Source organism: Mugil cephalus, chromosome 2 (assembly GCF_022458985.1).
Source record: "Mugil cephalus isolate CIBA_MC_2020 chromosome 2, CIBA_Mcephalus_1.1, whole genome shotgun sequence".
In the NCBI taxonomy this organism is placed as follows: Eukaryota; Metazoa; Chordata; class Actinopteri; order Mugiliformes; family Mugilidae; genus Mugil; species Mugil cephalus.
Genome location: NC_061771.1, coordinates 10,557,883 through 10,702,061, shown reverse-complemented (window position 1 = coordinate 10,702,061; position 144,179 = coordinate 10,557,883). Strand labels below are relative to the sequence as shown.

General features: G+C 41.9%; 5 protein-coding genes across 9 annotated transcripts; all 5 read left to right on the top strand.

The window, feature by feature from the left end:
• Positions 1 to 36,085: 36,085 nt before the first annotated feature.
• LOC125003672 (FERM and PDZ domain-containing protein 1) lies at positions 36,086 to 73,322 on the top strand. Of its 2 annotated transcripts, XM_047577735.1 has the most exons (17): positions 36,105 to 36,217; positions 36,297 to 36,352; positions 45,227 to 45,340; positions 52,339 to 52,461; positions 52,694 to 52,857; positions 55,838 to 55,940; positions 56,076 to 56,121; positions 57,670 to 57,774; positions 59,149 to 59,244; positions 59,812 to 59,937; positions 60,044 to 60,163; positions 60,868 to 61,004; positions 63,019 to 63,238; positions 64,244 to 64,426; positions 65,295 to 65,439; positions 65,542 to 66,741; positions 67,969 to 73,322. In XM_047577735.1, exons 4-17 carry the CDS (start codon positions 52,343 to 52,345, stop codon positions 71,391 to 71,393), a joined length of 6,189 nt encoding a protein of 2,062 aa, XP_047433691.1. In that variant the 5' UTR covers positions 36,105 to 36,217; positions 36,297 to 36,352; positions 45,227 to 45,340; positions 52,339 to 52,342; the 3' UTR covers positions 71,394 to 73,322. The 2 variants fall into 2 exon arrangements, with proteins under 2 accessions (XP_047433690.1, XP_047433691.1); XM_047577734.1 differs by having other exon boundaries at positions 36,086 to 36,352.
• A 2,040-nt stretch (positions 73,323 to 75,362) lies between these two features.
• LOC125003673 (multidrug and toxin extrusion protein 1-like) lies at positions 75,363 to 83,651 on the top strand. 2 transcript variants are annotated; one of them, XM_047577736.1, is made up of 17 exons: positions 75,363 to 75,837; positions 76,405 to 76,506; positions 76,607 to 76,675; positions 76,809 to 76,957; positions 77,112 to 77,154; positions 77,315 to 77,359; positions 77,444 to 77,541; positions 78,429 to 78,526; positions 78,670 to 78,851; positions 79,704 to 79,812; positions 79,992 to 80,067; positions 81,111 to 81,167; positions 81,288 to 81,357; positions 81,447 to 81,579; positions 81,667 to 81,761; positions 81,872 to 81,935; positions 82,025 to 83,651. In XM_047577736.1, the coding sequence occupies exons 1-17, from the start codon at positions 75,685 to 75,687 to the stop codon at positions 82,228 to 82,230; spliced, it is 1,749 nt and encodes a 582-aa protein (XP_047433692.1). In that variant the 5' UTR covers positions 75,363 to 75,684; the 3' UTR covers positions 82,231 to 83,651. The 2 variants fall into 2 exon arrangements, with proteins under 2 accessions (XP_047433692.1, XP_047433693.1); XM_047577737.1 differs by lacking the exon at positions 81,111 to 81,167 and having other exon boundaries at positions 75,364 to 75,837.
• An 885-nt stretch (positions 83,652 to 84,536) lies between these two features.
• LOC125003674 (multidrug and toxin extrusion protein 1-like) lies at positions 84,537 to 93,318 on the top strand. The gene is made up of 16 exons (XM_047577738.1): positions 84,537 to 85,319; positions 85,769 to 85,870; positions 85,969 to 86,037; positions 86,229 to 86,377; positions 87,153 to 87,195; positions 87,556 to 87,600; positions 87,708 to 87,805; positions 88,079 to 88,176; positions 88,612 to 88,793; positions 88,913 to 89,021; positions 90,048 to 90,123; positions 90,595 to 90,664; positions 90,764 to 90,896; positions 90,985 to 91,079; positions 91,160 to 91,223; positions 91,305 to 93,318. Exons 1-16 carry the CDS (start codon positions 85,152 to 85,154, stop codon positions 91,544 to 91,546), a joined length of 1,743 nt encoding a protein of 580 aa, XP_047433694.1. The 5' UTR covers positions 84,537 to 85,151; the 3' UTR covers positions 91,547 to 93,318.
• Positions 93,319 to 93,593: 275 nt separating this feature from the next.
• LOC125001229 (high-affinity choline transporter 1-like) lies at positions 93,594 to 103,402 on the top strand. Of its 2 annotated transcripts, none has more exons than XM_047577154.1 (8): positions 93,594 to 93,806; positions 95,712 to 95,825; positions 95,960 to 96,115; positions 96,209 to 96,357; positions 98,062 to 98,205; positions 98,966 to 99,119; positions 99,896 to 100,113; positions 100,285 to 103,402. In XM_047577154.1, the coding sequence occupies exons 1-8, from the start codon at positions 93,623 to 93,625 to the stop codon at positions 100,846 to 100,848; spliced, it is 1,683 nt and encodes a 560-aa protein (XP_047433110.1). In that variant the 5' UTR covers positions 93,594 to 93,622; the 3' UTR covers positions 100,849 to 103,402. The 2 variants fall into 2 exon arrangements, with proteins under 2 accessions (XP_047433110.1, XP_047433117.1); XM_047577161.1 differs by having other exon boundaries at positions 93,701 to 93,810.
• An 18,153-nt stretch (positions 103,403 to 121,555) lies between these two features.
• LOC125004123 (high affinity choline transporter 1-like) lies at positions 121,556 to 138,742 on the top strand. Of its 2 annotated transcripts, none has more exons than XM_047578510.1 (9): positions 121,556 to 121,836; positions 127,375 to 127,588; positions 127,718 to 127,831; positions 128,966 to 129,121; positions 132,492 to 132,640; positions 134,343 to 134,486; positions 134,706 to 134,859; positions 134,978 to 135,195; positions 136,104 to 138,742. In XM_047578510.1, exons 2-9 carry the CDS (start codon positions 127,405 to 127,407, stop codon positions 136,644 to 136,646), a joined length of 1,662 nt encoding a protein of 553 aa, XP_047434466.1. In that variant the 5' UTR covers positions 121,556 to 121,836; positions 127,375 to 127,404; the 3' UTR covers positions 136,647 to 138,742. The 2 variants fall into 2 exon arrangements, with proteins under 2 accessions (XP_047434466.1, XP_047434464.1); XM_047578508.1 differs by having other exon boundaries at positions 121,557 to 121,840.
• Positions 138,743 to 144,179: the final 5,437 nt, after the last annotated feature.

Genomic DNA, 144,179 nt, shown 5'->3' with positions numbered 1-144,179 from the left:
ATAAGCATTAAATTAATGTATTTTCAGTCATGATGAATTCTAACCCATAACGTTTTCCAGGCTGACACTGATGATGGATTACACATTAATCTGACCTGATATGAAGTGTGCCTGTTGTTGATTTGCCCCCCTCCAGTCCTTTTTTTTCATTGCCAAAGCCAAACCAAAGTTGTCTACAACTGGCAGTGGTTGGTATGTGATAAAACTTCAAGTTAGTGTTTTTGATTTTTTGGTTTTAGCCGTCAAAAACACAGCAAGACGACGTTTTCATGGTTGAAAGTGACAGTGTTGGCCTCTGCCTTCCCTGTGTTCTGCCTCTAGCTAACATTGTGACGCCACAGTGACGTAGGCCACGAAGGGGATCTTGTCCTAAACCTGTTGGAGATTTGAGATCTATTTTAAAATGACCTCGCACAATAATTATAGTGGTTAAAGCTTGACTCATGGTGAGGCCTGTCAGTAGCAGCAGGTATATCTCGTGTGGTGCCGTACGTAAGAGGAGCTGTTTCACAGGTAGAACAGAGTTATCGACCAGCGGATCACTCCTGTCAGTTCTGCTGGTGTTTCATGTTGCCGAAGTCAAATACGCCCTAAAGCTCTTTGTGTGGGTACTGAGGAATGTACTGTATGGATGTATGGATATGCTAGGTACACACGGTGTGAACAATGGGCGTGTGCGCACAAACACACACCAGTACACACACACATACCAGAGTATTAGGAATGTGCAGGTTTATCCACCTGACGATGAAAGACCTGTTTGATTAGGGCTTTTAAGTTCAGAGCCAAGAGTTGATCTTAATCGATAGTGGTGAGGGAAGGTGAGCGCTCCTCTCTTTAAAGTAAAAACCTTGAGGTCTTTATTGCAGCACTGGCTGCCTGTTATATTTTACACATTACTGCACACTAACTAAATAAAGAGGTAATGGACAATGACAGTGATTTTATTCTTTAAGTCTAAAATCACCGAATTCAGACTTCAAAATGATTGGAAAGATTTTAAATTTATGATGAGTTGATATAAAATGCTTGAGCCCTAATAAAAATACGAGTGTAACAGAAAGGGGAAAAGAAGAAGTAGCCCAGCCCACAAATAAAGCAGTTCACTTACGCATCTATTTGTAGCTGACAGCTGGTCAGCGGGGCCAGATAAAGCTGTTCAAAAACCTCTAAAACGCACTCAAACCTACTCCAAATATTCATTTATTATTTTGCTTATTACTACAACTACCCATATTACGTATGGTAGCGTAGCCTATGATAAAAAACATATAACTCATACAAACGACAGCAGCTAAACCCCACAACTACTGCCATCTGACTTCCATGAAGCCATCTGATGACAGCATTTCTTCTGATTTATTCTTATTTTCATTTCATGAGATGTGTTGAATTGCTTTGTTTAACTTGTGTGTAAATTATGTTCTGAATAAACTTAGAAAACAAAGGACCACTTCTCCACTTAGTGCCCTCTGGGTAATAGTTTAAATTCCATGAAGAACAGACACAAGAGGGTGCAGCTTTTTTTATGAGAGCTCCCGATAAAAAAGGAAACTCCTGAGTGCCTGCCTACATACATCATTGGCACTTAACAATAGAAATCGCCCTCTTTGTACAAACAGAGCAAATAAGGAGCAAATGCAGCAAGAAAAAAAAAGAAAAAGAAAAAAAGAAATGAGTTCAAACCAGCCCGCATTTTGTCTGCCTGCAAAATTAAAATCAAAACCACTGAACTGGACATGAAACCACCAGGATCTGGCAACACAGCGGTCAGTTGCCAGTGGACGTTCCAGGCTCTGGTTGCCAAGGTAACAATATTGAGGAATTCAGTGTTTGCGTTGTATGTCAATCAGGTTGAGATTATATCAACTTAATACCTACCGTTTCAAATTGCAGTGGTTAAATACCAATTCCTCTGAGCAAAGCGTTACAGTTAAAGTTTCCTGTGAACACGAGAAGATAGTAACTTCAAACTAATTCAGAAGAATGCATTTTATTTATTTTTTATTATTCTTTGGTTTTATACCCAAAACATTCATCTGGTCGTGGCGCCTGAGGAACACTCTGGTGTCTCTATTAAACCTCCTTGTCTTCAAGGTCTCCAGAAGCTTTCCGCAAATTTACTTTCAAGTCATCATCATCATCCACATATGACATCATCTGCACTCTTGCATACCTTTGTTGCATTTTCCTCTCCGCTTTAATTCACAGCTACAAAAGATAAGAGGAGCCCACAGCATACCAGCCGGCGTGAAGAAGAGTGCTGCAGAAAGAGCGGCGCAAAGGCAAAATAAACAGATTTCAAAGCGCTTTTATATCAAGACATCAAACGTCCTATGCGATGAAACAACATGCCGCGGCTCGCTTTAATTGACACATTGACAACCTCAGACTTATGATAAGAAGAGAGGAGTGGGGCCAAGAAGGATGGATGGAAGGGAAGGAGGGGGGGAGGGAGGAAGGGAGCGTGGCTGAGGAATGAAAGAGAGTTCAGCCTAAACTAACAACAATAATGGAATGATAGAAGGGCTTAATTTTGCCTGACAGACGGCGCTTTCATCAGATTGTGTGCCTTGAACTGCACCTTGATTAATAATTAAATAAGGCGGCCTGCTCTTCAGCTCTCATTTGATGGCCCTGCAAATGTGTTTCTGCTGACAGACGCCGCTCCACCACTGGCCCCTGTTTACACATACTGAAACAGAACAGCAGGTAAGTGTCATAAAGTGTGACGTGCCCTTTGATGGTCTTACAGCTAGAGGGACCTTATCATGATACCATTTCAACCTTACACACAGATGTTCTTCAGCGACAGCACACTCGCTAAGTTTATTTGTTAGTTTGTGACGGGCCAACGTGCAGGATTTAAGGTGGTCTATTAGCAGGGTTCAGCGTATAATCAGTTACAACGTTTAACAAGTGCAGAAGGGGACATTTGCTACATAGGAGGTAACTACTTTTCTTGTAAGCAGTTTTGGTAAAATGCAAAACTTCTCTCCTTATTTTTTGCATTTTTATGTTCACATTTTAAACATAGCTTCTTCCCCGTAGTTGTCAAGTGACAAGTACATAATAGATAAAGTGGACCTAATTTCCGTTCGGGAATGAATAAAGTAATCTATTTATCTACCTATCTTAAGGCTAAGGGATCTTTTTGTACTTTCACTACTTCGATAGCATTAAACCTCCCCAAAGCTGGATGATTTTCATTTATGTGGTATTTGTATGATCTAATATCCGGGGAAAAAAACAAGCTGAAACAAGAGCAACATCTTGAAGAAACTGAGTTTCATCCAAGTAACATCTCCAGTTCTGGACTAGACTGGTTTGGATATTTGAGTGTAGCCCTCCTGAAGCCTAGATGACAGAAGTCTGTAACAACCAGATACTGTACAACCAGATTGGAGGAAACTATTTTGATCCTGTTTTCCTTTGCCAGTGACTGGGACTCTTAAGACAGGGGTCTTCAATGTTTTTCAGGCCAAGGACCCCCAAACCGATGGAGAGATTAAATAGGGACCTCATACCTTCTATATTTGTTCTATGTTAGCTAAATGTATTTTTGACAGTGAATCACCAAGCCATCTGATGGCACAGGTGCTCCCAAATTGGCGAAATGTCTGACCCTAATGAGAAACACACAACTTATCTAACCTCTGATGAATGGATGATGATGGGAGTGAGCTGCACTGTTAGCTTCTCTTCTGCTAATTTTGCAGAGTGCGTCTGGGATTTCACCTGGGGACTGGCCAATAGCGGGAAACCTGACAGAGTCAGAGAGTAATATGCAGCCTTGTGATTGGCTCAGCAGCAATAGGGGCGGGGCTTAAACTGACAGAGTGCACTCCTGTATCACTGAATGATCCAAGTGCTGACTGAAAGATAACGTCTTCTGCCTCCATTTATGAAATATGTTGGATTCATGTTAATATGTATTCAAGGAAATTTCAATTTGTGGCCCCCCCCCCAGGTACCATAGACCTCCTAGGAGTCGTGGACCCCATATTAAAGTGTACACTGTACATCTGCAGTGTGTGTTGCATTATGGCTTCCAGTTACTCATTTACAGCCATAAACTTAACCCCGTGAATTCATACTCCTCGAGCAGAGGCTGCCGTGACTGTCACATGAATGCAGATGCTTTGAACCTTGACACTTTGATGTGAAACATTGTTGTAAAGAATGTTCTGTGCTCCGCAACAGACGTGCCGAGATGGAGCGAAAGAGCGATTTATGAAGGTCCATCAATAACATCAAACTGCCATGGATTTGACACACCAATAAGTGCTTCAAATAGACATGGGAAACAATAATCCGTCCCGTCATTCAACAAATCACAACGTCAAGATTTGTTCTTCTGAAAAGGTCACGGGCTGCTTTAAGCGCTGAAATGCGTGCCCGGGGCCTCGATCTGATGTGAGATTGGATTAGAGGAATAACAGGGGAAATCTTCCATCTACCTCTCCTTCCTTTCTCCTCATTCCTTTGATTTGGGAGCCCTCTGTGTGCGACCGGCGTCTTTTCAGCTCCTTGTGTTATGCTTGGGCATATCTGGCATAGCTGCGGTCTTGTTAATACTTCCCTCAACCCTGGAGGGAATCGCCTGCTCACCTCCTTAGCTGCATCCCCGAACCCGTGCTGTGTGCGTTACTCACTTGGAAGCTGGTATGTAACGTACATCGCACATGTACAGTGAATGCGCCATGGCTCGAAGCTTGAACCGCCTCACCGATTTCAGGTCTCTCCTGTCCATAAGCCCTCACTTCTATACTGTAGCCGTGAAGATGGAGAAATTAGCAGATATAAACAAGTCTTCCTGGGATGAGAGGTAGTAGTATTCAGCGAGGCCTTTGATCCATCCTTAACTAGAACGCTTTGACAAGACCAATTTATGGCTGCTTCTCCCCACAATAGCTCATTGTGCAGGGAGCTGGAGATGATCTAATCATCGCTGCCCTCAGAAGTCTGAGTGAGGAGATGAAGAGGAAGCACAGAAGAAACATTGTCATCCATCACTTTTGATGTGAAAACACATGATGGCATCGCCTTATCTGATTTTTCTTCCAAATTAGTAAGACCAAATGAAATGAAGCAGATCAAACAAGATGAAGGAGTCATTTAATTGCATCACACACCCACACTCCACTTCCTGCGGTAAACTGTCCCGTTCGTCTGTAGGAATGGACATTCTGATGAATACGGGGAGAACAATGGCGCCGCAGAAGACGGGTTCGCCGAATGGTTGGCGTGTGTTTTTATCTGTTCCACACACAACTACAAACAGCAACTTCGAATACATATCTCACACGCGGGCCCGCTTAAAGCGTTTCAAAAACTGATGTTTCAAACTTCAAACAAACCTGGCTACCAGAAGACAATCAATGTCCCCTTATCATCGGCGGTCCTGCGAAAGCTCCTCCTCGCTCTGGTGAAAGTTCAGATGTCAGCGACACACTCAGAGACAAAGACCTGTGCCATCTTCAATCTGTGGCACCGAAAAAAGAAAAAAAAAGAAAAAAAGGAAAAAAATTCTGAAATGCCACTTCGTGACTTTTTGGAGGAGCTAATCTATTCTATTTAATGTAGTTCAGAGAGGCCCCAGCTCCGCGCTGAAGACACAAGGCAGGATTAGTCCTCATATAGCGGTGGCAAGATGAAAGGAGATAAACCACTTAGCTCCGTTCTTGGATGACTTTATATATTTATTTCCCTCAAGTCTCTTCCCAACGTTTGAAAAGGGATTTAGCAGCGAAGACTTAAGTCTCTGGAATTTACTCTTTTTTTTTCCTCTTTCAAATAAGTTGTGGGCGTTTTCATTTTGTGCACTGTTGAGTTTTATGAACTTTCGACAGTAGTTTAGGGAGGGTTGAAAGACAGAATTCCCTCTTAACTATGGGCTTTGTTATTTTTTTTATTTAAAAAAATCGAAATCATTTCCTTAATCAAAAATATAATTCGATTCAAGCAGCTCTGACGACTGAATATATTTAAAAGGTCACTAGAGTCACACCTCTGAATAAACAGCCCTCATAATTACGATGCAGTTTTCCTGACCCCAAATTGTATTGCACAGCCTTCATGTCTGGCTGAGAGTCTGACCCGTCTGCTCTTCGGTATCTTCCCACTCCTCTATTGACTCTGCAGACCCCGCGCTCTGAGCCGGACCCGCTGAGGGGTGCCGACCCCGGGCTTTGGCCCCCGCACATCAAAGGCTCCTTATGGAGGATGTTAATATTTGCTCAGGTGCATCTCGCGAGTCTCCCTCTCTGTGCGGAGACTGCTCCGAGCTTATAAATATATCAGAGGCCAAAGGGACGTCTGGTCACGCTGTCCCCGTGTGCGTGTGAGAACAGGGGATGGGAGAAGACGACAGAGCTCGCTGTCCCGAAAACACACACACACACACACACACGCTCCTCTGCACAGGCTCCACCCCTCCGCTAGGCTTTAGCCTGCATTTGAACTCCCTCTTTCCTTTCTTCTAGTTGGCCTCTTGACCTGGGGCTGCCCTTCGGTCAGGGGGAACATGGACAGGACAGCTGGGGACAACAGGAGCCCTGTCCCAACTAAATCCCCTCCTGCCTCCTGCTTCTTCCATCCCATGACCCCCGCGTTGCCTTTGAACTTCTGCCACCCGATACCGAGGCTAGAGACCGGCCCTGAGACGCTGACTGTTTACCAAACGACGGCACAAATAAGAACACAGCGCACGAGATTAGATATAACTTTCCCCAACCTTTTCTTTACGGCACAAGATCTCCATCTCACATCTGCACCGATTCCATCTCGGTGTCACTGATTACGGTGGCTTAGAGAAAGCCTGGGCCCCATCTCCCCATGTTGCGTACACACTTCTGTTCTTTTGGAAGCCAGGTTGACTTGGCTCGCCGCGGCCGCCTTGTTTACGCTGAGCTCCGCGAATGAGGAGTAACCCTCAGCAAGCCTCCGTCGTCGGCCAACACAGATAGACAGACGTGGAATCTAGAAGCTCCAGAGTCACATCAAAGGGGCTGGAAGCCGGTCGGGTCCACATCTGTGTAACAATCTGAGTGCGAGACTGATGTGTTTCGTAACTGACTCGCTGACAATACGCAGACTGTCGAGGACCTGCAGAACTGCTGCTGCTCCTTGAACTCACGTAATCAGGCCCCAGACTCCAAACACGCAGTACATGTTTGGAGTTTAGGATCCCAGGCAACTACGGAGTGTGTGGTGCAGCATCTGCTGGGCTCAAACGCGGTGGGCCCCGTTACCATATAAGACTGAGCAGACGGAAACTTCCTCACTTTACTCAAACGAGAAACAAGTTGCGGGAGCAGATTAAGAAAGAATCGCGGCCGAGGTGAAACATATTGTGTAGTTACGTGAGTGCAAGGTTAACGCACACGGTCCCAACAGTAGAAAATTACCTTTAAGCAGTTTGTATCACAGTCATAAATTTCATTCTTTCGCCCAGTTCCTCTGGCATAAAATCCATTAATGCTGTGACTGTCGCTTCATCATTGATGTGGAAATGTTAAAAAAAAGAAAAAAAAAGTCTTTCACAATGACTTTGAGTGTCTGCCTGAGCTCGGAGTGTGGGAAGGTGAGCGGAACGAAATGTCATCCTTTGATGGCATTCTGCCGTATAGCCTGTGTATGACGATAACATTACCGAGCAAAGTCACACAGATTGTTAAATTATATAATATTGATCATGTGTCCTTATCAGTGAAGCCCAGGGTCCATCCTTCCTGCTCACATTGTCCTTCAAGCTTGTAATAATCATTACTTTTTGAATGTTGTACCACGAGGAAAGGCAACATCTGACATTGTGGAAGCTGAAGGTTTATCTTAATTGCAAAAAAAATAAATAAATTATCTCGGTATGCTGCCACAACCAAAAGAGTCAATCTGTTTTCACACTTCTGACCACAGAGTTGTATTTGTTACAATTTGACCAACTGCAGGAAAATCTCCCCTGTATGAAAAAGGCCCTGAGACAAATCATTTTACTTCAAGCCCTGCTTAAGATTTTCAGCATTTCGAACCACATTTTATGGTTTGTACGCTTGTTAGCAGATTGCATCTATGATGGAAACTCCGTCTGACATTTCTGAACTGGATAGAAATAATGTCCTCAGACACGTTGGATTCTTCAACGCATGAAATACGGACAATTTACCGAAGAGATGCATGTGGCACATGACATGCAGTCTGTGCACGTTTGTTATTAACGATGGGAAGAGCTGAACATACTTTAACTAAAGCACAAATACAACGCTGCAATAATGACACGTTTAAAAGGGTAATTCATGCTTTCTGATCATGTGTGAAAAAAGAACTTGTTGTTCGTTTTATGAGGGACTGTGCATGTGACAGGCGTGTAGACGGCGGGCTCATCTCACGTCTTCATCAACCAGATTGCACAGAGGAAAATTAAAGTTATGCTGAGAAAATGTTCCGGAGTCTGTGGCAACTCTACGCTGTTTCTCTCACACAGAAAGGCAACAAACTCTGCCTGCAGACCATTACACTGTGTTTAGCACAATATCAAGAATCGAGAATAGTCATTGTGCTGCGACTCAGTCTGTAACAAGCTGCCTCACTTCTCTGTGAGAATTCTGGAGCGAAAAAAGAACAAAGTCACAACCAGTCTTCCTAAAAACATCCAAGGGAAGCCCTGTGTTCGCTGTGAAAGTCAAATAGATGTGTCTGTGTAGCAGACCGACGCATACCCTCATTGTGGTGTGAATCGTGAACTCGCCTTAATGCGAACAAGCTGCAGAGTTTGTTTGTTTTGTTTTTTTTTCTTCCTCTGTTGTATTTCTGTTATATTGTGTATTGTATGTGTTGCCCTAACTGGCTGAAAATCACGTTTTATGCGCTCTGCATGCAAATAAACAGCAACACAATTTGGCATCGGAACATTTTAACAGTCGCTGTCTCTAATGGATCTTTAGCACTGCAGCTGAACCACGGCGCCGTTTGTTGTGTGCGCGACATGACATGAAGATCTGGGGAAAGGAGACAAATTTCGGAATCAACTGTGAAGTCTCACACACTGAAAGCTCGCACAAACGTTGCGTGATTATTTATTTATCTTCCTCCGCCCTGATGTTAGTTATTCTAGAGACCCACTCAAACCTCAAAAGCTTCCACACGCAGTGGAAGTTCACCACTCGGCTGCTCCTCCACAGGCTGCTCGCTATGTTTCAGCACAATAACCTCCATGTTCAAGCACATGCGCCGCCACAAGGACAAACTATATTTGGAAGCTCTTATTACTAATGAATACTAATGACATCACCCCCGGCTCTAAACGGGGTCTACGATGGTTAAGATGGTATTTGTGATAGATCCCTCAAGTGATCAGGTCTGAACAAGATGCCCTGTCCTGGCCCCTGTGGGGCGTTCAAATACAATTGTTTTTAGTAACACAACGGCACCTGTATTTTATTTGACCGGACTGTCACCCTCTACAGAATAAAGAAAACTTGGAAATTGGGAAAAATTGCTTTTGTTCATCAGGGTAAACTGTACATTGAATCTACGTTGCATTAGAAAATCAGTTCAGAATAAATCAGTGAGCCAGCGGAAAAGACGTCGTTGAAATAGATTCGCAGATATTACAAGTAGTAAATTATCTAAATAATAGAGCATGCATTGTGACAGGGAGAAGGTTTTATTTATTTTACTTTATGTGAATGTGTGCTGTGTACCGATTTCATATACGCTCACTTGGCAAAACATTAGGTACACTAGTGGAAACACACACCCCAGTATAAGGCCCTGCGCTAAATCCTCCTTCATCACTTTCACTTGATGTTGAATTACATCAGAAAGGTGGTAATTCATGTTTGTGGTGTTGAACTGGGTTGAATTAAACACTGACTAGAATATCAAAATAATAGCAACATGTGTCAGCATAACACAGTACAATTCAGCAGAACCACAAAATGAAAACACAGTTGAACCGAGAGCTCTCTGAGCCGTTTCACACTAATGGCGAATACCACAAACATCATGAAGATAAGATTTATCGCAGACGGGATTTGTTTTCACTAGTGAACCTAATGAACACGCAGCTGAGTCTGTGTTACTTACATGAACGTGGCGTAAGAGTGTACATGTGTTCTAATTAGTACAAAGTGGGCCCCTCAACTCCTAATAAAATATTCTCTTTCGCATACTGAATTATACAAGTGTGGGGATTTTCCATGGGATTCACACTTCCTGATATCCAGTTAACGAAGACACCACTCGAGCATCAGCAAGGGAGAATTTGTCTTTTTTCAGCACTCGTTCTCCGCCTCAGCGCACTTTCCAGCTTTCTCTCAGCTGTTGAGGTTCATCTGGAAAATCCGAAATGTAGCTTTCATCGTCTTTATATGAGGGGAAACCAACAACAACTACAGCATTAAAGTGTGTAATTCTTGGCATGTGTAGACTGACCATGTCACTGCTCCCAGACTGATGTGTGACTCTGTAGGGACAAACATGGACTGGAATTACCAAGAACTCCCAGAAGGACGTAACAAAACTAAGGGGACGGCCTGCTCTTCAGTATGGAGAAGATTAGATGCACACAAGTGAAACTGATTAACACACAGAGGCTGGATCTACATACTGACTGTGAAAGAATAAGCTTGTGTGGAAATGATTGCGTCCACATTGGTAGAGATGTGCAGATGAAAAGATTTCCTATCATTTTTGGCGCATCGCTAGCTGCTACTTTTCTCCGTGTGCCTGCGTCGGCCGCTTTGATGGAAACGTTCTCCCAAACACGTGCTTGTTTTTGATTATTTATTAGCTTTTGTAAGCGTGACAAGCTTTCATTACCCATAATGGCTTTCAGTCCCCGGTCGTATCCTTACATTCTGCTGAGTTAGTTTAGTGGAAAACACTTGGTATTGATAGTGAAGATTTGCTAATGCGATGCAACATTTTTAATATTTTAGTTTGGCGCAAATGCGTTTTTATTCCATTAGTTAGTCCAGTATTCGGTGATTTGCTTGTTTCTGGTCTGCACTGACTCCTTGAAAGGAAACATGTGAATATTTGTGGTCTCCAGCTTTTGGACCTTCAGGTTAAAATGCATATAGAAAACAAATAGCAAATACTTACTTTATCACACTGGAACATTCAAAAACTACATGCACCACAGGTAGGGGCAACATCTAATCCCACGAGTAACACACAGCTCAAAACACACTTTAACATACGGTGTAAATTAAAATAGTCTTGGTGGCTGCAGCCCCAACTCGTACCAACGTGTAATAATGACGGTCTAAGACTTGACCTACTTCCCACAGTTTTTTTTTTTTTTTTTTTGCTTTTTTGTCTGAAGAACACAAAGAAAAAATGATCACTTAATCAAAAAAATATATTTTCAGCTTCCTCATATAAACATTTTATCATAAAAGTGCTTAGAATAGTAATGTACCCTATCTGTATGTTTAGATTAGGTAGTTAGGTTCATTTAAATGTCTTTTTGTTTCTTTTTTTGCACATAAGGTTTAGTTAGTGGTTTGGGAACAAGGTAGCTGGTGTTTGTTTGTTGTTCTGGCTGCTTTGTATAACAGATTTGGATATAAATGTTGTCACCGGTTTCGTGTTGCTGAACCTGGTTCATTTTAGTTGTACTTTGTCATGGTTATAATATTAAACATGTAATTAAAGTGTTGGTTCAGCCGTGGTTAAAAGAAGCAAAAGAGAAGAATTAACACTCTGACAGTCTTCCATGTCAAAGTCCTTTGTTTGTTGCCCGTCTATCCACCCCAGGCTCCCGTCCTGGGCAGTTTGTTCACATCTGGCCAGTTTTAAGTATCTGTGGTCACACCTGGCACTGAAATGCATCTCAGCACGTGTCCCTGACCGTCACTTGAAATCCAAATAGAATCATTTCTAAACAGCTGCTTTCTCTAATGGATCTTTAATTATCTGAGAGACGCTCCTATAATTACAGACTGTGAATTCAGCCCTGTGTTGTTGAAAGCAATGACAGAAAAATCTCCAGTCATAAATGTAAATGAGGCGCCTGTTGTTATTGAGGAAATACATAACTTAGCTGCACCCAAGTCCTTATACATCATTATGGTCATGATCAGTAATTAACTACATGCCGATACATTTTTCAGTGACAGAATCTTGTTCTCATAATCAATCATTAGTTCTCATTACTGATGAACAAGTCCCGTGTTTTCATTTATAACTGACATGTATGTGTGTGTGTGTGTGTGTGTGTGTGTGTGAGTGTGTGTGTGTGTGTTTTCTGAATGAATGAGGCAAAACTCTGCTTACACAGAGCACCCTGGCTGAGTAGGTGGTCTTCTCCGTGGCTTAGGAATCATTGTGTGTTCACACTATTAAAGGAGTATGATCAGGCCACATCTAAATGTGGTCAGAGATCGGTTGTATCAAATGTGATCTCAGTGCGTCCTGGGTGTTCACACTCTTGCTTTATTCCCCAGGATGGATGGTAATGCGAGGTCTGAAGGAGGCCTTTATGGCTCAGTCATCTCTTTTTCTCCTGTCATGGTAAATGTAGCCACTAGGGGGCTTTGTCACCTGAACATAAACATATAGTAGTCTGCTGTCATATTGAGCCTGTCTCACACTACAGATTTCTCATACTAATAAAAAATATCACGTTGCATGTTGCATGTGGGAGACTGACGTGTATGAAGGACTGATATAAGGGACGAACAAGAGGAAAGAAGAACGATGGATGACGGTAATGTTATGAATTTCTGGTCATCAAAGGTTATCTATCGACTTGATGGGGCTTCTTGAGCGATCTGCCATCTAAAAGCATCAGTGCAAAACTATTTTCTGGTTCCGTTTTTGTCGACAAGGCAGAGAGGTCACAAAACATCTCCTGAAAGGACGAATGAAAGCAGCTCAGCTCAGGACAAGCCGCACGTCACGAACCCTCGTATCATTCAAAATTCATCACGTCCCGTTTCATTCCACCTTCAGCAGCAATAAATACATTAGCAGATAAAAGAAAATCAAACTGGCTCCCGGAGGAAACATGTGACACCTCCACGATCTCCATGCTGATTGCACTTGGGAAGAATCAATTAAAAATGTACAACTGCCGTAGATTTATTATTCATGTTCACATCCCTTTCCATCCAATGGACGAGCCGATACGCGTTTTTATTAGTTAAATACATCAGCAGAGGAAAGAAGAGCTGTTTTTTCACCAACAAAACACACATGTAACCCTACTCCTTACACAACGATTAGATTTGCAGCCCCGCAGAGTGTAATGAGTGTCACTTTAGTCGTCTCCTCCTTCGCTTTCTGTTGACGTCTCTTTTTGTTCTCTGTCTGTTCCTCTGTCTCAAACTCAGGGTGCTTGTTCAGGTGCTCCAGTAAAAACATGGATTATTGACCAATTTTCTGACAGATTCTTATCCGGTATTGTATCGTTTCATCCTCGCCCATGTGCCTGCCAGTCAGGTTGCTGGTGCTATAGATCCCTTATGGCTGAGCCAGAGAACCCATTGAAGCTCTGCTATGCAACCTCTCCCCCTGCGCTTTGCTTATAGGATCCACAAGCAGACCTACAAAGATGCGATTGAAGTGAAAGAGTCAAGTCAATCTGAGCTCACTCGCTGGCACATACACACACACACACACACACACGCACACACACAAACACATGTGGGTGTTTCGTCTTGTAACATCTGAGATCCTTCAAATGCGCTTTTAAAAAAAGTTTCTCGCCAACCACATCAGTGGAAATGAAACTTGCGCAAAGGGCTGCCAAGTGAGAAACAAACACACAGATTCACCTACCTCCAGGTTTCTCCTGCATGAGAAGAGTGTCCTCTCTTCTTCATCCTCCCCCTCCTCCTCCTCCTCCTCCTCCTCCTCCACTTCTTCCTGCTTATTGCATTTTTATTAAAAACATCAATCTGCGTGATGCTCGCCTGACATCTGTTCTCGGGGAAGTTGTGGAGCTCTAATAGGGGATCAATAGAGGGAGGATTGCTCATGCTCAGGTGGAGGGGTGAAGAATATAGTTTGGCAGATGTTCCGCGCGAAGATAAAGTAAGGTGTGTATGCATGCGCGCGTCGGGCATAAGCATGCGTTTGAACATGTGTGTGTTGTGCTACGTGTGAGATAACAGATATAGACGACCCCTGAGGGAAGACTCTCCTTGCGAGCTTCATCTTTCAGGCAGAAATGCTCAGGAGGAAAGATTTTCTATAGCTTTAAAATTACAAGCTTTGAAATGTGAACGACTCGCAGATAGCAACATCCAGGCTGAACTAACACCTCCGTTTAGCCAGAATGTATTGCCGTCGCGCGGCTGGATCTCCCTGTCATGTCTTTGACTAAACCTGATGCTGGAGTGTGAGCACACATTCCCGGCCCATCTGCTGCATAAATGCTCCTTTTATCTTGGAGATGTGTTGCCTCCGAGATAAGATGAGATCTGAGATGACTTTGTCCAAATCCCAAACCAAAAGCTCAAGGGTGAAAAAAAGTCTGAGATCTTGAGTGTTGTGAATGTTTTTTATTTATTTATTTATTTTTTATCCGTCCTCTGTGGCAATTGTGGTGTCATTCCACACCTCTACCTCTAGAGGGCGAATTCAGTCTGATGAAGTGTCTCAGTCTCAGGATGTACGTGTTTTACTGCTCACTGGACAGGTTAGAAAATCTGATGTTAAGAATTGCAAAAGTCATACATTTCTTTAACAGGATCTTTGACCATTGTCTCATCTACTCACATGCAAAGTGCACATATGGTTCTGGGTATTTCAGCAAAAAAATGATTGTGAGACAGACTGAAAGACAGAAAGAAGAAAGCCGGAATACAAAAACTGACCTGATAAAACGGCTTTCTGACACAACTCCTTCTGGCTCTGTGCCACAATTTCTCGCTGCTTCTCTCCACATCTGGCGGAGGAACATGAAGGGCTTTTTTGAAGGCTGGAGATACTGTAGGTTACTGGATGTTCCTCCACCTGCAGGTTGCTTCAATCACACACATGCACGCACGCACACACGTACACACAAGTACACACAAGCTTTATCTGGTATGTTAAAAGCACATCCCAGACACAGGAGGAACAGTTCAGATGTTTCCAAAGGCGCTGTTTTAGAGAGACAGCAGGAAAGGTGTGAGGAGGAAAAAATATGTGGCCTTTGACCTTAAAGGAAGTGATTTATACAGGACTATAAAGCAAGCCCCCAGGATCAGCGCTAGGCTCTGATTCTGGAGCCGTGGCCGCAGTTGAAATGGCAGACCAAGAAATACTTCCTCGTATACAAATTACATTCTATTATCTCAATTTAAGCCATTGGATCCAAGAAAATGCAAAAAGAAAAAAAAAACACAATGCGCAATGTATTAAATGTTTTATTTATGGAAAATAAAAATCTTCAGTGAATGTGACCACGAGAACATTTTATTGCAATCAAGTTTTCTTGCGTCATTTACCACGTAATAAGAAGTTAAAATGTTGCCATCGTCAAGAACGATGGGTAATTGTTTCCACCAAAATAACACCTATGTGATTATGATTAAATTATGCTGCTTATTAACATTATTAGAACTGAGCCCAAGTGGTGGGTGTCCCCCCCCCCAAAAAAATCTCACACTGTACTGAAATGAGTGGGAGAACACATGGTAAAACATTTTCTCCACATGTTTCGAGTACGTTTCAAACGGCTGTGATCATTTCTTTGACTTTCTGAAACATACAATCCAACATCCACGGTCACCTCAGGTCTCTCTTTCATTCATTATTTAACTGTCGAGACCTGGCGTTAAGCTGCCCCCTGGGTGATCCCATCACTAGTGACCTGCTTGAAAGTACAGCTGTGAACTTGCATTTGAGATCCAGTTGCTCGGACCACATTTGGAGGTGGTCTGAACCACTTGTGGCCACACTGACGGACCACCTACTACTTCTGGCATAGCCACTGCCATGAATGATTGCGGGAAAAGACATTTCACAACACCCAGCAAACATCACGGTTCTTTGGTTCTGAAACAGTGGTAGATACCAGTTCAGTGTTTTGAGGCATCAGCTGTTTGCTCAAGATTGTTACTGCACCCCAAATAATGGGAATGTGGTATTTGCATATAGAGAACGCAACTGTCTTCTGAACAGCTGTTGTTTCAAAGCAATGGATAGCTATAGCTGCCACTGTCGCTTTGCAGCCATGAACAAATTCATATAGAGTCTGGGTGCCACATGATAAAAAAATGGTAAAAATAAATAAATGAATAGACTGTTGTTTCTGTGATGTCTCTCATTCTCACAGAATATGCATATTTTAGTTATTTTAGACACAGGATTATTTATCAGACAGCTATAGCTGGACCCAACCATACACACAGTAATATCACTGGTGCACTGTTTGCACCAGCAGGAAAACGCAGGGTCTCAGGAGGTTTCATTTCTGGTAGTTGATTTCAAGTGAGAAATGCTTCAAGAAAATTCTCTGGTAACGAAGATAAATAAGGATTTCGTTACCTAATTCCACATGGCTTCACTGTATACAGCAATCACCAACCACATGCTACATACTAGTATGAATTGCTCACAACTTACCCATATTAAATCATTTTAGTTTATTTATCAGATAAATTAGAAAACAGCTACAAGAACCATGTTTAAAGGACCTCACCACTAATTAACCGTCATACTTGCAGTTATATGATCATTTGAAGTGGGACGTGAAATTGCACAGCAAAAAGAATGGCCACGTGAACGGAGCTTGAAATATTTCTCACTTGAAATCAACTACCAGAAATGAAACCTCCTGAGACCCTGCGTCCTCATATATGGCCAACATTTTTTTTTACTTACGATGACCTCATAAGTGGACGCTTGAGTCTGCCATCCAGTGGTAGCAAAGTGTTCGTACGCCAGTTGGTGTCAGAACACGATAGTGGGCTGATTCATTCTTCAGCCGATCGTGGGACAAAACGTCATCTGATTCTACGGTTGAAACTTGTTTATGCTTTTTAACTTTTCTAGGTTGATAAACTGAACAAAATCTGTAACGAGCTACAACATCAATAATTCGCAGGTACTCCTTTGAGGACATTGGAATTTCATTGTTTTCAATTCTGTCTACGGTATTCAAATTAATTAAGTTTTATGTATTGTTTCATATTCGTGACTTTTTTATAATATACAGAGAAATAGTCCCTGTGTCCACATATGAGGACATTCTTAGGTCCTACTAGTCCCAAATACATTTGAAAAATTAAAAATGCACACCGATACTAAAGCTCAGGCCTTGGGAGGTTAAAGGTGCAGTTGCCCTTCACAAATGTTTGCCTAGTTGCATTGTGATTAGGTTTGATTTACACGTGTGGACAGATGTAGGAGCACACCGCAACACGCCAAAACAGTCATTGAGGTATTTGGGAAAAACTGCCCTTCTTTAGCTTGTTTTCTTTTCACAGAGCCGACCAGAGACGGCGAAACCAAGAAAACCTGCCTTTCTCTTTCATTTTCCCGTCTCTGTCTGTCCTGCCCTTGAAAGAGAAAAGGACAGGCTCAGACAGCCTGGGAACGGCTAACTACAAGAGAATCCGAGCAGTGCTACATCAAAGGCCACCCCATTTGCACTGCAGCTTACACACACCCACACATACACAAACATCGGCTTACATATTTGGGGTTGCTTTCTCTGAAGTTCATTACGAGTGGCAGAACTATTACCCTCTCTGACAGCATTTGTGTGCGAACTACAGAGAGGAGAGTTTAGTTCATAAACAATTCAACTCAGCCAAAAAGCTGTAAAGCCTCAGAACCGTCCTTGCATTATCATTCGCTTTTCTCTTCTTTTCAGACTGGGTGAGCGAGTGGATTGCCTGCCCCTGAAAATGTTATTTATTTTTTTTATTCTCAGCTTATAAAGTGTCATTTTCCGTGACTGCTGGTTTAAGTTAGTGGAACAAAACTGCAAAAATCATAAGTAGTTGGATTAGTGGACATCTCCTCCCACATCCTCTGATCTTTTGGTGCAGCCTCATGAGAAGGAAGCCCCCATCCACAGTCATCTAGTACACTTAATCTGAAGTGGCAATATTAGAACCCTGAGCCGGTGCCAAAACAAATGCAGCGAGTGCACACAGCCGACTCCTCTCAGTGTTGGATGTGGTGTACCATGTCGGAGAGCGGAGAGGGGGAGACGTGAGCAAATGGCTGGAGGAGAGTGGAAATGAGCGAGAGAGGAACAGGCAGATTAACGTGAGAACAGTGGAGGAGTGTATCATGTGTGGGAGGGACAGATGATGGATACAAGATGTGTGAAGATCCTTATGCAGGATAAAAGAGTTCGAGGAGTCATATTGAGTTATTGGAGTGAGACTTTGAGCAATATGATAATAACAGGAGAGAGTGACAGAGCAGAGGTCACAGTGACATCATTAAAAGTGGGATTAATGTGCGGTTTCACCTTAAAAGTCGAGCTGGAAACGGACTCCACGGTCTGCCCGTGGCCCGCCGTCACTCAAGACGGCCTAGAGAGGTGTGATTTCAGGGCCACGTCTGGCCTAAACATGAAACTGGCCGAACGAGAGTTCACTCGGGGCAGAGCCGCTGCGGTCAGGTGGACAGGGAAGCGGAGCTTGTTGAAAAGTTGAGCTCGCGCTAAAGCATCCACCGACTCGTCTCACCACATGCTGGAACCATTACATGATGTCATGGTGGTACAATTTCCCACCAGCGCCTGCATGTGAGAGAGGAAGTGATGTCAGAGGCTGAGGCTGAGCCCCGCAGATGGCACTCTGATACACCGAGGAAGATATTATCTCGACCGTGTGCGAGCGGGGGACGTGGGGTTAATGAGACATGTCAACAGATGGACAGATCAGTTGTTTTTTTTTTATTCCCCCCAAAACATCCGTTTACTAAGAAAAGTTTCCATCCATCCTTTGTTCTTTAAATTGTATATCTGGGATTGACTATTGGATAGGAAGGAAGTGCTGCCTTTAAATCTGCGTCTGTGACTCATTTTAAACTGATATATTACACATTACAACGGTATGTGTATGGTGACACACATACAGAGAATCAACACTTGAACCTGCAGCTCTTAGGCTATTTCAGCTCTTTGTTTTGGCTTTTGGGGCCACAATTTGGTTCACTCTCACTGCCGTTATCGGTAACTGCATGTACAGACGCTATTGTTCTGCTAATAATCAGAATAGCTTAGTCAGAATTACAAGTGTCTCATGTAACCTCGTCAGTCTTTGATAATCTGTTCAGTAGGACCATGTAAACGCTTGATCTGATGGTTTCTCTCTGGCTGGAATGAATCCATCCTTTCCGAGCACGTTTGCTGCAAGTGGGGAAAATCAGATGATGAGTTTCCAGGAGGGACAGAAACATGGAGATAGCAAAACAACCATCTTGTTCAAACAAAAGGTGAATGAAGCCAGAGTCAATGTGAGCAGCATGGTTGAATATGTGGAGAAAAAAAAGCTTTGTATTTTGTGCACATGTCAGAAAAGTTCCGCAGTGATTGATGTTTCGGGACATGTAAAGACAAATAGTATATCTCAGATCATTTTTATTTATTTTTTCACGTAAACAGTGTAATTTCAATCTCTGATGAGAATAATTTCAATCAGATTGAAGAAATATTATCCTTGTAATTGTAACCAAGCACTGTAGTGCGTGTTGTGCACTGAAATATCCAGAAGTTAGCAATCAGTGTTAGCATGCAGCAGCTGGTGGAGACCAAAACAGAGCCAAAAGGAGGATGAATATTAAAATAACAACTGACAATGATCATAAATAAGACTCCAAATGTGCTTTGCGTTTGATGAGTGGAGGTACTGCACATTAGCCAAATATTAAATTTATAGATTGATAACATGCTATGCTGCCCCAAGTGGCCATACAGTTAGTTACAGGCTTAATACATCTATTTTTAACTCAGTTTTGGTTATGGAAATGAGATCAATTTAGATTATAACACCTTAATTCATCCCGCAGATGTAAATATCACACTATGCGAACATTTCACTCCAGCATTACACAACATTCATCCTGTTTCCATTGTAATTTATAACAAGCACTATAGAATCATTAAATTGTTGGCTGGTGCTCCTCAGCGCCTACAGCCTTTTACATTTACATACTGATGAAGCAAATAGGAACTAAATGCTGCCACAGTGACTCACAAAACAATATCCACAATCTCAAAAATCCCAGGTGCCTATTTGTTTGCATTTCAAACACATCTCTCTTGTGTGTAAACTGGTTAAGCACTTAATCACTAGTTTCAGGGGCAGGGGGCGAGAGGAAGCAGAGTGGGACGGTTAAAGTGGATTATTTTGCAAGGGGGAAAAGAATTGGGGGGTTGAAGAGGGAAAAAGGAGAGGGAGGCTGAGCAGCAATCGATGTTTTTTTTCCCCCAGAGCTCCGCAGGGATTTGCATTGAGTGATCTGAAGTGGCACCCCGCTGCGCAAACCTGAGTGCTTTGACTCCACATAAAACCATTCAATCACAGAGCACCATGTTCTACTAAAAAGCCCCTTATGAGATCATTACCAGGGATGAACAAACAGGCACTAATGAACAGAAACAGAGCACTTTCCTTGTGTGAATGATATCGAAAACGGGGGGAAGCTGGAGCTACAGTTGCAGATTCAGAAGCTTGGATTTTGTTTCATCTTTCACCAAAGATGAGTCGTAATCATGGCTTCCTGGCTTCACTGGTGTTTTTCCTCGAAGGGGCACGCCACCAATCTTTGCCATCATTTACTCATCATGAGCAATAAAGTTGTACATCATCTGTGGCTTCGGAGGAGCTTTGTCTCGTCTAAGAAAATAACCCCAGTTAGTTTTAATGCTTGGAGAACGTCTGGATGGTTTAACCAGTGCTGCACATGTTTGTATTCCAAGCTGACTTTTGCTGCTTGGATAATTGGATAATTACTGCATGGGTGATTATCTTGCAGCTGGCAACAAGTTCTTTAGCCCCAACTAATGCAATGAGTAGCTTCTGATTTCTTAAACAAGCATGTCGAATGGTACATCCAATGGTCGTGGAAAAGATGACGATCAAACAGAGAAAACATCTAAGGAGATTGAAGCAGAAACTACTAAAATTGGGTTAAAAACTGTGCAGCACATTATTAAAAAGTGGAAGGACAGTGGGGAACCATCGTCCTTGAGGAGGAAATGTGTATGTGGAAGGTTTCATGCCAAATGCAGCACCTTGATATCGTACATTAAATGGAAGGGTTGAGGCTGAGGGCTACTGGATGAAGCAACAAAGATTCAGGAGTACATCGGGAAGATGTGCCTTCTGATGACATGCTCAGTGAATACCTCAGGCAGCAGAAACCAGAGGACAAAGAGGAACATGAGCTGGAAATGTCACAAACCTCTGCACGGCATGTTCCACCGGCAGATCATAGAAGTTGCTGATGTCCAGAAATCCTACCAGTAGCTGGAAAAGTCTGGAGTAAAACCTAGCACAGAGGTGCTAATCAAGGCAACACAGGAACAAACTCTTACGTAGAAGATCAATAGAAGCTAGGATCTACCAAACCAGAGGTGAGCTTAGGTGGAGGCTGGGTGTACGATACTAAGCAAGGAATACATGAAATATTATAACAAGGTTTCTGGAATAGTGTTCAGAAAACATCTGTGTGGAGCATGGACTGAAAGTCCTACGGTCAAAATGGTAGACACCTAAAAAGGAAGTGGAGAATGACCAGGTCAAGATCCTGTGGGACTAAAGACGGACAAGCTGGCACACATGGGATTGAAATTTAGTTTCTCTCAGACTCAGGATGAAAGTCTCAACAAAGAAGATAAAAAAAAAAGTATGAGAAAGACAAAAATACCAGTAGGCATAAATAATGCACATTTAGTGTGGCCTAAGATATATGTACAAAACAGAATATATTAACACTTTAGTGCACTGCATCTGTGACACTGGGCCATGTGTATACTTAAGCATTTGAACAGAAGTGATTCATTTGCTATTATGAACCTGCCACTGTTGTCAAATTCATCACCGTTAGAGATGCAGGCAGGACCCTTCCAACATCAAACAAACCAGGGGGCCCATTACAAAGGAGCCTCAACAACTCTCGACCAAAACAAAATTCTTCTTTCTCTTTGTGGCACTTGGGATCCTGGGAAACGAAACTCGAAACGGTCATATTGACAGTTCCTCCTGTTAGCACACACAACAAAACAATGTTGGGATAATGATGCAATCCATCAAGCAAAAACGGTAACAGGGGGCAGCCCGTATGCAAAGCGATACTACTGTGCTTTTATGGCCCCCAGAAAGCACCTGCTTGTTTCCACAACACAGCGCTAGTTATTTCCATACATCTGCCCAACGGCTCTCAGCTTGGCCGTGGTCATTTCCAAGAGGAACAGAAGTTCAACATAAATCCAAACAACTGGTCAGGAGGCGTCTTAACTCAACTAAAGTTCTGAACAATTTCTGAAGTCCGGGCTTACATGAACAGTCTTCATCTTTATTTTAATAACATCAGACTTGTCCAAGAATAACCTGAGAACAGACAGGAACAAATGAATTGTTATAAGTCAGCTGCCAGTTGTTGTGGACAGGTGACAATGAATTTCTGAATGTTTGGACAGCGCTACGTGTCCAGATGACAGAAAGCGGTACATTTGTCACTGGAGGATTAAGCAGCCACGCCACACATAGAGTCCTTCAAAACCACATGAAGCAGCAGCAGAAACTATATCACAGCTCTGCCAGTAAAGAGTTCTTGGTCAATGTACAGTGTGTCCTGGTTTACAGCCACATGCACAGATTAAAAGCCTAGGAACATTAAAGGGGTTGACCACCTGTCTCTGTCCTCTCTCTCAGGCCTGAATGAGACCACAGGGAGATCCTCTTCCTCCAGCACACCACCTGCTACCACTAGTCCCCTTTAATGTTGGGCTACTCTTTAAAGATCCAACAATGGCACTTTGTGAGAGCGCCCAGCTTAACGAGGAGGCGACTTGCAAAACCGCGTCACACTGTGCTGTGACTTGCTTTAAACTACAAAGTAACTTTCTTAATTTTTATTTAATTTTATTCCCACAATGAAATGCTTTCATAGAGGACGTTTTATACTTGGTTGAAACTGCCTCTGAAAACGAGGAGAAAAATATCTGTTGCACAAGGAATAAGATAAAGCTTTTAAAGTGTTATTCATAGCACACCTTAATGCAGGATGTCAACTTTTAAAGGATTTTTCAATTTCACTTATATATTTATTACACACACACACACACACACACACACATATATATATATTGACCATATAATTAATATATTTATATATTTTTAGTAATGATGTAGCACCTACTTACACTTTCACAACAATATGAATGTGTGTGAATGTATATTTGGAGGTGAGATGTAATCAAAGTGCAATGACAGCACAACATTATGACCACTGACAAGAGATGCCATCAGAAGAAGAAGAAGAAAGAAAGAAAGAAAGAAAGAAAGAAAGAAAGAAAGAAAGAAAGAAAGAAAGAAAGATCTGACTCTCTGACTGTCTACCGCTCATTGCTCCAGGCAAACCTTCCAACCCAAACAGCAACCAGCAACCCATGACACTTACGAGTCCATTAAATGAAATGGAATAAGCTGATCTCAGTAAAAGTAAATGACATTAATGATGAACCGCGTAGGTTATATAAGATGTGTGATGGATCAGCATGTGCGCTTTGATGGTGTTCTATCAAACTGAGCAGAGGAAGAAAGAGGAGTTTTAGGCCAAGTCGCACTCAGTGTTAAATTTAATAGTACAAGTCAGAAAAGCTGGGGTGACATCAAAGGCCACTTTAAACAGTTTCTCTCCTGCCCAAATAAAAGACGAACTGTCATCATCATTAAACTTGGCCACAGATTGTTTTCCTCTGTTTTGACTAGAGACTAAAAAGGTTTACTCATCCTTCATTCCTCCCGCTGCCATCTAGGTCAGTGTCAGTGAATCAGATGTAACATACATTAATTGCAGGAAAAAAATGCAGAGCCGCAGCCAGACCCAGACTGGCCATCTGGCAGGTTTGGCACACATCTGAGGAGACGGTTCACTTTTGAGTCATTACTTACAGAAATGATTTAATGATAGATATTTGTACTTGCATGAGGATGCCAAGGCATTTCACAGTACACCTTTACATCACTTCATTGTGAAATCAAAACGCTGTGAAGAAACGGTCTTGGACCACAATTATTATGCATTTGTAAGCTTTTCTGCCAAGTGGGGTTTTGTGTAACAGCAGTGGAAATAAAAGTCTTGATGAAAGGCTGAAGTTTGATGTAAGTTTTCATTTAACGCAATGAACTTGAAAATGAAATTCAAGTACACTATTTCAAAACTTGAGCATTACTCATGACATCTGAAATAACCTGAAAGTCATTCACATATGTGACATACGAGGTTGAACTTGAACAATCTTAACTGATATTCAGCCACAAATCGCTAATCGATGGAGATCTAATGTTCACTTTAAATTTAACTCCACCAACTTCTGTTGAAATACCTGGATTTGTAGTGACTAAATGCTAAAGTACAGTGGGGATTTGCAGCTTTTCCACTTAAAAGAGGTGATTAAAACACAGTGAGAGTCAGTGGCAACACTCGGCGCAGGCAAGGACGTACGTGTGTTATCCACCCTTCTCCATACTAGCAAAATCTGTTATAGGGTATAACAGCTGATGCATTGTAAGACCGTCATAGGTTTATGTAGGTTTATGGCCACATTGAAGCTATATTTGGGCTCCTTTTCTCATTTTTGCCATGTGACCTCAAATTATCGCTTGATTCACCTGTCCTGGTGGGAGTGAACCAAAACAAATGAGCTAAAATCAAGGACCGTACGTGAAGATGGATAAACCCACAATGAAGTCGCACACAGGATTCCTCAAGAGCAGTTTTGAAGCTCAGTTTTAGGCTTTCGCTCTCCATCTAACTCCCAGATTGATCCATTGTTAATTAAACTGTTGATTCAAGCAGGTTTAAGAAACCTTTTCTTGTTCTTCTCAAAACTCAGTGTATGTCTTAAATCAGCAGGAGGTGACTCTATTCATACACACACACCTCATAGTCCTGTCTGGGCTGTATGATTTACACATTGGGATGTTTCCACTGTTGGAGGTGCACATGTGAACCAAGTACAGATCATCAAAGGAGGTGTAGTCTGTTCCCATGCTTGCTGCTTTGGTCTTGCTATTAAATATAAGAAGATCAGGTTAAGTGATCAAAGGACCTTGGTTTCTGGGGCTTAAGTGTTGCTCCATTTCATCAAAGGCCATTAGTCTTTTTAACCTCAACTACCTCAAGGTAACATAAAACTAGCAGGTAATGGAGCTTTGCCTTTCCTGTAAATACTGTACGTGCCTTTTTCAATGGGAACCAATATGAAAGGGGATATAATGACACAAGATGGCAGCTTCTTTTCTCACATTCCTCCAGCCTTCGACAACAAAGGCACCTGTCTCTTTTATCTGCAAAAAACAATACAAGCAGACTTCAAAAGCATATCCGGCTGACACTTGGTTTTTCCTTCGACCAAAGTGTTTATCAGGCAGGCACATATCAGGCCACTCTGGGGCATTGTGTTGCCAGTAACCCACTTCCTCCAGCACCCGGTTAATTGTCACGACATGTGTCCTTCCAAACCACAACTTGGGAGCTATTAGTATCAGCTTCCTGTTGATGACTAATGTATTCACATGGTGCAGTGGCACTTGTTCCAACAGAACACCAATTGTTTCATGTTACTCAGCTGGTTAATAAATCAGTTATAAATAAACAAATGAACCTTTTGGTGCAAATAATCTTATGTAACGTGATCTTGTGCACATTTTGAAGTTTTCCATGGCTATTGCCATGTCTTGCGAGGCCTCTCACGCTGCATTCGTAAAACTTTAACCTCAAAGTAGCACATATTTACCAATCACAGACTTCAAAACTATGGAGAGGCTTTAGATAACACTCGGCTAATCTGGTGCTCAGTGTACTCCAGATTTTCTATACCTCAGACTTTTTGATGGTAAAGTAACAGTGACTCTGGTATTGTGTAGGCATCTGCATGCCAGCTAGATTTGGACCAGATGGAAAGGGAAAATGAGGGGTTTTCTTTCTTTGTCTGCCTCTCCCTTCTTCTTCTGTTCTGCGAGAGGGGGAGAAAAAGGTCTAACAACGTGCATTGAAGACAGACATTCTCCCAAACATAAGGCCAGCATGTGTTGGCGCGTTGCACCTACAGACTGCTTTGTGTCCAACTCCAGCCTTGCTAGCATGCACAGCAGCCACATCATCAGTCTGGTAATGGCACTCACTTTGTCAGATTCAGGAACACAAATCTTCACTACTTGTATCCCAATAGGGGTGCGCAGACCATGCATAGTTTGTACAAGGTGTGGTGTATGTTGAAACACATTACATAGAGCATTAACTTCCAAACACAGCTACTATCAGATCTAGCTATAAAGGTATGAGACTGAAGATTCCCAGTCGTAAAATGAAGTTAAAACAAAGGCAACTGGGCTGGTTTGAGTTTTCTTTAAGATGTTTCTCCACAGTTTTATATATTGGGGAGCAGGTCAGCACCTGGTCGTTAACAGACTCTAGTCATGGGAGTTTCTGGTGGGCATCACCTACAGATGTTCCTATTAAAACCGTAACTTCCCACCAATCATTTGGAAGAAGACCCTTCATGAGAACTCAAATTCCAATCGCCTTTTATTTAAGATGTGTTTTGGAAATCCCAAAGAAGCTGGAGGCCCCACCTGGTGTTACTTTATTTCACTGTATTTCTAATTTTTAGTGTTTTCACCAGCGTGAAAGAAGAATTTGAGAGTGGTTACAGAATTCTTGGATTTCTTTCATTTTCTGTTTCTATGTTCTTTTGAGTGAAATTTACACCATTCCAATTTTGGTCTCCTGTCAGGGCTAGAAAATTTGGCAAAACAAATCCAGTCAGTGTTTACTGTTATGACTCAGTCGAAGCTCTCTTTTGTACCCTCCACTGAAAATAATGGGCTCACTCTGGGCAATGATGCACGTCTGGTAAAACAAACTGTTTGTCAGACTTGCCGTAAGACATGGTTGGATAATAGTTTGGCTCATATCTCTTATCAGGGGGTTATTTACAGTCAGACATTGGCCGTTGCTTCTGTAACTCTAGTTTTGGGCACTGTGACGCGCACCGTTGGCAGCGGTTGGTTCGGCATGCTGAATGTGCACCATAGAGGGTCGGTCAAAGACATCAGGGGTTAGGCTGATTGGCTGTTCAGCTTGAAGAACCAGACATGACACAATGAGTCAAGGTCAAGAAGGCACAGGAAGACTGCTCCTCTTGTTTTACAACTTCATCTCATCTGAACAGGCACCAGTAATGTGAGTTTCAGTTGGGCGCCAGCCAAAGAAGGTTTATGTATTAATAACCAATCTTTTTGAAATGAAGAAGCTGCTTTGATGAAACGTCTTTTGAAATCCAAGAAAAGTCACCTTTGTTTCAGCTTGTTTTTGGATATATACCGTGACCCTAATGATTGAGAACGTTCACAGACATCTCATCCAAACAATAGAACCCACAAATATTTCTGAAACAGTGTGATCATCTACAATGAATAAACTGTGAACCAACTAGGGATGGGCATAACCGGTACTTTTAAAGAACTGGTTCCAACTGGTTCAATTCATCAATATCATTAGCCTTCACGTTTATCAATTCCTCTTATCGATACTTTTCCTTCCGACTCTTCACATCCCAGTCCAGATAGTGGCGGTAATGCACCTAAAGTTGTTTGCCAACCGCCATAAAACGAAAGAAGAAGAAGAATCTTTGGAAATACGTCATTCACATCATGTGACGACAAAGAAACAGATGAAACAGTCAAACGTGCAATTTATGTAGCACCATAATTTCAAGCAATTGCAGCAACACCACCAACGTGCTGAGGTATTTGTAGATGACACACGGCAGATTGCCATGTGTTGGACGATCTCCGGTCAACGAGTGCAGCTATCAGTCTCAGCAGAGCATTGCTAGTGAGGATCCAGTGACCAATTTGCTGTTTGTTTTCTTATACAAGCTCTTATCTCTTGTTTAGAAACTGAATAAAATTGCTGTTGTTTACTCAAAACCACACCTACTTTTTCTAAAACAAAGATTCACAGTTGTAATTGATAAAGGAATCGATAAAGAACTGGATCGATAAGCAGAACAGATAATGGCACCAGTATCAATAAAATCTAATCAGTATGATCAATATGATTCAGGAGAGCCCAGCTCTGTACAATGGTTCAGAGGTAGCTCCTCCTGCATCCACTGTTGAAATGAATATAACATATATAACATAACATATGTGCTAACTGTCCAATGGTTGTAGCCTATGTGATGTGTTCAACTGCAACTTTTTGTTCCAGACACAGGAGATGTGGGGCGTTCGGCCTTCTTTGGATGTCATTTAATCTCCATCTTTGGATCAAGCAAAAAGATTTATCCATCATTTTAATTGAAACAGCCATCTGAAACAGCCATCTGAGAAAGACCAACACGCCACCTCTCTGCTCTAATGAGCACCTTATTTCCCTCTGAGCTTATATATACCTGAACCTAAAGCAGACCTCTCCCTTTCTGTGTTCTGTATCCTCGCTGCTGGACTCCTTCACACTCGCTCTGTTTGCCTCTCAGCTTTGCCAGCTGGCTGGAAACCCACGGCGTGCTCTGTGTATCAGTAAATATTCCATACAGCCTCTTGACCACACGTGTTCCTGACAGTATCTGGTGACTTCACGGCACTAATCAGATGTCTTTAGAAGCTCCACTGATCTCACTTCATAGCCGGCAACAAACAACATGCACTTTTATTACTTGCTAGACATTTCGTATTTTTTCCCCCTAATCCTTTCAAGTTTGTCCTCAGCAGCAGTGCTTGTGCTCTGATCCGTTCCTCTCTCTCCCTCCCCATCCCTCATCCCGCTCTCTTTCTATCTAATCCCAGACGAAAGGGAGTTGGACACTCATTCCAAAAGTTGGATTTGTAAATAGCTTGAACCACATCTAAGGGGGAGACAGAATTAGCAAGAAAACACCAACTCGGGGCAGAGAAAAGGAGAGAGAGGGAGAGAGAAATAACATATTGTTCAATATTCAGGCCCAGAAATCCTTTAATGCAAGTCCCATTCAAAGTGTTATGCAGGACAGAAAAGGGAGTTTTCAACAGGGGTTAGTCCAAAGTAAACCTCGGGCTGTGTGCAATTTCCACTCAACATGAAATTTAGTTTGATCTCTGTTTTTCATATCGTCAAAGGTAATTGGACGACTCTTGGTTCCACGAGGAAACTAATCATTGGCATGAACAATAAGACGTGAGGAAGCATTCTTCCTTGTGGGCCGAGCTCTGAAGTGACCCACAGAGACCATCGCAGCACACTCAGACTGCAGAACTGCCACACTGATGTGGGTGACGTGATCTGCCCGCTTCTCCGCTAGACGCCGGTGAGGCACCATGGTCCGATTAGGGAGCTGCTGGCAAACAATACCAGGGCCCAGTGCCATCTCCAGCTGCTTCCTCTCCACAAAGGCCCTCACTGAAGTGGATTGTACTTATTTATTCCTCTTTTATAAGGCGACATGAAAGACAGAGCTGTTTATATGTGTTTATTATGACTTCGGTCCACAATAGGAACCTTGAGGAAGACTCCCTCGGAGAATCACAGTGCTGCTGTGCGTTTGATGCTCATACGAGTGGTACTGAACGCTGGGATCAGCTGGTTACTGTGGGTTCATTAATCCTCCCTACATTAAGGCATGGCAACGATGTAGCGTGACCTCAGCCTCCAAACTGTAGCACCACTCCTGCTTCCTTTCTCAGCTGATTCCTCCAGCGAGTCGGCAGGCCCGGCGAGCTCCTCTCACCTGAGAGTGACGCACGTCCCCGCCGCTGTCGCACCTTCCGCGCTCACTCTGCAAACTTGGCCGTATCCCCTGCACAGCCCTGTGGGGAATGGCAAAGCCTCACGTCTGCAGACGATTAGGGAGAGAGATTAAGGCCTGCCAGGAGAAACTGAGCCATGGTGGAGGTGTGGGTACTGGGAGAGATGGAATGAATAAAAGACGAGTTCAAACCAAATCAGCCCTGCTGGGCTTATCCACCATCAACTGCAGAGAGGTTGGAGTTTCCTGATAAAGATGCAAGGAACCATGTTGAGGAGAAGACGGAGGAGGGGGGGGGGAGAAAAAAAAAAAAACATTGAGCCGTTAAGTTTACATAGGTTTCAACCCCCACCACCTACTGTCCACGGGCTTTCCTAAATCTGCCGGCCCGTTTCTTCCTTCACCTTCATCTCAGCTCTCACCTGATGTGATGGCCCCTTTGAATCGGAGTCATGCTGGTGCTCTAAGCTCTTAATCAGCCGAAGGAGATTTTTTCAGCCCTTATTGTAATTTACAGTGAGATGCTCCTTTATATTCACTCCCTGATGAGAGAGAACGGTTTTGGCCATTTTGTATGCATTACACACACCCTGACATGCCTGGTTTCAGTAATATCTTCATCCTTATTACGAAGGTTTGCTTCAAAATATATGCTGTGAAATCTAAAGGGCACTAATGCCATCTTTAACCGATGTCAGCATGTAACAGGGGGGAGAACGATAAAGATAAAGCGGCAACACATTTTTTTTTTTTTTTTTTTTTTACAACTCGATCTGATGAGCACAGTTTAAACTGTTTTAATGACTCGGGGGGAAAAATTAAACCTGACTTGATCGTTTCCCTCCATCACTAAATAGTCCATGTTATAGATACAGATAGACTGATTACGTTTGCTAACACAGAAGCGAAACCGTTTTATCTGCTACTATGTGGTTTAAAAAAATCCCCATCTCTCTAATGTGTTCCAGTAACTCTCCCCTCCTCTTCCAGTCAGCCTCATTTTGAATCAGCTCCACCATCTAGTGGTCGCATCTAAAAGCTTCCGTTGTCATGAAAACACACCCGCCCTCCCTGGCAGTGCCACGGTCTCCCGCGCAGCACATAGAGTAGTGCTCATGTCGCTTCTGTGCTAACACAAATAACTCCAAGCCAGTCATTTGAAGTTCATGCGTACTGCGCTAATGATGCTAATAAGGCTAATGACAAAGAGGATCCTCTGTTCCTCTTTTATGTCAGCCACGAAGCAAGAACAACATCTTGCTTCCTTAGGACACTATTGAATGGATTTTGGCTTCAGAGGGTATTCGCTTTGAAAATCTATTTTTTTTATTTATTTATTTTTTATATCATGATAGAGGAGGCGACTGAAGCAATTGAGAGAAAGCGGGAAAAGGATTGTTTGGAGTCAGAAACATATTTCAAAGGCTCCCCCCCCTCCACCGCAAAAAAACAGCCTCCAAAATCTGAGATGAAACCAGCTAATAAAGCGCCACACAGCAATAAATAATGCAACAAGAGGAAACAACATGAAAGATCTTTTCATCTCCTTATAGAGAGGAAAAGGGAAAGGAAGCAATGAGAGCGTGTGCATGCTCGGCTCTGTAGTCAATACAATAGTTTGTTGGACTTTCCTTTGAAACTTTGGAGCGTTCGGTCACAAGGAGGAATGTATTTCTCGGTTACAGTCTTGACAATGTGCTCAATTCAAGCTGTGGCAAACAAAAAAAAGGAAAGAAAAACATGTTTTTATTCATCATGTGTTGTAGCTTAATCTTATGGTCCTCTCCTCGTGTCTTTTATGGCCTTCACACAACTTCTCTTGTGGTTTCAGTTTGTTTTTGTTTTTTGTCTCTGTGCTTTAGGTGTTTTGTGATGTGCATAGGATATAGGAAAATGACCCTCATCATACTACTGGCTTCTGCTCGCACAACATCCTCCTGCCTTTCTGTAGCTGTAAAGTTGAACTCCAAAAACTATAAAAAAATTTTTAAAAAAAATCCCCTTGCACACACCCGAAAAAGTTCTGTCCACCAGCTGACGGCCAAGGACAGAGATCAAACCGACCACAGAGACGAGGGGAGGGGGGGCGACGCAAGAGCAACAAACGGGTTTCCTCTGCTAATCTCTTTTAAATCAGAGCAGACGTGCGTGGCAGCGTGGGCTTCCCGGAGAGGATGGAGGGGATGGAGCTGTGACTGGAAATGGACTGTGTGGTTATGATATTATTAATGAAGGCAGCATGAAGGGAGGAGACGAGAGCCAAGGCTGCACGAGAGCCCCGACTGTGTGTCTGTAGAGGACAGTGACTGAGAGGGAAGCGGCGGTGCAGTTATGCAACACTGACATCTTGTGGCGAGAGGAGCAACCTCCTCGTGGATGTGCCAGTTGATCCAGATAACATGTTCATTCATGCTTTTGCCAAGTCTGACCCTCCGAGAAGTTGTTTTTGTGTTTTATTGATGCCAGTCATTATGAAAGTGAAAGTGCTTTTGGATAATCTAGTAATGTATGCCTATAATATAACTCTGGGTAAATATGAAATTGCAAGGGATTTAAATTAAATTATTTTTTATTGCATTTATCAATCGAATTATGTGGAATATAATTTTATTTATTCATGTATTTATTGGCCTACTTTTGTTGAAGTCTGTCCTGTTGCCAAATTATAATCACCATTATTCCAAATATTAAAGTAGAAAATAACAAAATACCGAGGGAGGTGAATTTTACTCCATAGACACCTGACACGACAAATGACGGTGTGAGTGCGGTACAGTGTTTGGAGTCCATTGAATTTTCAGCTTCCTGTAAATTTAGACAACTACTCAAAACCACTGTGTGCCGTCACTCTCTCTGAGGGCCCTGCATACATCTACAGACTTCCTGTAAGAAGGGCTTCACATGTTTGTTTGTTTTTTTTTTTTTTTTTTTTTTTTTAATTGAATACAGTGATCTGCTGGGAAGCTTTTGGCATTCATGTGGATGTTAGTTATACACGTAGCACCCACCTAGACCAGACCAGACACCTCTCCAATGACACTCCTTGATGGCAGCAGACATCCCCAGCAGGAAGCAGGCTGACATAGACACACACAAAAACGATTTAGGAACAACTCAAAAAACATGAAAAACAGCAAAAGGTTTTGACCTGGCCTCACTTGATGCCAAACTGATCATGTATCTGTGGGATGATCCACAGAGGCCCATCCCCTCGATTATAGGACCCAAAGACCCCACTAACAACATTCTTTTACCAAACACCACAGGACAACCCCAGAAGACCCACGTCCAGAGAGACCTACACACTATTAGGCAGGTTATTTTAATGTTGTGGCTCATTAGTATAGTTTCAAGTGACTACATTCATGACTAGGCTAACATGTTTTTTGACCGTCAGCATTTCTGTGTTATAATGTTGTTTTATTTCAGGTCTTCAGGTGTGTTCTTAATGGACGGCTTTATCTGAACAAAAATACAAACTAAAGTAATAAAAGTGCTCAAACAAGAGGATCCCTCTCTACGAGAGACACTGGTCCAGTTAGCGGTGGATTTGTGGCGTTACTCATGTACTTTAGGTATTTACGCCACATAGTACTTCTGCTCATCTGAGTGTCAGGGGGGTCTTTACAACACGCGCATGTGACACATCCACAAACATTGGCCTTTAGCCTAATCAGCCACAGCTGAGTAGATGTGGATCTAAGGCATGACTGGAAAGGCCTAAGCAGTTCACCGCTGTGTTTACTGCAGAGTTCACCGCTTCTCATCTGCTGCCTGCTTTTTTTAATGAATAAACATTTTTTTTTCATTTTGAAACTGATGTTTAGTCTCCGACTAGACATATTTGTGACTAGACATCTGAGAGATGAAAAACAAATGTTAATTCACAGTAAATGGATTTACTTATTTATTTATTTATTTTTTACAAAAGGCCACAAATGGGCTCGGGCTTTTCCTGCCTCGCCTTGTGTGGTGTGGCTGACCAGACTGAGCTCATACACCAACCGCAGACACTTGCATTGCCATTGCAAGTCCAGTTGGGGTGCAGTGGGAAGTAACCCTACATTTATCTGACAGCTGCAGTTACCAGTTAGTTTACACCAGGAAACATATGTTGATCAGTACACCAAAACACTATCATAAGATAAGCACAAATTGGTTGACAGAAAACTAAATGCCAAGTGTTCTGATAATGAAATTATTATTTCATTCAAAATATTGGCAGAGCTATTCTGTCTACTATTCATAATCATCAGAACCATTATTTGATGAAGAGGTTATGATATTGATTTATGATCAACCAACAAAAACTGCTTGCACATGAATGCATTAACAGTATGATGTATAGCAGCGGGTCTAATGGGGTACTTTAGGATCTGCTGGAGTGAAGAGGCTAATGTTGTGCTTCATTTCAGTTGGTGGGGCTGCACCTGAGAGAGTATTTACTTCTCCTCTCTGTTACTCTCTCTTATCTACTCTGTAGTTTGAACGGGTCAAACTGTAAACTAAACTTTCTGTTTTTTTGGACTTGTTTGTGTTTAGAAATTCTCTCATGTTTCTTTTGTCCAGTTCAGTTCTGTCTCACAGCTGTGGAGCTGTTGTGTTTTTTGAGGTGTAAACGAAGGGATTCTAAACAACATCAGTTTGTTATCTTATCCTCACGAAGGTTATGGTTTTCTGGGTCAATTTCAAGTAACTGAGAGCGCTGCTGATTCAACTGTGTTTTTGTTTTGCTGTCCAGTTGAATGTGATTGTGTTGCACTGACACGTCCTATTGTTTTGTAATTTTAATCTAGGCTAAATAGAACAGAACAGAAACACTTCTGTGTTTAATTCAATCCAGTTTAACAACACCACAAAGTGTATCCACCAAAATGACCATCCAGTTGAATTACCATCATTCTGACCTTCATCTGAACATTAGAACAATCATAAACAAAATAACCAACGGCAGCCTTCCCTCCCTGGAGGACACTTATTACAGCCAGTGCAGGAGGTCATCGGGGAGCCATCGTGCATCATGGTGGCCCACGCCCACCCAGCACTTGAACTATTCACCTGCCTCTCCTTGGGAGCATGAACGACACGGCTGAAGTCCAGCGTGGTTCTGAGGAGCATGAACTCCAGGACGTTGTTTTTTTCGTTAGCAATTTGTTGTGCTGCATCTTGTTGTTTGTGTTGTGTAAGTAAGTTTGTGTTGTTGTGGAAGGTCTTCTATTCTGCACGCTGATGGACCATGATAAATCTTACCTTTCCAGGTCATGTAATCTCCAAAAACAAAAGCAGATGCTTTACCACTCGTCCAAGCATTTTCTATAAGACTGGTGGGTAGCTGGGGTTTAAATGTTAACATCTGTGGATATTGCTCATTGGCGATTCCCATGAATGTACATGCAAAAAAAATGTCAAATGTTGTTTTCTCTGTTCCGTTTTGCTTTTTTGTATTACAAGTTTGAAATAAAGCTTTCATTCATTCAATGGTGCTCTGTAATCTCCAGAAACCGTTTCAAGGTGGGAACAGAGCTCTGTAAATAAGACTATAATCTGATTATATCAGATTACATTTCATAATCAACTTTAATTATATTTAACCAAATGTAACTATATATATATATATATTCATTATATTACAATCTATTTTAACTATATATCTGATATATTGGATTATATCATGACATGGATGGCTTCCTTTATTCCTTTTGCATTCTCTGGCTGAAATGTGAATGCTGTTGCCCAAAGTGCACTTTGTCGTCGTAAGTGGACAAACATTGATCTCTTACGAGCTATATATGAGTGCAGGTGGTGGGATAGCAATAAGCTGCAGTAAATGACTGGGTTCAGCAGGGGGCGACAAAGGACAAAGGACAACGCTCGTGATTCAGTTTCTGAGGTATACGAGGCGAGGAAGCTACATAGTTCAATTTATATGACAGCACAACATTCACGTGCGCGCGCACGTACGTTCAAATTTGCACAAGGGAATGCACGTGCGCACACAGCAGCGTCTCTGTTTGTTTTCTATAGGCTTGGCCAGGGTAGGTCCCCATTAAAACTAGTTCAGAGAAAGAGGGGGAAGAGGAGGAGGGAGGGAGAGAGAGACACACACGGGGAGAGAGGGAGAGAGAGAGAGCGAGAGAGGGGAGAGGGGGGATTACCCTCGTCCCGTTTAAGCCGCGTGCGCCTGTCGTCCGCACCTCGCGCGCTCACCTGCCCTGGGACTTTGATTCGTACCGCGGACCTCGAGCCGTTCTCCTCGCCAGGTGATGGATTAACTGAAACCTCCGCTACCTCGGGAAGGTGCGGCTCCTTCTTCTCCCTCTTCTACCTTTTTCCCTTTCCTTCTTTGCGACGCTTTACGAAGTTGTTCTACATCCAGGACCGGCCCGCCCTGCGCTCAGGAGGAGATTAGAGGAGGAGAAACCCCGCCGCTCGGTAAGGACTACCCTCCACACCTCACAGCGCTAACGCCAGCTAGACGGCATAACGAACTGCCACTGGGCTCCAGAAATAGACCTGAGTCTGTAGAAAGTGCGTTTGTTTCCCTTCAGAGCGTCGCCCAGAGCTGGAAAAGAAAATGACGTCGCTTTGGCTCGAATAAGTCACAGATAAGAAAAAAAAACCGTTAACAACTTCAAGTGCTATCCCACCACATACTGTTTATAGCTCAAAGAGTAAATTAATTAAAAACAAATGACACCAAACAATCTCAACATACATCATTAAACTAATCCTTTTTCCCACTCAGGTGAAAGTTTCCACCCTGTTCACCTGTTCAGATCCTCCTCAGTCAGGTGACAGTGGGGGAGGAGGGACGGTTCCGTCTATTTTTAAGCTTATTAACAGACTGAGACTTTGGGACTGTGTGTGGAAAGGACTGGAAGGTGTGAGGGTCCTGAAGCTCCCTGTGGTTTCACCTCAGTCACACAAACAGTCGTCTTCTGTTTTCATCTAATGCTCAAAAATAGATGAACAGACTAGTACTACACAGTCTGTGTGTGTGTGTGTGTGTGTGTGTGTGTGTGTGTGTGTGTGTGTGTGTGTTTTGGGTGAGTTACTAATGCATCACTGCAACCATGAACATGCCCAACCACACACACACACACACACACATGCGAGCAGCTACATGCATTTTACAGGGAGATGTTGCTCCAGATATTTTGCTGCATCATGCTTCATCCGTCTGACACACCACTGTGTCCGCGTTATTGTCTCAACTGGAACAATCTCCCGCTGCTGCTGCTGCTGCTGCTGCTCAACTCCACCTGCGTGTTTCCTTCTCTTCCTATGAAATCAGAGGACGTGCACGTGTGTGTGCTCACGCATCCATGTTTGGTGCAGAGAAAACAAAGCGAGACCTGACGCTCACGACGGGAACAGAAGAAGAAGAAGACGAATGTGAGGACGGCCGCGTTCTGAGCGCCCTCCCAGGCTTTACTAATTTATGATGTTATTTTTAGGCTTGGCTACATTTTTGATGCTTCGTATTTGTCAAGTTTAATACTGGGGGAAAACTCGGGGTGTGTCTGTCAACGTCTTTGTACGTAACCGCGTGCAGCAAACATACGGTTCACACACACACACACACACACACACACACATTAGACTGAAGTGGTGATCTGCATGGATGCTACAAACGTCCACTGGAACATTTGAATACGAATAAAGTTTCGTTTTTTTCAAAAGCAACATTGAAAAAGGGCAGAGTCAAGCCTCAGCTTCCCTATACTGTCATCTCCCTAAACTTTCCCTTCACAGTCAGAGCTTCAACGCTTTCCATCCGGTGCTAAAATATGAGTCACATTTCGCCCCAAAACTCAATACCTCATTCCACACTGTGCTGTGGTGTTTCACACGTTAATATTGCAGTCGGTAAATCATTTTAATAAGCTCCTCAAAACCTCAGAGAATACGAAGACATCACAAAATTGGAGCCAAAAAGCGTCGGTTTAGAGAGAAAGTTATTACAGCGCGTCGCTGAATCAGAGACTTAAGAGCTGGTCTAATGAGGCCTAAAGGGTTTTAGGTCAACCTTAATCTGCTTTGCCATATAGACAGCACTTTGAGCCAGTTTGGCTTCAGTCAGAAACACCTGATTGAAATGTTTTCCAACAAGAGCAGAAATAGTTCTTTAAGCGTGTTTAATACCATCCCAGCATAGCTATTGGTTCTTATTGGACGGGATAAACTCATAGCTTATTCAGAAACTCTCTTTTAGTGTCGGAGCATTTATTCTCAAACTGAATGGTAGTCGGTGGGATCTACTAGATCATTACAATCTTCCGTTTATTACTGACCTCTCTGATTTGTCTGTCTGTACTTAGACTATAAACAGTGTAAAGAAAGACACAGAGGTAAAAAAATAAAATAAAAGGGTATTTATAATTGAAAGTTACATAATCCGTTACAGCCATCGGAGCATCTGAAGCTCATACTCAGTCAAAACTCACTGTATTTTCTAGTTTTATGCGGTTACATAACCGCTGGGAACAAATGTAGGGACAGTGGAGCGTTTCTGTAAAACATCAGCTTGAGACAGAGTGCAGGCTGTCTGAAATGTGCGTGTGCTCGATCTTGGAGGCCTACATACATACATGCACTCTTAGAAGCAGCCTTAGAAGAACATGCTTTTGTCCACTTTGTCTAGTTGTCCCTTTTTAAAAAACGCACAACACAAATGAATAAGGTTGGGCTTCGCTACAACTAACTTCCTGATTCAATTTGAATCAATTCGATTTATTTACCGATATTTCGTTTTAGTTGTGAGAGAGATTTTCATGGAACTAATGTGTAAGTGTTTATTTGTGATCCTATTTGCAGATAGGAGTGTGTGTTAGTGTGAATGGTTGTTTGCCTTTCATGTGTGTAGACTGGCAAACAGTCCCCTGTCCAGGGTGAACCCTGCCTCTCACCCACTGATCGCTGGAACAGGACTCAGCAACACGTGACCCTCTGAGGAGAATCAGTCATGAATAAGAAATACATAATAGTTATACGTGTAACTTAATAAGGAACGTTATCTAGTGTTTTTCACACTAAATGTGAAGCTGCTGCAGTAGGTAACATTTGTTCACATCAGTTTTTATTGTCCAATTTATAATTTTCATCGTTCATATGCAGATATGTGTTCGTGCAGATTAAATTAGCAGTGATATATTACATTTCTCTCTAAGAACATCACCACAGACTCCAGTTTGTAATAAAGAAAATGGCTAAACATGGCAATTCTTTCATCAGTGCATCATTGGCTCAGTCACTGTTATGTTACCTTGTTTAGAGACATAGTTAAATTCAAATATATAGTAATTTGTAAGAACATAGACTGGAAACAAATCCTGGTCGAAGAAAGTGTAGAAAGATTGATTTATTCACACTGTGAATTAACTTTTCAAGGACTAACCAAAAGAATTGTTGTTGTGTTTCTATACGTACACAACGGCATGTGTGTCTGAGGGATGTTTATATTTGGTTCACAGGGTGTACTCAACCATGGACGGTTAAGTACGGACCAGTGGGCCATTGTAAAAATACCACTCTCATTAATGGACATGGGTTACCAGACCCAGTCTAATTTCTGACATGTCAGCGGATCAATTACTGTCCAGTCAGTCGTCCATTTGTCTCTGTCTCGTTGACAAATCCTTATTATTAATGTCATCAATCAGTTCACAGGACCCTGTGTGAAATGAATGAACGGGAGCAGATACAAAATTACACCAACAAATGTGGTCTCCTTTCTTTTCTCAAGAGCTATTTTCATATTTTCCACAAGCACCCATCTACTGTATTGACAGAGTGCAGATGGAAAGTAAATGTGTTTTCTGAATCACAGCCAACGCTCCGTCCCCCAAGACTCGAGACTCATTGTGAAATGCAATGAAATATGAATCAACTAAATTAGATAATTTAAACATGCATACGCTGGTATTCTTTAAAAACCTCTCAAAACGTAGTCCTGGAGAACACGTCGCTGATAGTCCTCAACTATCATTTATTAATATCCTACTGCTGTGCTATTTAAAATGCCAGAAAAATAATGAGTAGGTCCCAACATGGAGTCGGATGCGGTGTGCCAAAATGCCAGTCCCATACCTCACGTCGTATTGCAGCCTGACGAATTCTGCAGCATGCAGGCTGGAATGACACAATCCTCTGTTGTGAGGAAAATATGTCGCATGTCTAAGACGGACGAGACAACACTTCAGTATTAATGAGAGAGGGCAGCATGAATGGCGTGCATTCAGTTTATATATTTCAGGAATGTGTCAACTGTATTATTAATTTGGCTGTAAAGACTGCAGTAGGGTCAGAGTTCAAGAAGCAAAGCTGTGAAGACACTGGTTATGATAAAATAGACGACATGTCTTGAGTCTGATTGAATTCATTCTGATGAGATTCCAGCTAAACATCAGTCTCTACAGAACTGTTTTGAAAATGTGTTTCTGCTGCTGTGAAGTGTCAAATCTGACAGAAAGATAACAGAAGTATTTTGTCCCAACTTTATTGACAAGACTAAACTAATTTAAATAGAAGAAGATGACCAAGGTGGTCCAACGTTTCCGACATCGTTGTCCACATGGGTTCCAACTGTGCTCATCATTTGAATCACTCATTTAATCAGCTGGTTGTTTTGCTGCCTCCATGTTTTTGGCCCTCTTGGAAACTTGCTGTTTACCCCACGTTACGCAAACATGCTCAGAAAGAATGAGCTTATTTCAGCCAGAGAGAAACCAGCAGGTGAAGTGTTTACACGGAGATCAGGTTTTCCCATTGTACGGATTATCAAAAGTTTACACCAGAGTCTGTTCTGGTTATTTTAGGAATACGTGGAATACATATTGGTTACTACACATGGACAGTTTTATCAGCCAACTCTTATTTGGTGGAATAGCTAATTAAATATTGTGTGTCAACATGTGTAACTTGCATGTTGGTGGCTGCCTGTTACAAGGGTCTGTCACACGGATTCGTGTGTGCATGTGTGTGACGCCTGCCATTTGTTTTGTGTCACGTCTGCTGCCCTTTGAAGAATGGACGTATAATTCTTTTGTGTCGCGATGATGGAAGACAAAAAATTGCAAATAAAACATTAGCTTAGTGCACAAACACCCAACAAATGCATGCAGTGAAAAGGAGGCTTGAATAATTTATCCACAGCTGTTTTTACAGAGTGAATTCTGGTTTGTTTTAGAACAATATGCAGTGACAGATTAAACATTTGGTGTTACAAGTAAATACTTTAAAGGTCTTTCTCAGGAACAAGAACTGTGCGCAACATTTGAGGGAAGTTAAGAAAAGCAAGTTAATTAATAATAATAAAAAAAAGAGAAATAAAATGGATGAATTAGTGTCCAGTTAAAGCACCGACTGTTGACTCCTAACTATATGTAGAAATCATTTTATAAGGAAGTTTACATTTCTTTGAACTGAGCATACTTGGCATGTAGTGTGTTTTAGCAGATTAGGTTTTTCATGCCTGATGTTATGGTCCAGTTAGTATCTTAAGCAGGTAATAGGAGTTATGGGTAATGCAGTATTTGTAGTCCAAATAGTAAAAACATCAAGACGTGCCTGCACATGCCTAAACAATGTCCTCTAAGAATACTGATACTATTCTTAGAGGGTTGCCTTCAATGTTTGGTCAATATTAACAGCGTCCTTTGTTAATAGATGATGCTTTGTAGATAAATATTTTGATAAATATTGTGCATTTATCAAAATGCAAACTACAGTATAGTTCATCCTCACAAGTTCACTAAAGACACTTGATTAGTTCCTGTTTCAAGTTATTTGTGCCATTGGAAACATTATTGGCTCATAAGATTTACATACAGTATTTATACCAAAGGGAGAATAAATTTACAATTAGACATTTTAATTGAAAAGAGGAGGGCCTTTAATCTGCTCATTGCTTTAGATTTTTAGAGTAGAAGTTTGCTTTTATGTGTATTTTTATGTCCCATTCATTGTTCTGCTGGGCCCAGACTACAGGCGGTCACCACAGAATTGTTCATCAGGACTGGAAGACTCACCAGGATTGCCTGGATCGATATTAAACGTTATTATGATATTATTATGACTGTATACGTACTCTGCAGCTCTCAGATCCTTCCACGGGTCAAGAGGTTTCTCTGTCTCTCTTTACTTTTCTTTCCTCCTGAAAAATGTTGCTCTGATTCATCCTGTTCATCTCCAGAAAGATCGTCTTATACAAAATTTATGAGAATTGTAAAGTAATGGAACGAACTCTTTTAAAATTTTAGATCACCTGTGATTATTTTATAAAGATAACGTTTGTCAGTACAAACCTTATTAACTCAAACGTTTGGGAACAGCATAAATTTAATTTCAGTGTGTTTTTTGAGAAAACCACTTTTAAATGAATGTTTTTGCCTGTGCATCCTTATACTGGGACAGACTACAGGACTTTTGGGGAGAATTTAACCCTGAATTCAACCCATATTCAGCCCATAATATCTGGTAATGTGAGGGTTTATAGATCCACTCTTTAACTCCTAAACATAAACTCCATCTGCAGTAATATTACACATGTTTGGCATTGATAATATAAACTCTGGATGGTTATGTCAGGACTAATGACCAGTGAGAGAAATGAGTCTACAAGTCTAATTATCTGATTAGTCTGTGTTCTACAACACTCAGAGATTGTTCCACAGTTCAATTATTTCCTCGTCTTCAGTTTCCATGACTCTTGAAAAGTATTGCTCTGTTTCACCCATGTCATCTCCAGAACATTTTTTTTCTTACTATTCAAAGCTTTATGAAAATTGTGACTCGAATAATAACGTAGAACAAATCTCCGTTCACGCTAAATGGAAACGCAGCCTTAATACAGGTTCTTTAAAAAGGTGAAAACATGAGTGAGAACTACTACTGAACTGCCAATAGCATAATAATGTGGAACAGTGTAGATATACTTATTTATTTATTGGTTTGTTTTGGCAGTGCATCTTAATGAACAGTACATACGTGATGTATTGTGAGCATGCTAAATGTCTGCAGGCCCCAACAACAGATTAAGAATGTTCACAGGTTTGCTTGATTGGATCCAATGTTTAAGTTGAACTTTAAAAGAAACAAACATTGGACATTCTTTTTTCTTGACGGGTAGTTTTTTTCCAGTTTAAACTTCCCTGAACTGACGGTACATTCTGAGCAAAGGTTGATCGTTGAAAAACTGCACCTCACAAACCCCTCTGGTAGCAGCCCTTGTCCCAAAGACCCTGTGATAACGTGAGATAAAATCATACAGTACTGGTACGTCCCAAAGACACTGGCTGTCAGAAAGGGCCTAATTTGTTGAAAATTTTGCAGATTAAAATTGATGGTGTTGCAGACCTTCTTCATATGGAATATAAACATTAAGGTCAAGTCCAATATGACCCAGAGGCACTTAAACTGCATCACCTGTTTACGTACCTCACCCCCTAAAAACACATATGAAGTTGCCTCTTCTCCTTAGTTCTTAGAGAATATCATGCATATTGATATGAATCAAGGAGCCAGTCTTGACTCCTAGTCAACACAGATGTCAGGACCAAAGAAGCATCAGTGAGGTTCATGCCATGTGATACAATGACCACATACATCATCTGCACACATCTGGTCATGAACAGTATGGCACACATCTGGCAGATCATTAATGTGTAATGAAAACAGTAGCAGTCCTCAAATTGAACCCTGTGGTACTCCGACTGGGCAGTTACGGTAGGGAGACTTAATACCATCAACACAGACACATTGTTTCCTGCCATGAAGGTATAAGTCAAACCATTGTATGGCTTCAGGTGAGAAGTCAATTTATACAGAAGAATCTGATCATTAAAGGTCTTTTTCAGATCTATGAAAACAGCAACAGGAATTCCTATCCAGTAAACCCTTTACCCCCTCAATGAAAAAACAGTTGTCTGATTTTGTGAAGTGGCGAGCACCTAACACAAACTGCACGGGATGCAGTGGGGTGTGTCCATCCTCTGTGTCCTCTCCATGCTCATCACACCCTCACCTTTGTGATCGCTCATCATGTAGTTCACATTTCCTTTTCTCATCTATGAGTTCTTTGCGGCCTTGTGTTTTTTGTCTCTCTCTCGTCCTTGTTCCATGTCTTCCTCTGTGTGCGTCAGTATGCCTGTTAGTTGTTGGTAGAGTGAAGCGGCTGCATTATCTAGATACATTATTGATGCACGCAGCACTCTGACTAACATGCACAAGCACACGCACACACACACGAACACACACACACACACGCATAACTCCGGCCGCTTGCTCACATAAGAAACGCATACACTCATAAAGTCAAACACGTTGTCGCACGTACTCACAACAAGCCTCAATTTATTTCTGAATGTAAGTGTGTAGGAGGAAGAACACACACGTGCTTCTCTTTATGGTTGTGAAAACGCAGCTCAACTCTCTGCTCTTAAGAAAAGATGTCTTGCTGTTTGAAACAAACAGAGGAAAATTAAGCAGCCAAACACTTGCAGTCACATGCTGAGCTATTAGGTCCATGTTGTGCTCTTGCTTCACACCCCTTAGCACTTTGGGAGGAGTTGGAGGCACAGGAGAGACAATCAGGTTTCAAAAATAACTAAAGAGATATTAAGAGAGAAAGAGTGAATCGGGGAAGCAGAGGAAAAAAAAAAACAAGAGAAAAGAGTGAGAATTACGAAAGAGAAAAAGTACTGAGGAGTCAGAATTTGAGTGGTGGGGAAGTGGAGATGGGAGGGGAGGAGGGACAGAAGAGTTCCCAGCATCTCTTTTCCCAGGGCTTTGTAAGGGCCTCATTAAATATGGATGGTGTTTGGAGCAGAGCAGGGGTAAGTGGGACTCCACAAACAGCACCAGCAGGACAGGCAGGCAGACCTATGCTGCTGCAGTGGAGGCCTACTGTCTTTCTCCCCCGTCTGCCTCCCCGTCCTCCTCTCCTCCCTCGGCTCTCTTCACTGTCCTTCCCACTTTTTGTCCTCCCTCCTTTGCTGCTTGCCCTGCATATCTTTCCCGACCCTTCTGTCTGCCATCGTCCTAAACTGTCCATCAAATCTCTAGTGGGAAAATGTATCTTTTTTTTTCAGCTGACTTCTCTCATTTTATGTCTTCCCTCTCTGAGCTTCCTCTTTTCGTCTCTACAATTTCTGCCTCCCTGCCTCAGATGGTTAGTTATTAGCACATGTGACTGACGAGGGAAACTCCTCTTCGTTTTTCCAACAAGAAAGTCAAACAAAACTTTAACTTATCATTCAGACTACAATAATGTCAGCGTCTTAATACTGACGTCGTGTTTGTCCTCAGGAGATGAAGACACGTCGCCCTGGTCGTCTTCAGCAGAACGATGGATGGACAGGAAGTGGAGCGGGACAGTAAGCGGCGCCCTCATGGAGCCCTGATACGCAGGGCAGAGAGCAGGTGTGTGACGGTCCGCTCTCCTCAATATTAATATGAAACACATTTTGATCTGTATGTGTACAAACCAAGCAAGATTACAAGATTACAGGGTTAGGTGTGTGGGCTAAGGAGAGAGTGAGACAGACAATGAGAGGGAGGCGCATCGGTGGCTGGTGTCTGTCTTATAGCTTTAGACAGTCTGTTACCCTAAACAGACCTGTAAGGCTGAGGTGAAGCTCAGTCTAATCTGGCTCAGCAGCAGTGACGCACAAATTCCCTGTCACAGCCGGCAGACACACTCTGTAATCCCATTTGCGTTCTCTGTGTGTGCCCCTGTATGTGTGTGCATTCAGGCTCAGAGTATACAGTGCTTAACTCTGTTTCTTAAAAATAATTAAAAATATTAACGTTCCCAAACTTATGAGAAATAACGGGAGACTCGTGTTGTCTTTACATGGAGGCTACCGAGGCATCTTTATCTCATCTTAGCCACAGTCTGACCAGTCTGTGCAAACATGAAAATGGATAAAACATATCACTATCACATATCCATTAAAAAGACAGTTTCTGTTTTTGTCAGGTTGTATTAAGCTAAATGCTAGCATCAGCATGCACAGGCTTAGCTCAGCATGCTAATGTTTGATATTCAGCACAATTGATTCTTATGTAGAGAAATCCCAGAATCCCTGCTGTTATTAAAGAGCCCCTTCAGACACATACATAAAAATACACATTTGAATAATAATTTGTATGTGTTGTCTTTGTGTTGTTTTTCTCATGGACCATTACCATGTGAAACGTCTTTAAACAGTCTACAGCTACTGATCCTTCCCTCAACAAAGATCCAGAATATTTAAATATGACATTTTTTTCATTTCAAAAGTTTCACTCCTGATTACAGCATGACTCCATTTACAGTGTAGTATGTGTGTGATGTCCCCCCCTCCCCACCAATCCTCCAGTAATAGTCCAGGTCAGTTTATTTGGGTGGTGCATGGACTTTATTACTTTAGTCATCCTGAAGGTGTGGATCAAAGATATGTGTCACATCCTGCCTGTAAGAGTCATCTCTCTCTGACACACACCAGGTCTGATTTTTTACCGCCTTGAAATGGGGTCATATTTACTGCATTCATAAGAAAACTCCACATGAACAGTGCCCTCTGGACGTTTACAATGAGATTAGAGGTCACATGTTTGGCCTTGTTTAACCTACATTTTCAGAAATGGCACAGATGAATGGTAAGTTAATATATTTAGTTGTATAAAGGTTCGGCTTTTGTGTTTCCTTCACTGTGTTACTTGGTTGTGTGGTGTATGGTTGTTAGCTTGCTGACTGTAAGACTTGGTTGCTTCTATCGCGCTAGCAGCTAGCAGTGATTATGATGGACATTACCACTCAAAGCATTTTATGTTTCCCATTTTGTAACCATGAGGTTATAAGCTCCATTTGAAAGCAGCAGATGTCACTTATTTCCCTGATGTGCTTTTATTTTTTTACTTTTGTTGTAACGTTTTGCATTTTGCGTTTAAAGTTTCGTTCTCAGAAAACTGGACAGACTTTGAGACTGGAGGTTAATTGATCTCAGTCCAAATTGAACTAGTACATATTTTAAATAAAGTTGTATTAAATTTGATGGGATGCCTGTCACTTTGAAATACACACTTCTCTTACCGCCAGCCTCATGGTCAGAGCTGCTGCTCTTTGCAGTATTATTATTATTATTAGGAAAACGTTTCAATGGACGTGGAGTGAACCAGTGAAACCAGAGGATACCCTCACTCCACTAAACTATACTACATGTCCATGAGTGGAAAGAGTATGTATGGAACAAGGTCTGATGACCGAGTTAATGAATAAATGTACACGAGAGAGCTCCAGAGTGGGCAGTGGGGGATAGACTGTAAGTGCTGCTGCTGCTGCAGGCCCATTAGTCAACTGGTGTGTTTGTGACTGTGTGTGTGTTTATTTCTCTGCAGCATTTATTCCAGCACCCAGCTGAAGTTTCAGCATTAAATAAAAAGCTAATATTTCTACCAGAGACTTGAGTCTCCTGCAGATATTTTATGACACACACAGCGGCCTGAAATAAAACAATACAACTGCAATGTGATTCATGTTACCTGTGTTATGTATATAGGAATATTTAGTAAAAAATCTGAAACATCTGCACAGTTTAACTACTATACTGTTGGAATCATGTTGGATGTTGATCACCTGTGCCCATAGTTTACTCACCTTGTAGTGCTGTGATCAGAGTCAGAAATCCTTCAGATCAATTAAATAAAATATGACGGCTATCTTTTTATTTGGCACACCTTTATTTGGCATCAACTTTACTTGAAAGTTCCTCAAGTGACCACTTCAAGTAAGTTAATCCCCATCCAATGGACAAGTATTACTGCAGAAACAAACATATTTACAGCCTAGTGCAAAAACGCTGCTTTGGTCTCTGTAGCTAATGTCTCTGTTTAATTTTTATCCGATTACACCTGTTTAAATTATACTGAGGTTTAAAGTTTTGCATAACCGTGGCTTGTGTTGCTTTAGGTAACAGGCTTGTGTCCACACACAGTGACCTTGTTTTAAGCTAGCTGTGAGTTAGGGGGAGTCAGACACAGCCAAGATGGCAACAGCCAGTGACGAGACACTGAGCTTCAGAACAGCTCTTCAGGAACCCGATGAGTGACATCACAGACGGTTCATACATGATTATACATGGTATTACAGTCAACGTTTATTTGGAATAGTGTGTTTAACATGCGTGCATACCTGCATTACTTAAACCTCAAACACATCTAGTCTGAAGTTCTGAAATATATTTTAGAAATTGTCAGCTTTTCTAATCAAAAACCTTGTTATGTAGCATTAACTGATGATGATGATGATGATGATACCTTATACTGGATGAGCCGGGAGTTTTCCTTTAAGCTCCATTTCTGCCGTTGACATTGAGACAAAGAATAAGCAACGAACAAATGCGAGAAATGTGATTCCTCCAACATAAACTAATCTAATATAAAGAGAGGGAACGGGTTATTGGAGGAGTAGTGGTCTGGCAGAAAAACATTTATGTGAGTAGCATGGTATAAGCAAGGAACGTCTCAAAGTGAATGAGCCTGAGAACACATGCTATTGTGTCTCTACGCCACCAAAGGTTCTGTCACACTTTGTTTATTAGTCACTGGAGCATTTTAGTGTTTTGTCCAGCTCATTTATGGTGCTCTACATGTTGTTATTGAAACTCAGGTTGCATAAAAGTGATTTCAGACTTCATACCCCTGATCTGCATCAGCAGGAGTTCAAGAATCCTACTTGAATTTGTCAGAAGCATGTTGAGCATTGAATCTGTCAGAAATAGAACAGAGGAAGAATATTTTCCCCCTGCGTCATTGATAATATTGACAACACTGCCTCAGGAATCACATCTTCAGTCCTAACAGTCAAGGGCCTTCGTTTCCAGATCTCGTAACTCATAAATGTCTCATCCAAAATGGATAGCAGCGGCTACAAGACCAGAAGAATGTGCCCAGAATCCCTTCAGTCTGTTATAAGAAACCAGTAATAAGCATTTAAAGAGTCAGCATTCGATGCACTGAGAGTATTTATTAAACATATGAGATGGAGGGTGACTGGTGTTAGAGGGAAGTATGCGGTTTCCATCAGCCTCTAATGTTACACCTTGTCAAAAAGAAAATCAGCTGACATTTCCTGTCTCTTATCTTGAACGCTGTATTTGCACAATGGGAGTTGGATTTAATTTGCTGGGTTTGTTCTTCATTGGGGGGCTACACTCAATCTAAGTTATTTAGGGACTGACGCTGAGGCCTGGAATGCTTTGTCCCAGTATGCTGTGTTTAAAAACGCACATCGAGGAGGACGTCGCTCATTTTACGTCACGTCCACTCGGACCCTGCGATCACGATGCCGGTGAGCACGTTTGACTGTCCAAACCTCCTGCGGCGTGTCTCCGCAACTTGCAAATATGAGGAGTGAGATGTGAAATAAAAAGAATCGAAATGAGCGACGGATAGGATGAGAGGACAAAGTGAGGAGCAGGAGAGGGGTATTCACAGACAGATGGAGGGATAATGTGCTTATGACTCAAGATCCCCCAGGAGACGCTGCTGTCTGGCTGTGTCACTCAACACTTTCATCACTAAGCCCTCCACTTCCCTCACCTTCTATCGCACTCATCTGTCTTCTGTCCTCTGTTTATTCACTTTCCTGTTTTTGTCATTCCTCTCCTCTCCTCTCCTCTCCTCTCTTCTCCTCTCCTCTCCTCTCCTCTCCTCTCCTCTCCTCTCCTCTCCTCTCCTCTCCCCAGCCTTTTGTTTCCTCTAATGGACGTTGCTAATGCCCATCATCAGCAACGTCCGTCTGGGGGAGATTCCTTCCTGCAGCTGCTCGCTGAGGGACGCAGCGAAGCCTGCTGAGATCATTCACTCGTTCACTCCATCCGTCAGTGTGTAACTGTGCCGATGCACTCATCCGTCCCACTGCTTATTAGCGCTTCACATGAGCAACCTGTCGGTGAAGTCTCATTTAAAAGTCTCATTCATGCTCTCATCCTCTTATTCATCCACCCTTTGATTGATGTGGTGTGGTGTTTGTCAGTCATCTGCTCATCATGTGTTCATTTCTCCATCAAATGTATTCTGTGTCAAAGTGTCTCTCCTCTCCTTTTCCCACTGTGTGATTAATTAGTTGCTCAAACGAATGAGTCATTCATATACTGTTCGCTACTTCCTTCACTCGTATTCTTCTCAATCTGTCATTCGTAGTAAGGCGATGCTCCTCTGCGGAGTATCTGTTTCCAGTCTCAGTCAAGTAGATTCTTCCTTTGACGATGTGAAAGGCGTATTAGGTGTCGGCTAATATACTGAGTCTTTGTCCGACTGCCTCAGTCGTGTGAGGGAACTTTCTAGTTTCTAGTTTTACTCTCGAGTACCTAGCCCTTTTCATAACCCTGTAATAGTTACTACTACTACTACTATTACTACTTACAAACTACTTTTTCTATCAAAAATACAAATGAATTAATTAACAATATTTGATGCAATTGTTTTAGCAATTCAAGATCGTTTTCTGAAGCTAAGTGTTGACTGTTAATAAAAATGTCCATGGCGTCATCCATAGGTTTACTGAGGAGAAATTTTGAAGCTCTGTGTGCAGTCTCTGGTTGTCGCCATCTTGGAAGTGCTTGAGTTTGCATAACTCCCAGCTAATACAAAAAGCAGGAGCAGATAGCCACCGACATGTGAGGACACACATCTGTCTCTCAAAGCCCTGACAAACATGTAGATTATATAAAACACTCTCTTCTGTGCAGTTGTCATGAATGGAGACATTAACTTTAGAGACTAAACCTCTTTCTGAACCAGCCTGCAGGTTTCTTCATGCTTGAAAGTTGGACATTTTAACATGGAGGTCTATGGGGATTGACTAAGAATTGGAGCCAGCCTCAAGTGGCCATTGGACAAACTGCACTTCTGTGTTGGCTTCAGTTTTCAGCCCCGTAGTGATATCGCTTGTTTCAAATACCAACAGCCCACAGAGTAAGTGGTCATTGTAACAATTCCTTCAATCCGCTCATGACACTACACTGTCAAAATGAGGAAAACAAATGAGTCACTTTTCAGGGACAAAATAGAAAAAGTCTGCCATGATTCAGTCAAGGGTGATAATGAGGCATCAGCAGCTGAATTGGTCACACTTGAATCTGTCTGTTGTTATGTTCACACTGTGAGCAATAATGTTACAAAAGGACAAATCGTGCATTATTGGAGCACACGAGACCGACTCAACTTTTATCCGTTGCTTGTCGCACCAGTCACACAGCAAACAGGTTCATTTTGTGAATGCATTTCGCACCATAAATATGGATTTTTGTCCTTTTCTTACAGTGTAATCTCACTAGGCCAGATAATGTCCACGCTCATGGATATTTGCTAAATGTGATGATGAGCACACATGCGTATGTAAGCTGATACCGAAAATATTGGTTCCACGGTGGCCCATTAACTCACTGGTGAATTGTAGACTCGTGCATTAGCCTGACTTAACCCCTCAGAGAGCAGAGGTGACCCATGTCCATTACATCTCACCATCGCAGTCTTTCAACGATCATTTATGACCACCACCTGCCTCACAGCAACACAACCGGGCACCATTTAAAGGAGACGCCGTCATTACTGGATATTATGAACTATTGATATTGATGTTTATTAAGGCGTGAAGGCAACAGAAGAGCAAGTGGCTCATAACTCACGCTAAGAGCCTGCTGGGCTGCATGATGCCACAAATGACATCACTGTTGTCCTCAGCCAATTATAATACCCAGAAGTCCCAGATCCTAATGTGTGGGTGAGGGTGTATGTGTGGCTTCTGTGGTCTCCAGTCCTCTCCATTACCTTTGTATGCTGCTTGTATAGGTTTATAGACAGAATTACAGTTTATTCAAACTGTTCGCTTCAGAGTCTCTGACCGGGATGATGAAGTATGTGATAAAGAGCTGCAGTCTGAGGACATCATGTCGGATTTCAACCCCTTTCATTCGGCGTCCTCTGCAGTTTCTAAAAGCTCTCGCTGAACTTTGTTAATGCTTCGTACGGACATGAACACTGGGTCTTGTCTTGTGAGCAAAAATCTTTTCTTTTATCTGTGGTGTAGCAACCATGCTTCTCCACGCTTGTTTACTGTGTTCATGGAAACACTCTGATTAGCTTTAAGTACATCCTTGAGGACTGATGACTGCCAGTGGTGCATAAGAGGACATACTGAGTGTGTTCACCCAGGTCGTGCTTGTGCTGTGTGTTTCCATTTGCATTACTTGGACCTGAGGATCATAGTTTGGCTCTTGAGGTTGTTTGTCCTCCATCAACTCTTTGCCTGTTTGAACTCTTGTATTAAACTTTTCATATATATTTTTTTTTAACGTTTGCATCGTTTATTTTGTTATTGTTGAAACATTTAACTATGTAAACTAAATAGATGTTTGACCTTTAACCCCTGCAAGGTAAATGGAGGGGCAGGACAGGAGCCGCTCCCCGTCCCGCAGGGCCAGCCGGGTGGAGCAGGTGGTGGGACGGTGGCTGAGACGGTCCCGAGACTTAGGCAGCAGGTCTCACTCTCTGAGCAGGTAATCCTGTCCTTTGACTGTTTAAATTCATTAGTCAGATTCTCAGTTTTACATAATGGACATCATGGAAACCACACGGAGTCTAAATTAGTGATTCACCTGTATGTTTTTTCATCCTGTGACAAATAATTTATGCAGTGATTTGCCACAGTCCACTGTATTTTATCAGCAATCCAAATATGAAGTAGTTCACAACAGAACTGGGGAAAATAATTCTGAATGATCCTTCCAGAGATCGGGCTGCGGTGGATGGGAAGGCAGCAGAGTCCAGCGTCTGTGATCAGAGGAATTATCCTTTCCGCTTCAGTGTTCAGATCCAACTGGACCCAAACCTCCGCTCTCATGGACTCACTCTTTCCTCCCAGGTCCCCATCCTGGTGCAGGACGTCACCCCAGGTAGGGCAATATTTATGCAACGCAACACAGATATTAAGAGTAAGCAGACACATTTTAAATGTCTGCAGACTTATTGTGTTTACACTGATTTGTTATTCTCATGCTGGAAATCGCAGAAGAAGAAGGAGTATCAATTTGTATCAGTGAGTTTACTTTTATAGCTGACACTGCTATAGGGCCCAGGTGTGTGTGCTCGGTCCTCAACCAGCTCAGGCTTCTTCTCCCACAGAGATCACATTTTATCCAGCAGGAATCTGCATCCTTTGCCAGCATCTGCAGTGTTTTGTCTGCATCTGCCCTAAAACACAGCGTCTAAGATTCCTTTAGTTCAGTTTCTACCGCATCGTTCCAGGATTAGAGTCTCCCATCCTACTGAAGGAAGAGTAGCAAGGGAAGAAGAGATGCTGTGTCTCTGGCATAAATAAATTTACCAGGGTGAGCAGCTCAGGAAAACTGCAAGATCTTGGTTTAAAGTCACTGGTCCTCCACAGTGGGAGGAACCAGATGAGAATATATGTGTGAACACCTTGGAGGTTTGCTGGCAGATACACACAAATCTAATGAGTTTAACAAGAGATTGACAAGAGTGTTGACTCAAAAAAGGAAATCATTTGAAAATGAATAATTTATTACCTACTTTTATATACCCTAGTACTAGTTTAAGCTTCCTAAATATTTTAGTATTTTTGGTACTGAAATGTTAACTGTATCACACTAACAGGAATATGCTTCTATCAGTTATTTGAATAGCGTAATTATTGAAAGCGTCTTAAAATATACCGGGTTATTTCAGGTGCAGAATATATTGTCTTCCAATTTGTCCTGGGAATGATGTGTTATTTTGCATAAAATAAACCCCCTTAAGCAAATGAAGTAGTGGAGCTGTGCCAGACCGCTGCAGGGCTCTGGCTAGTGCACAGTACAAAATCGACAACAGTGAAACCTCCACGGGAGGCTGATACTGTTTGCTGATACTGCATACATGCACATTAAATTGCATTAACAGAGGAAACATAGTGTGGCTCTAATGTTCGTGTGTGTAAATCAGCCTCGATATAACGAGCAGGCAAAGCACATTTGGAAGGACTGAAGGAAGATGGACTTTTTAGCCCATAATTGAAGCTCTCAGGAAGCACTTCCTTTCAGGATGTGCACTGTCCCCAGCAAATATAGATGGAAAAGGTTTGGAGTGTACATCACCAGCTGGAGGTGTGTCTGGGATGTAAGTGTGTGTCAGGGCTGTTTACTGTTTACAAGTCCATAACCACACAATCTTTCTTTATATATATGTGACTATATAACCAACTATAGGAATGTATTTAACTGCAACAACAGATAAAGGAACTGTCTTAAATTTAGTTGTGTAACACCATCACACACACATACAGGCTCTTGCATGTTCCAGATACATAAGTACAGATAAGAGTGATCCTCCATATGTACAGGTTAAGTTGTTGAATCCAACTAAACGAGACAAAATCAACATAAATCCAGTCACTAACACCTCTCAAATAAAAACACAACACTGTGTATTTTGCGTTCTGTGGCCAGTGTCACATTAACAGAAACATACTCATTTAGATCACATTTAAACACATTACTATAAAGACGACACATTTCTCAACTAATGAGTGTACCAAGAGAATACGCCCATGAACGAGTAATAGAAGACTTTAGAAAGTATAATGAACATAAAATTACAAGAAGAAGAATAGAAGTAGAATCATGATGCCAGTGCAATGCTGAAACTGCAAAATGATGACAATGATGATGATCATCATTGTCATCATTATTATTATTATTGGTAGTAGAAGTCATATTATATTTTTGTAGCGTAGTTTGTTGCTGAGGTGCAGAAGCATAACGATCTGAACCCCCTCAGGTCCTGGGGCACATTACCTCACTTTCTCCTGTCTGGCTCAAGTCTACTGTTTCACCATCTGTTACTGCCACACACACACACACACACACACACACACAGACACACACACAGGCACACACACAGACACACGCACACAGACACACACACAGACAGACACACACAGACACACGCAGACACTGTTGCTCATGTCTCTAGTGGCCCCGCTGAGCCTTGGCTCAGATCTCTCTGTCCCTGTCTCTCAGTCTCTGACAACATCTTGACAGTGAAATATGAGTCTCTCATTCAGAAGCATTTTCCAGACCTATCGGTGTCACCTGCATCTGTCCGTGTTCATTTTGGATGAAGCATGAAGGGATGTTCTATATGACCGTCAAAAATAGATACTGAATTAGACTGTTTCCTCATGTGTGAAGTGCTGTATGGATGCAGTGATATTTATGATAATAATAAATATTTGCATGATATTTACCCCTTTAGGATTAGTATGATAGAAGTGTACAACATAATATTCAGCCTGCAGGTATAAAGAGCAAAGAAAACCTTTGTGTAATGCTGTGAAACTCAGCTTCATTAAATCTTCTTTGTGTTAGTGTCAGTTTATTACAGAAAAGTCTTTTCTTTGACCAGAGCACAGTTAAAGGTGTAGAGGAAAGGACAGAACAATCGACACATGTGGAGAATAATCACAGCTTGTAAATGTCCACTGTAGCTTCTGGCTGTAGCTCTGTGTCGTACCAGGCAAATGTAAATGTCGACCGACTGCTGAATAGATAAAAAAAGGAAAGAGGGATGTTATCAGTAGGGCTGACTGTTTGGATGAAGTAAGAGATAATAAATGAAAGGTTGTGTTAAACAGCTGAGGAAGAAGGTGGAAAGCTAAATGATGTGGAGAAATATACAGTCAGTTCCCCAAATCAGAAGGACAGTAATGAGACGGCCGGTCTTCCGGTGGTGGGACGGTCAGGTTTGAAGAGCAGTGTGAAAATTATGCATCGGTGTGAGATGAAAGGAAACGGCTAGAATACAAGCCACTGGCTGTCATCAGCGCCAGTCGAACACCCTCGGGCCTGACACCACAAGGACGCTCTGTGTGTGCAGGTGGCCCCGCAGATGGTCGGCTCGTCCCTGGCGACCAGCTTGTGAAGATCAATAACGTCGCTGTCGATGACCTGACCCCAGAGCAAGCTGCTGAAATAATCAGGTCTGCACAGACAGCTGAGTTCACAAACACACACACACACACATAGAAATAGGTACTGATGCATGTGCACGATAAAAATGAAACGACGTGTATCACATCTCACCTCCTCATCAACCTCGCCTTCTGTTTTTTCAGGGAGTGTCAAGACACGTTGACTATGACCGTCCTCAGAATAATGGTGGTACGTCTGCAAACACACACACACACGCACCCTTAATAGAAACACATTTACACACATAATTACTCTCAAGTGGATAATGGCTGCTCCATCAGGCAGTAGCACTTTAAGATCAACTTAATGCATCACTTGTTTTCTATTTTCCTTAGGCTGTAAAAACACACTCATGCACAGCACACATGGCTACATGCTATAAACGTCCAGTGACACGTCCTGAAACACTGTGGTCAACAAACCCATCCATCATCATATGAGCGGGTGAAGTGTCAGTGCTAACAACACTCCTGTCACCAAGGTCCCACCGATACATCAATGTTAATCACGACAACAGGAAACTCCCCCACACACTGAGACACACATCATCATGTTCACTACATGTGTGTGAACATTGAATTTTTATTCAGCGTGGAGAAGAAGTCTTCTTGGCTGTTCTCTCAGGAAATCTCCTGGTTTTATATCCTGAGATGTTAGTCAAGTATCATGTTTACAGCTTCTTTTAAAGTGCTTTAGTTGTTTTTCGACACAACGTCCTGTCACGTAAAACGCATTGACTCAACTGGGGCTCATCTTACTGCAGCTCAACTTAAGCACAAGGGTCAGATGAAAACCATCCAAATGAATTCAGTGACCTCCTGGATTTTTATTTTCCGCAGTCAGACTGGATGCCTGAAGTCGATGTGTACGTTTGCACTAAGGTGGAGGTGACGCGAAATAAATAGCTGCTCCTCGGTGATTCCCATCGGCAGCTCTGCTGATATAAGCGCCTTTGCAAAGTGATTCATGACTCGCAGCTCCTCCAAGAAATCATTATGGAGCTTTAAGCAACTCGTGGTTTTCCTCAGGAAATATTCATCTCCATCCTCCTAATGATGATTACAAAACAACGCAACAGTTCCAAAGAATTTTATTATGACCAGACGGTGAGCCAAGATGATCATTAGTTTCACCCGCTGCTTTATTCGAGCAGAGTAAGTGGTCGGTGGTTGTGCAGAAATAAAGACATCAACATGTTTATCTTTGCAACTGTGCTTAAGGTGACCATGGTTCCAAACATCACGTTTGGACCATGATTGTGAAGTGAATTATTTAATTATTTATTTAACTAATTTATCTATAACACCCACAGTATGTGTATGCACCACTGCAGCAGCATCAAACCTCAAATCACGTACCCGCACACTTAAATGAATGAGTTTTTTGTACCAGGCTGTAAACAGAATTAGTTTCTTCTGTAAACATGGACATTTCAACATCAAGGTCTATGGGGACTAACTGACTTTTGGAGCTACCCTAAAGTGTATATTAGAGGAAGTGCAGTTTTCTGTACTTCCTCTAATATGCGTAGGGTGTTATCAACACCTAAATAAAACGTGTGTTTAGCTAAACTCTGGCTTGGATAAAATGCAAAACAAAAGCCGCACGCTGTGGTTCTCTTCCTCATTTGTACGAGTGCTTGAACATATACCTGCATCCCATTCAGTACCGGTTGAATTAAAAAAATGATATGTGACTAGATGTTTTACATTGTGTTGGTATTTGTATTGGTCTCAGGGCCCAAAGTCATCATTCATCACGCCAGAGAAGAGGGCTAAGCTCAGGTCCAACCCTGTGAAAGTCCACTTTGCTGAGGAGGTTGAAGTCAATGGACACTCTCAGGTGAGTACGCAGCTTCCTGACACACACGTAAGACTCTGATCTGTTTTCACAAGATCAGAGTCTGGACACATTATGTGTAAGATGTCATCAGTTCTCAAGTCTTTATGTGACCAATACCTGTGATCAGTTCTCAATATGCAAATAAAGTAGATGAAGACAGTGGTTATTCTTTGCTGAAGAAGTAGTGGTATGCTTCCAACTTCCACCTTCTAAATGCAGATTTTACAGATCAGACTTATACTTCACTAAGAATGAGTCCGATTGCATTAACGTGTGTAATCTGCCCATTCAGAAGTAGATCATGTGTTTAAACCAGGTGTGGATGATGTCTGGTTTTGTTCACGTTTTTAAGAAATTGCTAATGTCCATTGTCTAGTTTCATTACATGTCCATTTGTGCAAAGTTAACTGTTGCATGCATGCAATAGCATACGACATGAATAAACATAAAATAAGGCAGATCCACGGTGCTGTGTATGCGTTTTCAACCAATAAAATATTGGTTGAGACATTTCTTCAAAAAAATCACAATAAAAGCTGATTAAATTAAATGAATTTTACATCCTTTTCAGACAAAAGGATTCACAATTAAACAGATAACTCGTAAAGGTTTGGTCTTTTTGTTTGTCTCAACGAGTGCATACTCACAGTGAATGGTTTGCTCTAAAATAGGTTTTGTTACCGTCAGCAATAGCTTTGCACTATAGTAACAAGAAGAAGTGGTGGCTCATTGTTCTGTATTATTTCATACGCAGTTTTTTCTTCTGTAAGCTGGTTCCAGTTGGTTAGAGTTTCCATCTTGCAAGCGGATGTGAAATTAGCTGGATGAAGAAAACCACAGGGGCCAGAGCGCCCATTACTGATCACAGAGAAAACACAGATCGATATCTGCCCCGTCCTCCAGTCCTAATGTCTGTGATTACAGAACAATAGGCATATGATCAGGCAGAGGGAGGTAAAAAGAAACTGAGAGAGAAAAAGAGTGATGGAGGGGAGGTAGAGAAGAAAATGAATGTGACAAGGGAGGGGCTGTAAACATTTTCACACAACTTCACAGTATCAATACAGAAAACCCTTTTGTAAAACTGTAAGAGGACAGAGTTAAGGCGCGGAAAGATGAGTCACCACAGGGAACGAGCAGCTCAGACAGAAACAGGTCAAGAGCTGAGAATGGGAGATGAAGCTAAACGTTAAATGTTAATCTGACTCTCTGGTATTTTTTGTACAGTAGTAAAAAAAAAAAAATATTGTAAATCAAAAATCCAGCAATAAAAATGCGACAGTTCTGTCGTATTTCTTCTTCTCAGGCTGTTTGTTGTTAACGCGGTTTCATGTGACGCCTCCCGTGACCCCTGACCTCTTGTTTGCTTCACAGGGGAACTCGCTGCTCTTCCTGCCTAACGTGCTGAAGGTGTATCTGGAGAACGGGCAGACCAAGGCCTTCAAATTTGAGCCCAGCACCACAGTAAAGGTACTAAGAAATGATAGTCTGTTCCTGTACTGGTGCCCAAACCTAACTTAGATGCAGATGTTCAAAGGTGAGTCTGATTAAAAAAATAAAAAATACATATGTTGAATAGAATTTACACCAATCAGTCATAAAAATGTCCTAAATGCATCCTGCCTTGAGAGGTGGGTCCTTCATAGATCACACCTTGAACTCCTTGTAGTGCTCCTCAAACCATCCCTGAGCTGTCGCTGCCTTGTGGCAGGGAGCATTATCCTGTTGAAGAGGTCACCATCATCCACGTGATGTCAAATAAAACATGACTCACCAGGACATTTTCTGCCATTGCTCCGTGGTCCAGTTCTCAAGCTTGTGTGTTTGTCAGTGAATTAAGACAATCAGTCATAATGTAATAGCTGATTGGTGTATAGTCTAATAATGCAAGTGAGTGATTCATAAACTCTCTTGTGTGTTTTCTAGTATTTAATTAGGCCTTAGTTCCCTGTATTTTGCCAACTAGACACAGTCTAAATCTCAGCTCAGCAAATCTCTGGTAAAACATTGTCTCTGAAGACATAATTTTCGTTGCAGGACATTGTGATGACACTGAAGGAAAAGCTTTCTCTGAGCCTCATCGAGCACTTCTCCCTGGTGCTGGAGCAGCAGCACAGCATCAGCAAACTGCTGCTGCTCCACGATGAGGAGAGGATACAGCAGGTAAACACAGACACACGCGGTCTCCTCACACGTAGCGGGTTTAATCTATGGCTTTTACTTGAATTTATGTGTGAAGTAAAGTGCGCGCGTGTGTGTTTGTTTTCAGGTGGTCCAGAAGAAGGAGGCCCACGACTACAGATGCCTGTTCCGTGTTTGTTTCATGCCCAAAAATCTCCAGGTGCTGCTGCAGGAGGACCCCACCGCCTTCGAGTACCTCTACCTGCAGGTAGACTGATCAACCTGCAGACCGCCAGGCAGTGTTAATGCTTTTAAATTGCTTGAATGAGAATAAGTTTAATCCACTGATTTGTTGTCGTGCACTCTGCAGCAATGTCAACAGAAAAAGAGGCTTCCTAATTTAAAGAGGGATTCTGAAGTTTTAATCAAATCGATAAACCGAGTGTTGTGACACTTCCAACGGTCCAGTTATTGCTGCACTTGACACATTTCACCGTGATGTAAATCAGCCGATTGATGTGTCAGCTAGTTTGGAAGTGTGCACTTTTTTCATTAAATCCATCAAGTAGACTATTGAAATAACTTAAATATAAGTATATCTGTCGTCAATCAATCAGGCCGTAATATAACGAAGGTAACTGGTCTGTGAAGGTTCTCAGTCATCCAGGTCATAGTATGTCCTTAAACATCAGAAACTGTCTCGTCATGAGGTTTTTAAATAGATAACACGTACAGATGTTTCTACAAGTCCAGTTACCTTTCTTTAGCGTTTTTGGATATCCTTTATGTTTCCTGAAACTCTCATGTCTAGCGTCTGCACTTACACTTCTATTAGTGGACTGTCATGAGTTTTACGTTTAAGCTCTAAGCTACTTCAGGTTGATATGGATATTTTTTTTCAGCTCAGCAGCAATAAAGTAAATGCTGTGGACTGTAATAATTCTGTGTGTGTGTGTGTGTGTGTTATGATAGGGGGTGAATGATGTGCTGCAGGAGCGCTTTGCAGTGGAGATGAGGTGTAACACGGCCTTGCGACTCGCTGCGCTGCACATTCAGGAGAGACTGGCGAGCTGTGGACAATCATCCAAGACCAACCTGAAGATGATCACGTGAGACACATAAACACACGTCTTTTAATGATTTCTGTTTCAGCCGTAGACGGTGTATGAGTGAGGGCTGGAGTCTCACTTACTCAGATGTAAGAAACTCCACTTTGAAAGCGATCCACTCACTGGCTCGAAATGCTGCGTCCTGGCCAAATCTGATCCTGTCTTCCAATAAAACCAAAACCAAGACAACTCTTGAGACGTCTTTTTTTTTTGTTGTTATCGACGTGTCTGGATGGGAACCATGCCTCTAATTGAACTGCAGCTAAAACAGGATTTTTTTTTTTCCTAGTTAAAAGCCCAGAGCAAAGTGAGGATCCCTCCTGGCCCCTATAGCTTTAGAGGCGTATTAATAAAGCCAGAGATCCAGTAATAGTTTCTAAGATTGAATGGATCCGTGTGTTTATAATATTCCTTGAATTAGTTTTTAAGACCTGGTGGAATTAAATAAATACAACTACACGGACGCAGCGTTCCAGAGGATTTAAATGTTTTCTGTTGTACACAACCTGGCTCTAGATATAAAATATTATATTAACACATATAAACTGTCTATATTTTGCACATACTAATTGCCCTGATCATGACACTGAACACTGAATTTTCCTATTGAACGTGATTAAATGTCACATGTCACTTTCTGTGTGAAGTTTGCACGTTTTCCACGTGCATGCATGGGCTTCCTGTGGGTGCACCAGCTTCCTCCCACAGCTCAAACACAGGCTTGTTAAGTTCACTGGTGATACTAAATTGGCTGTAGATGTGGCTGTGAGCAGAGGAATTGATTCTGTGTTAGCTCTGTGATATACCCACGATCTGTCCGGGGCGTACCCCGCCTCTCGCCCAGTCACAGCTGGGATGGACTCCAATGTGCAGAACACGTATTTTGAGTAAAATTGCTTCAACACTGATGTTAAAATTCAAGATACGCAGAATGAAAACACATGCCTGAAGATGGAGAAGTAAGACCTGAAGGCAGAGCTGTGCCTGTGCGAGTGACGGGAAAGTGAAGCATCATTATATGAACTGGAGGAGTCTCCAACGTCTTGTTGTCCTTGATCTCACACGTCTGTCTGAGGCGACAGCTGTGTGAAGATGCAGTGCAGTGGGTGCGCGGTGTCCTTGGTGATGTTGTGCGCTCTCCAGATAACCCTGGTTGTCTGAATGTCCCGTTGTGATGGGAAAGTGGAAACACTACTCCAGAAATGTATTGTGCTGTTTTTTTTTATCATACATTGGACACAACTTTCTATCCTGAACAGAGCAGTTTCCAACACACACTGTGACTGTGGTTTGTGATTTCTTAATGTTTTCCAGGAACTGCTGAGTGTTACGAAACCAGTTGTGTTATTTGCTGATGTAGGAGTTTGAAGGTTCTCACCCACTCCACCTCTGTCTTGCCAGTGTAGACTGGGAGGTGCGGCCTCTTCTGCTGTCAGTGATCATCTCCTTAGTATTTAGACTTTAGGGACAGATTGTTTTCTTGACAGCAGGCCACCGGTCCTGTCTCCTCATGATGCTGGTGAACACACAACCCTGAGAGGTCACTATACTCTCAGTCCTCATGGACGGATGGTGTCGGACCGAGGGTCAGGGGTTTTTCACAAAGCTTGTGTTGAATGCCAAGCTGTAATCAGTTAAAACACATTCGCTACTACAATAGGCAGTACTTACGGTTCTTTTTACTTTTTCGGCGATCAGTCATGATAGTTGTGCATTTTTTCTGAATGAATTCCTAAAAGATGTCTCACCTAGGGCAGGTCTGTTGAGTAGGTGGTTCTGTCAAGTTGCACAGGATGCAGTGCGTGTTCACACTACTGAAGGAATCTGGCCACAGGCAGATACCAGGGCTGATCAGAGCCAAATTTAATCAAGTCACAGAGTAAGACAGCAGCCTTGGGGCACTGTTGTAGCAGGTGGTTTTAAATTAACTTTGGTGTGCGCTTCATACACATGTCGACGCATGCTAAAATTCAGTTTCAGCTCTCTAATAGACCTGTGTCTGTGTTTGCTCCAGGAAGACCTGGGGCATAGAGAACTTTGTGTCATCCACCTTGCTGAGGAACATGCGAGAGAAAGATCTGAGGAAGGCCATCAGCTACCACATGAAGAAGAGTCAATCGCAGCACAATCCCAAGCAGAAGAGCCTGCCGGTCGATCAGGCGCGCATCAACTATCTGGAGGAGCTGAGCGATCTCAAGTCATTTGGCGGGAAATCCTTTGGCGCCACCATGATGGTAGCGTTTTGATCTGTATCTTTTTAAGCAGTATAAAAGGTGCACATATGTCTGACAGCAGTAATAAGTGAAACGATGGGTCATCCCATATGTCAACATAACATCTCCCAGACAGTGACTACGTATAAGGGCCATGTTCATTAGCCTGAAATCTCGAGGAAAGAAGCAGTTTTTGTTGGGTATGAATTAACTGTCTTGTAACAAAGACTCGAGGGAAGTAATTCAGAGTGGTGGTTGTTACGGCCTCATAAAATTAAAGTAATACATGACTCAATGAGACCACAACATATAAGTGCGCCACACAAAGATTTCATGGATACCAAAAATTAAACTCTATTGAAAAATTTACACAGGGGAAGAAAAGGAAAAAAATGTTAACCCATCAAGTTATGAACCAAAACGAGATGGAGACCCCAGCCAAAAGGAACAAAAGAAGGAAACACAGGGCCAGCCACGCAATGGGCCGTCACACCCATTTATACAAAGGTATAACCTAAAACAAAAACGCCTAACAGGACGACCGGCGGTCTCCAACTCAAACTAAAACAACAAACTAAAATAAGAAAACTCTGCCATCAAGGTCAGAGGAAAAAACCAAGGGTTAACTTATTCAAAAGAAAGAAAGCAAACCTTCCCCTGCTGCTGCTGCTGCTCCACAATGAGATAGAGAACTGGCCTCTCTCCTCCTCCTTTTTATCCCCTACTTGTTTGGAAATGCCTACCAGCCTATGACGAAGGGGAGAGAGAGAGAGAAGAGGAGAAACAGCAGCATTCAACACTCTATGTGTGGAGCTACCTGGCCACACATAACAGTGGTGGCCAGACATGTTTGGGACTCAAATGATGTTTAAGGCCATGCCCTAAATGCCCCTAGTTGCAGGAAGCTGAGCTCCACTGACTATCCCCAGAGATTTGTATATTATTTGTTTGTGATGTGTCATAGTTTAAAAATTCATCTTCTTCAACGCGTTCACCGCTTCCTCTCTGTTCCACCTCGACATTTAGCTCCAGGACAGGGAGTCGATGGTGACTCTGTTGGTCGGGGCACGCTACGGGGTGAGTCAGGTTGTCAACCACAAGCTGAGCATCCTGTCCACACTCACAGAGTTCACCAGCATCACGCGCATCGAGCTGCTGCCTGAATCAGACAAGGTCAGCCTGGTGAAAATATACCTGCAGGACATCAAGGTGAGACTGGAGAACACGCGCGTGTAACTAGGTGGGTCAAGTTAAGTTGCAGAATAGTTCCCCTCTCAGTGGGCAGTCACAAATGAGATTTGTTGAGGCCCAGACACAGCAGACCGACATCAAAGAACTATTAGCAGCAAAGGCTGACAGAACATCCCCCCAACAAAAACAAGTTGGCACTTGAACGCGGAACAAAGACATCAGCCAGCTGGCTTAAATGTTCTGTACCTGCACCGACGGAGCTAATATAAGCTATGAAGCAACAAAGAGCTGCAGCCGGTCAAACAGAGCCGACCCTGTTTATTCATTCTCGATGATCATTATGTTGGGAAAGTATGTAAGTATTTGAATGTTCAGATAAGATGAAGATAAAAAATAACTGGTGTTGTTGACTGTGCTGATTTATTTATTTTGTTCACTTCTGTTTTTCTACCTGGGCTCTGGTTCGCTGATCTGAGCGATCTCTCTTACTGACGTGCTCCACCACTGATTCACCACGTTCAAATGGCTGAAAAGGCAGTCAGAGGTCCAGCTAGTGGCAGTGCAGCTGTCACCTCCCACACGCTTACATGAACAGAGCTGGGCTCGCTGGTCACAGTCCTTAGACGACTTCTCTGTCCCTAAAATCTCACTTAGCAAACTGCTGACTGCCAGACCTCATAGATCTAATTACCATCAAACTTAACCTGACCCACCTTTGTAGCAGCGTGTGTATTGGATAAGGATAATTTATCACTAAATTCTTTACATTATTTAGTATATCCTCTTTGATACGATGTGCAGACGTCAGCGTGCAGCTGTATGTTAAGTGCTTTTCCTTCGTCTCTTTCCCTGTCTCTTTTCACACCATCTTGTCTCCTGCACGAAGCCCATCACATTACTATTGGAGTCAGCTGCTGCTAAGGATATGTCCTGTCTAATAGCTGGTTACTGTCGAGTGTTTGTGGACCCCAACCTCAACATATTTCCCTGGATCGAAGGCTCCAAGAAACACAGAGTCTCTGCTGAGGAAGGTAAAAAACAACATGTACATGCTGTATATGTTAGTTATGTGTAAGTGTCACACATGCCGTGCACCTGTCCGTTCCAATAATGTCTTGTTGTACTGTTCATAGGTTACGTGTCGCGATGTGCGAGTGACTCAGACGACTCTTCAGACTTGGACATGGAACCGCTGGTCCACCTGGTGTCTCATGACGAGAAACCTTGTCCTCGTTTGAGATCATCGTCAGACCCTGACGGACGAAAAAGAAAAACCAGAGACAGGAGGGGAAACAAAGACAGCAAAGAGAAGGAGGATAGAAAACTAAAAGAAGAAAAGGATGCTAACAATGAAAAGTCCCCAGTAGATAAGAACAGAGAGGGCAAGAATGAAGAGACAGTAAGACATCAGGACGATGGACAAATACAAATCAAGGTAACGCACAATGACTCGGGGGGACAAGTTGGACAAGAAGTTCAAGCAGCAGAGGAGCAGCCGTCTGTATCTGAAGCATCGGATTCTTGTCAGACTGACTCTCGCGTGATCACCAGCCCCTCCAGTGACTCTCTCGACGCCCTAGAGGAAGACGACTTGGTTTCGTGTTCCTCTTCCTCCGTTCACCCGAATAGTTCCTCGCGCTCCTTCCAGCTTCACCCGTACTCTCACAGGCACCTTCAGCCTCACCTCCTCACCCCTCCACCAGCTCACTGCCATCCACTCATCAACTTCTCACCTCACGACAGAGAAGGAGGCACCTGCAGGAGGTCGGGCGATGGAGCAGATCCCCAGCTGATCCAAAACTCTTCAGACAACCTCTGCTCTGATGACAGCTCCCTGTGCTTTGCCGAGCTCTCCCGTCTTGTGGACTTCCTGCCGAGCCCTCCGGAGGCTAGTGAGGAAGACGACGACGAAGAAGCTGAGTTAAGGAGGAGAAGGAAATTGTTGAAAGAAATGGACGGGGTGATGAGCGGAGCAGGCGAACCAGAAAGCATGGAGGGCGGTTTACATCCAATGTCCCTGTCCCCGTCCTCCACCTCCTCCCACATGGACTTTGTGTTTAACTTTGACCAAAGTGACGCTCGCTGCTACTACAACCTCTGCTCCAACATCACCCCCGACAGCGCGCGCAGCCTTGCCCACCCTCAGCACCATGACAAGGAAGAAGAGTGGGTGGAGATGGAAGAGGATGAGAGTAAGGCTGACGACCTGGAGGTGATCCCCATCCTCCATCCACCGCCTGGCTTCGGAGACAGCAGCTCTGATGAGGAGTTCTTTGACGCCAGGGACCGCTTCACCTCGCCTGAAGACCCGAGCTCAGGGGCCGTGCCAAGAGGTGACTTAGTTTTCACTCTGAGGCTGATGACAAGATTTTTCTGTGTTTTTCAAGCTCTGTAGAGGGCTGATCCAAAAATTATGCTTCTGCTGCCATCTAGTGGATAAAGAATTAACTCTGAATAAATAAAATAAAATCAATAAAATCTGAATAAATGAATGAGAAGCTACTCATTGCATCAGTTAGGGTTAAATAACTGGTTTGGAGTTGAAAGATAATCGCCTATGCAGTAATTATCCTTTAGGAGACTCATACCTATTGTGTCCAGGTGATGACTTTTGTCAGGCAGTATATAAGTTAGTGCAGCCATAGTCTACTTCAAAGAATGATGATACATGATGATAAGGGCGCCCAGTGTAGGACTCGAACTCGAACCTGCTGCGAGCACTGTAGCCTCACCACAGGGGGTAGGTACGCTACCCAGTGAGCTAAACGCCAGAATTCTTCCACATCTTTTCGGCTTTTTCCACTCTATTCTCCCAATATCTGTCCCATGACTCAATTAATACATAATATAACAAATGAAAACCAAAACACAGGAATTATTTGGACTTACTTGTGTCTGTATATTGTATATGCTTGTATATGAATATGTATATTGCTTCTGTATCTGAGTACTGCTGCATATACGCACTTAGAAAGGACACACATATGAACACAGACAGATGAAGACATCACTGATGTGGGTAAAGGTTCATTGCTTCAGTATAATAGGTGAAACACGTGTATTTCATAAACCCATTCAGCTGTACTAATACTTTATCTACTAATACTAATTCATGAAGTCCTTGTTGCTTTAATAACAATTGCTCTGCCAACCTGGACTTGACCTTCAGAGCAAACACAAAAGTCAAGGCAATCAAGTATTTTCTTTTCTTCCCTGCTGCTGTGTGTATGTATGACTATTGTATTGTCCTTGTGTGCAGTAGAATGATAAAGTCACCTCCTATGTGGTTTTGTGTGAGAGCAAAAGAAGACACGAAGAAAGAGAGAACACAGTATAAACACGGTATAAAATCAATAAGGTAGAGAAAAGACAGCATATATTTAAAAACAAACAAACAGCTCAACTGTATTAAATCTGGTAAAAGCAGCAGGAATAAATATGTATGTGTAAGTGAGGTAGATTATTTTTTAATGGACATATATTCATCAGAGTCATCAGAGAATCAGTGAACAATGTTGATTGTAACATACAGTGGCTGATGAGTTTCCTCTGTCTTACAGATATCTCTGTGGTGGATGCAAACAAAGATGGAAATGCACAAGTAGACAGTAAAGGAGGAGAGGAAGAAGGGGGAGGCAGAGAAACATTATTTCAGCTCAGAAAAAGATCCCGGAAGCGGCGATCCTTCATGGAAACCGATTACACCGCCAGGGTGTCGTATCCAGAACCTGATTCTAAATCTAAGCAGGACCAGGCCTCCAGCAGGATTCATGAAAACCTCTTGGCAGAAGCCAGTGATGCCCAGATACTCAGTTCAGATCCCGAACCTTCAGAGCAAACACAAAATCCCAGTCCCACCGTCTCCTCTCTCACTCACTCTGAAGGGGAACCGGCTCAACTCGAGTCAAAACCCATCCTGTCAAAGCTCTGCTTGCATGGACCAGGAGAACAGACGAGAGTCTTAAAGTCAACCTCCAGGACCAGGAAGCAGGACATGGAGATGGAACCTGACACAATGGAGTCCAAATCAGTCACGGATCTGGTTAAGCCAGCGTCTCCTACCATCACTGTGGTCCGCTGCCGGGTGGATCCAGATGGGAAGGAGAGTGCTGATCGGAGGGGTGACGGAAAGGAGGAAGTGGAAGCTGAGGAGGAGATGAGTGAAGGAAAAGAGAAGGAAGAGAAAGATGAGTCAACAGCTGTGGCAGGAAATGGGCCTTTCACTAGTCATATGTTTTTGCCAGAGGAGAAAGGGAGGAAGGAAGAGGAGAAGAAACAGGAAGTAAGAGAGTACTCGTCCAGTTTAACGAAACCGCTCACAGGTCCTGAAAAGCCACCAAAAGACAGCACACCAAACACATGTTTAACAGATGAGAATAAAACGAGTAGTAACGGCCTTTTACTATCCCCAGACTCTGCCCCAGAGATAAACTCATGTGTAGAAAACGAGGTCAATATGCTTGAAAGTCCGCTTGACAATTCAAGCCCTCCGTCATATTCGCCACCACCTCCTCCTCCTTCAACCCCGCTACCTCCAGTACCAGTTCTTCACAAATCCCCGGCTTTGGCAAAGGAGGAAGGGGACAGTGAAAACGTGGAAACCTCAAACAAAATTCTAGATTTTGAAATACAAAGTGGATCCCACGTTCCAGAGACGAGTAATCACACCAACAAAGTCACAGGACAAGTTACAACCAGCTCTACTGTGACTAGTGATGACGTTACAGACAGCACCAACTCAGATAACGTTTTTGATGATGATGATGATGATGATGGTGAAGTGAGTAATTCCGTAAATGGAGGCAGTAAGAGAGTCAAAACGACTGTAGCTACAACATATAGCATCGGTGGCTCAGCTGGAGGTAAAGCGAGTACGCCACCCAACAGTAATAAGTCTCTTCCGATGGCTGAAGCTCACACAATAATTCATTCCGTCAACTCTGACTATACTCGCGCTATAAACTCTATCACGGCGAAGCTTGGGGCTGCGACAAGTGCCACATCGCCTACTTTTAATTCAGGTGCTAGATCAAAAAGCGAGGTCACACCTCAAAGTATTTCAAATCCAAATGTAGACAAACCCAAAAGTGATCCCAACACGCCACGTGTTGAAGTCGAAGAAAGTTTAGCTAGCCCTAGCTTAGCAAAGGCTAACGCGGCTACAGTCCATAATCTCTGCAGAGAGCCTCCTTCTCCGACTCATTTCCTCTTCCAGACCTGTTCCCCAACTTTCATGGGTCGACTGTCTGCATCAACGCTTCGGGGAAAAATACAACAGCTGCCTCTTTATTTGTCGCGCTCCCAAGAAACTCTCAATCAAGCCGGGGTTGGGAGTGTAGCCCCAAGTCCTGCTGAGGACAACCGCTGTGACAACACAGAGATCACCATCCAAGTGACGGACGTTCATGATGTCACACAAACCATTAACTTAGAAGTGGACACAACAGCTGAGTCAGTGGAGTCGGATGATTCAGACACGACAGTCACAGGATCAGACGTGGATGGGGAGTTTTTTACAGAAGTAACCTCAGCAAAGAGTCTTAATTCAGGACCAGAGGTAAAGGAAGTAATTCCCCACTCGCCTGTCCAGTCTGAGCCCAAACCCCAACATCTAAATCAGCTTCTGTTCTCCGGACCTAACGAGAACAAACCGAGACCAGTAACAGAGCCTCCAGTCTCCATAGCGAGCCTCCTCCAAAGAGAGAGCACAGACCTAAAGACGGACACTCCTGGCCCTATAAAAGATGCTCCTCAACCAAACATCAAGGTCACTACGTCAGCTGAAGACATCGCAGGCTATAAAATGAGCCACCAGTCACCTTCCACCTCCCCCCTGCTAGTGGTGACCACACAGAACTTAAACGGGCCAGGGATTCCTTTTCAAGGAGAGCCACAGATATTAAGAAGGACCAGCAGCGACAGGCCTTTAATGAGTCTTTGTGGGCCTTCAGAGCCGAATCCAGACCCAACAAACACACCATCCTCGGGCTGTAGAGTCTTTACCGTCTGTGAGGACCCATCTCAGACGAAGGTCCCTGCCGACGTGGGGTCTGCTCCGCCTCTGAAGTGTGAGTTTAGCTGTGGCTCCGTACTCTCGTCCGGATGCGAGTCCGTCGTAGAGGGGCTGCAGGTGCCGCTCGATGCTTGTGGTTGCCCAGCGGTTTATACCAACTGTTTCAGTGGGGGGGACAGCTTCGACGAAGAGCTGACGGTCTACGAGTTCTCCTGCCGCACGCAGAGCGGCGGTGTAACCCAGACTTCTGGAGCCGGTCTTCCTCTCATCACCACTTCCCCAGTCCCCTCCTTTCTATCCACCTCCTCCACCTACTCCCCCTCGTTTCCACGCTCCATCATTTTCTCCTCCTCTACCTCTGAGCTCAACCCTCTCCTCTCGCCGCTTTCGGACACGTCTGATTGTTTCATGTCTCAAACGCACAAGGACACCATCAGTCAGCTGGGTCAGCAGCGCTACCCAGAACCTCCCACCGGCTTCCAGGTTCTCCGGGTGGACGTGGACCAGCTCCTCTCTATCCTGGAAAGTGGCGGCGCCGACCGATCCGGAGCCGGCTACGGAGGGCGCCACCTGAGGGACACCTGCCCCGTCCACTTTACGGAAAACAAGAGGGTGCTCCAGATCGAGGCGCGGCGGCTGATGTCGGGCTGCCAGAAGGTGGTGGGGATCGGGCAGAGCCCGGAGGAAATGCTCCACTCCCTGGCCGACAGCTTCCGGACCCTGGTGGAACTGGCGGGCATATGCCTCTGGTTCTCCGGCTGCGACAGGTGCGACCGGAGGAACGCGGAGGCGGTCGCAGGTCTGGCGGACGTGGCCCGGTCGTTCAGGGACTTCTGTCTGGCGGCAGAGCGCGCCAGCAGCAAACGCACCTGTCAGGACCTGAGCACCAAGCTCCTCGCCAAACAGTGCACGGCGCTCACCGCCTCCGTCTTCTGCCTCACCCAGCTGTTCCGCACCCTCACCGCGTTATGAGTGGCCCGTGACTTCTGGTGGCTTCGGAGTGAACCTCGAGCAGCCTGTGGTGTGTCACCACATCACATCGCGAGGTCGCCGCTGAGCTCACGGCCGCTGCAGACGTGGACAGAGTGTGACCCGGAACGATCGGCATGTTTAGGGCAGGCAGTAAAGCTTGAGGTGGGAGTTCGGTGAAAGCTCACAATAAACTCTCAACATCGTAGAGCCAGTTTGCACTTTTTTGTGTGGTTTACATGGCAGAAATGCTTGAGGTGCATGGTTTGACTATATGCTGCACACTTACTGTAGGCCACAAACCAGAGCGTCAGCCAACAGCCAGACCGTAGAGCGGTGCAAGCTGCGAAAAAGCAGAACCTGCTTGATTTCCAGTATTGGGGAACTGATGTACTTGAATGTATTCTACGTTACCTGTTCTGTTTGTTTGTTTATTTATTTATTTATTTTATTTAAATTGATGAGGTACTACAGTGTCTCTGACTGAGCAAGGAATGTCAAGGAAGAAATTTGGAAATGTTTACAGGTGTAGCTTTATACAGAGGAGTTTACACACACACACACACACACACACAGAAGCACATGCATAACACACAGAGTAAATCTGTCTTTGATTCCTCCATTCAAACTCTGGCCTTTTCTTCAACTGATGTTTCCTCTGATCTTCTGCAGTTTACTGATGCTCACATACTGTATTGCGACGTTCCCTCGGCCATCAGCGTCGAGGTGAACGTCGCTGTTTACAAAACCAAACAGAAACTAGCGTGAGAAGTGATTTGATCAAATCAAGCCTGAAGCTGTTTGCCATTTTATAAACCTACTAGTGGAATGCTGATGTATGCGCGTCATATGACTTTGTGAAACAGCGGTCTGCGTGAGGACAGTCCTTTACACGTCCAGTTTGTCGTTTTGCACAGACATTTGGTAACATTTACAGCGACATGATACATTTGCTAGCTAACGTCCTATTTATTTGCCAGCACTTTCTATCCCCACCTGCAGTTAAAAAGACTGAACATTAGAGTGCATGGAGACAGTGCTGTCAGCGTTTGTTTATTTTTCTATTTAGTGTCTGCTTTGAATCTCCGGCCTATAGGAGAGACTTATCAATAGATATTTACGGCGTGTCGCATAGTTTTATGGGACTTTCACAAGTTTCAAACATTGTTTTAAACATCATAACAATCTGCACACCTCTGTTTGAACTCTAGGGGAAGTCTGACGTAGACTAACCTGTCCCTTACACTAAGTGCATTATTACTACTGATTTCCCAGTATGACCGCAAATCGTAGTAAACCAGAGAGAGAATTCGGCCACAGATTTCCCAAACACTGCAGGACGAGCTTCTCCAGCCTTTTGACTGACGCGTGTGTCAAACTGATCCGGTCATTTGTCGACAGCTTTCTTGTCAGAGTCACAAAATCATGTAAACACTGATTTGCATAAGGCTGTTATTGTGGTTGAGCTGTTGCATTTCACTTGGAATGTTTCTTAAACTAAAAAGGTTCGATGCACACTGGACCTGCATGTTCACTGGAGGAACAGAAGTAACTTCACTCCTTCATGACTGGGGACACGATATACTGTAAATGGTGTTTCTAGTTACAGTGGCAGTTGAAACACTTTTATTGTTCACTTGTACCGTTTTTTCCCCCATTTGGTTGCAACAGAATATCATTTCCTGTATTTTATCCCTGATCTGCAGCAAAGAAGAAAGGATTTTACCCTGATCTCCACGCGGAAACCGGCCCAAAGAAATGATGGCAAACCTTCTCTTTAAATCTGATCTGTGCTCACACAGCATGCTGTAATAAGCCATAAAACGCATCATTGTTTCATCAGGGATTTTATCTGTGAATGACTGAATGATGATGTCTGCTCTTGCTTTGTAATGCGCAACTCCCACCATTAAAAACAATGTTAAGATCTTCTTTTCATGATTATTTCAACAGTGTTATGTCTGTTAAGATCCTCAGTCATCCAGGTCCTGGTACATAAGATGAAAAAAAAAAAAAATGGGAGTGGGGCTTTTTAAGACTGTGTTAAGTAGCTGTTATCCAGTTTTACACGGATAGCTTCCTTTGCTCATCTTTCAAAACATCTGTCTTAAATGTGGACATTGTCCATCAGGTGGCTGTCCTGTGTTGAGTCATTCTCTTTTGTTTCCCCAGTAAAGTCTGTGCATTCCTCACCGCACTGAACTGTATAAAGTACACTGCTCTGCTGTTGTCTTTGCAGTGAACAAGTTTCAGATCTGCGTCTCTTCTGATTGCTGCATTAATGGCTTTAACCACTAGAGGGCAAAAACATATAGTTATCAGAATCAGAATTACTTTACTGATCCCAAGGGGAAATTACTTTTAGTAACAGTATGAAGGTAGATTTGTTTCTTTATTGTTCAATCAAAAAAATATTCACTTCAATCAAAGTAAACATTTTCAATCAAAAAATTGCAAAAATTATTATTTTATTTTTTTGATTGAATTGGGTTTTATTTGATTGGAAATAATTTTTTTGATTGAAGCAATGTTTTTCGCGTTTTGGGCCATATTGTCGGTAGGACGTTTGTCTTTATCATTCAATCCCCAAAAAACAGCTGATACAGAGAGCCTGCAACATGGATGGATTACTGCCAGTTATTTTGCACTATTTTTGCGCACCGCACCGACGTACTCGCACAAAAAAATACATAATTGCATCACAAATAGGCCTGTAGATACTTGCCAGCTGAAACTGTTGATTTGCCCATTACAACCTCTCCTTCATTTAGTCTATGTCATCTTGCACAGGGACAGGGAGAACATGCAAACTCCCAAAACATTTGAATACAAAAATAAATTCCACAACATCACAGCATCTTATTACACCACAAAAACTCAGTCTTACTGAGAATATTTGTCTTTTTTTGTCATCAAAAATAGTAATTAGTAAAAAGATTTTTTGACAAGAAATAAGACAATTATTCTTGGTAAGATTTTGAGCTTTTGCAGTAAACGTGAAGCAAAGCCTGTTGTGTGGGAAGCATGAAAACACATTTAAGAATGATATAATGCAACAGTCACGAAACTGTAATTCTCTAACAGAACCTCTAAATTCAACAGTTTAAAACAACAAAAAGGACCAGCATGTGCATTAAAAACATAAAGACATCACTTTGCTTCACATTTTGCTATCTGGTACATTATATGTTCATTCAAAAATAACTATAATACAACATTTACAAATTACAACAAACACACTAAGAACATGTTGTAGTCTTTGAAACACTTAGCCCCTAGTGTAATGTTTGTAACATTTATGGTCCTTGTGACACTGTTGTTCATGAAATACTGACGCCTGGTGTCTGGTTCATTGCTAAAGATCCGTGCAATTTCCTAAGAACATCACAACCATGACCATTCTGAAGTCTTCACTTCACATACCATGTTTAGTCCATATCCATTTGAAACCTTGATGTTTTTTGACAGAAAAAGGTCAGACCCCCTGCAGAACCTAAGGAACTGTCTAATCTCTCTCTGATCAATTTCTCTGACAAATCTCAGAAGATGATGCTGGTGAGATTGGGTTTGGAACCTGAATTCATTTTGTGATACTTCTTGCCTTTGGTTGAAGATTAGCAAGTATCTTGTCCAGCACTCCACCACTCAAAGACTCTCCAATAGTTTCCAGGACCGGCTTCCAGCGCTTTATTATAAATGACGGCGGTTGTACCAACTCCTTGTGTGCAATTTCTTCCAACAATATTGGTAAATTTTGTTCTGTCGGTAGAATGGTGCAGTTGTGACTGCTCAGTGTGCTGAGAAGCTCTCCCATATCAGCTCCCTTGAAATACAGATGAATCAACAGCTCTCTCTGTTATTTTTAAAATAATGCTAAATACTGTATCTTCATGAAGTGTAATGTGTAATGCAAGGCTGTTACTCTAGAATTCATCCTAATGTAGAGTGTACCTAATGTTTTGGCATGTGGGTGTCTGGTTACGGTCACAGTCCACGGCGATCTCGTGATTCAGTCCGTGAGCGTGACGTCGCCGCAGTAAAAGGAGCAGGAGCACGTGGTGTGAACATTGGAGACCGTTATAATAAGACATAGCGGATTTGATTCACTTCCTCGTTACTTACGTCAGGACCCTGCGCGTTCCGTTTTAGTCGAAGCGCCCCGAAATGTCCACGGACCGCACGAGCCCCGTAAACACAGCGGTGCCTGTGCCTGTCAAGGCCGAAGGACGTCTGCTGTCGGTGGAGTTGAGGTGGTGGCGACATTTGTAAGACACTGAGCGTCAGTTTTTGGGGGATGGAAAGTCCAATGTACCCTAACGGAGACTTGGCTGGAGCTGCTCCTGTTCATAGCTCCGGGGGGAACTCTTGTCTGAAGAACAACCGCTGCCTGATTCCGCCACAATACCGAAATGAGCTCGTGCAGCTTATTAAACTGGCGGGACCAGTGGTAAGAATGAAGCGCCCCCTTTTCTGCGCGCAGTATAGTCACTGCGCATACTATGTTATTGAAGCCGGGATTCCTTGACCAAACAGGAAGTTTCCATGGATACGCAGTATACGAGTTGAACTTTGGGCACACATATTTATCCTGTATTTATATATATGTATAACACATATTTATCCTGTATTTTTGGCCTATATTTGTTTAGGTTTTCGGGAAAATAAACTACCCTGAATTTACTATTTACTATTGGGGGAAAGAAATTAGTGAAAATTTAATTTGTGAGCTTCATTCTTTAAATAAAAAATATCAGATTTTTATGTATTTTGCTAACGAATTTTAAACAATTTATTAAATAAAAGGTGAATGTCTCCTATAAAATTATTATTTTTGTTATGCTTATCCAATTACAATTGGAGCAGCTATAAAGTACTTCATTCTTAATTCGCAAAACTTTATTTAAATTACTTTTATGAAATAAAATGAGAAAACCTTAAAACAAACAAGCTCTTGTTTTCCAAAGATCGTTTTTCCCGTTTCAGGAAGGTATTGTGTTTGCTCTTGTTCTCCCAGGTCATTTCTCAGCTCATGGTCTTCATGATCGGTATCATCAGCATGGTGTTCTGTGGTCACTTGGGGAAAACTGAACTAGCAGGAGTATCGCTTGCATCAGCGGTGAGGAGACTTGGACCCAGCCTTTGTCTGTTCCTGTCTTCTTTCTTTTTTTTTCTTTTTTTTTGAAGGGGTTGATTGAATGATGCTCTTTCATTTTCAGGTGGTGAACATCACTGGTATTTCCATTGGCACCGGATTGTCAGCCGCATGTGATACCCTCATCTCCCAGGTAGTGTCCTCAACAAAGTTTGTTTTTTAAACAGCGCCACAATGAGCGTTCTGTTAAGACGTGTTTTCTTAAGGTTTGTTTAGTAGTGTGATAAGTGACTCCCGTTCTGTGCTGAATTGCTTGTGTCACGCAGACGTATGGGAGTGGAAACTTGAAGCGTGTCGGGGTGATTCTCCAGAGGGGGATTCTGATTCTGCTGCTGGCCTGTTTCCCCTGCTGGGCCGTCCTCATCAACACTGAACCCCTCCTGCTCGCTGTCAAGCAGAGCCCAGAGGTCGCCAGGTCAGTTCAACAGCTCACATTTATCAGAGACTCTTTTCTTAAAGGTTAGTCTCATCTTTAACTACTGCATTCCTCAACTATTTTGTTGCAACTTCATATATGACGAATCCATAATAAATGTACAAATGAAATTGTCTGTGCTACTTCCATGAAGTCTCGCCCAGCTGTATGTGAAGATCTTCATGCCTGCTCTCCCTGTGAGTTTAATGCACTGTTCTTTTTCCCTGTGTATCACTAAGGACATCAGATCAGTTAATGGTGGATGAACATTATAAAATGCAATTCTGTCATAATAAATCTACAGGAAACGTGGATAAAAGATTGGTTAATGCTTGCATGTTTGTTTTCTATTTTCAGGCGGCGTTTATGTACCAGCTACAAGGGAAGTATCTACAAAATCAGGTGCGATCTCTTAGCACACAGAAGTCAGATGTAACAATAGTAGTAATGATTTAAATCCACACTAAGTTCTGCTGTTGGTTACAGGGAATTATGTGGCCTCAGGTTACAACTGGAGCAATCGGGAATGTGCTCAATGCAATCATCAACTACGTCTTCCTCTATCCTCTGGAGCTGGGTGTCGCGTGAGTTTTTATAATATCCCGAGAGAAAGATTGCTGATGTTTTTTTGTGTGTATTCTGTAAGCCACATTAATGTGTTTTATAGATAACTCAAAGTACATATTTAGAAAAAAAATATATAATTAGAGCTTTACGTGTGTTATACGAAAGACTACACTCACCAGCTGCTTTATTAGGTGCTACTAAAAGGTTGGACCCCCTTTTGGCTTCAGAACTACCTTAATTTTTTGTGGCATACTTTCAACATTCTGCATTTTGTCTTTTTCGGACCATTCTCTGTAAACCCTAGAGATGGTTGTGCGTGAAAGTCGCAGTAGATCAGCAGTTTTTGAAATACAACAACCACACCACGTTCAAAGTCACTTAAATCCCCTTTCTTCTCCATTCCGATGCTCAGTTTGAACTTCAGCAAGTTGTCTTGATCACCTCTACATGACTAAATGCATTTAATTGCAGCCATGTGATTGGCTGATTAGCTATTTGTGTTAACAAGCAATTCAACATGTGCACCTAATAAAGTGGCAAGTGTATATATACATTTGCATTATACTAAACAAGCAAAACTCTGAGACTGCCAAGGCTACAAGATATATTGTAAAACAAAAAACTGAAAACTGTCTGAGATAGCAGCACTGCCATGGTGTTTCAGTAATATTTAAGTAGCTGCCTTTCATCACTCGCTGAAGTTTTTTCTTTCAGTCTCACCTATAGCAAATGTTTAATATTGAAGTTAAATCTCATGTTTACTTTAACCTTGGATTTATGTCTCCATGAGGCACTGTGGCTTTATATTGTACATTGTGGTGTGTATTTACATACACAGGTCCTGGGTATTTCTTAATAACAAGTCTTTCTATCTCTATTTTTGTTCTAATTCATACTCATGAAGTGGATCTGCAGCAGCTAATGCCATCTCACAGTATATACTGGCTTTGTTCCTGTATGTGTACATCTGCTGGAGGGGTCTGCACAAAGCCACTTGGGGAGGTCAGGTCTCTACTTTTTCTTTTTTCCTCCAAATTGAACTCTACTGCTGTAACTTTCTGATTATAATCATAACAGATCTGATTTATCATCTGTCACGGCGTCTTATTTCCTTCACATCCTTTTTTCCAACCTTCGATCCACAGGCTGGTCACTAGAAAGTCTGCAGGAATGGGGTCTCTTCATCAAGGTGGCCGTCCCCAGCATGTTCATGATTTGTCTGTCATGGTGGATATTTGAAATAGGAGGATTCCTGGCTGGTTTGATCAGTGAGGTTGAGCTGGGGGCTCAGTCCATCACCAATCAGCTGTGCGTCGCAGCGTCCATGGTAAAACCTATCCACCTCTGCTGCCTTATAAATCCGAGATGACCATGTTGTGTTCTCGTGTGCTCCATGAAGTCGTTACTAAAAGCCACTTTTACGGCGTTTGAGATGTGTAGCAGTGCTTTAAAAATGTTTCATAGGGCACCTAAGAATAAGGTTTTACCGTAACATCAATCAAATTTTAATTAATTTAACCCTGAAAAACTCGGGAGTTAATCTGCTACATCAGTACTTATCAGTGGATTTGTTGAAACTAAAATACTATATGTGACATCAACACTTAGCGCAAGGAACTAGATCCCTGAAAAGAACAAACAAACTGAAATTCAAGCTTAGTTGACAACAAACACATGCAAACTAGTAGAAAATGTATATTTGACCTGAAGTTATTGTTTTTAAGTTCAATTAAAACTTAATTGGAATCCGTAATAAAGGGACAATAGTCCTCTTTAATCGTGGATGACTACAGATTCACGGTGCACTTCTGATGGTTAATTTCGTATTACACTGACTTAGTGCATTAATTAAACCAACCAGATGTAGAGGCACAACTGGCCTTAGTTGTTTCTGTCTGTCTGTTTTCAGCGTTGCTCAGCAGTGCTACTGCACCACTGCTACAGACATGTCTTAGAGCTCTAAAGTAATGTACAGATTCAGCCCATTCAGACCTGTTGTTAACGTCCATCTGGAGACACCACTTAATAAGCAAATTTTGCAGCTTACTTACACACAACCCACTCGTATTCATACATTTCACTGGTTAAATCTTGCTAGGATTGGTTTGTAATATCAAAACATATTAGTATATGAGGTAGTTGAGATTAGAGCTTTTACAGAAGTACTTCTCTTTTACAGTTCCCACTAGGCCTCACGGTGGCAGCCAGTGTGAGAGTTGGGAATGCTCTTGGTGCAGGAAACATAGAGCAGGCCAAGCTGTCTTGCAAAGTCCCCATCATCTGTGCATGTAAGAACCTGTTGACACGGTTCATGTTACTTAAAGAAACAGAAAATCATGAAGATCGTGTAGAGATAAAGTTTTATTTTTCACAAATCCCAGCTGAGTTTTTTATGGACATATATTTTATCATTTAACGTTATTGATCATTACTATTTTTTCGTGTGTGTTTTGCTTTCCTAACACAGTCACAGTTGCCTGTTTTGTTGGAGCTAGTCTCAGCGTCGCCAGAAACGTCATTGGATACATTTTCACCTCAGAGCTGTGAGTATACACCCTGAGGGCAACTGAGACACATACATATTTTGTGGATCTGTAATTTTGGCCAGGGTATAATATAGTGTCAGACAGGGGTTTCATATTTCCATTCTAGCTGTTACGAATTGACTGAGATCGTCATTTTTGCTGACTCACAAACACTGAAGTGTGACCATTTAATTTAGTTTGACAGGTCTTTCAGTTGCCAGTGAGGCTGTATTTAGCCCAGCGAAAGCCGACACACTCTGTTTGACGTTATCATCGTACTGAATAAGTAAGCTAAAAATACTTCATCATGTCCTGTTCACTGACTTTCACCAGTCAAACCGTTTGTATGATGCATCATTTGACTGGAGACCATTTATAATGCAGTCACGTCACTAAGAAACTGAATAATCCTCCACTATAGAGGCCAAGAGAGCGCAGTACACTAAACACATGCAGGTAGACAAAACACAAGCAGATGAAGAATACGTCCCAACAATAAATGAGCGGGTAAACGAATGAACATGGTGTTCAGCTAGAAATGAACCTCTGTCAGCCCGTTGACCCAGTGCAAAACAACCCAGCAATTGTAAGGATCAGGAAGTTAAAAAACAAAGCCAAAACCAACAAAAAGTTAAAGTACATCCCAGCAGGTTCATCACTGTAGGGTTTCTGGATACATTTCTGTTGCCATTTGCGGTTCTTGCAGCGCATTTGTGTATTTTCTGGTTTTGTGAATATTTACACTGATCAGACATAACATTGTGACTTCCTAATATTGTGTAGGTCTCCCTTGTGCCGCCAAAACAGTTGTGACTCATCAGCTGAGAATAGACATGGACCTTCTGAGGGTGTCCTGTGATATCTGGCAACACAATCTTGTTAGTGGGGGTCTATGGTTTCAGGGGAGGAGCTGCTGTGAATCAGACTTGTTCCAGTGAATCCCACTTGTTATTGAAAGGTTTGGGATCTAGTGGATTTGGAGCCCAGGTCAACATCTTGTGCTGGTCTTCATGTTTCTTGAGTTGTTTCTAAACCATTTTTGTGTGTGTGTCTGTGTCAAGCTGCATCCTGCTGGGGATGGCTGTTGTCATCAAGGAGTGTCATTGCTATGGGTGGGGGTGCGTGAAGCTCTCTCTCTCTTTCTCTCCACCACCACATCTCCTGTCTTCTAATGTTCCATGTTAATAATTCACTGTGTTTTGCACACTCAGAAATATCTACATCTGCATCTTTTTTAGAGACATCGTCCAGAGGGTTGCTGATGTCATGCTCATATGTAGTTTCATGCATGTCTGTGATGCCACTGCGGTGAGAAACGATTAATATTTCACACACAAAATGAACATTTTAGCCATGTTAACCGTTGATGTGACCAGGCGTGTATTTGACATTTGCAGGGAGTGGCCGCAGGTGTTCTCAGAGGAGCAGGAAAACAGTTGATCGGTGCTCTGTTTAATTTAGTGGGTTTCTACTTCATCGGCTTCCCCATTGGCGTGTCCCTTATGTTCGCAGCAAATATGGGGATCGTAGGTAAGAGCAAACTACTAATATGTACTGCTATGTCTTTTGCACTGCTATGCCTTTCAGGGAAGCCATTCAAATACCTCCCTCTAATAGGACTATGGACAGGACTTGTCATTTGTGTATCACTGCAAGCCACCCTTTTCATCACATTTTTATGGAAGCTTGATTGGAAAAAGGCTGCGGAAGAGGTTGGTAGCTACATTACCTCAAAAAAATATATATATATTTTTACTTTGTCTTCAGAAATATTTGTAGGTTAAACGCAGTATCAGTATGTGTCCTTAATGTCTCCGGTCAGGCTCTCATAAGAGCAGGTGTCCAGATCTCTGAAGAAAAAGAGATGGTTGAGTTGGAGCACACGGGTAAGAACAAGCAGCGCAATCACATTCTACAAGTCTGGAGTAAAGTTTTGTTGTTACTGCTAAAAAAAAATCCCTTCTCAAACCTTCAGATTTAAATTCAAGCCAAGACCAAGAGGGGAGCACAGACTTGGACGTACGCAATCCAGGCCAAAGAGAGTTCACCGTTACCACAGTGGGAGACGTGCTGTCGGTAAAGCAGCTGGTTGTTTGGCGTGGACTAGCTCTGTTGATCATGATCATCATCCTTCTTGCTGGAATTATTGCCAGCATTTTTCTGGTGAGGATGTTAAAATGATGCGTCCTCACTGAGAATCAACTACAGACACTCTCACCCTTATGCCAAGACTGTTTCCCTTTCCACTACAAAGCAAACCACAAAGAGCCAAAGCATCCAGCGGTCCATTTCCACTGGTTATTTCTAGTGTCTGGTCCAGTTGAAACTTAAGACACATGCATTTTTGTCTGCCTTGAACATTTCAGTTTTTTTTTTTTATCTTTATTTTGTGAGCAAACCAAAGTAGGGCTGAAATACAAGCAAATGGTTCATTTACATTTGACATGCAGCATTATGAATGAATATGGATGAATGGCAAACCAAACCATCAACAAAATGTTCATATCACCTGTATCTGGGCCAAATGTTATCCAACAAGCAGCTAGGACTTACTTTCTAGTAATGAGACTCTAGTTAGGCGACAAGTGGCAGTAGTGTGTACTCGTCATTCAAAAGGGAAAATTAGGAAAAGCTACAAGCTGCCGTGGGAAACTTCCCTCTCCTGAATCAGTTGATCTTCAGACTCTCAACCTCTTGATTTGCAGTGGTTTGCTGAACTGATAAGCAAATCAGAGTGATCTTTCTCACCTATTTGCTCAATTACATATTGAAGGTACTGAATTGGGCAAAATGTTGACGCAGACAGCAGTAAATCAGGGGTGGCAGAAGAGTAACATCATTGCACTTATTCTTGTCATTTCTTTACAGCAAAATGTCTTTGATTAATTGTTGGACTATCCAGTGGTTTGCAGAGGTATATTTTCTCTGTTTTGGTTGAAGCTAAATGAAATCCAAACCTGTTACCAGGCTCATATTCTCATATGATATGTGAGCTCGTGTTTGTACTTTTTATTGTTATTCTGTTTGCTCATTTATTACACTGAGCAATTTATTTGTGTGATTGTGAGCAAAGATGCTCCACGATAAAACACTTGAGCTAGACAACCATGAAGAGGGCCCAGAACAAGCAGCTGTCAAATAACCCAATTTAGTGCTGACTGTAAGTTATCAGACTAAATCATGCCTGATGTGCTGCACAATCATGAGCCAAGGCCAGCGCAGATCTCAGCAGTTCACCGTAGAGAAAACAGGGCATGTTATCCACCAGGACTTAGCTCAGACTTGGACACGAGTGGAGATGACATTTGCCCCACTCAGCTCCACCCCTGTTGTTTCATTATTTTTTGTCACTTCTTTTCCTCACATGTCCTCTTGGGTTCAGATGCGTGTTTCTTTGTATCCTGAATGTTGAAAATTAACCTGTGCACGGTGTACGACACTGGCGATCACGAATGAATGACCATACAAGTTATGTATTGCAACCTGCATCTCCTGCAGCAGTTTAAAGTCTGTCACTTGGATTATGCTCTTTGGTGTCTGTGACATAACGGTTTCCACGTGAAAATATTTAAATCTATCCATGAAATAAAAACACATTTGGACGTCTGTTTTATTTTCTTTGTTCACATGGTATTTAAAGGGAGAGTGAATGGTGGGATTATCCTGCCGCTGCCCTGGGACTACAGCAGCAAACCGCTTTACTTTCAGTTCAATGTTTTAAGTACTTCAAGCAGCGAATGGTATTTTACAGTTAAGCAACTGTACATGTCAAACTGTCATTTGATTGAACGTGTGCTTTAGTTTAGACTTCCTCCAGTCAGCCATAACACTACACTTAAAGGCTCCTGGTGCCAGATACCACAGCACTCCTTCAGAGGTCTAGAGGAGTCCATGCATCGATGGGTCGGGACGCTTTGGTGAGAAGAAAAAGGGCCGTCACATTGTTGGGCAGGTGGTCATATTTTAGGGATTCGGTGTATATTCAGTGTAGAGAAACAGGTGTTTAAGTCCAGCAGAATGTTGGAGCTAAATTATTGGAACATGACATCACTTTAACTGTGATGTGTATTTTTATGTTTTGCCATATTTAAATTGTATATATTAATGAGACAGGACGCCCTAACATTGAGTCTAGTTATCAGTCGGTTGTGTAATTAAAAAGGATCATGATAGACAGAAAAATAAAAGTACAGTTAAAAATTTGAGTAAAAACTTGTACATGTCTGTAGAAGTGACCAAGATCAAAGCTGAAATGGAGAAAATATAAATAAAATGATTAATGTTAATATATTAAAATTAACAATTCATTTGCCATGTAGCAACAACTACACTGTGAGTGTGTATTAACACGACAGGCCACAACATTATGACCACTGACAGGTGAAGTGAATAGCACTGATAATCTTGTTGTCATGGCACCTCACCACGGTCAGCCGGTGGGATAGGTCAGGCACCAAGTGAACATTTAGTTCATTTAGATCAGGGAAAAATGGACAAAAGAAGTCAGCAACTTGGACATGGGACACATTGTGACTGATGTGGTCAGTGCCTATCAAAGTAAATGGTCAAATGTGGAGTTAAGGCTTGTCTGTGCGGTTCAAACCAACAGAGCTGCTGCAGCTCAAATAGCAAAAGAAAAAAAAAAAAAAATGTTTTACATGGGCTGGAGTAGCTGCTGCAGACCAGTCAGGGTACCCCTGCTGACCCCTGTCCACTGCAGGAAGCTCCTACTAGGACATGAGCATCAGAGCTGGACCATGGAGCAATGAACGATTTGGTCTGAAATATCATGTTATTCACTTCACCGGTTGTTGTGGCTGATCGCTGTATAGAAACAGCTTGTTGATATGTAATCTTGAGCATTTGAATGCACCACACCGATGGCAGGCAGCGACATCCCAAAAAAAGACGCACGGTGTGAGTCGTCGTTTTCGAGGACACTCCTCTGTCCTCCTCTTACAGCACGCACCGTTAACCCCTCCTCTCCACTATAAGCGCACGCTTCACCGGCGCGTCTCCTTTGACTCGGTCTGCCACCGCTGAGGGGAAAAGCAGAGTTCACTTCGGACTGTTTTCTCGCGTAAATCTTCATTTGTGCAGATATGGACGCTTCAGACAAAACACCGGTGAAACAGGCACAGGGAGAGGACTCAAAAGTCGACGTAGAGGCTTCTCCCGCTCGGGATTCCGGTCTGAAGAGGATACGGGGCTTCATCCCGCAGCACTACCGCAATGAGATGGCACAACTTTTCAAACTAGCGGGACCAGTGGTGAGATGAGTGTGTGGACCCATTGTTTATTTAGACTAAGAATACGATTAAGAAAGAAAAACCTCTGGGTCCCTGTTGGGGTCATACTATATGTGCACGGCTTCTGATGTTCTCCTATACTGTGCTGCATACAAAGTTACAGTTATGAAATGATAAATTATGTCATTGTGCAACACGTGGGATTGGGAGACTCCTTCCAACTAGAAAACTATCACTAGTGATTATATGACAAGTATTTCTCATCGATTGTGGTTGTTTGGATTAAATGTGAAATTGACAGCAATAAAATGAGAAGATACATATCTAATCAAATCTGTTGACTCCTTATGATACTTGAACGTTTTTCTTTGAATGCATCCCTGTGACTTTTCTCACTCATTCACGGACTTTCAAGAAACCCTACCAGTCCAGCTATTGTCTCAGCTGGAATATATCTCACTGTATTCCAGATCATTTCCCAGTTGATGATCTTCATGATCAGTTTTGTCAGCACGGTGTTCTGCGGCCACCTGGGGAAGACAGAACTAGCAGGAGTTGCGTTATCGATTGCGGTGAGGAGACTCTGTAGAACCTGTCTGCTGCTGGTTTGGCACCGTGTCAGGATGAGCGGTAACCTGAATGTTTTTGCCCTGTCTTATCTCATGTGCAGGTGGTGAACGTCACCGGTATTTCCATTGGCTCCGGTTTGTCTTTAACGTGCGATACCCTCATATCCCAGGTAGCGTCCTCTCCTGAAGTGGTTGTTCTTTCACTTTTATTTGTCTAACCGGGACATAACACAGCCGGTGCTGCTGGGCTCCCCGGTCGCCCTGGGGTCCCCTTTTAAACAACTCAACAGTGAGCTTTTGTGTCAGGTTTCTTTGGCCGCTCATGCCCGTGGTTTGTGGTGGGATTCGTTGTTTCTTGCAGACGTATGGGAGTGGAAATTTGAAGCGTGTCGGGGTGATTCTCCAGAGGGGGATTCTGATTCTGCTGCTGGCCTGTTTCCCCTGCTGGGCCGTCCTCATCAACACTGAACCCCTCCTACTCGCTGTCAAGCAGAGCCCAGAGGTCGCCAGGTCAGCTATCACTTAATCCCTCCACAAGAAGAAGAAGAAAGCATAAACACCTGTTTACAACATTTCACTCTTTAAATTCATCATCACTAGTGGATGATGTGATATTACTTTTAAATTCGCTTCAAATCAGCCTCGGCTGTACTTTGTGTTCAGTTAAGCGTAGCGTGTGTTAGCATACTGATTAAGATTGGGAATGTGGTATTTCCGTTTAGCTCTGTGAAGTCCGGATACAGTCAGCTGACTTTCGTTGAACCCTTAACTTGTTTCTTGTGCAGAGAGCAGGCTGACGTATTGGGTTAAAATTTCTCTACATCTATTGCGTGGACTGTCATGACATGTGGTTGAGACATTAATCGTCTCTAAAGATGATCAGTGTCGGTCCATTCCAGTGCTTTGTTTTTCAGTGCTTGGCTTAAATTATGACTACAAAACAAGAGATGAAGAGACAAAATGCCCCATGACCAATTTATGTGCAGTAAAATGTCCCAGTACATAAGACACAAGACATTGTTTATTTATCCCGTGAATGGGAAATGTCCTTGTCATAGTAGTGCGAAATTTGACAAGAATATATATCTAAAAAAAAAATTGACAGGAATATTATAATAAAAATTATTAAAAATATTATTAAAAATATAATAAAAAAATAAAAATAACAACACTATATGCAGAGAAAAACAGAAATATAAAGACATTGTGTGTACATTGTGGTGGTAATTAAAACTGCTAAAATAGGTATATAACATATTCCGTCTTTCTGTCTATCCACATCAAGTCTCGCCCAGTTGTACGTGAAGATCTTCATGCCTGCTCTGCCGGTGAGTTTGAGACACTGATACATATATGAAATGTTTCACACTTGTAGCTTGTAGCATGGCTATAGGGACATGTTAATGTATTTAGTTTTGGACTGTGATCAAAGTTTCTCCAAATTAATTTGGTGGACTATTGTGACATTTGGTTCATTTTATATTTATATACATTTTATAATAACTTTCACTTCTTTGGTCCATGGTAAAATACTGTGATATTTATATCAGCCTCAGGCGTTCTTTGGGTTAAGTAGAAGTTTGCACGTCTCCGCATGCACAAAAAACTTGTGAACATCGTATTTCTGTTTAGCATGCCTCCAATAGTCTTTGTTTCATAATCTCGTTTTTGGATTTCTCTCCCTTCAGGCTGCTTTTATGTATCAGCTGCAAGGGAGGTACCTTCAAAACCAGGTGCAGTTCCCCGACGCACTCACACAGTCAGAGTTATGAAAGTTTAAAATGGGTTGGAGAGAATCATTCAAACTGATTGTGAGACGAGGCTGTGTTGTTGTTTACAGGGAATTATATGGCCTCAAGTCATAACCGGAGCCATTGGAAATATCTTTAATGCAATAATCAACTACGTCCTCCTCTACTGTCTGGACTTGGGTGTTGCGTAAGTTTTCCTAATTCCTCTTATTAATTATTAGTGTGTCATAACTCAATACGTTTTTAATCTCTCATTAACCTTTGGTGAGAATAAAAAACACTGTACAATAAATATGTTTTTGCATAATTTTAGTTTCGGTATCAGTCCACTACAACAGCAGCACAGATGACGTAAACTGACACAATTATCAACTCATGTGTAATAGCATAAAGTCAATCTGAACCTCAGTGTATGAGTCATGAATAAGTGCTGTCTTTGTCTTCTCTTTTTATCTCCCAGTGGATCTGCAGCGGCCAATGCTATCTCCCAGTATTTACTGGCTGTGGTCCTATATGTTTACATATGCCTGAGGGGTCTGCATAAGCCCACATGGGGAGGTCAGTCAGATCCGTTTTTTAATGGGGATCTACAAAAGGAGCATGACTAAAAATGTGTCTTTGTGTTTTCCCCTCTTTAAAGGGAGAAAACTCTTTAAATCATTGTGCTTTGTGCTGTTTCACACCAGCTGTGCTTGTTTTCTGTTGTTTCATTTTTTAATGTTTAGTGAAATTGGTTAGACTCTGTGAATGTGTAGAGGGCAGATTATGGTGATGATGCAGCATTGCATTTAAGTTGCAATACTTGGAAGAATGCTGTTGCATAACACCTGTGGTTTGGTAAACTTTAATAAGATCATTTTGTGATTTTTAAAACCTTCCGTCTTCCTGTCAGTCTCCTGTTGACGTACATGCATGCTAACATGGTGGCACATCTAAAACGGAAAAATAAATCAATAGGACTACAATGATGCTCATTCCTACTCTGACCCACAGGTTGGTCGCTGGACTGTCTGCAGGAGTGGGGACCCTTCATCAAGCTGGCCATCCCCAGCATGCTCATGCTTTGCCTGGAGTGGTGGATGTTTGAAATAGGAGGCTTCCTGGCTGGTATCATCAGTGAAGCGGAGCTGGGAGCTCAGTCGGTTACATACGAGCTGGCTGTTGTAGCTTACATGGTAACTACTCTAAGTGTTTCCCGTCCTCAGTCGTAAATTGTAAATCTCTGCTTGTACGCTGCCATTACCCCAGTGAATACATAGCCAGGTTTACGCACTCAGCATGATTCTTCCCATAGTTTCCACTGGGATTCTCGTCAGCTGCCAGCGTACGTGTTGGGAATGCTCTGGGTGCAGGAAAGATAGAGCAGGCCAAGCTGTCGTGCAAAGTCCCCATCGTCTGTACATGTAAGAACTGACACGTACCGCTTCAAATGAAAGTTGTTGTTTTTATTTCCCACTTAAACTTTTCATGAAAGTGACGGCGTCAAATCAAATCCTATTTTATTTGTCTGTCTTCAGTAGCAAACTCAGCTTTTAGAGTAAGCCGCTGTTACCAGGGTTGATTTTAAGAACCACATTAAACCTAATCTTAGTCACATTTTAGTCATTTTATGTGTCATAGTTTTAATTGACAAAAAGCCACTGCATTTTTCCAACTTTTTAATTTCGTTTAGTCAAACTGCAGCTGCTATTTTATATCATCTTTAGACAAATTAGAAAATGTATTTTCATGAAACTTCAAGTTAAAGTGCGAGAGGACCGTGCTCCTGATGATTGTTACAGTAATTCAAGCTCAAACGTAGTGAGGTAAAAGCATTACTTGAGCGATATTCTGCATTGTCTTGTTTTTGGACTCGTACACAAGAAAGATTCATTCCACGAATCCATACATCCATGGATTTACCCTGTAAACTGTTTAAATATGTGTCAGTAACAAGTCAGCAGAGGGCAGCAGAAGGCAGTGACTTCAAGTAGTGCAAAAAAACAACCTGAACAGTGATTAAATGAATCTTATTTAACTTCATTCTTGATGGAGGCTACATTAACGATAGGGTGGTGTGCCCTCAAGTGCCGCACTCTAATTTGTTGCTACAGTAGTGTCATATCAGATAAGTCTCTAGTCTCGTCAACAGGAAAAGACACAAGTCTCTTAATGGTTTTTATCATCACATATTAGTTTTGTGTTGTCAGCGTCTCTATTCCTTGTCACAGAAAGCGTGGTCTTTGTTGACAATATGAACACTGGCTGTTGCCTATAGCAACTAGTGTCAAAGTTGACCTGAATCAACTAACTACATGCTGTATTTACCGCATACAGTATATGGCCTCTGAATATTATGTCTGGATTCTCTGTGAACAGTTTTAAACAACCTATTTAATCTCTATTCAGTTTTGTAACAATGTGTTCTTGCTGTTTTTTCCCCCTTGCAGTCATAATTGCATGTTTTGTTGGAGCTGGTCTCGGCGCCTCTAGAAATGTCGTCGGATACATTTTCACCTCAGAGCAGTGAGTAAAATCAAACAGTTTTGTTTAATGGATCTTTAGGTGCAGTGAAGCCTGGCATAACTAAATTCATTCAGAAATACTTAACAGAATATTTAGATATGGGACCTCTTTCAACCGATACTTTGCAGGCCTCTGGATCATCCTACAACCAACAACGAATGCGACAAATTCAGTTCAGATGACTTGTGGGACTATGTCGTTGTGTCTCTCGTGTCCATCACCAAATAAAGTCCCACCAAAACGCAGACCTTTATCTCCCAGTGTTATCTATCGATGCATTTTCAATTTAATTGGTTCCTTATTACTTAGTTACTTCAGACCAACTCTGGTCTAAGTAATAAAGAAATGAAAAAAGAGGGGAAACATTTTCACCAAAACCCAACAAGTCCTTTTATTTCATGAGTTTCTGTACTTTTTTAAATATACAGATATGTGGGATTAAATGAACTGAAATGAACTGTGTGTTTTCAGAGACATTTTACAGAGGGTTAGTGACGTCATGATGATATTTGCCTTCACGCATCTCGCCGATGCCGTTGCGGTGAGAAACCCGTTGACAGTAATGAATGTTTCAGAACTAATACGCTCACACATATTGCAGTACATATGACTCGACCAAACCTTTGTTTGGTGTTGGCAGGGTGTGACTGGAGGAGTCCTGAGAGGAGCGGGAAAACAGCTGATCGGTGCTCTGTGTAACCTGGTGGGATACTATTTTATCGGCTTCCCCATCGGCGTGTCCTTGATGTTTGCAGCCAATATGGGGATTGTAGGTGAGGATGAATTCACACGTGCTGCATGAAAGTGCCTCCTGCTTGACAGGAAATCCATTAAACTCATGACTCACGTCTGCTCCTCCAGGGCTGTGGACAGGACTTACGATTTGCGTGTTGATGCAGACCATTTTCTTCATCACGTTTGTGTGCAAACTCGATTGGAATAAGGCTGCAGAAGAGGTGCGTAGCTCTACCTTTTTACCTGTGTACTACTTTTTACTTGGTTAGAGCTATTCATAACTGTATGAACATGTGATCAGGCTCGCGTGAGAGCGGGAGTCCAGATTAAAGAAGGAAAAGAGGTGGTGCAGATGGAAAACACAGGTGAGCTGTGAAACACTAACTGAAGCATTGCCTTTGTTGCTGTTACATGTTAATACTAAAGCTTCTTTTTCCAAACTCTAGACTCTAATCACAACCAGACCCAGGCCAATAATACTCCATCCAGCTGTGAGAGTGCTGAGCAGGACCACACATACCAGGAAGTACACATTCATGGCCAGAATACCACCACTACCACCACAGTGGGGGATGTTCTGTCAGTGACTCAGCTGGTCGTACGCCGTGGCCTGACGTTGCTGCTCATGGTCGCCATCCTTGCTGCTGGAATCATCGCCAGCACTTTCCTCTCAAAGCTGCTGAAATGACGGGCAGTTGCAGGGAAACTTCCATAAATTTCATGCACTGTCCATCCTACTGAGAATCAACAGTCTGCAGCTTTACTTTTAGCCGTGTTATATTAAACTGTGCAGACATTCGGTGCCCGAAACAGGGCGTGAACAAGGTGAAGATGAGGTTGGGAAAGGCCAGCCAAAGAGATCCAGATATTTATGCAATGGGATGATCACGGCCTCTTTCCGTAAAGTGTGTGAGTTACAACAAGCAGGTGTTTGCTACGACACTGCTCCTCGTTACAGTTAACCTGGTACACCTGCAGTCGCTTAACACAACTTTAATGCACGTGGCTGCATTTACATGGACAACATTCCTTTAACACAACAGATTTCAACCCAACTTTAAATAAAATTATCTGATCAGATTCATGTTTTTACACATCTCTAAACATCAATCACAATAGAACTTTTATTTTTGGACAAAATGTCAGCGAGGGATCTCAACTTAGGCCATTAGCAGTTAGCAAGAGAAGAACTGTTTGAAAGCTCATGATGAACATGAAGTCTTGATTATCTGGACATTAATGGGCGATTGGAGCAACAGTCATTGGTATCAAAACAAATTCTGGTCTTTAACAGACGCTAAGACGCTTAGAGTTCCAAGTTGTCACCACCCACAGATGTTCCTGTTTAAACTGTAGAGGCTACATATTTGGATGAAATGTCTTCTAGAAACTCCAGCTTTTTCTTAGTGTCAGCTTGTTCTGGGGGTATTTTTGACAACGTGATGGGGCACCAAGTTGTTTCCCCAACTTTAGTGACCACTGATTTCAACATTGCTCTCTACATAGATTCCAGCTTTGTTCATCTTTTTATCGCTTTTATGGACGACTGGTTGTTTCGCTACCTCCATGTTTCTGTCCCTGCTGGAAACTGAACCAGCTCAGTTTTACCCCATGTGGAGCAAACATGCTCAGAAAGAATGGATTTAGCCGAGAGATATCGTCAGATCAGGTGTTTACGTGGTTATTAAAACGTCAAATTTTACTGCTACTTTTCATTTCAATACCAGTGAAATATTAACGTCCATGTTAACGTAGCCATTATGTTCAAACATGCCCTGTTTCCTTAAGCCTTCAGCATCAAAGTTGAACGGTAACAGACTGGAACATGCTGTAGTTTGTAATTACAAAATGAGAAATTTAGGAAGTTTTGATTTTAGAGTAAGACTTCAGAAGTGTTTACATTCTGTACCTTTAATTCACCTCTATGTTAATAATTCTTTATTTTGTCGTCTATGGATTTTTTCTTTTTTCTTTTTTTTTAATGACCAACACGTAAGAACTCCAATGTTTACTCAAGTTCCTTTTGAGAAACTTGAGTTTACCGTTGTAGTAGATATTTAGTGTGCACATAGTCTTCCTCTCACCATCAGCATCCTCTGCTCTGCATATACTCATGATTTTAAATGTGGTTTAAGTGTGTGTGTGTGACCCTGACTTAATGTATGGATCAGTCTGTTCTTTTGATAGTCTTGTTCTGTTGTCCTAAAGATAAATTAAGAAACAAAAAAACAAAGTTGCATATAAATAGAAAGTTGTGTTTGTGTGAGTGTCATAGTCACTATATTGTATGTATGATTATTGCGCTGTACAGTCGCTGAGGATGACAGCCTGATGTTTGGTGTGAACACTGACTGAAGATGTCAAGTGTGCCTGCAGGATTTTATACATTGCACAGCTGCTCTGTGATTGACGGGATAACTGCGTTAATAAGCAGGTGTCCCTAATAAAGTGATGACTGCTCATCTCTCGCTTTTCTCATTTGTTATTGTGGTCTTACTTGCATCTGTCCCTGATTCAAATTATGTATAATCTACATCAGAAGCTGCAGGTGAGACAGACACTGACACCCATTAACTATGTTCCAGGTGCAACACAACATCCATGCAGTTACAAGTTACAAATACACATTTAGTCTATTTAGGTCATTGATCTTGTTAATTTATTGTTTATCCGCGTCTGTGACCTTTGTTCGTGTAGTATTTGTATTCTTCCATTCACATTCATTCAGTCTCCCTGGCAGTGTGCGCCACAGCAGTTCTCCACCATGGCTCTGAACGTCCCTGGCGTGATTGCGGTTGTACTTTTCTACATCCTTATTCTAGGGACTGGGGTGTGGGCTGCCCAAAAGTCCAGGAAGGCTGAGAAGAAGAGCGATGGAGACAGGACCGAAGTGGTGCTCCTTGGAGGCAGAAATATCAGCTTGCTGGTGGGAATTTTCACCATGACAGGTAGGTAAGCAGAAAACTCATTTTGGTCCAGCTGATAACTGAAAATCTGATCGAAATGTTTTGCTTGCTTTTATAAGTCACTCCTGCGTTAGAACTTTGCTCTAGGTTCATACGGAGCTAAGTTTACAACCAATAACCAATACTAATTATTTAATTGGCTTTGGTTACTTTAGTTAACAGTCAAAGCTGCACAGTTATTACACAGTTAGAAAAAAATGGAGAGAGAGATCAGAGGGGTTTTGTATCAGTTCTCCACACAAACAGTGTCCTGGTCAAAGTCTGATGACTAAAGAGTTAAGTCATCTGGGCTCAACAACGATCCTGACCTGCATTTACAAACAGGATCATAGAGTCCGTTCTGTTTATAAGGTAAAGGACCTCCAGTAACACTCCTTCACACAGCACAGGTGAAGCAGTCGACTGCTGATGCCGCTGCCCAATGCTGTTACAGCACCATGGAGGGGGTGGAACTGACCTGACAGCTTTGCTTTCATCCTCCGAACACCCACCTCCGATCTCCACGGAGGGCAGAGCACACATTGATACACACACATTAAGCATATATGTAAATATCAAGCATGAAGGTGTTAACATCAACATTTAAATAGCAACAACACTAACATCAAATCATAATCACACAAAATTCACTTTATCTGTGAGTAATGTTAATTTACAGTCATTCATTATTAGCAGCTTAACGATCATTAAACAGTATGGATAAGTGATTACAGTCACATCAGCACATATTGGGTTTTAACACATTTTTTAGCACTGATGCATATTGTGACTTTCAGAGAATTTCAGCTTTTTTCTAACGTTTACAACATTCTTGTTCTCCCTAACCTCTTTCCTGCATCCCATACTACTGACATACGTCAGTCCGTAACAGAAGAAGTAAAAACTGCAATGGAAAATTTCCCTTCAGCACCACTACAGGGATAAAACAATCAGCAACAGATATGATTCAAGGGAATAACTTTAGTATAACAAAACAAAAGCATCAACTTTAAACCCAAGCCTGTCTAGTTCAGTTATTTAGAAATTAATTTTCTATGCTAACCACATTTGTTTGGCTGGGTTACATGTATTGAACCATTATTTTAACGGTGTGAGTTACTGGTTCTTATGGAAGCCAAGAAAGTTTCTGATGAGTTTTCCTATTTAAACCTCAACTTCCCACTAGTCTATCAGAACTGAAGAAGAAACTCGGATGAGCGGTGACACGTCTTCAAGAAATTCTACAAGTCCAGTTGCCTTTCTTTGGGTTGCTCTAATTTCTTCTTCTTATCTTATGTTGTTGTCTCTAGAAAACAAGCTGACACAAAACGGTTGAACGAACAGACTAAGTATGTTCTCATTAAACCTCATGCCACTGGTTTGTGGTCTCGTTTGCAGCAGATCTGGGATAATTTATTTTTGGTTGGCGTATCAGAGTGTAAGTAAAATCTGTAAGCAAACCCACTGTCTATTGTTGTTATCAAGGAAGATCACATTACTACACAACCCCTTCCCTTTAGTGCGTTCAAGATTTTGCAGGATTTAGTGGAACTCGTTATTTTCTGGCAGGTCAATTAAATCTTTTTTGATGATTGACCGAACAGTGAGATATCTTTATGTTTGTATCGGTATCTTGCGTACTGAAGTGACTACGTGACTATAGTGACTGACTTCTACGTTCTACGTTGGCTAAGGGCTGAATGTCAGCTTTGTCTTTCTCTGTTGCCTATAATCAGTATATTATTTCTGTTTGCCCAGGGGCCTTATGGTCCCAAGCCCACTTCAATAATACCACTGGAGTGGCCACAAGAACTTTTTTTTTTTTCCAGATAATAGCTTCAACGGTTTCTCTATTATCTCTTTAATATCTATAAATGGAGTTTGTGTGTGTGTGTACTTGTTTTGCAGCCACATGGGTTGGAGGAGGCTTTATCCTGGGTGTGGCTGAAGCTGTGTACACTCCCAAAATGGGCTTAATATGGGCTCTTATGCCTATACAATACTCAGTGTCCTTCATAATAGGTAAGTATAGTGGTAGTAAGTCATGTGTTCTGATTTTGAGAATAGCAGATGTGTCAACACATCTACAACATCTCTACAACATGTTATTAAACTGTTAAACTAAATAATGGTTAATATCTCATCTACCACCTAAGGTGGTATTTTCTTTGCTAAACCAATGAGAGACAAGAAGTACGTCACCATGATGGACCCATTCCAGATAAAGTATGGGAAAGTACTTAGCGGTGCTCTCGTACTGCCATGTCTGCTGGTGGACGTGCTGTGGGTGTCCTGCACGCTGCTCAGCTTAGGTAAATGTTCATTTTTAGCTGGCCACAAAGACATTTTTTTAATTTACTGCAGTTAAGGCATTAAAAATTAAAAGTCTTTAGTTTTTCTAACAGGAGCGACTATGAGCGTAATACTGGACTTGCCGTATGCCTACTCTGCGTGGATCTCTGCAGCAGTGGCCATCATCTACACTTTGTTAGGTGGCCTTTACTCTGTGGCCTACACCGATGTCATCCAGCTCTCATTAGCATTCATCAGTTTGGTGAGTGACAATCTCTTCTGCTCTTCATGTTCATATTGGGAAAGTACAATGTCAGCAGCTTTATTATAACCTCAAGCAGGGAAGCCAGGCCAAATTCCCACACCCACAATCTTTCTGTGGAGCAAAGTTGTTCTGTAGTCTCTCTGTTGGGTGCAGTCTATGCTTCAGCAAAGATCAACAGATATGTGTTCATATCTCATAGCCGTAGAGTTGAATGTGTTGAAAACAGAATGCCACAATGGCTGGTTGGTTGGCAGACTATCTTGGTTGCAGAGATACTTTGTTATCTTTATCAGTTGAAACATGTCCCATAATTAAATCCAAAAAGTGTGTTAGAACTATTGTTATAAGAAGTGTCTCTGGTATTTTAGCAAGATAGACCATGCAAGCTAAGGCTGATTTATCAGAAGATAACCTTTTTTTCCTGACATGAACACAAGACCGGAACAAATGAAACTTTCCACATCATAGATTATTGGACCTAGATCATTACTGAAATCCCAGTAGAGAGCCTAATTATAGAAAAACACATGTATAGACCACTACATGGCCTATGTCACTGTGACGCCATGACATTAACTGGAGGCAAAACAGAGTGTTGAGGCAAACGCTGTCACTGTCAATTGGGAAAATGTAATGTTGCTGTATGTTTGGGGGCCAAAACAGAAAAAGCAAAAACACTAAGTTTAATTGCATACTAGCCACTGCCAGTCATAGACAACTCTAGTTGAACGCGATTAAAATAAAGGATTGCAGTGAGACAATCAACAACAACTCTCTGCAGCTGTTAGTATCAGGTTTAGATTAATATGTAATTCATCATCAGTTTCATCCAGCATAACGTTATGGGTTACAATAAATTATGACTGAAATAAGTTAATCATTATTTGGGGGATTCTTGTTACATATTAATGCTAAAGCTAACTGCTAGGCTAGATAACGCAACGTTAGTTGTGTGTTTCAGGGGTGTTCAAGCAGGAGTTGCATTTACTACGTTACCCTCCACAGTGGTTCCTCTTACTTCTTGTAATATCTTTGTTGGAGAGGCTTCACTTGATAAAGACAGACCAGACTTAGTCCCTTCTGTGTCCTATCAGTCCCATCAGTCAGTCAACTTTTTCCAAGAACACAAATTATATGAGTATATATTATCTGAAATTTGCATTTTCCTTGCCTACTCTTGCCAAAACAGTCCACTGAAATATGCTAACCAGCGTTTACAGGCTACAGTGTTGTGAGATGTTTTGCTTCCAGTTAAGCCCCGCCCCTCAAAAAACGTCACATTGTTTACAAACTGTGAAGAGGTCTATGATTAATAAGGGAGGAAGAGCAGCACAAAACAGCATCAGGGACCCTTTTGAAATAAAACACTCAGATTAAAGCTCACTTTTAATATAATACTAGTAAAACGGCAGCCATGTAGACAACAGCTCTCAAATCGGACCTAACACAGAGAAAGGAACCGGCAGTAAAGCCATGACTTTGTTGAGCATATAAGTGACATTGTGTGCAAATGCAAACTGGAAAAATACGTGTACGTTCTTTTCATTTTGGAGAAGTTGAAGGACAAAAGATAATGTAAGACTCGACTGCACGTCCATACCTTTTGTTCTCTCTCCATGTTTCCTTTGGTGTGGACACAAGAAGCTTGAATATAATGTCATACTTGGTGCCTTCAGTGTGGTGATATCACTATGTTTGCAGTGGCTGTGCGTCCCCTTCCTTCTGCTCAACAATTTGTCGTTAAACATCGCTCAGACTGCTTTCAACCACACGTTCCAAGAGCCTTGGGTTGGGACTCTGGAGCAGGACAGTGTCTGGAAGTGGATTGACGATTTCTTAATGCTGGTAAAGATCACACCTTCTTTTATTTAACATGTGTTCCCTAGATTTGTGCACATTTTTTGGCTTGCAATCTTGCAATTTGTCTAGTCAAGAAAATGGCCCAATATTACATATCTGTGAGGTGCAAAAGTAATCATCCCTCATGGGTTTGAAGCTCATTTCAAGGCCAAATTAGAGTCCATCTGCTCAGAAGTGTAAATGTAGTGATGATGAGCTAAGTTACTTAGAGGCACCTAGAAATACAATGGCAGTATATCACATTACTTTTAGGGCTATTTTATTTGTTAGATTTGAAGTAGGGAGAGATGTCAGATGTTGCAGTTCACAATCAGCCTGTTAAACTTGGTATTTTATGTCAAAGAACTGCAGTGCACATGTCAACCCAGGGGCCCCACATGATGGCTAATCTGACTTTGTACCCAAACAGACAAACAGAAGCAGACCAAAATGGGCAACTGATATTTAAAGGGCAGATGAGTGGTCATAAAAGCAGATGTAGGCAGACAGATCTGGACTGAAAAAAACATTGGGCAATCTGGATAATCTGGCAGCTTTAGCCAGATGAAGTTTACTAAAAAGTGGAAGGTCAGTGGAGTATAATGGAACAACTGGGTTTGTGGTGTATCAACAAATGATCATAATGGGGAGAAGTTGTTTCTTTCTCACATTTAATTATGGTTTCCATCAAAAATTCACACAGTTTTCATACTCTTCATACTTATCACCCTCAGCGTATGTTACTCCTCCTGCTAATTTTTTTCAGGGCCTTGGTAGTGTTTCATTTCAGAGCTTCCACCAGAGGACGCTGTCCGCCTCCTCTTCACGAACAGCCCAGTTAACCTGCTATGCTGCTGCCCTTATCATTGCCATACTGGGAGTCCCCCCTGTCCTGGTTGGTGCCATCGCCGCCTCCACAGGTGGAAATTACATGTTGTCTAACGTGCCTATTGCATGTTAGAGATGACAACACACAGAGTTATTTGAAGTTTCAGACAAAATGTTTCTTGAGGTCATTTTAATGGCTACTGCATTAATGTCACATCTAAAGTGCAGTTTACTTTAAGCAGGTGGAAATGATAACACAGGCTCTTTAAGCTGTACTAATGAGATTCATAGCTGATACGTGCAGTGCCCATTTCTGGGACTGCTTGGAGAACTTCATCGTTTCACTGTCAGTACTCTGAACTTGAACTGAAGATTAGAGCAATCACAAAGGGAGGTTTAGTTCAGGATTGCTGTTAAAATTAACTGGTTTTCACTAGTGGCCAGGCATAAATATGAACAAATTTAATTTGAAAACTTTAATGTGTAACCCCAGTAGTAGTCTAGAAGCCAGACAGAAGCCACTACTCACAAACCTTTTATGGAAGAAAGCAGGTGATGGGAGCAACAGTGACACAGTTGTATGTGTCATCTGAGCACCCTGGAGTTAAATTTGTTTAGAACAAAATGGTTGTGAAAGGTTGTTGGACTATCCAATGGTGGACAGAGGTAGCTTTTTCTCTGTTTTGGTGCCATAATGTCCCATAATGAAATCCAAATCGCTATTCCACGCCAGGTTGGTTCAGATTTCAATTAGATTGGAAACTTTAACTTTGTACAGAACAGAGTAACCGTCTCTATATGAGTACTGTTTGGATATGGTATTTTAAAGAGGCACTTTTAATCATTCATTGCTATGTTTCTTACCCAGACTGGAACTTGACGCTGTACGGGCTTCCACCTCCATATGTTCGTGGTGAGCACACCTTAATCCTGCCCCTGACCCTGCAACACCTCACTCCCTCCTACATCTCAATCATTGGAATCGGAGCTGTGGCTGCTGCTGTCATGTCGTCTACAGACTCTGGCCTGTTGTCTGCAACGTCAATTTTCTCTTCAAACATCTACAAGAACATCCTGCGTACACAGGTGAGGAGTGTAGGAAGTTAAAGGTAGAGCAACACTGAGTCTCTGGAGGTGAGGCATAGGACTGGTTCTTCTGACTTTCTCTTTGAGGTGCTGCCAACTGAAATGACATGTATCCGTTTGGAAAAGCATAGATACATGAATTAATTCTTTTCTATGACTTCATGTCCCTAGGCTTCAGACTATGAAATGCAGTGGGTGATTCGGGTCTCAGTGGTGGTGGTTGGTCTAGTTGGGACATCCATAACGTTCTACACCAACAGCACCCTGGTCCTCTGGATTCTCGGAGCAGATGTTTCTTACACCCTTATATTCCCCCATCTGGTTTCCGTGCTCTTCTTTAAAGTGACAAATGGTTACGGGGCGGCTGTGGGTTACATCATAGGGCTGACTGTGAGGATCCTGTTTGGAGAAAACGCTGTAGGGCTTCCTGTTGTTCTCCAGCTTCCTGGTTGTACATTGGAAGATGGCGTGTATGTCCAGAAGTCCCCTGTCAGGACTGTGTCCATGCTCTGCACCTTGGCAGCCATCTTAGTTTTTTCCATGCTGGCTTGGTTCATGTTCAACCATGGCCCTCTGCCTGAGAGTTGGGATGTTTTCAAAGTGAAACGCTGTGTTACTGTATCACCAGAGAATGCTTTGACGCAGGGTAACAATGAAGAATCTGGGCACGATGGCGAGTGTGTCGAGAACCTACATGGAGTTCCATTGCAGCCAATATTGGAGTCTGAAATGTAACAGTGATTTCCTTTTGCAAAGTTGCTGGCCTGTTTTTCATTATTATTTTTATAATTATGTACTATGTGTTATGTGTTATTATGTGTTATCCTTACCCACTGCAACAAGTTCAAAGTTTAAACTGCGTTTCCAGGTGTTTCTAATGTAGAATTTAAATTTTTTTTAATTAAGTTAGATCTAAAACAACCAAGAATTACACAACCTACCGAAAATGTCCACTAACAAGGTTGTGAATAGCCACAAGAGGGAGCTATTTATATGCAGCTACTACCTTCACGTTGAACATGTGAATTTGTGGTTCAGAACATGGCGCCAATATCAAAAATAAGTTGTAACAACACTGCTGCCAGGCAACTGTTGGTGCCTAGAAGCCACGAGGCTAACAGGCTAACAGCAAGACAATGGCCGAAGGTCTTTTCCTTACCATTAAAAAAAGAACCACTAAGGTTAGAAGAAGAACAAAAGATCAGGCTTCAGCCAGGCCCAATCTTTTGTAGTCTGAAGCCCCAGCCTTCTGTCCTAGACCACGAGTTCTGCCTGTGACCTTCTAATTCTTAGACTTAGATTTAGACTTTTAATAATCTGCGACTGAAATTATTTTGTCACCATAGCTTTGTTGCACATAAAAGTAAATACTCGAAAGATAAATAAAATGAGATTAAAGTATATCAACAATAAGCAGTGTACAGGACTAGCATAATAAAAATATACAAAAGTAGTTGGCAAAACAGTGTCCAAGGTGATGTGGATGTTTGGTCAGTTGCATAGTAACAGTGGTGTGGATCGTGTCGTCATGGTGTTCCTCGTCAATGGTGTTTCCTTATCGCTGAGGAAGGGATGTAAATGCCAACGTGTCTGCCGCAGAGTCTGAAGCCGGGCACAGAAGTGCTGTGGTCCTATGAACCAGGCCTCCAAAGCACTTCTCACTGGGTCCCATCAAGGGCACACAGTCCATCAAGACCCCACCTTCTCCGTGAGTAGAGATGGCACCGCCGACCCGAACCTCCTTCTCCGATCCTCCACCGCCAACTCCAGCCTAGTATCTGAAGCACTTCTTCTGAAGTTTAATGGGAGTCTCAGGTCTCACTCTGGGCAGCTCAGATGACAGTGCTAGCAGCGCTAGCAGGCAATAGCAGGAACACACCAATGGACACAACGGCCACTCCACAGTCAATGACCAACTAGACAGCCAAAACACAAGAAGTCCAGAAAAAAACTAAATAAAAAACAGCACAAAAGATAAAAAAAAAACTCTTTCAGAATGGAAAGATTGGAGTGCAGTGACAATACATGAAATATTGTCTTTTGTAGGTTTGGTTGAGCCTCTAAAGATTGGTCATGCCCAGCAAATCACAAATTAGCACTTTGTATGTCCTCATTCACAAAATAGCATTTGATAGCACTAGAAAGTTAGCTAACATCAGAAATAATATACTACACTGATATTTAAACAGGTTAATATGTTGCTAAACATAACGCAGCTAACAACATTTTGCTATTCCATTAGCTTGTGTAATAGGCCCCATTGGCATATTCATTAGGCTATATAACTATCGCAACATGTATGCATTTAACATCATGGCTGATTTACCCAGCCATGCTGGTGCAGTTCGCTGTCCAGACACAGCTGGTGGTTCAGTTCACAATAACCCAAGCCTATTGCACGTCTGTTTTCTGACCTTGCTGCTAGCTAGGCAGAACTTAGGCCTGGTTTCCACAGACGGCCTACCTCCACACCACTCTACACCGCCCACTTTAAATCGCTATTTCCATTGTTAGAAGGTGGGAGGAACGAGGACAAAGGGATACTTTTCTGGGTACTTTTTAGTGTCTCCTCTGTGTTGGGGTCGAAAATGTGACGTAGAACGCTGCTTACTACTGATTGGTAAGAAAAAAATCGTTAAAATGGAGCGCCAGGCACAAACAGGATGATTTGGTTTTGACTAGAGATGAGCGGTTTTGACTGGTAGTAAGCTGCTCAGTTTCAACTTTCTGCTCTCATGTCGGTACATTTTTTAAATGATGACTGGAAAAGTAATGTTGTTCTGGACCAACCCAGGGTGAGGGCTTTTCTGTCCTTGTTGAGAGAAGAGAGTATACAGCGGGAGTTGTACCAGTCGTTGCACAAGTACCTAATCCTGTCAGATCATCCATCCATTGCATATGGGTCAGCCAATCTGGTCCTGTCACTTAATATTAAGTTTTTCAACTATTTCAACACTCACGGTCCTGGAGAGTGAGTGACCATACAGATTTAAAAAAAAAATAAAAAATCATGTTTTCTTCCGCCATTGTCAAAAACAAGCCTGCACAACATGTTAAGAGTTAATTTGTTTTGCCTCCACCTAAGCCACCGCAACTGATGGTTATTCTTGTTCTTATAACCAGAAATTTTGAGAGAGGTCTGAGTTTATGAGTTTTGGTCTGTCTCTATCTTTATCTCCTGTGTTCTACTTAATCCTAATGGCACTGCTGACATGTGGATTTTATGCCATCCTTTCCTAACCCTAGTACTTGTACTGTATATTTTTAATTAAACCTCTTTTTATTCAAATTCATCAATGTAATTATTAAGTGGTTCTCTCAGAGAAGACTTACAATAACATACATCTGTCCCTTAGATCAATGCCTCCAGGCTTTGCATTATAATAATAGTGTAGCGTTTCCCCCTCGCAGTGTCTAAACAGACACTGACACTGTTCTTGGAGTTATGTAATCATTTTTGTTCTCACCAACAAATCATGTCAGGATGCCTGCAAGCTAAATTTGCTCCCTCATGAGTGTAACACAAGCCTTGACAAGCAGATCATCTTCAGCAGGTGGTCCAGTTCTAACGTTGGCCATGTGATTCCTAACATGCTCAATTAATATTCCAAAAAAAAAAACAATATTTTACTGATCACTCTGTGTGCCTGCTAATCACTTCAGGATACTTGATTTATGTTTCTGGATAATCGGAGCATCTTTATCTTGGCTCCAAAAAGACATGTGGCCAGAGCTGACCTTTTATCAGCGGGAGGTTGTCACCATATGCTTCTGACGCAGATTGAGTGGGCCTAAAAAGGCTGCTGGTTAAAATATGGGTCAATCTATTTTAGATCAGGAAAGCTTTATAGGCCCAGATCATAAATTCTGGCCAGGATCCATGACACAAATTCTTTCTTTGTGATGAGTGGAGTGTCTATGCTGACCATTGCCCTGGATTCAGGAACAGAAATAGTTCTCAACTGTTTAGTGACCCTTCAATAGAGACATATTGTATTTAAAGCGGCTGCCAGCATTTGTGAATAAGGTTAAAAGACATTCCATGGACTGCACACACACAACCGTACGCCCAGCTGGTATTATGTCATAACATTAAGTGTCTGTGAAGATTTTCAGTCATCCAGGTCAGGGTTATCCAAGCAAGAGTTTAATCAAGGCCAACTTGTCTCAGTAGTAGATGCCTGAAGACAAAATTGCTTTTATACAAGAGGTTTGTTCAGGTCAGAACCAAAACATTTGTTTTCTATAAGTTACACCCAGCTGGCAGTCTTTGCATCTCTCAGACCCTGTGACCTGGAAATGTCTTACTGTTGCATCAACACTTTATTTGAGCTGTTTGCAGTTTAATAATATAAAATAATCTAACAAAATATATATGTTTGCAGGCCTCTAAACATCTGACAAAGTGGTTCTGTTGCTGTGGAGAATCAAATCTGCAGGAAAGATTATAGAAGTTTTTTTTTCCCCCAACTGTATATACAACAATAAAAGAAAGATGACCAAGATGTTCCCACGTTTTCAATATTGCTGTCCAAATGGATTCCAGGTTCATTCATCTTTTCACTTTCCTCCTGGAAAGATTTCACATACACATACACACATACTGTACATATCATATATATGTTATATATTAAAGTCAATTCACATATAATCTAAAATATGTGATTGATTCCATGTTTATACCACAGTCCAACTTCCTTTGTCTCTTTGTTTGCACACGTCCTTGTTATGCAGTGTTTGTTCCTCAGCTTTCGAATGAGCCTTAGGCACTTCACCAGTCACTCAGTTATTCTTCCACCCCAGCCCGGTCCGGGATCACACTCCCCGTAACTGTCATCATTCCTGTCTCTTTTTTTGTTTGACTGATGAAAACAGAAAGAAATGATAACCCATTGTGTTTGTGCAGCTTTCTAAGGGGTTCATGGCAAGTTTAATGAGTTACAGTAACCCCTTCTTGGACCTAAACCCGTCCTTTGACTTGAATTATTTATTTGCTGCACAGTGTCTCATTACCGGGTCTTTTCTAGAAACAAGGACCATTAGTTAAGTTTATTCAGCTAAACTGAATCTTGATATTATTAAATTAATATATTGAAAACAACAGTTATTGAACACTTACATTGTCAGTGACTGTCCATTCAGTCAGAAATAAATTTGCCTGTTAGTCCATGTTGCAACTTTATGTGGGAATATACCGCCATGGTTTACTTCATGAGCAGGCATGACAGCACCTGTCAGCCACACTTAGCCTAGTGCACATCAATTATTCTAAGTAAAAATAAAGTAAAAATATAAGTTCAGGGAGATTATGTTGCAACCAAGAAAGAGAAAGAAACAAAAACTGCTCTAATTGTTTGTTTTGCAAGGTGCCATGTAGGTGTAGATTTCCAAGATTTTTTTAATTTCCCAAGAAAGAGATCTGTCCAGAAGTATGTAAACATGGCACCACCTGTTTTCACAACTTGTTGCCTCATCACCACATTCTCACTAGAGACAACCCAGACATGAAACTCATTTCATACACAGGGAGAGAAGTTAGAAATTCTGAAAATGTGACTCTGTAAAATGGGTTCTGTATTTACAATAGCAAAAACACAACTGCAAAACAATTTTGCTGAAATAAGAATCTCTTCAAGCTGCAGGTTTTCAAACTGTAAAGTAAGTGAAAACTTCTTGAACAAATTTCAAACAGATTTCGCGGCTGTTTTTGCTGCTTTTGACAGTTTTCAAATTTGGCACAACATTGATTCAATAGAGCTATGTCGACACGCTCTCCTATCTTGTGTTACAAAGTGGTGTGACAAGGTGTGATAGACCAGCACTCGCTGGTTAGCACTTCAGTAGATATCTCTGCAATGCAATAAACAGACATCTTTGACACTGGGTGAGAGACGGGGTACACCCAGGACAGGTCGCTAGTTGCTTCTAATTATTGACATATCCAAGGCTGCAATAATGCCCCCAAGAAAAATACACATTGCATTTAGTTTATTGTAAATAAATTCTTGTAATGAACACCAGTATATGAAGGGTTTTAATTTTGAAATTAATCAGACCTTTGGTTTATGATTAGAAAGTTGGTTAAAAGAATCATGTAAAAAAAAAAAAAAAAAAGCTTAGCTCTCTATTCACCACAATAGACCAGTTAAGGTCAGACACCGCTCTGATCCACCTTTTGATCTCCCGGTCTGTCCTACCCTCACTCGCGCGCAAGAACACACCTTTGCCAAATATGATAATAAAAAGCGTAACTCATGCTAAGTTATCAAAAAATAAATAAACCAGAAAAGGAAATATTTGTACATACATGTACTTTGCTTGTATGTTTCACAGAAAGATGTTATGTAGCTGGTGAAGTGAAAAATCAAGAATTTCAGGTACAGACAAATCAAAACTCGTTGAATAGGCAGAAGGCGTCCCCTATCAATCATTTTTAATGACTTTGTAGCTGACAGTACCTGACAGATTGTTATTTCTTGGTGAAGCAAATTGCTTGTGTAAGGTGTTCAGGTGAAGGTATTCAGAACCTATTCACAGCGCTTCACTTTTTCCACATGTTACAACCTTATTCCAAAATGGATGAAATTATTATTTTTTTCCTTGAAATTCTGTACACAACACCCGTGGAAAAAAGTGTGAGATCTTTGCAAATGTATTAAAAATGTATTAAAAACAAAAAAACGTTTTTGTTTTGCATTCATCTTTGCTGCACCTCTCAAGCCATCATTAGGCTGAAACATCAAACAAACACATCAGAGAGATAGCAACAACATTAGGTGTGGCCAAATCAACTGTTTGGACCATTCTTGACAGTCGGCCAGACCAAGAACATTCTCCAGGAGGTAGGTGTGTGTGTGTCAAAGTCAACAATCAAGAGAAGACTTCACCAGAGTGAATACAGAGGGTTCACTACAAGATGTAAAGCATTGGTGAGCCTCAAATACAGGAAGGCCAGATTAGAGTTTGCCAAAAAAAACATCTAATGTCCCTTAAAAAGTGGGAGGCACATATACAAACTGTTGTAATTCCTACACCGTTCACCTGATTTGAATGTAAATACCCTCAAATTAAAGCTGAAAGTCTGCAGTAAAAGCACATCTTGTTTATTTCATTTCAAAACCAGTGTGGTGGTGTATAGAGCCAAAAATATTAGAATTGTGTTGATGTCCCAATATTTATGGACCTGACTGTAGGTGTTTGTGACATGGGGAATGTCAGGGACGGTATGGCCACTCGGAAAAAGAGACAGTAATCTAAACATTTGTTTTATTTGTGTTATTTAGTTAGTTTTCTATAACCCTGTACGCTTTGTCTCGTCAGTTTGATATGATTTCCCTTTGTGGGTTGAACCTCCAACTTTGTAGTAGGCAGCTTTCTGCTTCCTGGCCAGAAGATCTCTATCACAGATATAGGGGAGATGCTTACTGGGGGCGCTTGATTTCAGGTTGCCTCATTACTATCCAGTAGATTACTATGTATTTAAAATTACAGCATGAAATGCTGTCTAATAAACTACAAACTAATGAATGCATTCGACTTATTACATAGGGCCATTATTTCACAAATATCTTGTATCTTTTGTGACATGTTGAATATTTTGAGTGTGTCTGATGTCTAGTATGTCATTAGGGCTGACTTACTAGACATTAGACAGCTGCAGACCATGTCTAATATGTCATTAGCCTAGGATGTTGTGTTGTTCCTGTCCTAAATACTTTTTTAAAAAAGATATATTTATATACTGTACTTGTACCTAGACCAAAAGCATCAGGTACTGCTTCTCTTGCCCTGCAGTAGCTTTCTAATGTGATTTCTTTGCCGGGGACAAGAATGCATACCAATTAACGCCTCACGTCAGACACAATCAAAACTGAGTTCAACAGTGCTCCGACTGTCAGCAAACCATCAAAATGGTGTGTCTAAATCTTATTTAGTTCAAGCATATAGGGAAGTCCTCTACTGTCTTCGGCACTGAGCTGCTAACACTTTTGAGAAATACTTTCCTGTTTTCCCTGCACTGTCATTATCATGTCATTATGTAATCACCTCCGTGACAGTCGACACAAGAGTGCACCAGTAGAGTAAATGAGCACTGGAAACCTATAGTTTAATCAAACTCAGGCAATCTGGCAACTGAAACAAAGGAGGAGAGCTGTAGGGGACTGATATCAGGGTGGAACCAGGTAAGCTGACTAGGGAATTGGAAGCTGGTGAGGTTGATGTTGCAGACTGAGCAAGGGGAGAGATTCTGAAGAAGTGGAAGTGGCACATGAACACAGAATGAATGGCTGAATAATCTACCAACAAAAACACACATGCCATATCATATCTGAAACTGAGTGAACCTCTTCCTCTTTTTCATGTCTCTGTGTCAGCCTAAAGTTGTATGTGGACTAGGCTCCACCACTAGATTGCAAACACTGCAGCACAAGCTGTTCGTAAAAGAGAGAAATTCCCACAGACTCTCTGCACTGATGCTAACTTGCACGTCACTGAACACCATGTTGCTCACCTTCTTCACTGGGACAGGGGACAGGATGTTAATGCCCTCTACTGTGATGTGATGCTGTAAATGTCTGAAGGGGTCATAATCTTATGGTGGTCTACACTGAATGGGTGAGCGCATCGGTCGGGCACATTTGGGGTCGGGGTGGGGGTCATGTGTCGATACAGACCTCTGTATTGGCTGTGTCTGGAACCCTTTTTGTCTCTCCTTCCTCCTCCCTTTGCTACTGGGCCTTGTCACTGATCTAGCTAAGGACTGCTGTCTTAAAGCGGGACCAAGTTGGTGGAGCGGGTTGTCCATGAACCAAAGGGTTAGTGGTTTGATCCCCCGAGTGTGCCATATGCCGAAGTGTCCTTGAGCAAGACACTGAACCCCCAGTTGCTCCTAGTGCAACTGGCACAGGTGTGTGAATGTGTGTGTGCTTGTGTGAGCGAATGGGTGGATGTGTCTCTGACTGTCACAGCACTTTGAGTACCTTTGAGTAGGTAGAAAAGCGCTATATAAGAGCAAGACCAATTACCATATTTACCTTTTGATTAGCTGATATTTAACTTTTACTGCCCAAATTGAGTGAAAAACAAAAGATCAGTTAATTTACTGCTATATTTTATTATTTTATCAAAAAAATATATGTTTTTATGATGATGGTTTAATATTTTTTCTCACCTGAGAGATTTCTTTTATTCTTAAAGGTGTACTGTTGCAAGTGAGTGCTTTGTCACGTGCAATGCTACATGTGCACACAGTTTTTAAGAAACCTTTAATTTTCTTGATTTATCAGTAACTCACTCAAGTTTAATAACCTCCCTCACAATAAGAAAGTCTCCATCAATATCAAACTTGACCCCTTTTCCTGAAAAAAAATCATGTAGACAATTTGCAGGCATCAAGTAATTTTCCACTGTCCCAAAGCTGAAGCATGACTCCACTCCAACGAGAAAAGTTGCGCCTTTCGAATGTTAAGTCGTTAATATCAAGCTTACAGATGTGTTTGCTTCGTACTTCCTTTCCCTCTTTGTTGTGCAAAGCATAAGTTAAAGGAAACAAACCATTGTACACACTGCAAACAAGAGAGCAAGAAATCTATTCATATGATAAGTAATGGAAAATCCCCAAAAACTTCATCTATCATTCATCTGAGCTTCGTACAGGAAGGCAAACATCAATCAGTGCATTAGTCCCAACAAATGAAAAAATGGTCAAAGATGTGGCTCTGTGGGAAGAAGACAATTATTAACATGTGACAGTGTCCACATATCACGCAAATCAGCCACTTAATTAATTAAACTTAATTAAACCCCTTTAAACCCTGTTAATATTTGGTAAAACAACAGGTTTGTCACCGTTTCTAAGCCAATTTACTTTGTTTGTAAAATAGTCGTGGGGTTGAGGGTTTTTCCTGGATGTCCCAACAGACATGCTGTGTTGTCGTTAATTCTGGGTAAAAAAAAAAACAAACAAAAAAACAATACAGTTCTTGTACTGGGAGTTGGATCGAGCCTGCCATGTACTTACACTAATGACCTCTTGCAAAATTGCATTTAAATGAACCGCCGTCATGAATGTATTTTGTTTTGTACCAGGCTGTAAAAACTGTTCTGCTGTAAAGTTGGACATTTTAACAAGGAGATATATGGGCATTTACTCTCTTTTGGAGAGAGCCTCTAGTGGACTGCATTTATTGTAAACTGCACTGCATTGCCAAGCCAACCTTCACCTTCAATGTCTGGGACCTTGTGGGAAACGTATCCTATAAGTTGGTGCTGTATGTGTCGTAACGTGAGGGTTTGTTTGTGGTTGATGGGTCACTCTTCATAAAATGAGCAGGATGGAGATGGATTTCTTCTGGAACAGTCTCAGCACTTCCTGAAACCCTCTAGTCATCACCTGACTAATGCCGCCGACCAATTACAAACTAACTGGGTTTATACCAGTAAATGTAAAAGAATCAGAAAGGGCAGATTGACCAACCTATCTTTGCTGCTTCTACATACAAGCAATATTGACCTTTTATATACTTAGTGGTGGAGTATGGGTGCTTTTAATATTTTTGATAGTCAGCTTATATGTTCGTTTTCACCTTTTATGTTTCATGTCTGTGAGTTTTGTATTCAAATAAAGAAACCTGACCCTGACCCTGAATACACTAATTTTAATATTTAAATGTGTATGTGTGTAATATGTATGTAATAATTCTGCAAACAAAAAAGTGTAAATAGCTACCTTAACACTGTAAATGTATTAACAAATTAACTGAAATGCATGACTTTAATGTAAATGACTGTATCTGCACTCCTGACCCTTACGCATGACCCGCATACTTCACAATTCGTGTTTTCACAGAACTTGTCGGCCAACGTCTTCCCGAACAGCTTTCATTTTCCTTTTAAACTCTCAGTTTTACATATATTTAACTTCTGTTCAGCCTGGTGACGGTGTTTGATGGAAGCTGTGGAAGTCATAGAAATTCCTGAACCTTGACTCATGAAAACCAAAGATTCCTTGTAAATTAAACTTTGGCATTACATCAAACTGAATACTTATCCTCACAAATGATGGAAAGGCAGAGGAGGAGACAGGGCTGACACACACTGTGAGGTTATATAGGTATATATATATATATATATCTTTCATGGATTTAGTTTATTAGCTTGTTTTGGGATTTTTGTAAGACTTTTTTTCCTGCAAGCTGTGACATGATAACCCATGATGTCCCAAGTTAGGGTGCACTCACACTTGGCGGCTGTAGCCAGGAGCCAGAATGTTAGAATTAGAATATGAGTGTGGCCTCTCTCTACCTGGAAAAATATTACATGCAAATGCATTTGGATAGTGCTATAACCAATTAGTGCCACATTGATTTATCTCCACAGTGCTCATGTGATGATGTCATTAGTCACAGTTACTCAATGGTTTGATTGGCCTGGTAGATCTTTGCTGGATCATGTTCGGTTGCCATAGAAAATGTGTGGGCAGGGAAGTTGGTCTGGTTCCCAGGCCATGCCTTGCATCTGGTGTTATTAAGCATGATCATTAAGCTGATCGGGCATAACATTATGACCACCTTCCTCATATTGTGCAGGTCTCCCTTGTGCCTCCAAAACAGTTCGGACTCATCAGTGAATGGACATTGTCTTCTGAGGGTGTCCTGTGGTGTCTGGGAACAGAATGTTATTAGTGGGGGGCCTTTGTGTGTGTCTGTGTCAGGCTGCATCCTGTTACAGGGTGGGTGTGTCTGGTCTGGTGTCGAGGGATACTACGTGTCTAAGTAACATCCACATGAATGCCAGGCCCAAACGTTTATCAGCAGAACGTTGTATTGTCACTAGATGGTCGATGTTATTTACTTCTCCAGACAGTGGTCAGTGACTACATAAGCCTTAATGTGAATTAAATTATGAACTACACTGCACCATGCTTTCTTCAACACAAAAGGTGTTACTGTACGTTTATACATGGACACGGTACAAGGCCATCGTGATTCATGTGACAAGGCTGATTGATATTAGATGAAAAGGATAGATAGAGCCAGCAATCAATGTATTCACTGTAGAAAGGCTACAATATAGCGAGCTCATAAAGTTACTGTTCTTCGCTGACCAAAAATTCTGTCGGTTGGATATTTTGTTTGACGGTCGACATTTGTTTTCAGTGCTCTTTAGCACGGTGGTTTTGTTCGTACCATGCAGCAAAGCAAGGCCGATGTTTGGAAACCGCAACATTTGATACTTAGACACATGGTAAAATTTAACATTGCCCTGTGCTCAGAGAAGATATGAGCGAGTAGACTTTTAATGACAGTGTTGCAGTTGTGTTACGCAAGCTGTAACAGAAGTAGCATACATCTCAAGGTGTCATTTTGTGGCATGGTTGTCATACTGGCACCTGGGAGGAGACTCGTTGTGTTTTCTGTTGTGGTTCCAATCGTACTGTCATGGAGAAAGAATGTTGAATGTCACTTTTATATTTCCCTCAGACATTTTCCTGTTGTACCTGATGACAAGACAAATCTCTAGATGCATTACCTCAAAGAATACCTCTGTCGCTCTTTTGTTCATGTCTGTTTTATGAGTACACCAAATTCAGAGTATGAAGAGATAAAGTTGAAGGAGAAATGCCTATGAAAGATTCAAGATCACTTTATCACTTTATTGATCCCCAAAGGGAAACTGTTTTGTCCAGGCAACCCAAGATAAAAAAGATCATATATGAGCCAGACATAGGCATAAGAATAAGAGTCAAAATAAAATAAAATGAAATAATCTTAAAAATAGAATAAGAATAAGAATGAGGTAGTAGATCTAATAAATACAGAAAATAATATACAGTCCAATCTACAGTCCAATTTACACAGGATACACAAGCAATTATGCACAGACATTTTAACGTGTCTCAGTCTCGAAGTGTCTCAGTGTGAGGTTGTCCTGTGTGCAATCAACCAAGCCATTAACCATTCGGGGGTTGTGTATTCTGATGGCTGTGAGGATGAATGACCTCCTGAAGCGCTCTGTCCTGCATTTCAGTGACAGGAGCCTTTGAGCTTTCCTGTCCAGCCAGGGTGGGGTGAAGGGGGCGGCTAAAGGGGGTGACTAAAACCTGTTCGGGTGATTGGTAGGAGACTGATCGCATCTGTTGCAGTTTGAATAAATGTGTGTCTAGATTAGGTCCAGTAGGCTCAACTCCCTCCATTGGACATTAGGGACCCTGACTCTTTCACAGATAGATGTGGGTTTAGTCGTGTTGTGAATAGTATGGGGGGCTTTTTAAGAGATGCTGTTGGGGACTAGGAATCCATTTGCTCCAAACACAGCCTAGAATGAAGCAGTTCACTTTACCCTGCAACTATTGTGTCACTTGAATCTCCACAAATGTGATGTGGAATTAATCGTACAGCATTATGTCTCCTTATGACTGGGTGCTCAACCTGTTGCAACCTGACACCTGACAGTAGCTCTCAAGGTTTGCTCGAGTGCAGACGCCGAGGTGCAGAGTGTGTTAAGCTTTGAACACCTTGGCTGACAGCGTGGTGTTGAAGTGGTTAATACTGCTACCTCATGTCCCGCATGACGTTTTCTGTATTCTCTTGTTTCCTCTAACAGTCAGAAGACATACTTGTTATGGTACCAACCACAATGACATCAAAGCACTACAAGCAATGACGGGCGAACGTTACTCATCTGTGAACGCCGTGGAAAGACCACTGTCAGCGACCGGCTAGCTCGTACATTCCGTGCCTGTGCCGGAGAGGAAGTAACTCTTCATGCTAGCAGGTAACAGTGGTCTATATTTATCATTCAAAGGGGGAAAATGGAAGAGCCACTATTAGCTGCTATGAAAGCTGCAAACCATACAAACCCTCTATGGGTGGACACGTTTTTATCCCTCGCTCAGCGGACAAGGAAACACCATATGATGGCACGATACGTGCCACTGTTGCTATGCAACTGGCCAAACAACCACATCACCTTGGACACTGTTTTTGCCAACTGCTAGCTAATTCTAAGTTTATTTTGCTAGATAATCATTTTAATCTGATCTAATTTGATTAGTTTTTTTTCTTGTGTTTACTTTTATGTGCAACAAAGCTACGATGACAAAGGAATTTCCCTCGTGGATCACTAAAGTCTGTCTAAGCCTAGGTCTGTACTGAATATCTGCATTTAGGACATCATTCATGCATCAGCAATAAGAAGAAAACTTCAACGGCTTGTAGGATGTTGAAAAATGGCCCTTACTTTATTGCGTGTTTCTGTTAATTCTGCCATTGTTCTGCTCACATTTGAAGCACACAAAACAGCCACGCTACACATAGGAAAACACACAGGAAACCTTCATACCAGATATGACTTAGATATACTGATGTTTACTTCTCTGTGAACAAAAAGTCTAACGTTTCCTCTGTGATCTGGTGTTATATAACTTACATGTCAAGACAACATTGTCAGAGAATGATCCCCTTAAACTTGACTCTTCTCCCCGCGAGTACAAATTGCAGGCCATAAATCACACACAGGCGAAGCAGTGTGTAAAGACAATGGAATGTACTGGTTACAAAGATTAGCAGTTGTTAGTGTTGTCACATTCCCAGAAGAGTCCAGGGGATGATGAAAAATAACTGGGCACAAGAAGGAGAGGGAAACTGAATGCCAAAATTTAAGAGAATTTATTTGCAAAGTGCAAAATGCAAAAACATTTTTTTTTTTTTTTTTTTAAAATGAGCCTTCCCACAACAGAAGCTGCTCACAAACAAATCAGACACAAACTAAACTGGTCTCACTAAAAACTAAAGTATCACGTTCTATGGTTTCACCAAAACTCTGAGGGAACACACCATCAGGATAAACAATACTCCCACGCAGAAAGACACAAATATAGTATTTACCAGTGTTATTTTTAATTCTCCTGATCTGACAATATTTTGTTTTTTTCTACAGTTAGCATGCAGCCTGCCGGAGTTATTTGTTTGTGATAAAATAAATTATCACAAAAGAACTAAGAGAGCACTGACGCTGTAACAATGCCAGTATGTTTACAGTGACAGAATTAGCAGTGAATTTCACAATCTTATTTTTAGCACACTAGAATGGCAACACTTGCTAATGGGCACCAAATGCAAGTGGTTTCCAGTCCCTTCATCTCATTAACTTTTTACACAGATCTTGTACCTGTAGTCCAAAATGACAGAAGTGGTCAAGTTTATGAAGTTGACTTATCTTTGTTAAGTCTGATACTAATTCATAAAATCTCATTACATGTTCAGCTATTGAAACACATTATATGTAAAATATTACTGGTGCAATGTGCTCACATAAAAAAAGTAAAATGTTTTCGAAATTTAGATAAATATGTTGGAACTGAACCAGAACTGTTCTGAGACAAGATGTTCTGGACACAGGTCTGTTTACAACATGGCAGGTAAGTGTGGTAGTTGATGTTATTGTGTTACTGGTTATTTTGACACTTTATTTTGCTACAGTGACTTCTTGTTTTCTCTTGGGTAGATGGGAAGCAAACATGCAGTCATTTCCAGGCAGCACGAAACCATATCTAGAGGCCTGACCTGGTACAAAAGTTTGACATGTATCAGTGTTTGCTTACAGCCAATGGAACATCCAGGAAGTCCTCTGAGAGCTGCCACAGAAAAAGTGAGATGGGAATAAACATGACCAGAGGGATTTGCTTTCCTCTACCAAACGGGCACTCTTTCCAAACTGGAGCATGCTGGAGCCGTAATGACTTACTGGCACTCGCAGATGGACTGCAGCCATCATTTCTGCACATGCATCCATGCCTTGGATTACTGGGCATCTCAAATGTGTTTACTTTCTCTTGTTGCACCCAATAACATCATTAAATGCACTTGTGCTGTTCCTCTGACAACAGAATGTTCAATAGACTTTCGCAGCAACAATTTGAAACCCCTGCAGAGTTTCAGCCACACATGTGTTTCTACTTACTGGGCTGAACCCTCCTCTTGGAACTCGTTTATGTTGGTCGAGCTGCCTTTGAATTAACTTTATGTCAGCTATAATATAACTATGTTTTCTACCAAGATAACGGATAAAAATGTGACTTTTTTATGCGTGTGATGATGATTCTTTGGACGTCATGTTTCTTATAAACAAGTGTCCTCACCATGAACATTGACCTTGTATTAACCAAGCTTAGTGTTAGTTTTGTTATATAACGCTGATTTGTAATATTAGTTTGGGACCAATATGTCTTTTCATAAAATGTTGAGCATTTTCAACTTTTACATGTATCTATTTATGAAATTTGAATAGTTTTTATTCCAAACAATTGATACAGAACTTTTACATAATATAGGCAATAGAACAACTCCGTGCTATAACAGTGAGGAGGATGTGAGGATGTCTTGGTTGTGCTGAACTCCATTAAATCCATTCAGTCTGGAAGAAAGAAGTTGTAAGTGAAAACATGAAGTGGAACCTTTGCTCAAATTCAAGTGTGCAGAAATCTTTTTCTGCTATTTTTGGATTGTTTTCACCACCTTGAGAACGACTCGGCCAGGTTGAGCGGTAGGCTCAGGTAGTCCTCTTACTCTTACAAGTGGGGACGTACCTAAATAAAATAAAATGAATAAATGTGCATTGGGCCTACTAATCATTTTCTATTTTGTGTGTTTTTAAATGTTTGCAGCTGTCGCCATCTTTGTATGCCGTTGCCATGGTTACCATTCTCCCCTATATGGTGAATAGCGGAAATGTTAATCTGTCATCTTGGAAAACGGATATATTTTACGAAATATATTTGTTTATTTGTTTTGTTGTTTTTTTCCACGAGGTCAACTAAAACTGATCCAAAAAGAAAGGCAGACAGACAGACAGACAGGAAAAGTGAGTGATGTTTATTATGTCTAGTTTTCCTTGTTTTTTTGTTTTGTTTTTCGGTTTTTGTCCGCTTGTTTTGTTTGTAGCTCTTCCACTCTGATCGCCCTGGAGTTTTAAACTGCTCTGTTGTGTAAAACTATAGACATATGTCTTTCTTATACAGTGAACATCGGCGTTAGAGACTTACCTGATGTCCTTAATCACCACTAACGTCGTCGTTTTGTAAACAAGCCACAGAAACATAATTAACCATAATGTTAGTTAGGGACAAAAATAAATAAATAAATGGTTTAAATGCAAAATCATTGCCCTGTGCGGGTGATGAGTAGCAAAATAAAACATTAAACTCGTTCAGTTAGTTAATGTATGTGATTTGCTGTACTGCCGTTAGTTTGACGTAACCGCTGACGTCACCGTCATTTAGGAAAGTGACACGTGATAATAATAACAATAATAATAACAACAACAACAACAACAATAATAATAATAATAATAATAATAATTGGAGGCGTGGTCAGAACAGGTAAACTGCTAATGCTAATGCTAAGAGAGACAACTGTGATTAGCATCCGTAACAATAGTTAAAGTACACAAAGGTGGCGGGGCAGCCTCAGATGAATGTAACTGGGCTGAAATGTGTTCTCATTTTTGATAGTAAAACTATAACCGAATAGTTTTTGTGTGTGTGTGTAAAAATAGGATCAATATCCATTTGTCCTTCGCTTATTTCAATTATCACCTATTATCGCTGCATGAAAACAGTAATTAGTTCATTTGTCCAGCTTTAACGTAATTGTTTGTCATTATTTTCCGTTCACTGACAAACTCAGTGAATAAAGGATTACCTCTATCTTGGTTTTAACTTGTAAGATGTGTGTGATGTATTTCACACGCAAACACCAGGTCACCATTCCTGAAGGAAATAGTAGAAGGAAGAAAAGAAAGTGAGTCCGGCCATCCTAAACTAGGCATTTATGGGAAATACAGTGGATTGACATGGCGACATGCAGTTGTGTTGTGAGTACTTGTTGTGCTGTACTGTTGTCATACTGATGAAGACGTTTCCTTCATTTGTATCTATTTCCATGCATTTTCTTACGTGTGTTGAGCTCTCTGGGCCTCTGCAGTGTTGTTTCTTATCTGAAAGTTACAGGTTGTATGTTTGCAGGTGTCTCATTTAGACAGATGAAGTAGTAGGATTCTTTCTAAAATGCATCACAAGTTTGTTCGCTGTCTTTTTTCACATCTCGTGCATTATTGAACCTCTTTCCATACATTCTAATCAGCACAGCAGTCCAGTTACTTTCTGTTGGAACTGAAAGGAGCCCCGCTGTCTCTCACCTGGTTGTTGCTTAAATTGCACCACAGGACAGCTGAATTTAATTTCCTCAACAAATCACTGTTTGAAACAGTCCCCTGACATCTGGAACTGTTGATCCACAGTTGCGGGCCCTTTAGCAGAGAGTTTCTGATGGACCAGTGCCAACATTGTTACTTCTTTTTTTTGACAGTTTAATCCAGGAACTCTTGTAGGGTCTTGTAGAGTAATTGAAGTGACATATGCAAAGGAGAAGATGAAACACACAGGCATGAAAAGTCTGAGCTCAAAGCACGGCAGCGTAGAAGAGGAGTGTCTCACACACAGAGAGGCAAACACTGTGCACTTTTCTTGGGAGGAGGACCCTTAAAGGCACAGCGCCAGCTCCGCACAGCCCTTTTTGTTTCAGGGGGAGGGAAAAAAAATGTTTGGGTGACGCTGCTAGATGTTTGTGACTGAGACAAGATGTGAGTAGACAGAGTTGAGGTTTATGAATGGTGTCAAAATTCCCTCTCACACGATGATGCAGTTTTTTTCCTCTCAGGGAAGTAGGACCTGTCAAGAGTGCTTTTTGTTTATTTTCATCAGCCGTAAAAGACAGACTGTGGATTCTTTTGTCTCATGAAATGATGCTTTACTTTTGCATCTTTGTATACTTGTGGGCGGCATTCAAATGATCAGCTATCCGAAGAATGTTGCTCCTGTCCTGCTCTGTTCCTGTAAGAAGGCAGCAAGAATTCACACATATGTCATGTTTACTGAACATGCACCACATTTATCTTTCTGCACTCATGTGAGAAAATTTGAAAGCTGTCTCAAAACTATTTGGCTTGTGGCTGTTTTTTTCTTTTTTCAAAAGAACTATCCCGAGATCCTCGGCAAACATGAGAAAGTCTTTAATTTTCTGTCTATTTCTGATCTCACGTCCACTTCTTCAGTGCAACTTGTTTGGCCTCGTAGTTTCTGTGTGGCTCCTGCCATGTGATCCACTAAATGCTCGATACACTAAACCATATGGACAGAACAAGCAGAGCTTTGTGGAAGTCCCGGGCAGGGAGGCTGTTGCTCCGCACCCACACTCGCGCACACCAATAAAACCGGAGAAAAAGTCAGGGGCGGCTTGGAGAAGGAGATGTTTTTCTCTGTAGTATTGCAGGAGTGTGAGGATCCTGGGGGAGTTCATCCCACAGGCTGCACAGTTTATGTGACACAAAGCAGGTAGGTGTCAGACAGAGAGGTATCACGTCTGTAGCCTGTGGTTCTCAACCTGTTTTGAGCCAGCGTCTTGTATTATTATCCCTGTCACTTACTGCCTCCCATCACATGAAGTTTGTTCTCTGAAAGCCAATTAACTGAACAACAAAAAAATGCCCTGTGAATAGAAATTATATTTATGTTTTTGAACAAATTATTAGGCCAATGGCCAGCAACAAGAGAAAAACAAAACAGATGCTAATTTTCATTGGAAATGAGCTAAATTACTTAAATTGCTTAAAGTTGGAGAGAAGTTTGCTTCAGTCTTAATGTGCCTGATGCCAGATGACAAAACTGACCAAGCGTGGCCTGTTACATTGTCATGGAGGCTCCGTTGATGTGTTTTTCAGAAAGGACGGAACATTTTGAGAGAGGTGGGGAGTGTGATTGGTTTATTGGTTTAGCCCTGACAAACGCGATCTCAATTAGATTTGTTGCATGTCTGTCATGCACGACAAGCTTCGGGCAAGTTTGTGAGCTATATCTTTGTTGCCATTTTAACCTTGTGACCAGCTGCTTTTTCACCAGTAATCTGAACACACCATTATCCCGCATATGGACCTGGATGGATCTCCACTCAATGGTTAAAGTTACATGGACAACAGTCCCTTTGTCCAACAACACTCAACTCATTCTGATCAGAGATTCCAACCAATTCCAAATGTTTACCTGCCCCAAAACATCAAACCTGGTGTTTCATGAGGCAAACATGTGCAGAAGGAATGCGTTTATTCCAACTGGAGAGAGACAGTTTGTCACAGGTTTGTCCGACCCCTCTTGATCTGACGGAAAATTCCTTCTTCAGTCTGTTGTGTTGTGGTCATGCTGAGGCAGTTTTATTCTTAGTGGAACGCTAGTGTTTGAATGAACTAGTGTCATTTGAAAGTAAAGTCAAAGCTGTTGGGAAAGCAAACATCTTGTCAACCTCTAAGAGCTGAGCATAATTCTGGGCATATTTGACCCACACATCACCCCAGCCAGATGCACAGGTTCATCTACAGTCTGCTCTGTTATCTGCTCCCAGGTTACACTAAATATTAAGAGAGATCCTTATCTGCAGTCCTGTCGCCACTAACATATTTTATCTTTCAGACGTCTGTGTGTGTGTGTTTTTCAGCATCAAGGAATATATGTCTCTACGATCCTCATCCATGACTCCTGAGTGTATCAAAGGAGACTGACTTAGCCTTAAAGTGTTTCTGTAAGTTATTTATTATTTTTATTAGCTACTTAAGAGACATTTTCTGTAGTATTATACGTGTAGAACTCAGTTGTTTCACCTTTAAATCGGACAGTGGAATCTGCCCTTTAAGTCTAACGTCTCTAATAACAGGTTATGTCCTCAGGACGTTTTGATGCTTCATTTCCGCCTCGCCGATCACGAAGGAGGAGAGCGCAGGTTTTCTCCTGGCACATTGAACGTGATTGCGAAATACTGCGTGATATGCAGACTTTCCGCTCCGGGGAAGGCGGCAAATAAGGGCTGCGCAGATAGCCGACCGACACTGGATTAAAGCCAAGACTAATCACTATGAGCAGTGACTTTGGCATTCGTTGCCACTCTTTGGAGCCAGCCCTTTTCGCTTACTTCCCTTGTCTATTCGTCGTTAAGGTTTCTTCTCGTCCAGTCGTCAATGTCCCCACACCCCCGCCCTCCACAAAACGTTCCCGAGCCGCGGGATGTGCGGCGCTGGCATCCTTTGACAAACGCAGGACCAGGTGGACAGACAGTCACCGCTAAGTTGCATGTTAAGAGAACAGTCGTAGACTAAAGGAGCGGCACAGAGGGGGGAGTTGTCAGTGCCCAGGGCGCTCAAAGCATCCCCATGTGGACCGGAGCTGAAGCAGGGCTGTCTCTGCCCACTCCCCCCATCCTGAGCACAGATAATTGGCTGCAGACAGGAGCAGCGAGGCAGTCACCAATCAGGTGAAAGTAGTGGCAGTTATATTGTATACAGTCTGACCCCTCCCACCCCGCATGCTTTATAACCAAGGAAAGCCTTTTATTTGATTCTAGAGACTTCCATCTTCCTCAGCGGGGTGTCCCTTATGAGCAGTAAGCATCAACCCCGGCTCACCTTTTCACTGTTGACCACGTTGGTAAAAGCACTCTTTTGAAATAGATTTTTTTATTATTTATTTATTTTTTTTAACTTTTCTGGACAATCTACCGCTCCCCCACACTGCGAATGAATCTTTCTGCTGCTGGACTGAATTTATGACCTGGCCTGTTATCTGAACAGCCTCCGTTGCCTCTTCACATCATCTCTAAGAACTGACACGTACTGTCCACTGTAGGTATGTATTCTGAGTATTGGGTTTCTGTCTTCGTCGTCAGACTGTTTGCTCTATCCACACCTTTTTGACTGTTCTTACAAATCCAGCTCCGTATGTCATGAATGAAATGTAAAGCTGTTGGAACTTAGTTGGTGTGGCACTCACAAAGTGAGGGTGCATGCCTATCCTAGAAATAGCCCACGTTGAGCCCTGCTGTGGAGCCACACATGCTCCCGTGGCTTTCACTTTGGCAACCACAGCTGCCAATCTTTGTTTTCTTTATCAGTGGGTTCGATCAGCTGTAATTTTCCACGACACTTCTTTCAAGAATGGAGGCAGAGTGGAAGCCGGTTAGACTGTAATTTGTACTGCTTTTAACACTTTAACAGTGTCAAACAGACTTTTAATTCAATTTGAATGCTGATATTTGCAAAGTCACTTGTTGAGAAAAATATGTTTTCATTGAGATTTGTAGTCCACACTTACCAAGTGAATGTCAAAGTGATTGTCAAGGTTGAGCGAATGCTTTGAATACGTCCCGTGACAGCTTCTCTGTCGATGCAAGATTTTAAAATGATTTACATATTTAACCAGTTGTCAGTGATACCTACCCATGTGTCTTTTTCTTTATTACAACACATTGTGTTGCCTTATCTGCCCCCCCTCCGTTGGCTGGCTCATTCAGCGCCATACTCATGTCACTTCAAGGCCACTTGTGTGACAGTGCACTAGGCTGCAGCATGTGTTCTCTTTGGTTTTAAATGTGCAAATGACAGGAAACGCTCAGTCTCCATCACAGCGAGGCAGGGGGTGGAGATGAGGATGAGGCCGGCAGCAGTCACGCAGCAGGCAGAAGACTCAGTCTGAATGGAAAAGTACTGAGATGCCTGGAGATGTGGCGTTGTCAGCTCACTTCTGGTTAGGTAATAGTTTACTCTAGGCTACTTTTACACTTCAACAATAAATGTTAACCAGGTTTTTCCCCATAAAAAAACCCATAGTGGGTGTTGATTAAGAAGTTACTCTCAGCACAGTGTTGATTTATAACTTGTCCTAACAGTGTATTCACTCCCTGTTATTCCTATTCAACGCATTCTTATTCAAAATGTACTGTAATTTACTTTAACATGAACAGCTATCTCTTAAAACAAGTAATACTCAAAATGTATGCCCAATGAAAATACAACGTCACCATATGCATGTCTAAATGACTATTTAAAAACACAAATAAATGAAAGCATCACCCTTTAATTTAGTTCAAGGGGATGTTGGGACGTTGATCACGAGTCTATGATGTTTTACAGTCAACTATTTTAAGACAAAACTACAAACACGCTTACACAGCTTACACTTTGTCCAGCCTTATTCTGAAAAATATCCCAATATGGATAATTAGTTGTAGAATACAACAAAAAAACAAAACACTACTATAGTTGCTGTAGTTGTAATAACTCTGAAACAGCGAAAATGTGGCACTGCAAAATTTACAATCGGAAATTTACTGTGTATGAGTGATGGATGGGCCTCCTGAGTCTTGAGGGGAGGAATTTGTGGAGACCTGTTATTTCACATACATAACCTGCTTATACACCTGTGGGAAAGATAATATTGTAGCAGTTTATAGACAGGGAAAGTACTCTATAGAAAAGGTTAGATCTAGTCCTGGGCATGACGCCCGCAGATCATTAGGTGTTCTCAAACCTGCTGCATATCTGTCAGCATGAAATATACACAGGCTTTCTTATGTTTATAGGAAAACAAACGTTCCCCCATACATCACAAGAGCTGAAAGCACCTAAACCGATTGACTGGAGATATTTAACAAGCAAATAAGTTGGTAGGTTCAGAGATGAATGTCGGCTTGGCTTGGATTATAACCCACAGACTGTAACATTAACAGCCACAGATGTTTCTGGAACATCTTAATGATCTGGATGCCAGTGACTTTTGACATAGTTGAATAATAATCAAATGGAATTAATATATTTTATTACAGAACGTGACTATATAACTCTGCTGCCTCTTTAATAGTCTGATAGTCTCCATTGTCTTCCTGTAAGAGGCTCACACGATCGAAAGGTGAAACTAGGGACTTTTCAGAGACTTACTTTTTGAACTGATTGTGGTCTGGTTTTTTTTCCCATTCATTTTTGGTTTGCACCGCAAGTTACAACCCACTACAAAGCATTCATCTACACGTGTGATGCATCGTCCTTTCTACACCATCGTCATAAATACTCGATTGCTGTAAGAAATTATAACTGTTTGTCAAAATGAAAGTGACACAACAGCTAATGACAGATGAAGGCCCAGCCTCTGTCACTGTGGCGTAGTCATGCTTCAGCCTTGTAGGAAGTACAATGGAAAATTACTAGGTGCTGAGTCTGCTAATTGCCTGTGCGATGTAAGTTTTTGAGGGGAAATCGCTACTGATGGAAACTTTCTCACTGCAAGCGGCTTATTAGAGTCGTTCTGTGTGAGTTCTTGATAAATCAGCAAAATGATAGGTTTCTTAAAAATGTATGTAGCTGTGTGTGTGTGTGTGAGTCAGAGATAAACTTGTGCTTAGCCAGATGATAATGCTGGCAGGGTGCGTGGGATTAATTTAGACTCATAAGAATAAAGTTTGAAAGTTGATTCCAGTTATGAGGACACACTTACACACACATCACATGTAGCTCCCATTTGTCCCAGCACACAGCCAGAAGGCAGAAAATGTTTGTCTGTTGTTTTTATCTGAATGAGCTTATTGAATATGTATTGCTGAATGGAAATCACAGCTTATCTCAATATCTTGGATTTTAGACATAATATTTGCCACGAATTTAGTTTTGAGGGAAATTTGTTGCACCACACAGCCAGTTATCGGGTATTACAAAGGTCTGTCAGAGTAAAACTGAGTCTGGCCTTGTAACAGCTGACTCTGACAACTTCTTTAAAGAGACTTGCAGATTTTTACAAAAGTTGTGGGGTGACCCCAGTTAAGAAGCTTCAAAAAAAAAAGAAAGAAAGGCAGACGATCCAAATTACTGCAAAGGGAAGGCAAAAAAATTCCAAGTCTGTTGTGAGCAAAGGATACAGCATAATGGGACTTTTTCCCAACTCCAAAATAGGTCAATATGCATCCTACAGAGGGACTCCTGGCCTCTCGCTGGTCTGTGAAATATCTTGCATGCGATTTCATAGAGGAGAGGCCCCCCACTAAAATAGTGTGGACTGTGAAAAGAATCAACACTTAACTTGGTAGTGCTCCAGATAATTTGTACTGGTGTTTGCTTGTAGTTTTGTTTGTATGGCACACTTTAGCAGTAACACAAGTTGTTTTTAGAGCTTGAAAGATTGATATATGTTCACTTATGTTAAGAGTTTGTGAAACATAAGTCCTATGGTGATCTGTGTTGTACCCAAGTTCAAGTATATTCAAATTACTTATGAGCAAATATCTCAACAGCAGCCGTCTCTGTAACTGTATGGGGTGGGACATTGTGTGTTTTTAGCCTCAAGTGTTCTTCTGCTTTTACAAGCTAATGCGAAATACCAGCAGTCCACAGACAATCCTCCCTCTCACCTGTGGTCATGTATGGCTATGGTAACGCCTTGTAAAAAACCTGCAGGTCCCTGAAAAAGAGTTTTATTTATTTTTTTGCTTGCACAACCAAGATGACCAAACAATGGACCATCTCATTTTCTGCTTTCAGCACAATGTAAGAGAAAGTATCTTTCATTTTTATATCTTTAAACATGCTAATATCTGTCCTCTAAACATGTGCACAGATGGAAAAATACAGATGCCTGTGCACAATGTTGTGTGCAATCTCTGTGTTTCTCTATGTGTCTCATTCGTGCACAAAATAAATTAATTCAAATTACTTCAAAATCTCCTGTGACATTGCTGTTGTGGTTACTTTGTGTAGGCTCTTGCTGCACCTTAAGTCCCTGACATGAAAGCACTGAGTTGAAACAACATTAGAGCCACAGGGTCTTTTATCTGAGCTGGTTAGTCCTGTTAAAAAAAAACGATTTGTCCCTCCCATAGTTTCTTCTGACTTTTTCAAGCGAATTATGCTTTTGCCTCCCTTTTTAAATGCACATCCCTCTCGCATTCTGCTGCTTCAGCCGTGCTCTACCTTTGAGCTGTACATGTAGACGAGAAAATATAAATCCACAAGCTGCATCCAGATGCCTGGTATGTACAGCGCAGCAGGCAACAGTGAGCATAAACACAAACTTAGAGAAAAACACATACGTGAGTCACGTGAGTGAGCTTTTTAGGCTTTTGTTGACTTTGGCGGTGAGCCATCTCCCCCCAGCCCCCACCCACTCCTTCACATAAACACTTACACACACACACGGTATATTTCCATCCGAATCATATTTTTTGAGTCCGTTCCTTTCACAAACATTTCCTTTTTTCACTCTGCCCATTCTCCCAAGTGGTTATATGTACATTCATTCTTCAGACTTTATGATTTGAGTCACCAGTGTGGTTTTCACTACAATATGTGGGAACCGTGTTTTTTTTTGTTTTGTTTTTTTATACCATGAAAATGGCTGTATTCATAAAAAACGAGTTTCTGTCAATAATAAAAAAAAGTTTCTAAGAAACTGTTTTACTGTGATCTTTCAGCAAAACAACTTTTCTTATTTCCTACTTCTTCATTTTCCCTGAAAGGCATTTGACACAATTAGCACAGTATAGTCTACTTTAGCCCCTTTAGCCATGTTCAGGTGCAGAGTGGAAGCAAAGCAGTACAGATTACCCGTTTTTTGTAAAATACAGAGACTTTCCTCCTATTTTAATCCATTTTAGAAACCATCTGTCCAACACACACTTAAAGTAACTGCACACACTCATACACACAGTATGTACGTACTAATGTGGCTGTGAGATGTGTTCACTTCCCAATGTTTGTGGTCGAAACTGGGGCCGCCCAACCACTGAAGACGGGGGACAACATCTGTCCGCCATCTTTGTCAGTGCTGCCGCGTATTATGGTGAGACCCCTTTCGTGTCTTTGATTCTTCAACCCCCCCCCATTCATCATGCTCCCTGCCTCTCTTTTTTCCTCCTCCTGCCCACCTTTCCTTTTTCTCCTCCTCCACGCACATCTCCCCCCATCTCCCGTCTGCCAAGCAGAACCGGGTGATCCGGGATGCTGCTGCTCCTTTTCTTAATTTTTTCGACTGTGGCCTTTTTGTTCACGTTATTTCCTCAAGAGGACATATAGAGTTTCTTTTCCGCCTTGCTTCTGTTTTTATTGATATGAATACATTTAGATTTCCATTCATTGTTAATTATTGCACTTAACAGCTTTCTGAACATTATGAATGCACTTTTGTTTCTGCCAGAATCATCTTAGATGACGCAGACCTGCCTCCTTTGCCCCCCTTTTGCCCTGTAGCCCTAAATATTTTTATTAAAAAAAAAAGTTACTGTATTTATTTCATTTTTAATTTGCACTTTTAAACAACCGTTTCAAACAGCATCTGCACATTTCTTTTCCCAGCTGTCAGAAACTCTAATCTTCTTGTTTCTTTGTTCTGTCTCTCAACAGGAAACGCGCTGAGAGGAAAAGTGGTTCAGGATGGCTCTCAATGTGTTGGGTTTGGTGGTTATGGCGTTGTTCTACATACTGATCTTGGGCACGGGCATCTACGCGTCAATGCGTTCGAGGAAGGAGGAGAAAAAATGCTCAGGCGACGGCATGGAAATGACACTACTCGCGGGACGAAACATCAGCTTGCTAGTGGGCATCTTCACTCTTACAGGTAAACTGTAACTGAGACATTTTTTGAGAGTATTTTTGACGTGTCTGACGCACATTCGAGGAGAGAAAAAGTGGTGGCTTAGTCTGCACCGAAACGTTTTTCATTTAGCCTGTGTTTGTTCCTCTGCAGCTACATGGGTTGGTGGAGGCTTCATCCTCGGTATAGCTGAGGCAACATATAATCCAACACTCGGCGCGGTGTGGGCGCTCATGCCTGTGCCTTACGTCGTGACCTTCTTCTTAGGTGAGTTGTGCCAGTGACTAGGACACACTTAGACAGGAGGTGCAAGTTTAAGATTTCAGGATTCAAAAGGATTTATTGCCATGGTGAGTACCTGCGCACACAGAGAAGAACAAAATACTGTTTCTCTTAAGTGACAGGCGGTGATTTATCACAAAAGATTAAGTATCAGTAGGTAGGGAGGGATGGCAGTCCTTTGATCAGGCTGACAGCAGCATGGGGGATGGAGCTGTTCAGATTCTTGCAGTAGCAGCAGCATTTTTCTCAAATTTCAGAAATTTTCATGTTGGTCAAATTTCATGACCAACATTTAAATAGATCCAAAATTAGATGAAGTAGATTTGTTGGAGAAGGGCTTAAAATTCTTTTCACTTACTATTTGAACTAACATTTGTTTTATGTCACATCCAGTAGCTTATGAAAGTACTGTAGGATAATTACACATGTACTAGCTTAGCAACAAGCCGTTGGTCAGCGACAAGCCCAAACCTCAACAGGATTAGTATTTTAATCACAAACTGAGAGCCTAACTAACTTGCCAAAGGTTGTCCTCGTAGTATAATATTAAGATGGACCTCTCTGAACTAGATTGTTGACCCCCAGCGCAGCACCGTTACCCCCAGTACCCCCCCATCTGACTCTGTGTCAATAAAAGTGTCGCTCATGTTAAAAATAGTACCATGAGAAATCATTTCAGGATTGTAACTCAAGGCAACAGGTGCACAGAGATGAGTTCACTCAGGCTTAGACTGTCTTCTCCTGAATTCACTCTTCATACTGACAAACTCATCTGTAAACATTTGTAACAGGTGAAATCATAGAGACTCGGGCTGTACTGTTACAGTAGCACGCATGGTGCTAGAATAATGGGAACTGGAAACTACAGTCCCAGATCAGGAAATACAGCATTCTCCATACTTTCCTTGCCCATTGTTGGTAAAGTGGACCCATGAGTCCAATCCAGGGGGCAGATTTATTGTCTAAGCTGGATGGAGCACTTGTTTTTGTCATTGTTCACACGCACTTGTTCCGCTCAGCCTCTTCCTTTCATTCCCATCTGTGCTTTTAAATTGTAGACACACATAAACGGGAGAAAAGGAATGAGATGTTGTGCTAATGCCTTCCCCTTTTCTGCAGGTGGCTTTTTCTTTGCTAAGCCTATGAGAGAAAATAAATACATGACAATGATGGACCCTTTCCAAAAGAAGTATGGGAACGTTCTAAGCAGTGCCCTGATCTTTCCTGCCCTGGTGGCCGATGTCTTGTGGGTGGCGCGTACACTGGTCAGTCTGGGTAAGTTATCTCACCCTGAAATAGGGTCTGGCACTATAATGTGTACATGCACATACTTGTGCAATCGGGGTACGTAATGTGCGCAAACACTAAAGTAGAAAAACAGCTTGGCTCCGCAGGGTGGGCATTTATGGAAACAACTCAGCCCTGTCAGCATAATAACGTCACTCCCTCAAACTGCACCACTAATGATGAATACAGTCACATTGGATTACATTTTGCTGAAGGTAGTTATTATAATATTTGGAAGCACACAGATAGTTGCATAACATGTATATGTATATATAGTATACATGAAGACAACTGGCAACTGCACCTCTTCTAAACGGCAGTTGTTAGCTCAGCAGCCGTACATGGGCACAGCTTGTTTACATACCATGAGAGGGTCTGCTATTTTACTGCCTTTAAGTAAAACTCTGCAAGAGTAAAAGCACGGAAGAAGATTGGGCCAGTGTAGAAGAGTAGAATATATTAGAAACTAGCAGATCCACTACCATATTTTGTCACCGTGTGTAAGAGAAGTTGGTCGTCAATACACAAAGGCAACTGACCTCGTTTGAGTTTTCTTGAAGACATTTAATCACTCATCTAGTTTGCTTCCTCAGGAAGTTTGAATAAACCCCAGCAGAGTAACAGTTGCATCTTTAAGTAAGCATCCCATAAAATCCTTCTGTTGTACCGTATCCTGATAATATAAGAATTAACTTGTGCTAATAATATATGAACAGTAATGTCTGTTATTTTCTCTATGGGACATTCTGCTTCTGAATCAGTCATACTCAGATTTCAGTTCTTTTAAACTGGTAATTTGAGAGACTTTCAGGTGATAAATCCTTAACATAATCCACACATGGTGTGCATTTCAGCTAATGGTCGGTTGACTTCATACAGTTTAAACCATGCACCATGCTCTGTTTTCTTTACTAGTGTCAACCCCTAGCATGTTAGCACAACTTAGGTCAGTCTCTAAAAATAACTACCTGCAGCTGAGGATTATTATTATTTCATAGTGTGGAAGTGAAGATGAGAAGATGACTTATTGAAGACTGAAGAGGCTCATATCATTACTCTGTTCATTCTGTTGTTTCTATATAAGCTGCTATATTTAATGCCCCTGTTGATATTGTTGTTTCTGTGAGTGATTATTTATGTGTGCACTTAGACGGTGTGTGCCACAATGTGCATGTGTGTGTGTGAGAGAGAAAATGAGCGCACATAATGGTTTCCTGTGTGTGTGTTTTTTTAATGCTGTTTTCTTTTCCAGTGTTATTTGAAAAACGGGGTTAGACATCGAGCAGCCTGTTGATTGTGAGAGGTGACCACTTATTCAAACCCAATTTTGCTCTAACTGGAAATTAGTTTTTTCCACAGTTTGTGCCAAGGCTCTGACAGGTTGACAGACAGGTAGACAACACCATATACTGATCCACAATTCAACTATTGTGTTGCAAAAATGTTTAAAAGCACTTTGGAGATAAATAATGAAATCCACTGACAATGTTTGACCACTTAAAGCTGTGCTGACACTCCACAAAAGGACTGGTAGGGAGACAGGAATGTTCCTGGGCCGGTTTTGTCCAAACCTATTAAACCAATATAGAAACAGGGGACCCCTCACTTCTAAGTAAAAGCTCCTGTCGTTGTTTTCCGGGACAGCTACGCTGACGTCACTAATTTGCACATAGCATCACACGCCTATACACACACAGAAACACTTGACACTCCAGAGAGTGCTCAGAGCATTTGACCCACGGGTTGCTGTTGCTGGGAGACTGTGTGTGTACGCGAGTGTCGTATCAACTGAGCTATATGGTCTGCATTATTGTGTGTGCATGTGTGTGTGTGTGTGCGTGTGTGGGCATGTGTGTCAGTGCCAGAGAGGATATAGCTTTGAAAACCCACTTTGAGTAGTGTCAATAGCTCATGGTTACATTGAAATTTCCGCCGGGATGGAAATACAGGAGAGATATAACATAATGTGTTCGAAAGGTGTGTGCCTGTGTGCATGCACAAACAGGCTCGAGGCTTTGTAAACTGAACAAGGATCTAAAAACTGCTCTTTGCCTCTGTCCATCCCTGGTGCTGTCTGTCCCAGGCTCATTTCAGCTTTTCTCTTACTAAATTTAGCTCGGAAGAGCACAGCTCAGCACACACATAAAAGATCTGGTGGCTATATCTGGCTGTAAGAGACGTCAAACAATAGTGTGGTTAGTACTAGATGTGCATCCAAACACATCCAGACCGCTTCCAGATTAAGTTACAAATCTACTATTGCACATTATACAAGGTCAGTGCTACACAGAAAATAGAACAAAGGTATCAAAAGGTGTTTGTTATGTGGACACGGTGCATTTTACTGACACGTGTGAATAACTCTAGCAACTACAATTTTTTGCTTCAATTCTATTTCATCAAGAGTACCAAGGTGGAGATAGACAGCAGCAACTATAAGGGTCCATATCACAAAACAGAAAAATGTCTGTCTGAAGTCTTAGTCACATGACGTACCTGATTCAAATGTTTTTTTAGTCTGATTTAGATAATATAATTTGAAGCAGCAGGAAACAGGGGTCAGCAGGGTGGTGAGTGCCGATCTGACACTTCTCTGTTTAAGGGCATTGTTGTGGTGTGGCTGCAGGCTACGGCTGGGGGGATCCTGGCAATGTGGCAGAAGAGACGGTGAAGGTAGTGATGTTTTGCTTGCCTTGCTTGAGTAACAAGATGTCTTTTTTTTATTCACTTGTTTACATTTACTTATATACGTTTTTATTTTATTTTTTACACTTGTTTCACTACTCGAAGACACATCTCTTTACTTTCTTCTTTTTTTTATATTGAAGTTACCATTCATAAAAGGGTGATAATTCACCCAAGAGGATGAAACCGCATTTGTTTTATTTGGAGTCACAATCAATAGGCTGCTTCTGTTATGTGTTTCTATGTGGTTATAATTTTGTCATCATCCCTTTTATGTTGGCTTGTTGCTTTATGTTAGCCTTCGGGAGCTCTTTAAAGGGTTAAACCACCCATTCTTAGGTTTATTTTTTTTGACAGAAATGACTACAGATGTGTTGCTCTCGTATTGTTAAAAGTAACCGGAGTGTTAATACTGCATTTCGGTACAGTTTAACAAGACAGTGCTGTGGCCTACATTTTTATTAAATCTTAAAGAGTTGCTGCATGTATATGTGTGTCTGTGTGAGAGGAAAAACAAAGCAAACAAAGCAAATGAGAGACTGAAAACCTAATAAAGTAATTTATTTAAACTGTGAGATTAAACATTTGCATGTATCCGTAGCAACAGACATGTGTACATTAGTGGACTTGCTGTCAGTCCTTCAACGCTCATTGCTCTGCCGTGTTGTTTCAGGGGGAACGATGAGTGTGATCTTGGACCTGCCCTACGTCTACTCCATTATCATATCTTCAGTGGTGGCCATAATCTACACGCTGCTGGGGGGGCTCTACTCAGTGGCCTACACAGATGTCATCCAGCTAATTCTCATCTTTGTCAGCCTGGTGCGTAACCATCTACTGATTAATATGAGTGATAGATGTCATTCAAGGCCTATGTGACTGAAATAAACAATTTCATTCCTTCATTCATTCATTCAAGAAACAAGCGTAGGAATTTAGGAAGATCCGAATTCAATAAGACAAGATAAGATTAAATACTTTAGTAGTTATATGAGCGTGGTCTACTGGGAGCAGGCTTGGTTGTGCTTTCATCCTCTGTTCACCCGCCACCTCCACAGACTCAGACCCAGAACAGAGCCGGCCTTCTTCACCAGTCTGTTCAGTCTCTTTTTGTCTGCCACTGAGATGCTTCTGCTCTAGCAGACCACTTCATAGTGGATAGATGATGCCACTACAGAGTCATATAAGGCCCTCAGGAGTGCTCTTGGACACTGACACTGGATTCTGACACTCTGTACTTGAAAGAGTCCGCTATCACTATGTCCAATCTGTGAATGTCCACCGTATCCACATTCAGCCACGCTGAGGTGAATGAAGTTTTCCTGGCACCAACAGGGAGTTGGACACTAGATGGTTGGAATACCTGCTAAATTAAAGGACGTCCTGTTATCTTTCAAATCGACTGCCATATCAAATAAATAAGACGGCATCATCAATAGCAATTAAATCTTTGATATGTTTGATTTTATATGATTTGGTTGTTTTTTTTAACATGCGTGTTTCTAAATGTTTGGTGATGCGGAGATGACACAACGAACTAGTTGCTAAACTACTATAACTGGTGAGCTCGCAGGGACCGTGCTAGTCAAAGCATAGTGACCTCCAATCACTATCAGGACAGTTTACTTCAAGGACTTGTTTGTACAATTGAGTTGTTCCATAACTGTCTTCAAAGGATTTGCTCTTCTAAGAAATTTGTAGTTAAAAATAGACGTGTTAACACAGTGCAGCTGGGAAGCTATGATAGGTATAATATGACAAGCTATTGAAAGAAATGATTAAGCCTTTGATTAGCTTCCCACCAAATAATAACTTTAACCTTAACCTTGTTGCCTTGATCTTCTCTGATTGGCTGGGTGAAAACCACACGCTTAAGTAAAGAGTTAACGTCTACCATTAATATTTCCACCTGCTATTAAAGTATTGTCTCATAGTAACATTTTGACATAAAGTCTATGAATCAAAAAACATTTCAAACTTTTAACTAATGATACTATTCACATGACAATTTTTTTTATTAAAATCTCAACTTTAACTTCATTCAGATATTTATACTGTTACTGATTACTTTGTTGTGTGAAGTATGAGCTTAAGTGGATATATGAACACAAAACAGTATATTCATGTAAACAATGACATTTAATGACATTAGAATTTTAATTTGAATTAAATGTTTTTTGCAACTAATCTGAAACTTTAAAAAAAATAATAATAATTAAAAAAAATTACAGATTAGCCTTAGCCTTATAAACTGTTCACAAAGCAATCTCCCCTTGAGATCCATTTAATAGTTGCGTTTGGCCTTTCAGTAATTTCACATGATCTTCACCAGTAGCAGATCTAGCTTTCATTTGCATGTGACAATTCTATGAAACCATAATATGCCATCATGAGTTTTGTACAACATGCGTAAGAAGGAGCTTTAAATATAACACTTTTAGACTTTTGATTCCCAGAGTCTGACTGAAAACTTCCCCTACTGCGTTGTCCTTCCTGAGCTGTGTCCTTGTGTTTGTGTATGCAGTGGGTGTGTGTACCTTTCTTGATGACCAACCCTCACTCTGTGGACATCTCACTGACGGCCTACAATCACACCTTCCAGGCTCCCTGGGTTGGCACGGTGGAGCTTGATGAGGCCGGCAAGTGGTTTGACGATTTCATGCTGCTGGTGAGTGCATACAAACAGAGCAATAAATGTTGTCGGATGCAGAGCGCTCCTGCAATTGCGGCATTTAAATTTAGCCCAGCTGTTAAACTGAACGGGCTTATTTCATTAGATGAGCAAACGGTGACGCATAACAGCAGCAGAGTCATGGCAGGACTGTTGTTCTTGTCTTGTATTGCTGTATAAACTGATTGCTGTCATCGTGTCTGAACCCTGGCACAGGCTCTGGGTGGTTTAGCGTACCAGGCATTCTACCAAAGAATCCTGTCCGCGTCGTCATACACGCAGGCTCAAGTGACGTGTTTCGCCTCTTCAGCCTTCTGTCTGGTTCTGGGTATCCCCTCTATCCTGGTCGGGGCTGTGGCTGCGTCTACAGGTAATTTAACTTACGCAATGTTTGTCAACCTCACAGGTGTCTATGCTGTCTTAAATTTACAAAGTTACATACGCATTTCTTCTATTTTCACTGCATTCACTGCTCTCCTTCCTCCCAGACTGGAACTCCACCAGTTATGGACTACCCACCCCGTATGAGCGCGACCAGGCGGGATCCATCCTCCCGATTGCTCTGCAGTTCCTCACGCCCCCCTATGTATCTGTCATTGGCATTGGAGCTGTAGCTGCTGCTGTCATGTCTTCCATGGACTCAGCCCTGCTGTCCTCCGCCTCGTTATTCTCCTCTAATATCTACAAGAACATCATCAGGAAGCAGGTGAGAAGTTTTAACAAGATGTCAACAAAGTGTATGTTCTTAATGGAGTACTTGTATTTTATTTTTTAATCTGAATCGACTTGGCCAAATGTATGTACAGACAAGGGATAAGTTCTTTGCATTTAACGCACACTAAGAGAGTAGTGAGCAAACTCACTGCTCTTTGCAGCAGGCAGCCACACAAGCTCAAGGAATTTGAACCACTACAGTCCCACTATGTCCCAAAGAGATAAGCATGGTTCAGCACTTGAATGAGCCAATTTACACAAAGATCAGATCTTCATGCTTCCAAAACCACTTAGTAATGAGAAAGAATCTTTAAGACATTCTCTGATCTGTGGGCCAATTTTGTCAGTGGAGATACTACTACTATCATTTAATTTTCAGGCTTTCTTGATTCAGATTGTCTGTTTGCTCTCAGAGGATGAACCCTGAGGGCTGTAGTGAACCTCTGACTTTTCACTGACTTTACATCTATCGCGCAAAAGTATGATTCTGTAACTTTTCATCCTGAACGATCATATTTTTGCATAAAGCTAGCATGTCAAGTTAAGACGCAGAAAAGGGTAAACATGGCTTTTTTAAACATCAGTCCATATGGTATTTGCTATACTCACACAGTGACTCACAATAAAAGCCGGAGGCAGTAACAAAGTTGCATACTTCACATATTGTAAAGAAAACCCACAGCGTCTGAGTCTTGTTTGTAACGTTTGAGCTCTAAAAACAATGACCTATTTCATTATTTCCACCACTGAGGAATGTTCTAAACAATGGTCTCTTACAGTGCTGTCCCTTTGGCGTAGGAGGTTATTAAGACAAGAGGCTCACTAGATCCATATGTTGCACTGCACGGCGTAATGTAAAACCTCTGTTTTTTCTCGCTGTCCTTCTCTCTGCCACTTCAGGCCTCAGACCGTGAGATGCAGTGGGTGATCCGGATCTCTGTGGTGGTGATAGGTTTGGCAGGGACTGCCCTCACCTTCCTGGACAGCAGTGTCCTGGTCTTCTGGCTCGTGGGCGTAGACATGTCCTACACTATCATGTTTCCTCAGCTGGTCTGCATCCTGTTCTTCAGTGTGTCTAACGGCTACGGAGCCACTCTGGGCTACCTGATGGGAATCGTCATGAGGGTCCTGAGTGGTGAGCCCCTCATCGGACTCCCTCCTGCTATCCATTTCCCCGGCTGCCGGCTGGACTCTGAGGGAAAGCTGACCCAGTACTTCCCCTTCCGCACTGTCATCATGCTAACCTCGCTTGTGTCCATTCTGCTTTGTTCATGGCTGGCCTCAATAATATTCAACAAGGGTCTTCTGTCTGAAAAGTGGGATGTCTTTAAGATCACACGCAAGCAGAAAGTGACACCCTACGTTGAGGGCGTCAAGAGGACCAACGCCGAAAATGAAGAAGCCTCTGTGGCCAAGCAGCTCCTGGACACCACCAGCTGTTGAGGAGGCTCAGAGAGGAGACGGGAACTGGCTGCAGGCGGACACGTCTGTCTGTCTGCTAGGCTTGAGTTCTTAGAGGGGGAAACGGTGGCGAAGCCGGAATGTCATGCACAGATTCTGTGCAGCATCATCAGATGATCTGATCTGATCTCTCTTGCACTCCTCCCCACCATCTTTTTTTCATTCAGTTTCAAGACCCGTATGTTTTACAACAAGAAGACAGACTTGTTCACAAAGTAATGACTCCACCAGAATGATGAAATAACACAATTCACACAGGTGGATCTTCGATACATCAAAGTATGTCTCACCATCCCAGACATCTAACATGCTATCTGCGTCATTATTGATTACTGTATAATCAATAGTAAAGCTGCAGGAAACACATCATTGTACTGTCTCTCCACCTAGGGTCCTTCTCCTTTTACATCAGAACAAACCAGCGCTACAACAAGTGACCCACCGCACGTTTAAGACATTTTATTTAAAATGTCTCCTTTTTATCTTCTGCCTTGAGCAGGACTAACTGTTCTCATAATGCTATTTATATTACGGATCTTTTTTCTTTTCTTCCGATCAATTTCAGGTAAAGAATCAGTGCTTACGCACCAAAGTGTTTTTCTGATCATCAGACAGCTTTTTTTGTGTCATCCTGATTTTTATAAACGAAAAAAAAAAAAAAAAACTGGAGTTGTGTACAGCTTTTCAAAAAATGTGAAGATTCATGTGTCTTCAGCTCTTCCCACAGTTTGAGTCCAGCAGGTACAGCTGACTCAAGTGTCCCAGTCCGGTCTGCTCTGAGCTGGCGGCTTTGTTGCACGAGCAAAAGCACAGCTCACGCTCAGATGAAAGCGACACAAACACCGTCCAAGCTTTCTTAAGGCCCTGTTTCGGTTTTTAACGACTGCTTAACATGACGTGTCTTGTCGTTAATGGCAGCGCAGACAGACTGAACCTTGAGCCCCTCGGCCACCATTCGCTCCCACGATAAATAAAACTGAATGTATCAGTTTTCTGCGCCAAGAGATTGACGTCCTCCTCCTCCTAACCCATTCCTCCTTGTTTCTTTCCCCTCCCTCCTTCAGTGCGGGAGAGGAGTCTTGCAGTTTCACTTATATTTTTACTGTAAATTTGCTGTAGTTTACAATGGGATCATTATTTTATTTTCCCTCTGGGGTGGTGAAAATATTTGCAGCTAAGACTAGGCTAAGAGAATTTAGCTTGATATCAGTACAGTTTCTTGTTCAAGCACTTGATATTTTTTAATGTGTGTTTGGTTGTACTGACCCTACACAGAAGCGGGTCGTGCAAAGAAAGCCCTGCTAATGTGTGGCAGTCTCAGAATCTTCCTATACCATACTGTTGCCTTTAAGACCTTTCACTGGAAACTGGTTTCACTCCACAGCTGGCGGCGTTTTGCTGGACATCATAAAACGTATGTGCGATCGAATCACTGTTCAAATACCTCGTGGAGTCAAGAAAAACTTCAAATCTTCATCTACAGTCTACTGTGTTAATGTCACCAAGATATGTCTCAAAACAGGCACATGCATCATTTCATATGTGTGATTGTGGATTCTACCTGTATTATACTTTCGTACCATAAAGTCTAATCCTGATAACTGTGGATCACTTGTATTCCTACACTTTTTTCTTCCTTTTTCTTTTCTTTTCTTTTTTTTTTGAAATCTAATGTGTTGTTGTGCGTTGAGCACAAGGTTTTATTGGTGATTTTTTAAAAGAGTAAAATTTACCTTGGGTTTTGCAGAACATAGATATAAAACATACTGGTACGGGAAACTTCACGTAACCGTACACAACCGCAAGAACACTCACAAAGCCGGCCGCCCACGGCGTCGTATGGGACGGCCTGAACAACGCAGCGTGTGTATGTTAAACGCTATGTATGAGTACTGGACATTTCTATTAGTTATATATTAAGAGTATATTTGGTTTTATACTATTATGCATGTTTATTTTCATTAACTTTGTGAAGGCTGTTCTTTCTTGCCACTTGGCAAGGTCATACTTTGTAATCAATGAATGTGAATCCCCATGGGGTGGTGTTGTGTCAGAATAAAGTCCAAAGACTAAATTTACTCTCCGAGTCCTTGCAGTGATTTAAGCAACGAGCCTCACAAGGAGTGTCCTCTCGAGCTGTTGTCCTCTCAAGTCATGGAATACATTTTTCCAAATATTCAGACAAATTTAATGTGATCAGTGGCAAGACACAACTAAACCATTAAAACACTATCAACACACAAGTCACATTTTTTTCTGATTCCTTGCTGTTGCGTAAGAGACAGAATGTAAGCAAGCAGAGCAGACTCTCTTGCCACTTCCTTAGGTAAACTAGTGAAAATTCATTCATTCTAACTGGACTGTCCTGCACTAAATTTTAACTTCATAATGGTTCGAGTGTTCGGCATTAGTGCAATATAACGGAGAAAGCTGTTGATTTAACATTTTAGAGGCTGTGCCTCTATTGAATGTTTCTATTATTTTGACAACTCCATCATAGTCAATGGGTTAGGCTTAAAAACCAAGACACTTGTATTTTATTTAATGGAATTATGTAGTAGACTAAAAAACAGTTTTCTATTTTAAATTCTTCACAGTGGCCACCTTTAGCTTTTAGTGTCATGTTTGTGCTCCAGGTACAGTTACCTGGAAGGCTCCCCCCTCCTCAGGCAAGTTCCTTTGTGTTCACTCCATGTGATTGTGATTGTTCTAACATTCCCTGTGACTTTGGAAGGAAATACTGAAAAGCTGACTGTCTTATATGAAGGCGTAGCACTGTCTAGTTTTAAATATTTTTACCTTATTGATGTTGTTGTCGTGTGGAACAGGCTTTAATTTTAGAGTTTTAATCTCCTGTTTTCGGTTTGTGGTGCTGCAGCTCGTCCTGTCCTACTGCTGGGACTCCACTCTAGATGGTGGCTGGGTTTGCGATGGCACATTTTATTAGTGTGGTATTTTATTTTGAAGTGTGTTCGGGTTGATATTCATTTGGCATAAGTAGTATTCTCCTAGTGCCCTGGTATGGAGTGGTCGGTCTCCCAGCTGTCGTCTGTCTGTCCTCTTTCTTCTTCTTCTTCAACTGTTTTTAGTAAGACCACCTGCAGACGTCTGCAGTGCTGCCTTCTTCATGAAGGAAGCTCCAGTGGGAAATGCAATGCAGAATACATCACTACATTGATATTGATAACATCGCCACTCCCACCACATGGGGACACCAGTCTTAATTTCACTCAAAGCACAGAACGTAAATGTAGCACACGCCTGGTTTTAGGTTTTGTTTTATACAGGAGGTTGGACTAGAAATCATTCTTCAGCAGAACCTGATTATTAAATCTGAACCTTCATGGTGCTCCACAGTCAGTCCTGGGTCCCTTTGTTTTATCCAAAAGTTTCACATTTCAAGTGATGGAGTCACTCTCCTGGAGCCTTGTAGATAGAAATCAGTCTATATGTAGGTGAAGGAGGGGACACCAACATGTGACAGTGTTAGAATTGTTTAGCAGATTGCCAATAGATTTAAATGTAACTAATGAAGTAACGTGTAATCCAACTTAGTTACTTTTAAATTCAAGTAATCAGTAAAGTAACAAAGTTGCTTTTTAAATGAGTATTCGGTGATCACTAATCAGATTACTTTTTCAAGGTAACCTTGGCAACACTGCCTACATGGTTAGACAAGGATCAGGGGTGGACAGGAGGAGGAGTACAAGAACCTGTTGAACAACTCACCAATCAACCAGTCAGCTGGAAGAAACATGTCATTGTGTCATTTTGAACCTTGAACAAAATGTACTCACCAGCAACAAGGAACGAGTCTTTGCTGCGCAGAACATAGAAGCACTTTATTCAACAGTTTGTTTGAATGTTACCTTTATTTATTTATTTTTTTGGTGGTGCACTAGCCACTTGATTAAATGGTTCAATTCAGCATGGTAGTAGACGTACTTCTACAGCCCATTTCAACGGGTGTTTGATCAGATAACCACACGTAGATCTGTGTACAGAGGCCTGTATCACGAAGCAGGATTACAGACTTAGCGAGGTAACTTCAGGGTTAACTCTGGGTTTCCGGTATCACGACGCTGGATTCTTTCTTACTGACGTACGTTAGCATGGTAACGTACTCTGAACGGCTAACCTGCTTCAAGTCAGGGTAACTTTCAGGATTTATCTGAATCCAATAAAAGGCTCCACCCACTGGCCAATCAGCTGTTCAGGAAAGAATCACGTGCCCCTTCATTGAAGACCCGATTGAAGAGCGTTACGGCGTGAACGCATCTTCCAGGAGATAACCACACAAAGAGAAGTATATTTTAGCCATTTGTCCCCGCTAAACTCAAACACAGGATCATTTCATTCAGGTGATGTATTGATATGATGTAATTGTGGCATCAGCTTCCAGTTTTATTGTGGCCCATGTAACATTATGGAATTAATAAGTCCAACTCACCACATGGAATTATATCTTCGAGCTTGGATTTTATCTGCTCACACATTTTTTTTCAATACTCTAAAGGGGCTACATCAGGGGGAATGACACTAATTGTCATACTCATGATTCATCTATGCAGCACAGTGATTGGGTTTGTGACTTCGTTAAATCTAAACTAATTGAGCCATTGATGTGTAATTTACGCATTTATGCAATCCTTTGCCATGCCACGTGGCATTTGATGCAGCCGCGGTGCTTGACTTTTGGAGATTTCGAGTGAGATGTACTTTTTCTTCTTTGTATTTGAGGAGAATCAGTCTTTGCTCCTTTTTGTGGGTGGATCAGCCTCATGATTGTGATTGGTCTGCTGCCTTGGAACCCGCCCTTATACGTGCGTGTTCACCGATTCACAACAAGACAAACCTGGATTAAGTTACCGAGTTGATAACCAGGGTCGTGATACCGCTTATCCAGATTGTCGTTGTTGTGGTTAGGTTCAGCTGGATAAGTTGGGGTAAAACTGGGTGGGTTGAGCTCGCTTCGTGATACAGGCCTCAGTGCTTTGTGGTGGACATCAACACTTCAAACTGAACTATTAATACTGTACTGGCTCCTTAAGTGCAAATGCTCTCATATGACCAAGTTTCATTTTATCACTTACGGTCCAACAGTTTGCCTCTTGGACGACATTTGAGCTTCTGAGCAGCTAATCAACCAACTATGTTGAGTGGCCTAGACACGCTTCGCCTGCGTGACCTCATTAAGGACTGGAAAGTTTAAGGAGCTGGCTCAACTGGTTGAGCCTCAAGTCACGAAAGGAAAAAAGCAATGAATACACAATTGGATTTAATGGAAATTATATAATGGTAGTGGCTCTAGCACAAGGACAGATGTGCAGGTTTGTGCTCTGTGATCGTCCTCCTCTTTTTAGGTGCAATCAAACTCCTGTAATTTGTACGAAGGAGCTCAGGTTTCGAAGCAGAGGATAACTCTTATTAATAGCTGCTCACCCCCCCTTGCCCTCAGTGTGTCACAACTGGACACTTTCCCTGAAAAGCAAATAATCCACCACGTTCAGAGAGTCATCCCAGGTTCAACTGAATTTCAAAAAGAATACTGGGAGTGTTTTATGATGCATTAGTTCAGCATTATGCTAAAAATGTTATTTATCCACCACATATTTATATATTTTTTGCTTTGAATCATATATGTGTATTTGAGCTGATTCACTTCATGTTGTTTTCATTTCTCCGCCAGCTAAGTTCATCCTGGTTCAAAATGTAATTACCAGTGTCCCCTAGTTATCCAGGGTAACTCCAGTCTGATGAGGCCTCTGTGTCTCTACTGGCTGGTTTGAAATGTTACCCCCCCCCCCCCCCCGGGTCATTTGATAACTGTTGTCCCCGGCCTGGACTTCTTTCTAGGTAGGAGATAAAGACCCTACGACACATATTACGCAGAAACCTTTTCAGGCTTTGCACATTTAATAAACATGGATAAAACTTTTATCCACCATTCTGTGCGTAATAACCAGTCTTGGGCACGTTAAAAAGTAATCAGTTATAGTTACTAGTTACTTCTACCAAAAAGTAACTGACTTAGTAACTGAATTACTCCACTATAAAAGTAACTAGTTACCATGGAAAGTAACTATTGCGTTACTCTTCCTTTTTTTTTTTTTTAAGTTTAAATATGTTTAATAATTTGAATTTTTCTTAGCAGGTTTCAGCCAGTTGCATAGAGTAGAATTGCACAGACACATACTTATGCAGAACTTTAAATATTTATTGCACCTCAGAACCCAACTGGTAGACATATACCGCTTTAACATCGGCAAAAGTCCCGGGTCGGACCTCCAGCTGTGAGAGCTGCGTGCCTGTTTTTTTCTCCCTCATACTTCATCGCGTACATTGCAGATAAAGTTGCAGTTTGTTGATGACCTGAAAAATGGACCGGTCAAACCCCTGCTCTTTCGATATCTGAAATCCCCCCTTTTCTCAGATGCAGAGTGCTGCCATGATCGTTAAAGTCAGCCATGTCAGGCCGTCGAGTCAGGATGTAACAGGCAGATATGAGTCAGAGAGAAAAACCCGGGTCGACCCGGTCCAACCAGTGACGGCTCGCAACTTTTCCTCCACATTCACCATTGCTCACCTCTGCTAATTGGGTGTGGGTGTGGTTTGTGTATAAACTGAACACTGTCTGTGATTGGCTTATCGTGAAAGCCTACTCCACCTTAGCCAATCATCATCACCTGTGCGGTTGTTTCGCCCCTCCCTCCTCTCGTGGCTGAGAACCAAGTAACGCGCCCCATATAATTATCATTAACAAAACGGCGTTATAAAGATGGAAATAGTAATTAGTTAGATTAGCCCGTTACTGAAAAACGTAACGCCGTTAGTAACGCCGTTTATTTTAACGCCGTTACTCCCATCACTGGTAATAACCAATACTGGCAAAGTGAAAGTAAAGCAATAACCGACATGGGGAATGCATCAGCATGACAAGGACAAAGATATATACTCAGGTTCACAGGTTCATGCATGTCTGGTGTGGTTGAGAGGCATGTGGGTTACACTCAGCTAATGAGCAAACATCACTATATGCCATGGGACACAGCGTTACGGCATTTGACCAAAAAGCAAGGACCTCAACTTAAAACCCAGAAATCAGAGTTACCAAAAAAAAAAGCTTCTTCAGGCTTCTGGCTACCTACACCTTCGTAGGTCTACAGGATGAAGGTAGACAATGTCGTGCACTAGACAGTTAGTGTTTCTCTGTATGTGTCTGGACTTGTGCTGTCACTGTGAAAAGAATCAGATTCACAGAAGTAAACTGAAAAAGAAAGGAGGAGCCAGCATGAGATATTGTTACTGTTAGGGTCTGGTATAGTCTGCACTGACAAAGGGTGTTGTCATCCAACTACTGTCAAACAATTTACAATGACAAAGGATATCAACATCGATAAAACTCTGTTACATGTGGATGTGACCTAGATGCTATAGTCTAGTTTAGGCTATAGTAACTTTGTAACAAAGCATGCATAGACATTCTTCATCTGCATATGACCAAGTACCTGTTTT

Excerpts from the sequence above, each read along its gene's own strand:
- LOC125003673 (XM_047577736.1), top strand. The coding sequence starts at position 75,685 with ATGGAAAGTCCAATGTACCCTAACGGAGACTTGGCTGGAGCTGCTCCT. Across the intron at positions 76,958-77,111 it reads CAGAGCCCAGAGGTCGCCAG|TCTCGCCCAGCTGTATGTGA; the intron begins GTCAGTTCAACA and ends ACTTCCATGAAG. Across the intron at positions 81,358-81,446 it reads ATGTCTGTGATGCCACTGCG|GGAGTGGCCGCAGGTGTTCT; the intron begins GTGAGAAACGAT and ends TGACATTTGCAG.
- LOC125004123 (XM_047578510.1), top strand. The coding sequence starts at position 127,405 with ATGGCTCTCAATGTGTTGGGTTTGGTGGTTATGGCGTTGTTCTACATA. Across the intron at positions 127,589-127,717 it reads GGGCATCTTCACTCTTACAG|CTACATGGGTTGGTGGAGGC; the intron begins GTAAACTGTAAC and ends GTTCCTCTGCAG. Across the intron at positions 135,196-136,103 it reads AGAACATCATCAGGAAGCAG|GCCTCAGACCGTGAGATGCA; the intron begins GTGAGAAGTTTT and ends CTGCCACTTCAG.
- LOC125001229 (XM_047577154.1), top strand. The coding sequence starts at position 93,623 with ATGGCTCTGAACGTCCCTGGCGTGATTGCGGTTGTACTTTTCTACATC. Across the intron at positions 98,206-98,965 it reads TTGACGATTTCTTAATGCTG|GGCCTTGGTAGTGTTTCATT; the intron begins GTAAAGATCACA and ends AATTTTTTTCAG. Across the intron at positions 99,120-99,895 it reads TGCCATCGCCGCCTCCACAG|ACTGGAACTTGACGCTGTAC; the intron begins GTGGAAATTACA and ends TTTCTTACCCAG.
- LOC125003674 (XM_047577738.1), top strand. The coding sequence starts at position 85,152 with ATGGACGCTTCAGACAAAACACCGGTGAAACAGGCACAGGGAGAGGAC. Across the intron at positions 87,601-87,707 it reads GGAGGTACCTTCAAAACCAG|GGAATTATATGGCCTCAAGT; the intron begins GTGCAGTTCCCC and ends TGTTGTTTACAG. Across the intron at positions 90,665-90,763 it reads ATCTCGCCGATGCCGTTGCG|GGTGTGACTGGAGGAGTCCT; the intron begins GTGAGAAACCCG and ends TGGTGTTGGCAG.
- LOC125003672 (XM_047577734.1), top strand. The coding sequence starts at position 52,343 with ATGGAGGGGCAGGACAGGAGCCGCTCCCCGTCCCGCAGGGCCAGCCGG. Across the intron at positions 55,941-56,075 it reads CAAGCTGCTGAAATAATCAG|GGAGTGTCAAGACACGTTGA; the intron begins GTCTGCACAGAC and ends CTGTTTTTTCAG. Across the intron at positions 66,742-67,968 it reads CTCAGGGGCCGTGCCAAGAG|ATATCTCTGTGGTGGATGCA; the intron begins GTGACTTAGTTT and ends TCTGTCTTACAG.